General features: G+C 37.9%; 1 protein-coding gene across 1 annotated transcript; it reads right to left on the reverse strand.

The window, feature by feature from the left end:
- Positions 1-8,355: 8,355 nt before the first annotated feature.
- RYBP (RING1 and YY1 binding protein) lies at positions 8,356-80,681 on the reverse strand. Its single transcript, XM_011381005.2, has 5 exons — positions 80,455-80,681; positions 79,589-79,714; positions 12,966-13,142; positions 12,777-12,875; positions 8,356-12,366 (listed from the first exon to the last, which is right to left on the reverse strand). The coding sequence occupies exons 1-5, from the start codon at positions 80,484-80,486 to the stop codon at positions 12,114-12,116; spliced, it is 687 nt and encodes a 228-aa protein (XP_011379307.1). The 5' UTR covers positions 80,487-80,681; the 3' UTR covers positions 8,356-12,113.
- Positions 80,682-117,063: the final 36,382 nt, after the last annotated feature.

Below are 117,063 nucleotides of genomic sequence, written 5' to 3' on the forward strand. Positions count from 1 at the left end.
TACTCAGCTGTAAAAAAATAATAATAATAAAATCATACCATTTGCAATGACACGGGTGCACCTAGAGGGTATTATGCTAATAAGTCAGAGAAAGACAAATACCATACGATGTCACTATATGTGGAATCTAAAGAACAATATAAATGAACAAACAAAATGGAAGCAGATGTATAGATACAGAGAATAAACTGGTGATTGCCAGATCGAAGAGTGGTTTGGGGGCTGGGTGAAAAAGGTGAAGGGATTAAGCAGTACAAATTAATAGGTACAAAACTGTCATGGGAACATGAAGTACAGCATAGGGAAATATAGTCAATAATATTATAATAACTATGTATAGTGCCAGGTGGATTCTAGACTCATGGAGGGATCACTTTGTAAATTATATAAATGTCTAACTACTTTGCTATATACCCAAAACTAATATAAAATAATATTGAATGTCAACTCTACTTGAAAAACAAAAATTAAAAAAAAAAAAAGGAATCTTCCAGTAGAGGACAGGAACTCTATTACTCAGCTCTGGGTCATTACAATATTTAGCACAAAGTAGGCCATCAAAAAAAGTACATTGGACTAAACACAACAGCTGTGTGGGGAGGTATCTCATTGTATAGGAAAAAATTCAAGGTCATCCAGCTGTTAAGTGGTAATTAGATCTGTACCCTAAGACTACTGACTGTAGACCCTGGTGCTGTTCATAGGCCCAAACTACTCAGACTCAAGGTACAGGATACTGTAGGAGACATGTAGCACTTTTTTCCTAGGGCATCGATTTCACTAAAAATTGTATTAAATTTTATTAAATCATTATATTAAATTCATCAGCATATAACAGAAAAACCAAAGTAATAGTACATAATGGTTAATTTTGTATGTCAGCTTGACTGGGCTAAGGGATGCCAGATAGCTGGTTAAATATTATTTCTGGGTGTGTTTGTGAGAATTTTTCTTGAAGAGATTAGCATTTGAATCTGTAGATTGAGTACAGAGATCCATCCTCAACAATGTGAGCAGACATCAGCCAATACACTGATGGCCCAAATAGAACAAACAGGTGGAGGAAGGGTGAATACCATCTCTCTCTGCTTGAGCGGAGACCTTCTCCTACCCTCATACATCAGCATTCCTGGTTCTCGAGATTATGGACTCATACTGAGATTTACATCATTGGCCCCTGGATTCTCAGGCGTTAAGATTCAGGCTCAATTAAAGCACCAGATTTCCTGGATCTCCAGCATGAAGATAGCAGATTGTGGGACTTCTCAGCCTGCATAACCATGTGAACCTATTCTATTCTCTCTCTCTCTCCCTCCCTCCCCACCTCCTCCACCCCCCGCCCCGCCCCCCACGCAGTTGGTTCTTTATCTCCGGACAACTTTAATACATAATGGCTTAAATAAAAGAGAAGTTTCTGTCTCATTTCTAAGGGGTCAGAGGCTAGGTAGGCAGACCTGGGATGGCAGCTCCAGAGAGTCAACAAGGATCCATGCTTCTTTCGGGTCTTGTTACCCTTAGTATGTAAGCTTCCATACTTAAGGTCACCTCATAGTTCAAGGTGCCTGACAGAGTACCAGCCATCACATTCAAGTTCCAAGCTTGGAAGCTTGAGGACATCATTTGAGGACATTTCCCACAAGTGACATATGATAGACACTTGAGCTTGCTCCCAATTGGCTAGAATGTAGTCACATGGCCATACTCAGATACAGGGGAATGTTGTCTTATCCTAGAAGGCAATCTGCCCTGCTAACAATTGAGATTTCGTTATTAAAAAGGAAAAGAAGAAGAGAAATTGGGAGGCAATTAAGAGTTTCTACCACATAATTGAGAGACGTTATTGTTTTATATTTAAATATAGCCCCTTCTAATTAGACCTAATTTTCAGTCTGGCTGTGTACTTTCTGACACTAGGCAAGGGTTGTCAAGACGTAAAGATTGTTGTGTTTGTGCATGTGTTTAGTGGGAGGTCAGGTCAGACTTTCATTTCTAAGGTGAACTCCTTGTGGGCAAAAATTTAAGGGTGGGCAGTAGTGAAGGTAAATATGCTGACATCTGACAAATCAAGAGAAAAGCAGCCCCAGCCAAGGAACACAAAACTCAGAAAATGAAATGTTAAGCCTTTCAACATAGTGGTGGGAGGGTGGCCACCAACTCAGCTCTTCCCAAAGAGCCTACTGTCCCTTGGGGTTCAGGCTCCCAGCAGAATTGGTGGCCCTGGAATGGGAGACCCTATTCTCTGAGGATGAAGGTAAAGTCAAGGAAGGAGTGAGGGTATCCACTGGGTTACTGTCTTCGAACGATGTCTTTTTAACATCAAGCAGCAGCAGAGTCAATGTTGGTCTTCTGGGGGAGTAAGGGGGCCAGGGTGTTGGCTTTATGTGTGGAGAAAGACAAATTAAAAACAGAGGGAGGTTAAGGACCAGCTTTCACACGGTTGATTCCCATGCTTTTTAGAGGCATTCAGGAGTAAATGTAAGAGAGGGCTGCCGTCCCTAACTGCCAACTGCTAGAGACTACGAAATGCACATAGTAGGGCCTTGGAACCCATGCTTTATCAAATACATATTTAACCCCCTCCTCCATACCCTCCCCAAACTAGGCTGCATGCAGGTGGGGGGCAGGAAAGTAGCAAGTTATTCAAAATGTGTCAATTGAAGCACTCAACAAGGCAAAAGAGTACATGGAGAATGTGAAATTTGAAGTCTTGCATTTTCTTTCTAAAAATACATATTGAGGTTGTATTTCCCCACACTCCATTCTCCTAGTAATTATATTGTACATTCAGCTACTCTTACGTGCCAGGTACCAGGCCAACTCCTCCCACTCTGGGGAGTGCCAACCTTTCCCACACAGTCACTGATGTGGAAATCACCCCAGCTTAGGCAGAGCAAGTCACCTCTCCACCGGGCTCCCAAGCCTCCACACACTCCTTCTGGCAGCGACTCTATTAAGAGAAATCTTCAGAAGTTTGAGTTTGGAGGCAATGGGGATTTTCGAAGGCGCTGAAGTGAATGGTCATGTCAAGAGGCTGCCAGCGTCTCACCTACTGTCAGGAAGAAAGACTTCTGATGTCCAGGGAGTCCAGAACGACTAGTTCAAGCAGAAGTGTGACTAAGATGAGAGTGGATTCAAGAGCTCTGCTGACAGTCTGAGTACACTGTTAGATCTCTCCCGAAAGGTGACAGAAGAGAAACCTAAGGGGCGAGAGTGAGGCTCCTTGTAATGGTGCCAAGCCACGGCCATGCTGTTGGTACACAGATGCACCGGGAATATTTTCTTGTTTGCAGTTAGGATGCCAGAACCTTCCCTCTTCTGTGGTGGGGGTTCTATGGCTCTGAATAGTCCTCTCTCGGCTCCTGAGGGCAAAATGAGCTATCCCTTTGCAAAGCTACTGTGGTCCCCAATGTGGCCATGCTGGGAACTGGCAGGTGCTCAGGACGGACACCCAGGTAACCCAGGGCAAAGCAATGAACAGACATTTTGTGAGCATCTACCAGGAGCCAGGAACTAAATCCACTTAATAAATTCTTATGACCACCCACCTTACTATTCTACAGAGAAAGAAACTGAGGTTACGAGAGGCTCAATAATTTTCTTATGGTCACAGAGATGCAATTTCTACCTAGTATGTCTTAACTGCAAGTCTTTTCACTAACTCTTCTCCAGTTATATTAGTTGGTGGAAGGTACGTCAATAAGTTTTAAAAACACCATATTAAAGAAAGTTAAATGGGTTTCTTTCCTGTAGAATTTCTCAGAGCCTTTGGTATGCTGTGAAACTTCAAAGAAACAGTATTTACCAAACTTATTTGGCCACAGCTAGGCATCTAGCCGTGTTCCAAGGAATATGCTTTTGAGCAAGCTATCCATTCAGACTCTCAAAAAACAAAAGCCAGGACTCTAAATCAGGCAGCCCTGATTCAAGTCCTGATTCCTCCACCTACTAGCTGGGTAACCTTGGGCAAGTTCTTTAAACTTCCTGCACTCAAGTTTCCTCATCTATTAGTCAGGCAGTGATTCCTTCATTCTACAACCATTTACCGAGTGCTGACTCTGCCAGTAACCCTTCTAGACACTGAGTGCTTACCTCACAGAATGTGAGTAGAATGTAAGATAGCGTATTCTAGGAGGTCAGTAACACTTTACTTAAGGCTCCAGATAATAAATATTTTAGGTTCTGTGGGCTACATAGTCTATGTAGAAAGTACTCTGCTGTTGTAATGAGAAAGCAGCCCTAGATAGTACAAGTGGGCACAGCTATGTTCCAATAAAACTTTAATTTAGACATGGAAATATGAATTTTGTATAATTTCCACATGCCACAAATATTATTCTTTAAAAATTGTTTTTAACCATTTAAAAATGTAAAAACCATTTTTAGCTCACGAGCCATACAAAAACAGGCAGTGGGGATAATTTGGCATGCAGGCTGCAGTTTGCCCCACCTCCTGCCCCAGCTATATTCCACAGTGGTACTGTGAGGATTGAGATAATATACATAGGGCGCATAAAACAGTACCCATAAAATGTGCTATCCTTGCTACTTAAATGATTGTGCATGTTGAATTGAACTGGCTTACAGAGTCAGAATGAAATGAGGAGCTGTTACAGGGCTGGGAACATCAAAGATCCTAGAGTGAACCACTGTTCTCAGCACTGCCCACTCACAGGTGTCTCCATTCGCAGTTCACTCAGACTCATTAGGACATAGTTTCCACTCAGATCATCAGCTTCTACAGAAGAGCAGTGACTCTGGCTTGGTGTTGGCACTGCTGCCTGTGCTTAGCATTTCACCAAAGTGGTCTCCATTTCTTACCATGTGAGCGAGCTGGCCCATCTGTCCACAACATATCTACTGATTGCTTGAGATGAAGGGGAGATGCTCTCAATTCTTCTGCTTAGTATCCTATTTGCTTGTTGCCTTTGTCTACATAGACAGGATGATCTCTGTAAGCAGGAGTTGCCCAGAACTTTACAGTATAACTTACTAGAGGGTCTTGCCTCTTGGGAATGCCTCAAACTCACACATTTTCCACTCTGGCAGACTGTTAGAATTCCAGCCAATGAGATAACTCCAAAAAGGTACAAATTCCCTTAAATGTGAACAGGCAATGAATACAATTTATATAACTACCTTGACCCCATGCACAGAGCTCTCCTTACTCTGGGGCTGCTATGATGGCTGAAAAAACAGTTCTCATCTAGAACTCACTCTTCATAAGTGTATATGTGGCTGATCTAGTGGTGTGTAGCTCAAACTTCTCTGTGCTAGGAGCTTGTGTCACTTATGCATGAATGAAAAAAATACCATTCTTGGCATTGACACTAGATGTATCAGGCGGGAATCACTTTGTAAGTTATATAATTCACTATGTTTTACACCTGAAGCTAATATAATATTGTATGTCAACTGTAATTGAAAAACAAATTTTAAAAAATCCCATTCTCAATTAATAAAAGCATGTGTATATATACATATGTACATTATGTGTGCATATATATGTATACAATAAGTAACCCAACAACACTTACTAAGCTCATACTGTGTGGTGGTGTCAGGCACTCTGCAGGTCTCTAATTCTCCTGGTGACTCTAAACTATTTCTGTTTTAATAATAACAGGACAGTGGACATTTTAAATATCAAATTTTTAATGAAGAAAGGTCACATTCATTGTAACACTGTTTGTAGACACAGAAACACCAAGCAGCTGTCAAAAATACTACTGAACTTTGTATTTGGCTTTCAACCCACTGCTCCCTCCTCTGGATCAAGAAAATTAATAAAATTTAAAAACAAGATAAAACAATTACAGAATAAGCCCTTTTCACTCATTCCTGGTATTGATATCTGTGAAGCATTAGAATGAATGTTTAGAAAAATATTTTGCTCCTCATTATTAAAAACATGGCAAAATATAAGCAAACCCTGGGGCACTGGCCCATGGCCTCTTGGAGCACAGAAAAAGGCAGTAAAGGGTTTCAGAGATGAAAATGAGCCTAGGGAGGCCGACTTGCTTAAGGTCACCTAGTCAGGTGGAGGCGATAGTCTTACCCAGTTGACTCCAAAGGTATATCCTGTTGTTTCTAGGAATCACATCCCTTTGGTGTTTTGCCCTATTATTTGAGACTCCCTGAGGTGGATAGAACCAGTGTGACACCTTAGGCAGGGACCCCTGTCTGGCCTATATGACTGGCAGTCCTGTGGGTCTGGTATTTAAAGCTATAATGGTCAACACGGGCCTCTTGGTCTGGTCCACTTTTGAACATGGAGCTGAGCCTTTTGAAGAGTTGAGTACTAGATACCAAGTTCTCTTCTTTGACTCCTAAAAGCCTCTCAGTCTTCCTCTTGGAATTCCTCTGGTTCCAGGGAGGGCCCACAATTGAAAAGTTGATTAAAAACTGCCTTGTAAAGTTCTCCAGTTGCTTTGGGTGGGTTTTGTCCAGGGCAGGAATGCTTCACAGGAACATGGAGTCGTGATGCACATGTGTTGCGGTTCCTGAGTCTCAATTCAGCTGAAAAAGGGTACTGTGATTAATGATGTCTGGCACAAGCTTGAGGGAAATCAGTGGTGGATGGTGTCACTTTTTTGCCAGGTCTAGGTCAAAAGCATCTGCAGGAGTGGGCCATTTTCAGTCTATACCTTCCTCTCCACACACTCATCCCCATTTGCTATTTTTATGGCACAGCACTGATGCGTAATTGGGACTACTATAGAGCCTAGTCACTGGAAGCCTTACATGGAACCCCAGCCCCAGCCTCGTGGTTAATGCCTGGAGAGAAGGCAGATTTACCACGCAGAATAGTAACACCTGGATATCTACTTTCACTCCAGGGTCTACCCATACCTGAGCCCTACTCACTTTCCAGACAGGTCCTACAATCTTTTCTAGAAAAACCAGAGCCTTCCCTGCAGTATTCAGTGGTCCCTGTCTACTGAGCTTTCTAAGGGCACTAACGGCAAGCCAGATTAGACCCTGGCTCTTGTTGATAATTAGCAAATAAGACCTTGATAAAGTTTTTAATCCTAACACAAGGATGGCTCTGAACATTTCCTTGCTATGGTTTTAAGGTTTCAGAATAGCTCTTCAGAACTGCTGGGAGGTCAGGGACAAGATAGACCAAGGGCCTCCCTGCCATCCCTCACCTTTGCTGCCTCATGCAGAGGCTGGCTGGTTTTTATGCCACAGGCCTATGAAAGCAGAGCATAAGCTTGGGCACTTTCCGGCTTAAGACATCATCCTACCCTGGAGCAAGATTAATTCAGAAGGAGCTTCTTACCACAATGGTCACACAACCAACAGCCATGGAACTCTTCAATGGGGGTTGGGTCTGAGCATGTGGTTATCTTTGCCTCCTTTCTCATCCTCACAATTGGAAAGAACCCACACTCTTCCTAAAAAGACATCCTTGCACTTTCATTGTATGGTCCAACCTCTTGCTGCATGCCTGCATCTAGTGTGGGAAGTAGCTTCCATCCTCCCCAAAAGGTGATACCAGTGCTACCAGCTGCAGGGATCCTCAGGGGCCTCCTCAGGTACAAAAGCAAGCTGAGGGGCTGGGGGACTGAGGGGAAAGGGTGAAATGCAGCCTTTGCCTTATCTATATCCTACAGTGACCCTTGCTTGAGAAAGACACCATCTGATCCCTTCAACCCTTCCAGATCCTCCCCAAGACTTCTGAGGAGCCAGACTTGGGTTGTGACTAGGTACTAAATAATGACAAAGAAGAATGGAGTCTGCCAAGTTTTTTTTTTTTTTTTTACTATGACAAACCCATTTTCAAAGTAGGATCCTGCATCATCTATATTCTTCCTTTCAGTGTTAGCTCAAGTACTGAATCAGGACAAAGTGACAGGATGATCTTGAAGTTTTTAAAGTGGTTTCCACATTTTTTGTTAGCAGCCCAGTGGCCTCAGCAGCATCCTCCAGCAGAGGAATAAGCCAGCTTTGCTTGTGTGTCTTCTAGGGTTGACACTGCCTTTCCTTTACATCCAAGTCACAATTTACCTAACTGCAGTTGGCCAGAAACAGGTTCTTTTTAAGGTTTTCAGTATAGATTGAATTAACCATGTCAGTCATCATCTCCATTTCCTTCTTTCTTCAAATCACTGCAATGTATTTCAAAGGATGAACTTAGAGACATTAGTTTTCTTCCAAAATTCAGTTGTTCATTTGTTCAATTTTATTTCCTGCTGCAGCTATGTACTGAGACATGCAAATCAACTTCTGCATCTGATAAACAACTCCAGTTCTTAGATTACTATTCACACTGGGAATTTTCCACAAGTCAAAACTCGAGTACAAAAAGTAACTTTTCCTAAAAGCTAAAATCTACACACACAAAAATAAAGATTTCAATGTAAATTTTACTATTTTATTTGTGAAAAAACTACAAGCAGAATTCATAAATAGACATTTCTATTTAAAGCAGGAAAATGATAAAGTGGCTTCTAATAACATAGTCGTGCACATGCCAGTTAACAGGAATATATTAACATCTTTTATTTGCTAGACAAAGAGCAGTGTCCAATATAAATTTCCCCCAAACATTTAAGACCTGTGAATTTCTGACCAGTTCACAAAACCACCAACTGACACTTTAGCATGAAGAAAAAAACAAACCTAAGACTGTCAGCTCTAAAGACGTTACAGAGCATAAACTTCCAAAAGCGTTATACAAGCTGTCTTTCTGGGCAAATGAAAAATATAGCTCGTATAATACATTAACAAAAATTCACAAGATAAGATTATGTTTTGACATACTTAACAAGCATTCTCTATTTGTCTCCAACAAACAAAGCTAAGGAAATAATGTAACCATCTTTACACAGTAAATTAAGGTTACAAGTCATACACAAGAACAGAACTGCTTGCGCATTAAAAACTGTTCAGCTCCATTGTCATACTCTAAATGTTGGCTCTTAAACCATTTTCGGTTACATACAAGCAAAGGTTATTATATATTCAGCAATTAATAAATTTTCAATAATTTAAGATATGGTAGCTTAAAAAAGTAGACTGAGAATGGTCTTGATAAGGCAGGTGAAACATCTTAGTGGAACTAAACTCACAGAAGCTTCTGCCAATGTTTTTAAATATCCAGATTGAAACTCAAAAGGTTTTGATTAAAATATTTTATGGGTGTCAAGATGTCTTTTTTTTAACTGCATGACTTAAGCAGAGCACGTCAGATAAGCTCTGTGTGTGCGCACGCACGAGTGTGAAAGATCACGTGTTAAAACAAATGGAAACTTGCAAGCATTAACACTGTGCTTTTTTTTTTTGCTTTGTTTTATAACCTGCTTACTGTGTCACTGAATATACCAAGTATTTCTGGCCCTCTTTTATATATCTTTCTAATCTACACTAGTGTTTTTACACGCTGCCTACTAGTTGTAGGGCAAACTGCAAATTCAGTAAGTTATAGGAATTCCATTTCCAGAATACATGCCTGAGGGAGCTCATCAATTTCAGAAATTAAAAGTCTAAAGTACCTACCACCTCACTAACCTCAACAGAATACACAATGGCAGCTAAAGGACAGGTCCAATAACATCCAATTGCTGAGAAAACTTCCAGTTAGCTGCAGTTTCTATCAAAATGGCAACTTCATCCCACCTGTTCTAAAGCAACCCTCTTTCTTTCTTCACCCTTTCCCATTTTTTTAAATTTATTCTTTATCATGGAGGCAAAACCAAAAAACCAAGACATTGGCAATGAATTAGCAGCCTATGAGTAGCTGGTTAATCAGCTTTTTCCACTAATCTATGGGGTCCAATCACTTTACATGAAACTAATTTTGAAAAAGTACACAGTGTTTCTGAACAAAGTGCATACCAACACTTATTGGTTCAAAAAGCAGTGCAACCCACAAGAGTTTGGTGGCATTTAAATTTTTAAAGTTAATTTAAAAACTTAGCAATTCCTATCTGTGGAAAATAAATATGGCTGACTAATTTACCCTCCCTGAGACCCTTAATAAAAGGAATATTAAAACTTTAGAAGGAATGTCTTTGCAATACCCCACTGATATTAAAATGTGGATTTAAAATTCATAGTCAAATCACTATGTCTTATATAGTCTGATGCTTACAGAAAGCATCTTATTTCCTTTGGTTCATTAATAAATACTTTAAAAATGTATTTAGAAAGATAAGCATAGCTTGCATCCCAGATACAAGCATTTTTAAAAAGAGGGGAATATTGTTCATGCATTTGAGTAGGACTACAGCAACAAATGGCACTGCTTTATAATCTTTACCTTTGAAAACAGAATTTAAATCATGGTACATTAGTGACTACAGAATAGTTTTAATGTAAATGTGAAAGGAACCTTTCCTGTTGGCTACTCAAATCAAGCTGTTAATTTTTTTTTTTTTTTTTTTTACTAGTTGCCTCCACAGACAAGTTACTTCTATTCTTAAGCAAACTAGGTTTTTCACACCGAAATGTGGTGCTTCCTTACAAATGAGCTGCCCTCTCATGAGTCCCTAAAGTATGATGATCAAATAAAGGAAGGTAACATCAAGTCCCCATGCTTGAAATGGCTCTAAAGTCTATGAACTCTGCGGACATGAATGGTTAAAAGTCAAGGACCCTAAATCCAAAGTAATACAAAACATTTTTAAAATGAGGAATCATGTTAGTGGTCTTTGTTTTTTTTTGTTTGTTTGTTTTTTTTGTACGACAGTAAAAATATAAGCAAAAAGAAATTTTAAAAGAGTTTACTCAGTCTGTCTTTACATTGAGGAAGAAAAGGTCACAGGCTCCCAGGAAGTATGAGCTTTCCCTGCAGCTCTGGCTGCAGCACTTAGAACATTCACTTGAGTTGCTTCTCTCACAGCAAGAATTGAGAAATGTCTCTAAACACTGAAAAGCTCCATGTCTGGACTGAATGTGTGGTTGATAACCTTTGTTCAGTAAAATAAACAATGGTAGATTTTTAAGAAAGAAAAACAATTCTTACAACCAAATTGGTAGGGTAAGGGAAATAAAGGGACATGAGGCAAACAAATTTCAGTTACAAAAACCACCACTGCAATGTCACATGCAAAGTGGAAACAGGGATTTGCTTCTTGTGTGGACCAAAAATACAGTTTAGACAGTTTTAATTCTAAAACTAAGAGACAATTTATAGATTTACCTCAGACATGAGTAGAGGTCTAGAAAATGGATGGAATTCAAGTTATAGAATACCATATTTTCATGAGTGCTTATGTAAGAACAGCAATGTTAACATGTAACCGTAATTTACACGAATACTTGCCATTCTGGAGCTAGTTTACTTCTCAATGATAAAAGCCCTCCCAACTAAACCACTTGTGATTTGTCAGTTATTCCATTGCAAATGCAGGCTATCTGGAGCAGTCTTTAAATTTGAGATCACAATGTTTAAAAATATATATTTTTATATCGTCCAGTACTCTTTAGACAGATGAGAGAGTCAAGTTCCCACGTGGGTTGGAACATACTTCATGTAAAACTGATTTTAATTTTATTTGTAGTAGGGACTGTCCCAGATCTGTAACTGTTCAATGTTGTATTCACTTCACAGTGTATCAAGCACCAGCGTTGCCATGGATTGGTTTCAAATAACCCTTTATATATAATTTTATATATATATATATAGTTATATCAAAACTGATAGTACATAGTATAACTGGAAGAAAGAACTAAACTTAAAAGGATATGCTGATAGGATGGAGTTTGTGAACACAATAAATAAAAGTTCCCTCCCCCTCCCAGACCACCCCCCAAAAACAAACAAACAAACAAAAAAAAACCCAAAAAACCAGTTATAATGTACATGGAAAATTGTGCACAGCAGATTTTTTTTTTTTATAAAAAGTAGATTCAGGAGCACATCCAATTATAAATGATTGTTAGGAAAATCATATAAAACAATGGAATACATAAAAGTGTCAAGAGTAATTGTCAGGGTGCGAAATTCCTCGGTGGCCAGATGCCCATGGCAAGCAGAAATCATCCTGGCAGCATCACTAAGAGGTCGATGTCCACAGAAGATTCTCCAGGGATGCAAGCAGCATGGGCAGGTGGAGGATTTGAATTTCATACCCTGATTCATAGTTTTCACAACTCCATGTGCAATTTCAGAAAGATTCATCATTTACTGCTGACATGTCGCCCTTTGGCGTGGAGGAGCGGGAGGAGCCCTTGTCTGTGCTCTCCGACCCCGAGCTGCTCTGGTTCTGCTGTTCTGACCCTGCACTGGAGGTCACTGTGGATGAGGATGTAGAGGACGAGCGAGTCTTTTCCTTAAAGTCTGTAATAATGACGGTGACGTTGCCCACAGTTACTGCCAATTGCTGTGCAGTGCTCCTATCCACGTTTTTCAGTCGGGGCCTGAAAGCAATTGGGAATAGCCAATTAAATAAGCTACAGATTAAAAACGACTTCTGGCAGACAATCATCAATACACTCACATTGCATGACACTGTGGCACTGAATCCTAATTGCTACCACACATGCCAAGCTTACTACAAAATCTGTCGAATAACCTCAGAAATAATGGAAACTATCATCAGTTACAAAGCTTTGGATCACTGCAAAATTATTACCAATTTATCTGTCTCCTGTTTTGGTGACAGTGATATAAAAGTAGCTCACATATATCTAAAAAGTTAACTGTCCCACATCTCGTTCTTTACCCCGCCCCTTCTTAGCCTACAAACCCACAGGCACAAAACCACCCTTGATTATGAATAGGTTAAATCAGAGCAGCACTTTTAGTATTTCATTCTAGTTTCAAATACCTTGAGGTGTGATTCGTTTCACTGGTCTTGGTTGTAGCATTTGCTGACTGTATACTGTTTGCTTCGCTAGGAGGATCTTTCAGAATATCAGACTTTGGTCTAAAGGGAGGGATACCAAAAGAGGCATTTAAAAAATCTCTTTGATTCACTTGCAAAGTACTATACTGTGCTGAATTACCCAAGACTTACTTTGTTTTCTTGTTGGTATTTTTCTTGGTAATGCTAGGGCTAATTTCCTTATCTTTCTCAGGTTTCTCTTTGTCTTGCTTTTCAATTTTCTCCTTCTTCTCCTTTTTTGGGGGTGGTGGAGTGGCATACTGTTGTGCCACCTGTTGTGCCACGAGCTGAGAATTGATCCGAGGTTTCCTAAAACATTCAAGGAAAGACACTTCATTACTTGCCTAATAAATACTTCTTTAAATTTTTTATTTTAGTCTCATAAGTTTTTAGGTATTTATTTTATTTCTGGTATCTGACATCTCAAAATTCAATTATATGGTGTCATTTCTATATTACTATATTTTTATGTAGCATGGATGAGTCCATAAAGCTTTTCCTCTTTCGAATTCACTTTTTGTACATCTACCTTTAATGACATAAACACGTATGCTTAAACAAACAGTAAAAGTTTTTCAGCCAATAAAAAGGGACACTATTTCTTTGAGGGTCAAGTAAACACTGCTTCTTTGGAGTTGTTAAGATTATACTGACAGCTTTCAAATACCACTGCAGAGGGTCAATCTCATTTTAAATAAATAAACACTGGTAATCCCTTGAAAAGAGAATAAAATTAGAAGTGAAACATTCACTTCTAAATCTAATTATTTCAACTTGGTCTGCTCCCCTGCAGCTCTGTGATTGGCACAGATAACACATATAGAGCAATAAAAGGTAACTGTGGCTCATACTAGTTCCCAAGGGGGTGAAGACTGAAAGTCACTTAAAAAAATTCTTAGACAAGTGATACATTCACTGTGCTATCAATCATTATGTCCCCACCAATCTCCAACTGACACTGGCACTTAACACTGTTGTTTACAAAATCTAAGTAGTGCCAAACACATTTCACAATGCACGAACATTAAGACCCAAATGGGAAAGAAAGGAAAAGTCTATGCATTGTTTCTATACAATATTAATTTTCAAAGACATCCCATCTAGATTGACATTTTATAACATAATAAACTCTCCAAGTTACAAGGTAGGGACACAAATATTCAAATGGATCCATTCATGAGACATAACAACTGGCTGCCACAATGTAACCATCCCCTCTTCGGATCCTTTATCTCCCTATGCATTCCCCAGGATGGAGGCGCAGGCCAGATAAAAGTAACTGGATAGAAGTCTGGCTCATCCATGGGAGAGCCAGTAGTGGGGGACTGGAAAAAAAAAATAAAAAAACAAACCTAGAAAAAACAAAGCTTCCTTCTGAAACAATTCTGCCATTTACTGGGCTACTAGAGCACCTCTTGGGAGCAGGTACGATGTAGCTGAGAGGAATGCAGGACGAGGGGGACAGATGCTTACTTCACAACTTCATCAAGGAGAGCCTGAGCATAGAAGGCACTGGGTTTGTACTAAGTGTTTCAGTACTGGTTTGGTGGTAGTGGGACATTGCCAGAAAACATACCAACGAAGGAGCAAGTTTCCTATCAGCCTCCAGCAACACAGGCCTTAGTCATGCGGTGGCACACCATGAAAGCCAGTCAGGTACACCTCAGCCTGGATCACAAATGGCCTCACTTGGCACGGAGCAAGGGATTCAAACACATATGTGAAATATCCCTAAAGAGAGGGAGGAATGTACTTACTCTAAGCTTGGATCCCAAACACAAGACCCCATGTGAAAGATAACTTTCTCTTTCTTAAGTTCTAATGAAGGCAGAAGTCATTCTAACACATTCTACTCCTTCAAAGAGAAGTATGGCTGTGTTAATACTCAAAAGATAATAACCACTACAAAACAATTCACAAGCCCTTGCTGGGGACACAAACAGATCAGCCATCTACAGGGATTACAAACGGTTTAAATCCAAGTTAAAACGAAGTGCCATACACTAACCAAGACTCAGGTGTCAAAATGAAGTAACTTAACCACAGTTAATACAGTGAATAAACCATTAAAATGTTATGAAAAATTATACCTTGAGGGAGAATTTCAATTAAGCCAGTATGTTTATTTTACTCCAAGGAAATCCGATGTAAAAACAAGGACATTTGGACACCAGTCCAAGAGTATCTTCAACAGAGAAAGACTCAAAGGTATGCCAGATGCCTTGCCCCAGAGAACTCTCAGCCTAATCACCAAACCAGGCTCATCCAATGCGAGTTAAAGAGGTGCTTGTCTCATTCTAGGATATACTACAATGTTCCATGATGTCACTTACCATGTTGCACTGAAATTGCCAATCAGCTGTTTACTCCTCGATGGCAAAACTACATCTTAATCACCTTTGTTGCCATGGCATTCAACACAGTACCAGGTACTCAATAAAATTATCTACTGAGTAAGCAGAGAAGGAACCAACACTGCAGAAAAAGACAAAGCAGGATGAGGACTAAGAAGAGGCTCAGCTTTGGTGATCAGAAGGTCACTGCTGACTTTTAGAAGAACAGGACACATGGGTAAGGGCTACAAAGATTAAGGGATTAAAGGCTGTCAGAGGAATACAGAGGTGAGAAAGAGGGACCCTTTCCCTTCTTCGGTGCTAAGGGAAATTTAAATCATGCTGTACATTGAAAGAGGGAGAAAGATCGAAGGCTGACAAGAGACAGGGATTAACTCATGGGGCAAAGGAGAGAATAAACACAATCAAAGTCCTGGGAAGGTAATGGGGACACTTTCTAAGACAGACCAGTAATAGTTTCTACTACACAACTGGGAGGTTATGGGCAGAATATTAAAATGAGAAATCAGAGAAGAGTTTTGGAAACTGTGGACATTAGAAGTGGTACCTAGTCTGGTGAGTAGCAGGAACTAACAGCAGAAAAGAGAACTGGTGATGAGCAGAGAGAAAAGGAGTTACTGGTAAGTCACAAATTGACCTTAGTAGCAGGAGTGTGGTGTGCCTTATAGAAGTTCTCAGTGTCTACCCAGACATTATGTTTATCCAGAATGGATTATTTCTTAACAAGGCCAGTTTGCCAAGATACTGTGAACAGGTGAGGTGCCCACCTTTGTATTTCTCCCACTGGCAACCATTCTCTAACACTTCGGCAAATATGCTCTCAGAATTCTTCTTTAGCGCATGTGTCACAATCCAGTATCTATAGCACAAAACCTCCATATACAAAAGGTAAAATTATTTGTAATTCATAATATGCAGCATGTGTGCCCAAACTGTGCATGTTCTCACTTGTTCCTAAGAAAATGAATGTTTGACTAGAATGGTGAAATAAGCATTTCTCTCCTCTACTGGCCAACCAAAGCAAAATTTCACAAATGAAAAATCTCAAGGCTATTTGGGATCTGACTGTTACCACGAAATATGGGGTGTCTGCTAAAACCATAGGTACTGTTTCAAAAGTGTTGCTGTGTTCTAAATGTCATATATGTCCTAAGCAATAACCTAACTCTTCAGTCATCATTCAACCTTTCTCCACAAAAAAACCTCAACTACAAATGAGCATTTATTACTTTAATTATTTCAAGTGAGTACCCCCAGGGTCAGGCAACACGAGTGAGGTAGGGAAATACACTTCATTAATTTTCAAAGGGCACACCGTTTCTGAACGAAGTGCATACCAACACTCATTGGTTCAAAAAGCAGTGCAAACCTTTTGGAAGGGGAGGGTAAAGAAAACTAGAAGGGCTGGCCACCAGTATGAGACCTCCAAGACCTATTGTTCTTACAATGAAGGTGCTATCCTATCAGAACTGTCTGGCAGCTCTTGCCATCTGCCCTCTCCTCAGTTCTAGGCTAATACACTCTGACTGCATGTGAAAGCATGGGAATGGCCAGTTTCCAGTATTAGAGCGACACACACTTCGCTCCCATGAGGCCATGCCACCTTCTTCAGATTAGATATAACAAAGTGAGTCTAAAGGAGGAGAGGCAGACATCTTTTCACAGCTGTCACAGGACAGGCACACCATGAAGCTAGAGTGAGCACATTTTCTAGAGGAGAAATTATTGTCCATCTTACAAATTAAGAAAACCAAGAAGCAGAAAAATTAAGAAATTTATCTAAGGATTACACTTAAGTGCCTGAGCTGGGATTTTTAAACCAGATCCATCTGGACTCTCCATGGATTCCTCTAATGAAGGCAACCACAGATGAGGCTCTCCACCTTTGAAGAGCACAAACTTGTTTTTACATGTGCATGGGGGTGGGGAGAAGGGTAATGTGACTCAGGCACAGGGTACGAGGGATGAAACACCCAGGGTCAACCCAGGCTACAGTTTTGTAGACGACTCCTGACAGTCCCATTACCTTCACCATCCTCACTCTGGCGAGAAGAGAACTATTGGGTTGTCCTTAAGGAAAGAGAAAAGGGCTGGAGGAGTCGAAAAGAATGTTTCCCACTGCCTTTGGAATATTGTCTGTAAGGAATGAACCCTTATCACGATATTTAACACTGCTGATTAGTGAGACATAGTTACTTCCCACAGATTCACATTGCTCAATGAAGTCTTCAAGTGTCACACAACAAACTAAATGGCTTTCAAAGGGTCAATTCTTTAACAGGTAGCTGAGAGTCTGGGTTCCCCCCAATTACCTAAGTTGCCCAACTAACAAGTCTTAAGTAAGCAATTAACAGCCTTCACAATACAGTGGAAAACATTAGATGACAGCGTGTGGCTTATAGCTTTTGGTGTCTAAGCTTCCAATGAAAGCCAATCAACTACCTACCAACAAAAAGAAACAACAAACAAAAAGCCCTATTTGACCAGAAGTACTATATATGTAGTAAATAGGGGACCAGGTTTCCTTTATGAGTAAGTATGGCACCAAACAAGTTTATCGTATCTTTTCAAGATTATATATTTTTATGGGAAAAAAAGCTGTCTTAAAATTATTTTATATATCTATTGTATTTCAATAGTTTACAAATGAAAATCTGCTATGAAATTTCAATGCTAGATCTGTCTTTAAGAAAAATGTCTATTTGTACTTAAGCAGCTAATATTTCAGAAAAGAGTCCTTTCCATAAAAAGTGAAGCAAATCTTTATCTAGAGACATCTTAATTTTTGAAAAGGAAAATTTCTAGAGTTCAAGCATACATAAATAAATGAACATAAGTGAGAGCACAAACAAGATATCTTATATCTTACAGGACTGTTTTGATGTGTACTCGTGCCACTTCGGGAGAACACAGACAAACCATGTTTTTTTTAGGAAAGGGTAATTTTCTCCCATATACCTTTTCCCTTTTTCACTTGTGTATTCAGGGGAACTTGAGATCTTACATTTCTCATGTACTTCTTTCTAAGTCAGCTATCACAACAAGCAGCAATGCAAAACCATGTTCTGTGATTCAGGCAACAAAGATCAAGAGGCATCCCTAAATTTTACATCCAGATCTCTTCTAAAACTATCATTTGTGCATTCCGCCCTCAATGGAATTACATCTGGTGTTTCACTTTTCAATTAAAATACCCCAAAGGTTCTGAAATCAGATAATCAACTCATCCATTAAAGGAAAAAAAGGTACATTACAACTTACAAAATGTCTTAAAGTCAGCATTCACTCACTGCCCTTGAGCTCTTTGGACACTGTCTTTATATCCTCCCAGCCCCTTTTTTTGCCTTGGCAATCTCGTAGTTGAAGAATTAGCAAATTCAAGGATTTAACAACTCTGAGAAAGCCTTTCCATTTAGCTCACTCTATCAGGGTTCTTTATGATAGACATCATGGTACTGTAATTAAAAAGAGCCTCTCCACAGGACCTGTTTTCCTGTCTCTACACTCAAAAGGTCATTCTATACATGTGCATTGGGCCAGCTAGGATAGACTTTACTCCCACCAACAATGACTAGACTTCTGTATTACTTACTGATGCCCCAAAACATACCAGTTGGGAACACTACAAAGTACTCTGTGCATGGATGGCCATTACTCAAGAACACATGCTGACTGAAATATTTTTAAAATGAAATGGGAATAACAGTAAATTCAACTTCAGGGAATTGGGTAGGCCACATGTGTCAAAATGCTTTCTAAACTGCACAATTTTTTTCTTTGCAAAAGTACCTTGCTGAAGCCACAAAGGCGTTATTTAGTAAATTTGATCTTTGGATTAGCCTGCATCCAGTAATACATTCCAAGTTGCAAACAATCAAATTCCAAACACTTTTGTGGAACACATCCTTTTTTAAATTCAGTAATGCCAGAATTTACCTCTAAGGCAATGTAAGTGTTAAGCATCACAGTTTGTCTATCCCAACAACATTAGTGTTTAGTCCCCTAAACACTAATGTCCTCTGGTTTTGATGACTAATATCGTAAAGAGGCCCTACTTGTTTTCTATTCATTTTACCTACCACTCCCAATCAATTCTATTTTTTAAAAAACACCAGAGAGCTCAGGAGAAATGCTGGAATAGAACACTGAGTTAGGGTTCCAGCTCCAACGTCAATGACCTTGAGACCTTAAAAGGAGATATCAGACTTTGTTTTGAATCTAGAAAATATATACTTATTAATAAACATATTTAAAGTAAAAAGGCTACCTTTAGGGCTTTCTCCTCCACCTGTACTTTTCATTTATCAACGATTCGAAAATATAAGTTAGACGGCCACTAAAAAAGGGAGAGGCTTAACAACCACCCACCCAAGAGAATCCGAATCTCCAGACTATTAGTCTTGGTATTTTTTCAGCTATACCAGACTAGGCTGAGTTTTTAATATAAGGTTTTAATATCTTAAATTTTCTGTACCTTTTTAAATCTGTTCAGTATTACTAAGAATCACCAATGTGATCAACCAGCCCAATGAACAACAGGTGAGGAAATAAGGTAGATAATCTGATTTAGAAGTAAATTCCCAGGGAGTTTCTAGGTAAATGCTTTCTTTGCTATTATTTTAAAGAGCTGATAATCTTAACAACACTGGACAAATATTCATCTGTTCAGCTATGGGAAGATGAAACCACACAACATCTCCAACCTAATTCTTCCCTGATGCAGGATACATAAGACCTTGTTGTGCTTGCTAACTGTTAGTCCCAGTGACTAGGGTGTCCTTTTAGCTTGCTGTGATTCAGGCCCATGTCAACATTACTCAGACCTAGCTGGCTTTGCTCTGGAAAGATTAGTACTCATGGCCTTCCTCAAACCTGCTCTTGCCACAGTATCAGGCCATGCTACATCAGGGTAATAAGGAACATGCATGACTTTGTGACCCTCACTAAAGCCAGCCATCATTATAATATGGATAATTAAAAAGTCAATTGTCACTTAACTTTTGTAGAATGACTTCAGGGTGACCTGAAGCGGTCTTAGCTTGCATTCTAGGTTACTCTTTCCCACAAGTATACATTCAAAACAGTATACATTCAAAGATACATACTTGTGGGAAAGAGTAACCTAGAATGTAAACTCTGCTCTGGAGACTTTTCAGGAGAATCACTCAGCTCAGTACAAGAAAACTAAAATTTCCCCTCAAATCTGACTCTAATGATCAAATTAAAAACAAACAAAAATAAAACCAAGCCATCCCCTTTCTCCCACATATCTTTCCTTCTGTCATCTTCACAAATGATAGAGAGGATATGGACTTCCTTTGGACTTTTATCCAGGCCCTGCTACTGAGCTCAGGTAAATTACTCAAAATGGGAATGGGGCCACACCTACTTAACAGGGTTGAAGTCAAGATTAAGCGAGGTAAAGTTCATTTAGCTCTTGTCATAGTATATATACATAGAACACACAGATGTTCAACAAAATAATTCAATAATTCCCTTTACAAATAATATGTACATTTCAAAGCACTACTTTTCCAACTGTAGATGTGGCTACCATCTCTCCTGAGCTACTGGGAGATAAATAAGATGATTTATAAATGAAAGAAACTGGCAAGTCTTCCCCCAGGAAATGGTTCTAGAGACATAAAACCTTCACATATGTTAGCATCCTACAGTTAATTATGACATGCAGCAACAATAGCAGCGCTAAGGATACTCCTTGCGATAGCTGCCAATTTTTCTGCCTATTTCAGAGAGATATGGTTTTGCGGATATTCTTTTAAAATTAAGATGCCTTTAGGAGGCCACGAGGCTTCGAATGTACAATATACATGGTACTACACACATTCTCACCGGATAGAGCTTGTTTAGGAACTGGCTCTAACAGAACATACACATTTTTAACTTAAAAAACAGCAGAATTTTAAATGCTCTACTCTAGATTCAAAATTATCATTTTGAACATTCAAATGTCTCTTATGCCCTGAAAACACACTTATTTAACATAAAATTGAGCACCACTAAGTATAGGCATTATAACTTTTCTGCAACTCAGGAACATATATTCGCTAAGTAAAAAGAACTACAAGTGGTTTAGATTCTTGAAAACTAAACACCCACTATCTAAACCAACCTGGCAGCCAACAGATATCTTAGACCAGTGGTTGTCAAAGTGTGGTCCAGAAACTCCCAGGGGTCCTCAAAACCCTTTCAGGAAGGGTCTACAAGGCCACTATTGCCGTAATTTATTTTCTAAGACATTAATAAACTTTTCAATTTCCAAAGACTACGTGGCATGTGACACCACTGCTCTGACAGCTAATGAAATGTATGTTTGTATATTTTTGTGTTTTAACCATTTCTCAGTTTTAATTTCTGGTGTGGAAGTTTCTACAGACATAAGCCAACATAAGCAAAAGTTCTTTGGGGTCCAAAACAATTTTCAAGAGTATCAGGGATCCTCTGACCGAAAAGCTTGAGAATTGCTACCCTAGGAACATGCTAAATATTTTTCTGTGCAAGTTTGCTTCATTACAGGCAAAGAAAGAAGAGACTTTCTTCAGAAGAAAACTTCTAAAACAACTCAAGCTTAAATTTTTTCTCAGCAAAATTTCAAAATGGAAACATGAAATGCAGCATCACCTCCGATTGCAGATGAAGAAAACATTTTGAAAATAAAGTTTTAAACTTACTAAATACCAGAATGACTTCTAAGAAGTGGGCTTTAAGAATTTTAATCATTGACTATAGATCTGGCTTCCTTCTATGTCCTTTCACCTGTGGTACCTATTGTGGTCATTCAAATATTTTAAGTAAATGTCCCATAATAAATATGCCCTTTAGATCTCCCAAAGCATTTCTCCAAAACCAAGCTCACTGACAAAGGTACTACTCAGACCAAATCCTCCGCAAGCAAAAGACACTTGCTGAGGATTTAGTGTGAGTAGTATTTCAGGCTCACTGGCAAACTTGAGGCAGTGTTAGTATCACAGTAGCTGCTGATACTGCAACTACAGGTGTGGTGGAGCGACACCTTTCTTCCATTGCCTCCTTTAAGAGGAGGAAAAGCCCTTGTAGGCCTCTGATCCCTACTCTCCAGGTCAGCACTTCCTGCTTCGTAAACCCAGTTCAGGTAAAGGAGCAGAGATGTAACATTCCTTGCACCTTCTCATCCTCTCTGTTTCACCTTTGACATTCTGGCTTATGTTTCCAAATTCATTAAGCAGACTTTTCCTGGTGTCTACTATATGCTGAGGCAGGACGCTGTTTATGCTGGATGTGTGTGGTTGTATGTTAATTTTCTAAGGAGTTGATAAGATATGACACAAAAGACTCCAATGGCCCAGAGCTCAGGTGAAGGTCTTTTATGTTTTATGGGGTGCTCCTTGCCGCACAAGATGGATCACAGGACTTATCAGGTGAATAAGTAATTCACCTTCATTTTCTGTATTTATTTTAGAACCTAGCTCCATGATCTTGGATGAGTTACATGCTGAACTTGTTTCCTCACTGGTTAAAAAAAAAAATTAGAATAAGTGACCTCTAAGGTTCCTTTAACTCAAGACACTTGTATTAAATATTTAATAAAGATAACAGAGTATTTGTTTCTAAGGCACAGGCAAGTCTGCAGTTTATGTTGTAACTCATTTAGTTCCTTTTTTTAAAACAAGAATAAACATTCATACATGAGGTACACTCCACGAACTATACTGTTGGGTTAGTGACTTTAATATGACTTCTCCCTCTCCTCCAAAAGACACAAAATTACCTTATAAATCAAGTCAATTATTTAAAAAGAATCACAGAAACTACAAATCTCTAAGCAAACCATATCTTCAGGTGCAAATAAACCTGATAATGAATCAGGTCTTTCTCCAAGAAACACTACTAAAGCAATCCAATATGTTCTGCAAATTACTTTATAGCTGTCAAAGATCCCATTTAAAATGCATTTAACCATTTTGAAATTACAGCTTATGTCACAAAACTGGGCACTTGCAAAAAGCACACAAAAGAATTAGTAATTCTTCAAAGAGAAAAAGGCTATTAGATAATTCAAAGAAATCGCAGGTCTAACAAATCAGTTGCCCTCTTCAGGTCTTGTTTTTTCCTCACCTGTAAAATTATTCAACTAAATTACGGTAATCTTTAAGGATTCCTCCAATTTAATCCATAAAACAAAAATGTGCATACTAGAAAATAACGGTCCTAACAAACAACTTAGTTCATAGTCAAATTATGTTATAATAGGTCTCCTAAATCACTGCTAATCAAAACTTTTCTTAAAGCCCATCATTAACTCAGGATTGTCTAATGCATGGTTTCTTAACCATGGCAATGTTGATATTTTGATTATTTCATAATCTTTGCCATGGGGACTGAGTTTGTGCATTGCAGAATGTTTAGTGGCATCCCTGGCCTCTACTCAGTGGATATCAGTAGCACAACTATCCCCAAGTTTTGACAGGCAAAAATCTCTGCCAAATGTTCCCTGAGAAAAATCACTGCCAGTTGAGAACCACTGGTCTATACAAGAATATAAGGGGATAGAAATATTTACAAATATGGGAAGGTAGCCTAGGAAAAAAATAACACTTCTATCAAAATTTTATCAAAAAGTCTCTGCCAAAAACATCTGTAATGTGTTCATCATTCTAACTGGTAAGGATTTAGGAAGAAGAATCTCAAAAATTCTGAATACACTGATATTGTGTTTTTTAAAAAATAAAGTTCTATACTACATAGCACATAAATTTACCCATCATAAGGTATATCATTTACATTTATTAAACATGATGTCTTTAGTTATTCTATATATAGCTAAGCATCACACTTTCAGTAAGGAACGTTATCAGTTCCTCAGATCTAAGAAACATTATTTTACTGTGGAGTACCTATTCTAGGGGGAAAACCCAAGATAAAGTATAAAGCAAAACCTCTGTGTATAATACCATGAGACCAGTTCAATCAATCACCAACAGATGCTTGAGACTATTTGATGATCTCTACACAATTACAACTATAACAGTTAATATCATCTATACTGCAGACATTTCAGGTTAATCATTTCAGGTCTTTCAGTTCCAGTAAGGGAAGGAAAATTTTAGAGTCTTATTACTTCAAATGGTTGAATTATATGTGAATGAAGGTGAAGACTCTGAAACCACCTAAGTGTCAGCTAAGACACTAGCACTGAGTTTGAAAATTCCTTCAACTCAGGAAATATATTTTTGTTTTGCTGGAGCAGTAGGGGACAGTGACATAAGTTGAAGATAGGAATTCATATATCAATTTAAATACAGTAAAGTCTTTTAATTAAATGTTGATATTTGTTACACATGGATGAAACACTTCTCAGAATAACCAGAAAATCATTAGAATTATTTGGATAAGAACAGAAACTTGAGTAAATGAGAAAAATTTGAGATCACTGTCAATAGTCACATATGATATCCTAACAGGTCCAAATATGCACCTTATCTTGGTGTCTAGAAATAAGTCATGCAAGTATCAAAATCCACTTTAGCTAAAGAAAACATTTGTGGAAAAATTTTGATAACCAATTCTTTCTAGACTGTACTCATAATTCTGAAGGACCAACGGAGGTGGTGTTTAGGACATTGCATTAGCAAACATTTCTATAGAAAACGTTAATTCTGTGCAGCCTCTACCTATGAGTACTTTTCTTACACAAAATTCTCAAAAGAACTCTCCTAGCAAATAAGTGTGGTGAAATGTCAAATGAATATATAATAATGGGTACTGTCTAATGTTTTCAGTGTCAAATATTCATGACTGCCAAGTCCAGAACACCTTCTTGGGAATACTCTGGTATATTCTCTCTCCTCTTCCTCATTCTTCACATGCCACGAGGACCTCAGAACACTGTCTACCTACCTCATAAAAAAAGTTTCAAATCTATTCTATTGCCACTTCTACATATTCACTGTCTTTTACCATTCTGGTTCAGGACGTACACACCTTCCTCCACAATGTCCTATCTGGTCATTTTTCGTTTTCCTCTAGTTATCTTACAGAACACTACTGACACCAAAGATCCAAAAAAGAAAGTATAACTGTCTCTTTCTCTGCTTAAAACCTCTGCCACCACCTGTGGCTTACAGAAGAAGTAAACCGTAACTCTACCTTGGTATATGGGGCTCCTCACAATTTAGTTCCAACATTCCTCACCAGCTTGCCTTTTCTCCATTCACCACTATTCCAGGTTGCTTCTCAGTTCTAATTCAAGCCACAGGACTTTATAGGTTCAGAAGATACTTTTTACCACTTGCTTATTTGCTTATCTGCTGATCCCTTAGCTTCTGAAATGTCCTTCCCCATACATCACCTGCAAAACCTACACCTACTTTAAAATCAGCTCAAATGCCACAGTTTTCCCAATTTCTCCTGTCAAATAACAGTCTGCGTCCAGATTTTCTGGGTTCCCACACCACCTCTATCACTCCATGTTCTCTACATGATAATATGACCCTACTTATCTCTCTCCCTACTAGATTAGGAACATTTCTGAAGCAGTACTGACCTTTAAATTTTATGCTATACTTCCCAAACTTGCTTCAAAGTAATTGTTTCCTGAAAGCACTGTTAATGCTGGCTGCAAAAATGTATGTCCTCTACATAATATGGTGCAGACAGCAGATGCTCCATCAGCATGTAACGCAACACTGCATTATAATGCTGTACTTAACAGTCTCTCTGGGCCTCAGAACTGAGGGACTCTGTATCACTCATCTTTTATACTGCCATTCTGGAGCAAAAGGACTAGGACATAGGAGGTTCTTGATGAATATAAATATCTACTCCAGAGATAAACAGCTCCCGGTTTAAAAGAGGGAAAGAAGAAAATAAAAAATAAAATGCTTCTTTTGAGTCTTCTACATACATCATCTCAATATTCTCACAACTCTTTGAGGTTATTGAAAGAATCAAAGCCCAAAGGTCTAAAGACAAAAAAAAAGGCTAGAGCAAGTACAGTTTAACCCAAGTTTATGCTATCCACTAATCCATACTGCCCACCTGATGAACCCTGAGAAGGGAAACAAACTGAAGCCAATGAAATGAGGGAAACAAAGGAGAGTGATATATTATTCAAAAGAGAGAGACAAAGTTACCAGGAAAAAATAGTAATAATTTTAAAAGCTGCAGCAAATGAAGGCTGAAAGTAGGTCTCTGAATCTGCCAATCAAAGAGGTGTTTCTCGTTCCTTCACTAGATTACACTCATGGCCCTTAACCCTTCACCTTTTCTCCTACCTTAAATATCCCAACAACTTTAATATATTCCACATACACTTACAACCATACAGGTATGAAAAAAGCAGACTTTAACATTCTGTTCTACAGTGCCTATATTTTTAGCTATCTAGAGCCAAAGAACTAGGACAAATTCTTAGGAATTCAAGTCTAAGTCCTTCATGAATGCTCTTGGTCTTTTCTGTTTCTCCACCAAAGTAAATGAGATCTATGGATAGTTAACAATTGGCTTCTCAAAACATGGCACAATTAATGTTTGCTAACTTAACCTGAGAGAAACCACATTATCACAAGAATAAGTGCTGTGGCATCAAGTGGGATTCTCACACTATCAGCAGGCTGTCCGATTACAAAGAATTACCTTTACCTAAATCCATAGCTTATAAAAAGGGATATTTGAATGAACTGGGATGATGGTATAGTACATATAAGCAAGCATCTGCCATCAATCTCCTACAGAAAGTTTTCAAGTTGGTATTCCACTCCAAATTAATTATCTGCCTTTGGCATCAAAGTAAGCCAACTGGTAGCCTTGTAATAAGTTTCCAACAAGGTAAAGATCCTATATGTTCCATAAACAACTTTGAAATGTCTTTATTTGGAAATGACTTCTTTCCTCTTAAACTAAATTTAAACTACAAGTGCACTGTTTTCAAAGTTTTGCTTAAAGTCTCATTCACTAACTTAAAAAGATAAAACACATTTTTCAAATGCTTTTTCAGAAGTCTGAAGTTTTAAATGTTTCATTTTGAACTGATGTGAGAGTTGCAAAAATAGTACAGTTCCTGTATACCCCTCATACAGCTTCTCATATCTCATATGAACATAGTATAATTATCAAAACCAGAAAATTAACACCAGTGGAATACTTAACTGGACACTTTCTTTGTTCCTCACAAGTTTTACTACTAATGCCCTTTTTCTGTTTCAACATTGTATTCAGGCTCCCACATTGCAGTCTACTGTCATTTGTCTCTCATATCTCCAATAGCAACTTAGTCTCTGTTTTTGATGGCCTTGACACTTTTGAAGAGTATGGGTCAGTTATTTTGTAGAAATGTCCCTCAATTCGGGTTTGTCTAATTGTTTTCTCATAGTCAGAATGAGGTTATACATTTTGACAATATCACAGCAAAGATGTGTGTCTTTCTGGATGCATAATACCAAGAGGTTTATGTTTCTATATCTTATTACTACTGGTGATATTAACCATGATCACTTGGCTAAGGTGGTATCTATCATGTTTCTCCACTTTAAAGTTACTATCTTTACCTTAGAAGTGATATTTTGATACTATATGTACAGACATGCTGTTTCTCCTCAAAACTTTCACCCACTAACTTTAGCATCCACATGTGGATTCTGCAAAAATTACTATTGTTTTTTGTTTGTTGTACTTTGGCCTAATGGTAATTTTATTTAGTTCCCCCTTTCCTTCTACATATATTAACTGGAATCCTTCTGTAGGTTAAGAGCTGTCTCTTCTCTCCCATTTATTTACTCAATTATTTTAGTATAAATTCATGGGCATTTATTTTATCCTATGGGTTAGATCCAGTGCTACCATTATTTTATTTTGTTGCTCAAATTGCTCCAGCTTTTGAAGCTGCCACCGGAGCGCTTCCCTTCAGGTTGAGTTTGATTAACTCCCATCCTTTTCTGAGCCCTTAAGAGTTCAGAAATCTTTAGGAACAAATGTTCCTTAAACTATTTTACATTCCTAAGCACTGTATTCAAAGAGGACCATTATATACCAGCTAGGGAAGAAACAAAATACTCTAACTTCTCAGTAGTGCAAAGTGGTAAATTCTTACATTCTATCACAATTAGTATGATATTCCAGACAGCATAACTATTAACAAAAGCTGGGTAGGGTCTAAGCAAGTGGGAGCTCTGAATCTCATGAGTGTATTTTTTCAGAAAGTACTCTCTAATCTAATGCCTCTACTAACAGAAAACTGCTGTGTTCTAAAGACATATTTGATCCTCAAACATTTTGTGGCCAGAGGTAAAAATGACAGGAGGAATGATAGATTCCAGTTAGTCAAACAAAGTGTTCTCCACAACATAAATATAAAATTACATAATTTCTACCCCCTGGTATTCTGAGGAGGGAATGGGACAAAATTTCAAACTCTGGAACAATCTGGAGATATTTTGCCCAGGAAAAAGGGTACAAGAGCCAAGGCTGAATGGATGTTCCAAAGTAAGTAGCCTATGGTGGAGGTAAGTAGCAAAGAAACCATTCCTTTTGACTTTACGGAGCCCTCTTCACAGCTCTAAAAGAACTACTACACACTAGTGGTACCTCCAAAATTACTCCACTTGCTTACAGGTACATGATCACCTGCCATCCAAACAACAACAAAAAAGAGGGCTAGAAAGAGTAACAGGTGCTGAGGTTTGCTGACTTAGCCACTTTTTTTGCCTAAGATAAATTTTAATTTGGATACAACAAAATGCACAGTGGTTTTAAGATTGGGGATAGTGATTACACTGCTGTATACATGTGTCAAAAGTTATAGTTTAACTTTTGACACATGTATACAGCAGTGTAATCACTATCCCCAATCAAGGTTCCTTTGTGTCCCTTCCCAGATAATCCCACTCCCAGCTCCTGGAGGCCACCAATTTGTTTTGTGACTATGGAATAAACGTGTTTCCTGGAGTTTCGCATAAATGAAATCATATGGAATATATTGTTTATTTTGTGAATGACTATTTTCATTGAGTAAAATATTTCTAAGATTCATCCATGTTGCTGTGTCTTTTATTTACCCAGTCTCCTACTGATGGACATTTGGGCTGTTTCCAGTTTTCAGCTATCATGAATAAAGCTGCTTTGAACATTCAAATACAAGTCTGTGTGTGGACATGTTCTCATTTCTCTTAGCTAAAACACCTACAGCAAGTGTATATTTAACTTTATAACAAACTGTCAAACTCTTTTTTAATGACTGAACCGTTTTTATATTTCCTCCAGCAAAGTATTGGCATTCCAACTGCTCCACATCCTCAACAACACTTGGCAGGGTCAGTTTTAATTTGAACCATTCCAGTGGGTGTATAGTAGTATCTCAATGTGGTTTTAAGTTGCAATTCCCCAATTACTAATGATGGTTGAGCCAACTTTCTGCCTAGGATGTACTTTTATACAAGTGTAGCTGATGGCTTACCAGGAACAATACATTTTTACAATTATTTGTGTAGATCAACAAGCTTCCAATATGATTACTGTTGAAGCTGGGCAATGAGCAGGAAGTCTGTTGTCTTTATGTTTGGGTTTAAATTGTGTCCATTAAAAAAAAAGTTAAAATAAATAAACCAGAAGTTTGCTGGGTTGCACACTCAGAGATTATCTTAATTGAGGTACAAGGACTCAGAAAGAAGAGAATAAAAGTAAAAAGACAACTATTGGCTAATTTAGGCACAGAGTAATGGAATAAAGCCTTTTTGACTCTGAGCTGAACAACTTTTCAAGAACCTACTATCGACTTTTAAAAATTATCCCCTGGCCCAAATGAGGAACTGTGTATATTATACATAAAGGTTTGTGAAAATCAGCAGATAGGTGACAAGGCAGCTATCATGGAGAGGATAGCTAAAGGGATATGTAGCACTTTGGATGACAATGAAAATCTGAAGGGGTTCGGTGAACTGGAATACCAAATTTGAAATCAGAAAACTGGATTTTACATGATAGCAATATTTATGGAGATAATCTGCTTGCTGTATTTCTTAATCTGAGTGTAACTGGCCTAGTGAAGAGTGATAGATGTTAAGAAAACAAAATTTTAGCCTTATTTCTTTTATCGATTTGTAGAATGACTTGTAACAAACCACAGCCTTCAGCCTCAGTTTTCCCAACTGTTATAGAGAATACCTGTCCTATATTCCTCTCAATATGGTTGAGGATAAAATGTTGGAACCAGCCAAATAAACACTTGGGGGACAAAGTATAGAAGAGCTATGTTGGCTTTCACATTACATATATTCATAAAGCAAATTCAAGTTTTAAAAACTTTGGTTTTAGTAAAAAAAGAATATTTCTCCAAATTTTATACTAATATATGCTCCAGAGGGTTGATGCTAAATACTCCAACAAGAAAAAAAGACAAACTTTAATCGCCATACTACATTGATTGAGCACCACCAGTAATTCATGAGTAAATTTTCCAGATAAGTAAACCTGCCTAATATCAAATAGTTTTTTAAAAATTAGTCTTTAAAATTGTACTTAATATTCTACATGGAAAATAGTTTAACTTTCCTCTGATTCTTTAGGCTGCTATTACAGTAAGAATCCCTGGAGAAGTATGTACAGCTGTTCCACACCTGTATAGCAAATGCCACTGTTTTCATGGTATGCATCAATGAGTGTGTCCTATAGTTATGCCATTTGTTACCCTTGGAGCTGTCCATTGTTCCTGCTGTTAAGAGCCATCCACAACACCACCTCATTCTGGGAGACTAGAATGCACTTCAAAAAACCATGCTAGAATTGACTATAATTGTTTTACATATTACAATGCATTTAATTTGTGACTACTAATTCAGCATTTTCTCTGAGTATCTTTTAAAGAAACTTGTTCTTGTAACTGGATTAAATCCATCAATCATAATAATTTAAAACTTCTTCCCACACTCAACTGTTTTAAATAGATAAGCTAGACATGTCATCTCAATATGTACGTTCATCCTTAACTTAAAATCTAGTAAGGAAAACTTCAAGAAGACACAAACACATCAATAATCATGTTCATTCTGTAGGTATGAAATATTGTCTCGTGGGAATGACAAATACAGCTAACTGAGACCAAAACCCTTCCATTCAAATAGCAGCTAGGAAATATATTTTTGATTGGTATGGACATGGCTGAAGACATTATCAGACTAACCAATAAAATCTTAATCCCAGAAGAGGTATTTCCTACCCAAGAGATGACCTATATTCTCCTGAAAAGAACCAGCAAATTTAATTCCTAATTTTACAAGAGCACAAAACACCAAATAATATTCCTTAATTATCATTTTAACTTACTTGTTGTGAATAATAACAGAACTACTGCATTCAAACTTTTCAGCTACTGAAGAATATGATGAGCTCCCTGCTGATTAGATTTTGGCAAAAATGAACTATCCCATACAGTTAAGAAAAAATATGAACATGTTTTAAAATAGAAAAATGATAAGGAGAGCAAGTGGTTTAATTGTGGGAGGAGTTACAGCATACAATGATTTCCCCACTAATTTTCTGAGTGGTGAGTAGCTATCCACAGTCCAATATCCACAGGTTGCAATGACTACTCTGGACAAGGGAGCTGACAACTAGTCTCTCAGGAAGCACCTAAGCTCCTGAAAAGCCCATCTGTGGATCAACAGGATCTTCTTGCCTGAAACCCCAATTCTGTCTGTGGCATCGCTGCATTTGTGAGAAAGGAAATCCACAGTGCTGGAGGTGGGGGTGGGGTGGTAAATGGACGACCAGAAGCTTATTGCTCACTTCTGTTCCTTATCAGGGAGGATGGGGATTCAAATCTATACATATTTAAGGGTCTACTAAATGCAAAAGTGACATCATACTAGATGTAATAAACTGAAAAGAAAATAAGAGAGACCATGAGGTACAGCAGGATAAATACCAAAAAAGTACAGAGTATATCAGTTTCATGCAAAGGGGAAAATAGATCCAATTGGTGTGATGAAAAAAAACTGAGGAAGAAGAGGTTTCGAGTGGACTATAAGGAATAAATAAGATTTTCAAACTTTCATAATGTAACTTTACAGAAACGTAGAGCAGTTATCAAGTAGTGTTTGGCAAGGTGCAAATACATGTTTCTGGTAGAAATAAATATAAGAAACATATCTCATAGTATCATCTTTAAGGTTCACAAAAGAGAATTAAAACACTAAAAACCTAAAAGTCCTACATTAAATCTGCATAACTGTTTTTACCCAGTGATTCAATATTTGATCACACAATCTTCTTTGGTTTTGCTTGTTTTCCCTGCTTATAGTCAATGAATTTCAAACTTTCATAGTTTTCTTTCTACGTTGTGTTCCAGCTTTCTCACCATCAAACTAAAGCATGAGGACTAGTGCTTTTTCTTTTGAAGTGAGACGGGGTGGAATTCTTTCTGCTACCCTAAAGGAAGTTATGGTTGATTATTTTTCTTTTTTTTCTAATAATAAAAGTTAGCTCCAAAATGTGTTTAAGTGCCTATGATAAAATGTCTGAGTTAGTAACCAAAAGGGTAATGAGTTTAGACATTTCGTACATCACAATTCCTAGGGCAATCTTACTGCAGCTGCATAGTAATAAATGCCATCCAGGAATGGTAATACTGGTATCTCTTGCTTTTTGAAAATTTGTATTATGCCACTTCACTTTTTCGAAAGGCTTACATTAGTACTTGTTACTTAGTAACATTTAAAAAATCCAAAGACAATTTCACTTCTATAAAGAAAGTGAAAACTACATTCAGAGTATGTTTTAAACAGCCCTTACAGAGGCAGTGCACACCCTGAGAGTGGCCCCGCCAAGCCCCTTCCCTGGAAACTACACTCAGCATTAAGCTACCAGAGCCCTGAACTGTATTTATGAGCATCTGTGTGTTATCTCCATTTATTTTGTGCATCATTAGCAAGATGTGTCCTATGGTATCATGAAGCCTAAGAGAGCTTGTAAAGGTGTACGCTTGGCATAAAACTGGACACAGTTAAGTGTTTTGATCACGGTGTATAAAATAAAGACACTGTGTGTCTTGTGTTGAATTTACATACATCCACTATGCATACTATTAACATGCAGAAAGAATCTTCTGAACTGCCGAAGTTACTATTGGTTCTGCTAGTAGCAAAGTGATCTCTCTTTGATTTCCAGGCATCCAGTAATGGATAAAATGGATTGTTGCCTGGCTGGGTTGATGGGTATACAAAGTGTGTTCCGTTATCTTATACTTAGGGAGAAATCTATCTTTTCAGTGTGACTACACTGTAAATACATTATTTCTACTTTACACGGGCTGTGTATTTATCATATTGTTCCTGCCTTTACTATATGTTAGTGTTATTTTAAGTTGTGTTACTTGGTATGATTTGGTAGATTACTTTTGAGTCTGGGGTCCCTCAAAAATTTTTCCATATAAGCTAATGGTGATTGCTTCTTTGTTTTATGCCATTTCAAATTATGGAAGGTTTCATAGGAACATTCTACTTTCAGATAGCAGGAGAAACCTATTCAGAGATAGGTGAATACCTGCAGAGGTTGTTTTGAGTATGCTGGATACTCTCTCCCCTTTGCTTAGTTTCAAAGTAATTTTTTTTCATAATATTGAAAAATTTCCTTTATTTTACAGATCAGTAAACAGGCTTAGAGAAAAAGAGCAATTTCTACAAGAATCTGGGTTTAATTTGCCTCCACATAGCAGCAACCAGGTAAGTGGCTAACCAAGACTCTTAAAATTTTTTCCCAGTTCAACAGAAGGGCCAGTGCAAAAGAAAAAGGAAACTCTTATTCCTCTACTCCAAGCTCTCCAACGTTTTCTTAATCTTTCCAGGTGTCAAAGGAAAAATTTTATCCTCCATTTTCTAACACCAAGTAAAATGTCAACAATGTTAATATGTGTCACCATTTCAGAAAGGTTAAAATACGGGAAACTGATAAACCAGAACGGGCAAAACAGGGTATTTGATTTACTCCTATGGATCACTTAACACTTGCCCAGAAGAGTTTTCACTGAAAAAGATGAAGTGCTTAAAAATAAAACCAAATTAATTTTAAAATATTCTAATATTCTAGTTTTGAAGTCAGATTTGATGCCCTCCCCCGCTCCCATCCCAATCCAAAATAGTTTTCATTAATACTCATCTCAAAGCTTCAGGCAGGCGGCTGACATTACCACATGTCTATCAATTGACTTAAAAAATAAAAAATTTAAAAGTGATCCACGAAAAGTAGTCTCCTTAAACACTTTGCATTTTGATCTGCTGTTTTGGGACTCAAGGAAAAAAAGGAAGCAAAATTGTGGATTAGTGGAAGGAATTATGGAACAGGTACAGTAATAAATTTTCCCAGAAAAATATTAGACTTGTGTCCATGGGGCATATTTATTCACTGTGCTAAGTGCTGAGGAAATAAAGATAAAGAACATTATCTGTATCTGAAGTAAATTGTTCAGTAATTCTAAACATGGCTGGGTGGTGTCTTTCTTAGAAGCTTTTGTGAATGATAAAAACTATTGACCTTCTCAGAAAAAAGTATACACATGAGTAAATGTCTGCATGTGATTTCAGAAGATCTGTAGATCCCAACAGTTATGACTGGTTCAGCAAATACCAGTTTATATAAAAACAAATAAGAACAACAGGGATGATAGGCTAAGTTTCCATCTGTGAGTTGCAGAATCTCAGGATGTTACTGTTATTCTTCTCTTATCAACTATGAGAACTTAAATTTAGCATTTAAGTTGGATCCTGCCCTGAACAACATCCAAAATCCTAGCTAAATTAAAATGATTGAAAGTGGCCACAAATGCCATCCAACCTTTTTCTTTCTATAGATATAGTTACCCAAATTACTTCCATAAAGGTGCAATATCCATGTCCAAGAATCATTCCATCTCTCCCTCTCCAACTCAGTCCCATCACTGTCTTTTATCTCAGGAGTTAATGTACAGTTTCTAAGTTTTAACTTGCTTATCCCATTCTTAAATTGAGTTTTAGCTTGTGTACCAAATTCCTCTAAAAAAATGTTAAGTATTTTGTGATCGAAAATAGTTTTCAGTTATTCATTTTTGAAACCTGAGTCTATGTAAAATACTATCTTGAACATTAAGACTACCAATGTCTAGTATTATAGGATTGAGAGATGCTGTGTTATTTTTCTCCTGTGACACTTTGAACAAGAGCTCTGTCTTCAAAATCTACACTTTAAAGTCTTCCCAGAATGGAGATGTTTTGTAATATGTTCCCATATGAGGGAATAAGTCTTTATATAAAGATTTGTTCAATCTCCTTCACCGATAAATCTACTGGGCCCAATGTGAAAATATGAATATTAAAAGAGTTTAGTGATACCTCAAGCAGGTCCCTGAGTTGATAAGGCAGACTAAAATAGAATGGGGCTTAGGTAAGATGAGTTCCACAAACTTGTGTAGCAAAGCTACCCATAGATAACTTATACATGTATATATGTACAAATATATGTGTATGTATAATGAAATAATCCTAGCTCAGGGCAAGGGCAGATGCCAAAAGCAGAAATATGGCCTTTCTTAGAGGCCTCCAAATGAAATCTCAACCTGCCTGATAAGAGTGAAGTCTACCCTCTCCCACCAATCAAATCAGCTTTCCTTCCAGAATCACCGGTGTCACCCTGCCTCAACCTCATCTCAGACACAGCACATTACATACCTTTCCAGACAGACAGGTACACATACATGCCTGCCCACATCCCTCAAGCAATTCCACAAAAACATACACATCCCTCAAGTACACATGCTCTTTAAACACACACCTTAATACTAACAAAATACACACAGATATACCATCCAAATAAGCTAGTACTGCTAATGCCATCCCAAAAAAAGAGACACACTCATACACTTTCTTTCTGTCACTTACCTAGGAAAATTGCCAACACCTAAATATATTACATGTAACCCAATGATATCCTTTAAAAATACAAACACAGACTCCATTCACACCCTGCAAAGCACATACAACTCCCTGTTCCGACCACTATCACCACGGAAATAGATCGTGCTGGTTTTAAAAATCTGTCTAAATTCTTTGTGACTTTTCCCTTAAAATAAATAAATAAATAAATAAATAAATAAATAAATAAATAAATAAACAAACAGATAGAAAGATAGATAAATGAATGAATGAATGAATAAAATAAAAACGGAACAACTAGGGAGCCAATTTTCTTCTTCTCAACTGTGGGCTGCACTTAATTACATGCATCTAACAAAAAGAACATGACTTATGTGATTTCTTAGCTGAAATATAAAGGCGTTGTGGTTTCCTCCCTTGCTTTCTCTTAGACCACTGGAGCAAGCCAGCAGTTAGTCATGTTATGAGGACATTTACAAAGCCCTAAGGAGAGGTTCATTTGGTGAGCGACTAAGACCTTCTGCTTTGCCTGCCAACACCCAGCAAAGAACTAAGGTTTTCAGCAACTCATGTAAGTTACCTTGAAAGCAGATCCTCCAGCCCCAGTCAAGCCTTCAGGTGACTGCATCCCCACCGAACATCTTGCTACAACCTCACTGGAGACCCTGAGCCCAAACTATTCCTAAATTCTTAACTCTTAAAAAAGGTGTGAGAATCAGATAAAGGTGGTCAAAAAGTACAAACTTCCAGTTATAAAATTAATGGGGATGTAACAAAATATGATAAATAAAGTTAACTGTCGAATGTTGCTAAGAGTAAATCCTAAAAGTTCTCATCACAAAGGGCAAAAAAAATTTTTTTGGTAACTATGTGAGGTGATAAATGTTAACTAAACTTACTGTGGTAATCACTTCACAATATATGTTCACTATGCTGTACGCCTTAAACCTATACAGTGTCAATTGTATATCAATGAAACTGAGAAAAATATTGAGAGAAAAAAGGTAATTATTTAAGTTGCCATATGGGGAATAATTTGTTACACAGCAATACGTAACTCATAACACACATTTCTCGAACATACAATTTCTTAAAAATAAAATATAGAAAAACATCTAGAAAATAGGGCACATGTTCCAGGTTATGATACATTTACTATTTTCTACAAAACGTCCCGATCACATCTACTCTAGAGGGAATAATGGTTAATTTGAGGAAGTCAGAAGTGAAGCTTAATTAATAATGTAACCCAGCTCTGACCTCATAGCCAACTCTTCAGACATTCAATCAAATATTGTCAATAATAATTATTATTCCTTTAAACCAGGACTCAGCAAACTTTTTCTGTAAAAGGCCAGATAGTAACTATTTCAGCTTTGTAGGCCAAGAGACAAAATTGAGATTGTGTAGACACTTACATAACAAATATTTAAAAACATAAAAACCATTCTGAGCTTCCAGTCCCTAAAAATACAGATAGTGGCCCACAGTTTGCAGACTAGAGTCCCAAACTACAAAAAGTATACAGTCTCTAATTTTATAACTAAATCTTATAACTAAAGCAAATCTAAAGCTTTCAGTGTCTGTATTTCAAAGGACTTCCTCATAGGTTGCATATTACGCAAATCTTAACAGCAACAAAACTTATAAGTAGAATAGCTGCTTTTCCTATTAGAGCAAGGCTAGCCATTTCAAAGTTAACACTATCTCAACACCAGAGTTCTAAGCCAGACACACATTCCTGTCAAACTGAAAGAAATGCATATTTATTTCAGTCAGAATATTAGGGGCAAGATGGTGATGGCGATAATGTTCTAGAAAATATATTTATCATTAAACAAATAAGGAGTCTGAGTAGCAAACATGACATGCTGGTTACCCAATACAGCAAGGAATAACGCAATTCACCTTCAACTATTGCCTTGGCTCTAAAATTCCACAAGTTACAGGTTTCCTAATTTATTTTAGTGTGTGCAGCCCTGTAAACTCAACTTATTTGGAGTAATAGAAGCTTGGAATGAAGTTAATCATTAAATCAGCCCTCCTAACAATATAATAGGAGACCTCTAATGCCTAGTCCTTACACTCTAACTAGCTGCTCAACCTTTACCCAGTCGTTTTTCTCTGGGATTTAGATTCCAGATGATGGAGCTAAATTATATCTGAATCCTTTGAATGGAAAAAATTCATGACTAATACATACTTAAAACAAATATGAAGAAGCCTAAAATAATTTAATTCTGTCTACTTAACTGACATTAGGTAGTAGGTAAGCAGTGCTCTTATACTAAAAAAGAGGCAAGAAAATAAAAATAAATTAAGGTCTGGAAAATACTCCATTTGCTTACGTTCTCATATTAGGAAAATCCTCCTTTCTAAGAAGTCAGTGAAAAATTTAGACTCTAAATGGGACTCCTTATTTGATTTGCTTTACGACAGTTATTTTGTGTCTGTCCCTGAAATTATAGACCCATTAATCTTCTCAGAATTCTTTACCCCCAAATAAAAGCTTCTTGTTAAATGTTATCTTTTTAGGCGAAAACATCACTGTAAGTACTTAAAATCATTCCCGTGGCCTAATCAATGACCCTGAAAACTCCCACAGGAAAAAATAACAGGATCAAGCTACATCTGCCACAAATGGATAGCTGGATACTCCCTATGTAATTATACATAGTTTTGCACTCACCTGGGTACATGGCTACCTGTTTAGTGACTGAGTGCATTTAGGTAAGACCTCATTACCTTATGTTTAGCATCTGGTGACAAGTAAGGATCTACTCTGAATTCAAGTACACTATAAATTGAGATACCATTTTTAATTTTCAATATCGTAGACATACTAAGCTTAAAGTTGTGAATGTCCATGCTTAAGAAAAATTCTTTAAAAATTCTTTAAGTACCTTAGCAAAAGTTAATGTTCTAAGATAATTTACATTTTCTTAAATTTATTTAATAAATGTAGTGCTGTGCCATGGCTAATCATTTCCTCATCAATAAATATTACTTTATGTTACTTTAATTGGGGTTGAAGAGAGAAATAAAAAAGCTCTAAATGTTTCAAAGTAAGGAGTGGATATGAAACTCATATTTAAACGGGCTGATTTGGTACTTAAAAAATCTAACCATTATTCTCTCCACTGTGTTCCACAAAGGGTGAGGCAGCAGTTTGCAAAATTTTTAATTGCAGATTAAATATATATTTAAAAAACAATGCTAATGAAAAACAAATGCAGAAAATTAAGACTAGGGAAAAAGAATATACAGCATTATTGCTATAGTTAATTGAACTTCAAATTTTGGCTGAGTTTCCCAGAGCTTCTGGGTACTTTTGAAAACCACTAGGGTAACAGCCTCTGTTTTGAGTTACTTGATCCTTAAGGAAAAGAATTTAGGGGTAAGTGGACAAAGTATTCTAATTTTCCTTTAATATAAGTTTGGGGGGGAGTAAGGGGGAGGCAATTTTTGGGAGACCTTCAACAGAATCAGTTCAAGGAGAAATTTTTTGATAAGGGCCTAGACACTAGCAACCAGATGCTGAGGTAGGTGCTGAGTCATGACAACAAGTAAAGCACTTAAAACAGGCCATCAACCTCCTTTCGGGGTGAACAGTAGAGCCAGATGTAGGCAAAGTCTCATTTTTTTTTTTTTTTTTTTTTTTTTTTTGGAGAGTCCAACTCAGCATAAGTACAAGTACTAAACTGAACCCTTAAAGTTGTACCTGTGACAGGCCACGTAAGGTGATCTTCACCTGGAATATTTTCACAAGAGGTGCCTACCAGGATTACAGAAAGGTCTTCAGGATGCTGTGCTTTCCGGTGAGCTTAACCACTAAATAGATTGAGGCTTCCCGCAAGGTCAAGTCATTAGCAAAGAATACTGATAAATCCCTGTACATTTTATCCCCTGGACAATTCAAAACAGGAGTAATTAATGAAAAAAAAAAAATCGAAGCATGGTTATCTTTTTTCCTTGGTTTAGGTATTAGGACGTCTTCTTTTCAGCTGTGAGAAAAGTCCAGACAAAAAATAGTAGGTAACCATGTTTGCTATTGGTTCTTCCACTTCTATTTAGTCCAATGTCTTCCATTTTACAGATGACAAATATGAAATGCAGATATTTCATAATTTGCTACAGATTTTGCTGTTAGTGTCTTCTAACTCCTGGGTATAGTGGGCTTACTTTTTTTTTTATTGCATAACAAACTGCCTTTCTTATAAAATTCACATAAATATTCTGAAAGTTATATTCTTAGATATGTGAAAATATATTTTTAACTATTAGAAATTTGCTCTAAGACTCACCTGCTATTAATAAGCATCAAAGAATTAATGAATAATTGGTTTCTTTGCCAATTTTGAATTTAAAAAGGTATGGATTCTCTTCGTCTCGTAAAAAATAGCCACCCAGAAAAGTCATAACTACCTTATTTATGTCAATAAATTTTGCTACCATTTGATAACAATTCCTCTAAAATGACCACTCTTTTAAATCAGTTTCTCCTCCACAGAATTTCTTACACTGACTCCTTACCATCCATCCTGCAAAGCCCAGGGATGACAACTACCCAGTACAAATTCTATCCCTTCCAAACCCAGAACAAACATGGTAGAGCCCAAATGGGGCTGAAGTATCTTCAAAATTACACTTCAGTTCCACAATTCTTCCATGTTAGCCTGTACCCTAATGCCAAATTCATCTTTTAAAATACTGAGTTGATGCTAAGACCTTCAATGTCTTTCATCCACCTGTACGTAAAAACCCAAAGTCCACGACATAACACCAATCTAATGCCTGCCTTTTCCCAGCCTGATCACTATATCTTAAATAAGTGTGGCTACTGACCGTCCTCATCCCTAAAACTGACAAACCATTCCCTTCCTCCTTACTTCTACCTGTTTCCAACCCTTCCATGACTGCTCCTGCCTACCACAGTATCTCCAGCCTCAGAAGTCTCTGAGTTACTTACTATTAGCTCTCCTACTTATGTGGTTCTATATACATACATAGCTAATGGAATTTTTATCCAGTTGCCTTGCACATTCATAGATTCATTCATTCATTCAACATATGCTCTATCTCATATGCTAGAAATACAATGGTGTGGGGGGAAAAAAGGTAATCCCTGCTCTTAAAGAGCTTGGTCTAAATAGGGAGACACACCAGCAAATAATCACAGACAAAAAGAAAATTACAACTTGAGAGAAGTGTTCCAAAGAATATGAATATCAAAGGCATATTCAAAAAGAGTGGCTTTGGGATGAGGAAGTTAACCTGAGATGGAGGGAGGAAGAGTAGAGGACTGGCAGTTTCAGGTAAAGGAAACACAGAAAATGGCCCTGTAGTAGGAAGAAAACCTGTATGGTTGTTGAGAATAGGCACCACAACAGAGGCAGGAAGGGCAGGCAGGGAGCAAAAATGGCACTATTATTTAGGAATCACAAATTCAGCTGCTATAAATCCACTATACTGTCTACTACAGTACTATGTAGTCTGAAACCTAATAAAACTCACTTGCTGAATGAAAAGTTACATGTATCAATAGAAATATGCTGAAATACTGAACAAAATACACACAAATTGCTAAAAAAGTAGGCAGCCTGGCAGACAATTCTAATAGATACATATCAATGATTCTCAACCACATTTATCCTAAGATCAGTGATTCCTATGTGACTGAATATCAGAATCAATTGAGACTTTAAAAAATAATGATGCTCTCACCCCACCAAAACCGTTATTGATTTAATGGCTCTGAGATGGGGCCCACCTAGGCAAAGGTATTTTTAAAAAGTTCCCCAGGAGACTCTAATGTGAATTCAGGATAGAGAACCATTTGTCTTAAGAGATAGCTGTCCTAACTTCTCAGAAATAGCTATGTGTTCCTCAGAGGTCTTCCTTACACCTAGACACTGTCTTTTCCTGGTTCCTCCTAGGGCCCCCAAAGACTAAATCCCAAGAAAAACACTCATTCTTTTCACGTACTTCCAAACAAGCAAGTTGGTAACAAAAATGAAGTAGGGGTGGAATGAGGTGTTGTTGGGTTAGAATAAAACCACCCTGACAGCAAGCATTTCAATCTTGAATACTCTAGTCAAAACTCTAATTTGTGGGAGAGGGATAAAAAATTAAGGAGGCAGACAATACAAGAATATGACTGACTTTTGTCCAAGAAAGATGCTTCCCCTCATCACCAGCAAAAAAGGAATAGAACAGGGAAAAAGGGAAATCACTTGATTTATGTTCATTTGTGTTTCAGACAAAAAGCTTTGAGAAACTGAGAACATTAGTCAGTAGAGTCTCAAGAAAATGGAAGAAAGGAGTGCATTCAAAATGGTTCCTGAAGTTGCCATGAGTTACTTGAGTGATAACTCAAATACAAGTCTAATATAGGTCAACTATTAAAATTGCCTGAATTTAAGTAGACAGATTTTGGCTATAGCTTGTCTTTCGTTATGTAAGAAAACTGCTAGTCAATGGTATCTGTAATAATAGGATTCTACTCCAATACTATTTATATACAAAAGTAATGTTTATAATTCAAAATTAAATGCATCTTATGAATAATTTTAGATTTCAATGGCTGCTTTGGATTATCTGTGCATGTCTCCTCAGTGTTAGGTCAATGTGCAAAGCACAAAGGAGCTTTTAGGTCATTAAGTAAGCAGTTTTACATACTTAAAAAAAAAAATCAGGATTTTTACTGAAATTTATCTCAAAAGATGCAATTTTCACCTCTATTGTAAAACTAAGCCCATTCTAAGAACAATTACAAGCAACACAATGAGACAAATTTGCTCTGTCCAAGAACTTTTCATTCTAAGATGAACCTGTAAACAAATCATATGATGCAGTCACCATTATTTGAAGTCATTTTCCATTTAGAGTCTCACGTCAAAAGCAGGCATACCTTTCATTACCCACCCCACTTAATGCCCAGTTCCACTGACCAGAATATATAGAGCTGATGTGAGAATGGATTATTGGGGTTCTTAATGCCTTTACTTGGTGAACTAAGGGTCGAACACTTGACATTCTGCCCAAACTATGTAACACATGTGGAACTGCCAGCTTAATATAAAGTGTCTTTAAGAAGCCTTGAATGAATGAAATAAAAAATGTCTACTCAGCAAATGCCTTTTGCCTCCAAACTACTAGAATTAGTTTGAAACTAGAAGTTTCAAACATACATAAAATGTTTTTTCTTTAAATCCAAGAACAAAAAGGTTCCATTTCACCTTTTGATGACATAATTTAAAACACATTTCATTCAGATTTTTATTCCCTTCTCAAAACACAGTTACACTTCGAAAAAAAAAAAAAAAAGACGACTTAAAGATGTCAGCCAATAGAAGTCCTTCTTTTAACAATGGCTGCATTCTTGGAAATGTGTTATATTCCACCATCACCTTAAGGCAAAAGTATGTCTTTGTACTTAAAAAATTAATATAAATCTTAGGATTGGCAAAAATAAGGCACGATTACTTAATCGTGCATCAAGCATCTTTTTCAAGTACATTTCCTCTTTCCGTGGCATGTAATGGTTATTTATAAACTCGGCAATTTAACACTCCCCAAAACATTTCGCCTACCTTTAGTATTTCATCCAATTGAAGTAGCTTATAACACAAAACATTAAATTAAATTACTACTTCATACTAAAACTTTAAGCAATGAGCCTGGACTAAGTTCAATACCAAACAAATGAAAGATGTTACAATTCCCTTTTGGAGATTATGACCTAAACTTATATACAACACAAAATATTCAGGGCACACAAAATAAAATATTTGATGCAAGCTGAGTAGGGCATTCAGTGGACTGGTGAATAAAAAGGCAAAAGATAAATGGTAGTATGTTGCAATAAATACTTATAGAATAGCTGAATACTTCTTGATATTATAGAAATCTACTTATTTCGAATCTCTGGGGTTTACTGAAAGGAGAAAGCTGACAAGCGGATTTAAGGCATTTCAGAAATAAGTGCAATTAGAAAGAAGGCTTGAATGCAAGAAAAGAAATTTTAAATGAAGTGGATCACTGTGCATAAATCTATATGGTCTACAGAAGGCAAAGAAATGTAAACACATGAGAGGAACATAATGTAATCTGGTCAAGAAAGGGGGTTTGTGATATAAAACTGATAACTGTGCACAAATACTTGAATGAAAAAATCTGATTTTCATTTATTTTTTGGGTGGTACACATGGTTAAGTTACTGACGTGGGGATTTACTGAACAGAGTTCTTAGTTTTACTTTCAAAAGTATGTAACTTATTTTTCTCCCCAACTTCAGAATTTTAACAATACAGTGCCACTGTTCGTTCATCAGCTGGTCTTTTTAAAATAGGTAATATGCATTTTCAAAATGGTTAAAGAACTTTCTCAAAGTAAGACTAATGTTCAATAACAAACTTAAAGATCTGATTTATTTAAATAATAATTAGAAAATAATTTGAATAAAAAGTCATGTTTCCAAAGAAATTAAATCAGCTTAACCTTAGTCCTCCACCAAATCTGCAAAGGCGAAGCCTGAAGAAGAGGTCCACAGTTGAGGGCAATCAATTTCAACATCACCACTACCAACCCACCACCTTGCTTTTTTCTATCCTCATCTTTAAAATGGGAGTAATATTAAGTATCTTCATGGCTACTGTAAAGACAAAAATCATCTATAAAATGTCCTATACCACACCTGACATATATACATAACAGTCACTCAATAAATGAATGGTTATTATCCTACCTCCTGCTGTAGATCAAAGTAGAGATCACTGGAGATACTTACTATACAAACCTCCTTGCCTGTAATACTGTCCTTCGTTTCTCACAAAGAATAGCAAAATTTATTTCTTAATTTCACAATCAATTCCCAAGTAGTACTGGCGCTTCTAGACATTCTCCAGACGTACCTCTACTTAGAGTACTCTTTCTGTACCCCAAGTCGACCTATAGTGTCATTCTTATTAATTATATCCTGAAGCCTTACTTCTTTCACTGATTCCAGAAGTATTTACTAAAACATAAGCAAGGCCTTATTTCTTAACCTCTCTGACAAAAGAAGTGACAGCTAGAAACCTCTAAACAATTCAAACTTAGAATGTTTTGTCTTGCTACATCTCACATTTCTATTTTGTTGCTTTCTCACTTTCAACACAGTTGTTCATACATTCTCAAGCAATTCTCTCAAAACAAATTCCCAAATAAGAAAACTGTGAGAGGCCCAGAGACGGTTTAAGACCTAATGACAACAAGGCAATTTCATTTAGGTCTTCTGGGTATATACCTTCTTTGAAGCTCTATATATCCACTTTAATTTTACCTATCTACTTACTAATTTTTTAAAAGACCTGTTGGCTTATTCTCTGCCACTAACTACATATCTGTATTTGATGTATTATAGTCTTGTATCACTCAGGACATGTCTTAATGTCTTTATGCTCCTGTTAGCCAGTAATAGTAGTTATGGGTTCGGCTAATTTGAGTATTGTGTTAATGAAGCCAAGATTGTACTTCTATCCCCACGCAGACCAAGGTGTTCTGTTTGGTGTCCAAATACACTGCTGCTGGTACTGGTAGAAAACCTAACTATAAATGCCTACTTTTACACAGTGAAAGTGTAAATGAATCATTCGATATTCAACCAACATACATTAGGTATTGACAAGTTAGTAATCCCTGTCCTCTGGGGATTGGTTAAGGATAGGAATAGTGAGGTAATTCTGTAAAATATTATTTTTAAATATGAAAACGATAGGTACTGTGGGACAAAAGAGGGAATATAAGTTTGCCCTGGGAGATGAATAAAAAAAATGACTAGGGAGTCTTCAGTGAATCAGGTGAACAAAGGGAACACCCCTAAGAGGGCAAAATATATGTACAAGGAGAGACAATTAGGTGTGGGGAATTCCAAATGATTTGTCAAAGCACATCATCATCAGTGATAGAAAGGACTGCAAGAATTCACTAAGTATTCTGGTTATGAGAAAACTAAAAACATATGCCAGGGGAGTGATGTCTCAAGTATAAAGAACATCTTTTCGTTTTGCATTTGTAAATTCACATGAGAACTGATTGTATCATAATGTATTCTTCTAGGCCCACAGCCTTTCTCAGCCTGAACCACAGAACAGAGAAAATAATTTCACTGATTATTTCTCAATTCTCCCAAGGACATATGTAACTGGTATGGTTTTAAATGCATAAGGGAGAAGGTAATTTACTATTTCGATGGAAGCCTTAGAGCAATAGAGCTTAACTCTCTCAAAATCAGTTAAGAAAGTCTGTTGGGTTTAAGAACTGTCTTTGCAGTTATCATAGTACTGAACACACAATGTGCTGTTGACCCCAAGAATGAATGTACTTGTTGAGATGGATTCTTATAGGCTAACTAGGCTCAATTTTATCAACAGAGTCTATCTAGTAGTTACTGCTAACCAGGGGCCTGTCACATAAGCCTTACTTCAGAGAAGCCTTCACTGAACTCCTTGCCTGAACTGTGTTCCTATAGTCTGAGCCAACCCTCATAAAGGAGTCCCTAGAATCATATTTCAACCAACAGGACTAAGACTTTCCCCATCCAATTGGAGATGCACAGCTATATCTCAACAAGCACATGAACAACCAATCAAAGTTGCTCCATTCCAACCAATCAGGACAGTGCCTTTGGACCAATAAAATTATAGGAATTTGGAATCCTCATTTGCATGAGGATAGGCCAATCAGGGACTAGGGCTGGGGACTTCCCTCTATATAAGTCAGCTCCCCACTTGACTCTGAGAGTTCACTTTCCCTTTCCACCAAAGCCAGAACTGTGTTTCCCCAAGAGCAGAGCAGACAGAGAGAGTGGACCAGAGTGGACTGGAGCAGAGCAAAGCTGTCTGGTAACTAAGCTGTAACACTACTGAGCTGATCTACAGCCATTCTGTATGACATCTGAGCTGTTTGTACTGAATAGTTTCCTTCTTCACCACACTCCAAACTGGGAATTCCTACTGGCACTGAATTGGTGCCAGTGACCATCCATTGACAATATATATAACTCAGCCTGAGGTTTGTGTCCTTATATGAAAGCTAGTAAATGGTAAAGGAATTGCTATCACTGTTATACCTTTCTCTCGGAGGTGAAAGGGGGAAAAGCAATAGGATATGCTATCTTCTAGCCTTTAAAATATTTGCAAATAATTTAATTGCTAAACATCTCAGATGGTATATTTAAAATAAAGCTTTATGAAATAATTTCAACCCACGAAGCTGGATTTAAAGCTGGAAAGCACTGCTGAGATCTAATAAGTATAAGCCCTTTCATTGTACAGATTAGAAAACAAAAGCCAGGGAAGGTTTAGGTAATTTGTCCAGAGTCACATGCAGTGAGTGCTCACGCAAAAGCCGCACTGAGCTCAAGATTTTCCAGGCACTCTTCATTTCTGTTCACTACTTGTGCTCTTTCAACTGACATAACTCACTTCAGAACAAAAGAACTTCATAATGAGTAATAATTAGCAATAGCAGTGACAGGGAAAAGAAAGGATTACTTTATAATGCTTCCCAAATTTGCTATTTATATTCACTTAAACACACATTATGATTACTAGGCTTATCTAGTTGTAGTTCAATGTCAATTTTTTAAAGTCTGAAATACTTTTAAATTTGTTTACTGTGTGTATTATTGACAATGTTTTTGTAAATGAGAAACTGATTACTATCAGTAGAAATATTCTCTTATGTGCTAAGAACATCTAACTTGCAGATAGACAAAATTAAAGTGTAAAGGACAAATTCCATCTTTGAGGTTGCTGTAAGAAGATATTTTACAAATTCAACTTTAACAACACCTTTGCTTTACCAGAAGGAATAAGCAATTATTTGAATTTACTTGTCTCGAATCAATTTATTTTCACTGTGCTACAGGTTTTAATAGTAATTGTTACTTATCTTTTGCCATGACCTATTTAGAAACTTCAAAGTATATTCTAAACTATATATATACCCAGAACAAAAAACCTAAGTACATTTTACATTTAAGGAAAATGAGCAATCAACTTTAGCCCAGATAACAAATTCCAGACCAACAAATAGCAAAAATTAAAAATGATTCAGCCAATTTGTCAACCTGTGATGAGATGCCATCTCAATATTTATCTACAGAAACAAATGTAAAAAAAGGTTTCTCGCCATATCCCATGAAATCACTTCTTAGGTGACCAGGACTATATATGCACCTTGGCAACTAAAAAGGCCAAAATCTACATGGGATAGTGACAGTGGTTTAACTCTTGCCATTCTCAAAAGATTCAGAATGGTTCAAATCAATCCTTATGCAGCTATCCTAAAAATGTAAGATGATAGTAATTGAACAATTTTTTCTATATTGTACCAAATGGGATTCTATTATTTGTTAGATTTACCTTTTTATACATATTTATGCTCAAATGGAGTAGAGTAGCTCTGAGATCCATGTAAGTTTCCTGTTCAAATAGAATTCCTTCCCCAAACACCATCCTTTCCTATCCTAAACACAGTGACATAATTAAATCATACAGTGAAAATGTAGCCAGTGAAAGTAACATCATCAGCTTTGAGAAGAAAATTTTAAAAAGGAAGTTTAAGTCTAGTCACCTGCTTGTTGAATATCCATATTTCTTCGAGAGCCTGTAAAACATGCTTTCAGGTTTGTGATTGAGGCAAAGCATCCAAATCAGCTTGGGGGCCCTATCCACTCATTTTACTAGACTATCGTTGGTAAGAAAACAGTATCCAACTGCCTGTATAGCTAGGTGCTGCTCTGCTAACTATAGCCCAATCGAAAGCTCAGCAGACCCATCACCACAGAAAGCTTGAAAACCATTACTTGAAATCTGTTTCTGACAAACTCCAAGACAATAGTTGTTTAGAAGATTACAGCACACTTATGACAACAGGTTTCCACATTTTCATGTCTGTGTATCAACTATGTTGTAAAAAAAAAAAAAAAAAAAGTGTTAAGTCAAATGTCTGCAGAAGCAGGTGCTCCACGTCTATAAGATGAAATTCCACATAACTGTATACAATGCAAAACAAAGGAGACATATTCTAAAAACGGCACAGCTAATTCTCTGATGGGAATGACCTTGCAGAGCTTAACATGTTACTCTACCAACACCCCAAATGCCACATACGCTTCTTTCCTCACAGAATTCTCATTTAAGAAACTTTTCAGTGAAGCAACGACAACTATTAACACCTCCCCCATCTTATCAAGTTTAGATATGTTGTTTTACAGGCCAAATTATGCATAGCATACACTCCTTAGTTCACACTACTGGTGCACTGTGAAGTGATTTCAGGCCCCTCTAGTTTCTGATCTTCATTATCAGTCACTTATATCATCTGCAGTTCACATATGTTTACACATGCCCCAAAGACAGGACTGTTCTGCACAAGGAAGATTCATAAAAGATGGCTGGTACAAAGTGGTATTAAGCACATGGAAAAAGTACTCAAATAGTCTCTCTACCTTGTATCCATCTTGAAATCCACCTGAGAAGTTTGCTTTCAATTAAGTGTTATCACTGTCTGCCTTTGCATATGAAGATGATGACTGGATAACAAATTCAACCCGAATGCCATAATTAAGTACGTAGTTTGCATTCTTTCCTTCCTCCATGAAGTTTCTTCATTTTCTCTTTTTAAAAAAGAATTTATTCAAGATCTACCTTGCACTTTGATCATTTATTACTAGTGAGCAGATGGCAAACAAATTCAAAATCGAGATATATAGGTATGAAGGGAGGAAAAAAATGACAAAAGTTTGACACCTCTCAAGCTAGAATTACACTGTTGTAACTGACCTACAGGTGGCAATTTTTAAAAAGCTTGCTGCAACAATAAAGTTTACATTAAAAAATTACAAAAGGAAAAAATTAGAGCCTTTTTATTTCTTTTGCTATGAGTCTGAAACAGAATGAGGACAACAGAGCTCAAATAGAGACACTGGTTCCCTACTAGCCTGCATTTCTGATAATAATCTGACTGCATTTGGTGTTAGTTTTACCACATATATATATAGTGTATCTCAATCAAGCTTTATTACTTGCTCTTCAAGTGAATGTCCTGCACAGGCTTAGAGTGAAAGTATTTCTTGCTTTTCAATATAAAATTATATGAAAACCAAATGTTTCACACAAAATTTATAATGCATTTTGAAGGTTCTGGGGCAAAAAAATACAGATATTATAAGCTGTTTTTTCATTGTTCAATAAGAAAACTAAAAACCAAGAAAAAAATCAGGAATTATAAAATAACCCAGAATAGTTTTAGAAATAGGCTAATAAAGGCTCAGCTCAGTGTGCATACACATCATTCTTTCAATGATAAAATTGTCTTCTTAAAAAAAATGCACTTCCATTAGAAGAAGAAAACGATAAATTGGACTTCATCAAAAACTTTTGCTCTTCAAAAGACATTAATAAAAAAATGAAAAAGGCACATATATTTAATAAAGGACATATAGCCAGAATATAGAAAGAATTCTAAAAAGGCAGACAACCCAAATTTAAAAATAGGTAAAATATATGAATAGACATTTGACTAAAAAAGATATACAAATGGCTAATAAACACAAGAAAAAATGCTCAACATCCTAAGTCATTTGAGAAATACAAATTAAAACCACAATGAGGTTCCATAATACACCCACTAAAAAGGCTATAATCAAAAAGACAATACCAAGTGTTGGAGAGGGCATGGAGAAACTGGAACTTTATATTACCAGTAGTAATATAAAGTAGTACGACCACTTTGGAAACAGTCTGACATTTTAAAAGGTTAAACATACAATTATCATACAAGTCAGCAGTCCACTCCTAAGCTATCTACTTAAGAGAAACAACAACACATGTCCACAGAAATGTTTATAGCTGCATTATTCATAATAGCCACAAGTTGGAAACAATCCTAATCCATTAACTGTTGAATATAGAAAATGTGGTAATACTACACGACAATGTCACAGGGCAGTCAAACCTCAAAAAAAGTATGCTAACTGAAAGAAGCCAAATGACATCCAGGCAACTGAATGATTCCATTGACATGAAATTTCTAGAGACTATAAGGATATAAACAGTTGCCTGGAGAGTGATGACTGACTGCAAACAGGCACAAAAGCATTTTTTGAGGTGTTGTGTAAGTGTTCTAAAACTGGACTATGGTGATGACTGTACAACTGTATTAGTTTGCTAAAACTCAGTGGTGAATTGTATAGTAAATTATAATGCAATAAAGCTGTTAAAAGTGAAAACTAACAATCCAATTTTCTAGAAATATTTAATGTAGAAGTTAAATTTACTTTTCCAAATAGTCTCTTATCTTATTATTTATTTACCAATACACAATTATGTTTTCAAACATAAACTGTTTTAGGGTTAAAGGAAACTCAAGATGATAGAACAGTTTCCCCTTTAAAGTGTGTTTGTTGTTCGGAAATTTCTAAACAGCTCACATATTCCAATCTTACCTGTAGGGTCGAAAAAAAAAAATCAATGCACTACCCAGTAATTGTACTCTTGGACACTATCCTAGAGGAATAAAAATGTATAGTCACACAAAAACCTGTACATGAGTGCTGATAGCAGTTTTATTTGTTTATAACCAAAAGCTGAAAATAACCTAAATGGTTGAACCTAAGTGGGTGAACATTAAAACGGTAGTACATCCATACCATGGTATATACCACTTAGCAATAAAAAAGAATGAACTATTGATATACATGATGCTTGAATGGATCTCAAAAGAATTATGAGTGGGGTGGGGAAACAATCTCAAAGGTTGCATGTATGATTCCATTTACATAACATCCTTGAAATGACAAAATTATAGTGATAGAGAACAAATTAGTAGTTGCCAGAGGTTGGTGACAGGGGAGATGACTGTGGCTGTAAGAGTAACAAGAGAGATTATGATGGGATATTCTGTATCTTGTAATGATTATACATCACAGGATAACATTACATAAAACTAGATATGCATTCTCAAATTCTCCACTGTTCGCCTCCTCCCTATCCCACAACACCACACATAAGTCCAAGTAAAACTAGAGGAATCAGAATAGTCTGTGGATTGTCAATTTCCTGGGTGTGACACCGCACTACAGTCATATAAGATGTTACCTATTGGGAAAAACAGAGTAAAGGGTATATGAGATTTCTCTGTAGTCTTACATGTGAATCTACAATTATTTCAAGATAAAGTTTTTTATAGAGTTAAATAAAAATCAACGTATTATATATGCACTACTACTTCTATGGCATACCAATGTATCACATATTCTGAAGCTTCATTATGTTTAAGGCTTGCAATATATTATTCTTTTTATGGGACATAAACCTTTTCCTGAACAGAAGTAGACCTAAAAAGAATTGTGATTAAAATCAATCATTAACTATTGATTCCTAAACATCAAAGGAAAAGAGTAGGAAAGAGATTCAGCACTCACAACTTCTACACCAATTTTCACAGAACACAAGAACAATCTCATTAATCAGAAAAATGTTTTCTACAGTGTGGTACAGATGGAGCCATGCCTTCAACACTATAAGACACACAACACAAACAGGCACACCTTTTGTTATGAATTCTGCATTAACCAAGCAAGTTCAAATCACTAACCTGGGTTCTTAGCACATGGACACATAACAAGGTACATCTGACAGGAAACCTGAGCATCTAATTAGTGGAAAGAATTATCACAATAAACTTATGTCCGATTTCATTTTTCATCTATTAACTCCACTTAAAACCTGAAAAACTCAGTCCCTTGAATAATATCATGACCTACTGATGGCACCCAGGAAGTCTTCAAATGGAATGGACAGCTGCCAGAAAAAGGAGGGTTAAGGGTAGAGATGGGGAAGTCTTCCTCTCTATTTCAAAGAAAGAAGCAGTTCTAAAGAAGCCATTTGAAAAACTATAATACTGCCTGATAGTTATAACAATAGAAAGAAAAGCAAGATGGGCATATTATATGGACATATTATAGTCCAGGGGTCCTCAATCTTTTTGGCACCAGAGACCGGCAATCCTGAGAATCTAATGCCTGATGATCTAAGGTGGAGCTGAGGTGGTGATGCTAGTGCTGGGGAGCGGCTGCAAATACAGATGAAGCTTCGCTTGCTGGCCTGCCGCTCACCTCTTGCTCCACAGTCCAGTTCCTAACAGGCCACAGGTCCAGTACAGGTCCGTGGCTCAGGGTTTGGGGACCCCTGCTATAGTCCTTTTTACACCTTGAACTAAACAGACAAAGGATAGAAAACATGAGAAGAGTTTATAAAGCAATCAAAAGAAATGACTTTGCCAAAGTTCAAATTATAACTCAGGGAAGTATGTCCAGAAGATTAAACCCTCTCAATATTCCCAAAACACAGTTAACAGATGCAGGACTTAAAATTGCATATGAAAAGATATGCCCATGTTTGAGGATTGAAAAATTCAATATTGTTAAGAAGTCAATTCTCCTCAAAAGGATCTACAGTAGTTAGCTAAGATAGTAGCCACTAGTGACCAGACTTTTTACATTTTATTTTAAATTAAAATCAAATAGAATTTAAAATTAATTTTCTTAGTCTTATTATTCACATACTGAATAGTCAACAGTCACGTCATTAGTGACCACCATATATTGGACAGTACAGATACAAAGCATAACCATTACAGGAAGTTCTACTGCTCCTGGACAGTGCTGATCTATCAATGCAATCCCATCAAAATCACAGCGAATTTCAAAGAAACTGACATGCTGATTCTCAAAGTTAAATGGAAAACCAAACCTAGTAGTCAATTTTGAAAAAGAAATACCAAGTTGAATATTGATGCTACCCTAATTACATGATTTATGCCGATAACTTCTAGTATTTAAAGACACTGTGGCACTGTCAAAAGGGCAGACACATAGAATCAATGAACAAAACAGAGTTCAGAAACATCCAAAATATACACGGTCATTTGATTTTCAACAAAGACACCAAATATAGTTTGATAGAGAAAAGAGTTTTTCAACAAATGGTACAGAAAAAATTGGGACATCCATATGTAAAAATTAAGGACCTCAATCCATACCTTTCTCCATAAATAATAATTTATTCAAAAATGGATCATACACCTAATGGTAAAACTTATAAAACTTCTACAAAAACATAAAAAGAAAACTTTGTATCTGGTTTAAGCAAAGATTCCTTGGATAAAACTTGAACCATATAAAAAAAAATTATTGGGTTTCATAAAATTAAGTTTCTGCTTTAAATCTTATTGAGAAATAATTTACATATCACTGTATAAGTTTAAGAGGTACAGCATGATAGTCTGATTTGCATATACTGTGAAATGATTACAGTAGGTTTAGTTAATATCTATTATCTCATATAGACAACAAAAAAGAAAAAGAAAAAAGAGGAAGGAAGGAAGGAAGGAAGGAAGGAGGGAAGGAGGGAAGGAGGGAAGGAGGGAAGGAAGGACGGACGGACAGGAAGGAAGGACAGGACGGATAGGATGGAGAGTAAGGAAAGGAAGGAAGGAAGGGAGGGAGGGAGGGAAAGAAAGAAAGATTCTTCCTTGTGATGAGAACTCAGGATCTACTCTTAACTTTCCTATATATCATACAGCAGGATTAACTACAGTGGTCATGTATACATCTCTAGTACTTATCTTAAAACTGGAAGCTTATACCTTTGACCACCTTCCTCCAATTCCCTCTCTCTCTGAAAGACACTATTAAGAAAATGAAAAGCCACAGACTAAAACATTTACAAAATACTATTGTATGGGAAAAAAAATTGTTATCCAGAATACATACAAAACTTTAAAAGCTCAATAATAAACAATAGAATTTTAAAATAGGCAAAAAAAAAAATTAAAGTTACCTACAAAAAGATATATGGATGACTTACATAAGCACATGAAAAGAGGCTTGTCATCAGGGAAATGCAAATTAAAACTACAATGAGATACCACCTACTATACCGGCTATTTAAAAAAGACAAAACAGTAACCGGCAATACCAAATACTGAAGATGCACGGAAACTGGAATTCCTATACTTCTGATGGGAATGCACTTTTTAGGATAAAAATATTAATTTTACTATATTTAAATATCTCAAATCTGACTTTTAAAAGATTCAAATTTTTCTTAAGTATTTTCTCTAAAGTATTTTAACATTTCAGTTTTCAAGAACTCTTCTCCATTATGTACTTCTAAATGGCCTGAGAACTTCATATAACCAGCTTCCTCAATCCTTAACTCTTTAAGACAAAGTGACCTCATGTCCCACATTACTAGACAATCTGTTTCAAAGGTATAGCAATGTACAACCAATAAATAAGCTTCAAAAAAGATAAAGACATGTAAAGCATTCCATCTGTCTCAAAGTATTTCAGGGGCAAGAAAGGATTCTAAAAACAAAAGAAATCATACAAAGGGAAAGGAAGTGCTCGAGATGTGGTACAGATGGTAACTTAAAAAACAATCACCAACCCATAGTCACACATACTTCCCACTAGAGGAAAGAAAAGAGAAACATGATAAGAGAAAGCAAGTTCACAGCCTGAAGTCTCTCATATCAAATAAGAAATTTACCTGTCAAAAACCAAATCACAGATTTCCTAGGACAACATATAAGCAATGAAAGTCTAAGATAGTTATATAATTATAAAAGAGGATATTTCAAAGAAGTGTTTGTATGGAGAAAAATGAGTGCTAGAAATTGAAAAGAAAGTTTTTATTTCATTATGAAATACACATGTGCCTGACAGAGTTCTGAACCTTAGAGGTAAAGAAACCCTACAATATAGAGCATAGCAGTAGTCTTACTGCATAGAGTTCAGAGTAATACCTCTAGTCATCTTCCTAATATTGTTTGTCACAAAAGTGGTATAATTTTATGAGAAGAGGACAAGGCTAGTCCAGTAGTCTAGTCCAGGCTCTAATACTACTAATATGGCTCCATGACCTTGGGCCAGTCACTGAACCTCACTGGATTCTAGTTTTCGTGGATACAATGGTCGAATAAAATTATATCTTAAGAGCCGATCTAAAAAAATTTTTCCCAGGAAAAAGAAAAAATTTTCCCCAAGGGCAATTCAAAAGGTCCTAGCTCTTCTATGGCAAATTTCTTATTTTATAAATGCAGATTTAACAGTATCTTATTTTATACAATTGTATATTATTTTCCAGTAGGATGTGAGCTTTAAATAAAAAGTAAAATGCTGCTCAACAAACCCCAAGCACAATAAACAGGAAGAAAACATAAAGGCCCATCATAATCAAACCACTGCAAATCAGTGATAAAAAGAAATCTTTAAAAGCAGCCAGAGGAAAGACGCATTTTGTAGAGGAACAAATATAAGAATGGCAGTAGATTGCTCATCTGAAATAATGTAACCCAGAAGACAATGGAAATTGCAACAAAAAGAACAAAATACCTAGAAATAAATCTAACAAAACATGTGAAGGATCTATATAATGAAAACTATAAGACTCTATTAAAAGAAATCGAAGATACAAAGAAATGGAAAGATATTCCGTGTTCTTGGACTGGAAAAATCAACTTAGTTAAAATTACCTTATTACACCTAAAGCATTATACAGATTTAAGGCAATCCCCATCAAAATCCCACTAGCATTTTTTAAAGAACTAGAACAAAACAATCATCAGATTTGTATGGAAGCACAAAAGATCCCAAATTGCCAAAGCTATCCTGAGAAAAAAGAACAAGACTGGAGGCATTATTCTGCCTGACTTCAAATTATACTACAAAACGACAGTAATCAAAACAGCATGGTATTGGCAGCAAAACAGACACATGGACCAGTGGAACAGAATCAAGAGTCCAGAAGTAAACCCATATTTATATGAACAAATAATTTTCGACTAAAAGACAAAAATATACAGTGGAGAAAGGACAGCCTCTTCAATAAATGGTTCTGGGAAAACTGGAAAGCCACCTGCAAAAGAATGAAACTAGAATGTTGCCTATCACCACACACCAAAATTAACTCAAAATAGATTAAGGACCCGAAACAATAAAATGCATAGAAGAAAACATAAGAACTAAACTCAAGGACCTTGGACTTAAAGAGAATTTTATGAATTTGACCTCAAAGGCAAGGAAAGTAAAAGCGAACATAAATAAATGGGGCTACATCAAACTAAAAAGCTTCTGCTCAGCAAAAGAAAACTGTTAACAAGGTAAAGAGACAACCATCCCAATGGGAAAATATATTTGCAGGCAACACCTGTAATAAAGGCCTAATACCCAAAATATACAAAGAACTCATAAGACTCAATAAGAAAACAACAAACGATCCAATCAAAAAATGGGCAAGGACCTGAACAGACACTTCTCCCTAGAGGACATACGAACATATGAAAAGATGCTCAACATTGCTAGCTATTAGGGAAATGCAAATCAAAACCACAATGAGATACCATCTCACACCTGTTAGAATACCTATAAACAACAGGACAAGTAATAACAAATGCTTGAGAAGATGCGGAGAAAAAGGAACCCTCATACACTGCTGGTGGAACTGCAAATTGGTACAGCCACTATGGAAAACAGTATGGAGGTTTCTCAAAAAACTAAGCATTGATCTACCATATGATCCAGCAATCCCTCCACTGTATGTTTACCCCAAAGACTTGAGAATCCATATCCAAAAAGATATTTGCACACCAATGTTCATAGCAGCATTATTCACAGTGGCCAGGACATGGAAGAAACCGAAGTGTCCTACGATAGATAACTGGCTAAAGAAGCTGTGGTACATATATACAAGGGAATATTACTCAGCCATAAGAAGAGATGAAATACTGCCATTTGTGACAACCTGGATGGACCTCGAGATAATCATGCTAAGCGAAATAAGCCAGACAGAAAAAGTTGAAAATCACATATCACTTGTATGTGAGATATAAACCTAAAAGCAACAAATGAACAAGACAAATAAAGAGAGACTCACAGACATGGACAATAGATTAGTGGTTACCAGAGATGAGGGGAAGGGGAAGGGGGAGATAGATAGGGGGAAATTTTTTAATCATTTAATTAAAATAAATTAAAAATTAAAAATTAAAATAAAGAACACAATGGAACATCTTTAAGATACTAAAATAATAGACTTAACCTAGAATTATATACCTATTGAAACCCATTTCAAAACAAGGGCAAGAAACTGGGGGCCTCCTACATTGTTGATGGGAATGTAAAATGGTGTAGCACTCTGGAAAACTGGTGAACCTCAAAAGGTTACCATTTGGCACAGCAAGTCCAACCCTAGGTATATATCGAAGAGAAAGTAAAACATCTGTCTACACAAAAATGTACACAAATGTTCATTACAGCATTACTCTTAGCCAAAAGGTGGGAAAACGCAAAACACCCATCAACTAATGAATGAATAAACAAAATACAGTATATGTATACAACAGACTATTATTTGGCTATAACAAGAATGAAACATTGATACATGCTACTACATACACATTTCCAAGGTGAGCCTTGGAAATATGTTAGTGAAAGAAACCAGTTAAAGGCCACTTAAGTATATGATTCCATTTATATGAAATGCCCAAATTTTAGAGACAAAAAGTTATTAGTGGTTCCCTAGGACTGGGGATGGGTGTGTGGGGTGGGGGGTTGGGGAACCCTGGAGGGTGACAGCTAAAAAGTATGGAATTTCTTTTGGGGTTGATGAAATGTGGCGATGGTTCACAACGCTGTGAATATACTAAACACCACTGAATTACATACTTTAAACAGATGAACCCTACGAAAAGTGACTTGTATCTTAATAAAGCTGTTACCTGAAGGCAAAATAAAAACTTTTGTGACATTAAAAAAAATAATTACCAGCAGACCTGCACATATAAGAAATGTTAAAAGAAGTCCTTTAGGCAGAAGGAAAATATTACCATATGGAAATCTGGATCGACACAAAGGAATAAAGAATACCAGAAATGGCAAATATGTGGAAAACTATAAAAGACTTCATTATATATTGAAATCTCCTTAAAAAAGGACTACTTAAAAGCAAACAATATATTACAATATATTGTGTGTGTGTGTTGTGGGCGGGGGGGGGGGCGGGTTACAACGTAAGCGGAAGTAAATACATGAAAACAACAGCACAAAGCCTAGATGTAGAAAAGGGGCAGTATACTACTATAAGATTCTTATGCTACATGTAAAGTATACTATCTGAAGGTAAACTGTGGTAAGTTAAAGATACATGCAACTAGCAACAACTGAAACAACCAGATTTATAGCTAAGAAACTAAGGACATACACAGGTTTTTAAAAACACTCAAACCAAAAGAAGGCAGAAGAAGAGAAATAGAACAAAGAATGGATGGGAGAAAAAACAGAAAACAAATAGCATGACAGTAGTTGTAAAGCCAATCCTATCAATAATTACATTAAATGTAAATGGTCTTAACACCACAGTTAAAATGCAAAACTTGCGATATTTGATTAGAAAAACAAAACCAAACTATATACTGCCTATACAGGACTATAACTTAGAAACCCATTTCAAATATAGACACACATGGAAAAGGATATGTCATGCTAACCCTAGTCAAAAGAAAGCGGAAATGGCTATTTAATATGTGACAAAGCAGATATCAGAGCAAAAAAAATTACCAGGGATAAAGATCATTTCACACAGTTCTCAAAATGTGTTTAAGCAGCACATGACTAATGTTATTAGCCAAAAAAATTCAAGTGAAAATTAGAAAGTATTCTGAACTGAATGAAAATGAAAACACATTATCAAATTTTATGTATTGTAACTAAAGTAGTACTTGAGAGGGAAATTTACAGCACCAAATGCCTATACTTAAAAAATAAAGTTCTCAAATAAATGACCTCAATTTATACCTTCAGTAACTAGGACTAGAACAATAAAACTTAAAATAAGCAGAAGAAAGTAAATAGTAAAGATCAGGCCAGAAATCTATGAAATAATAAAAAAGTAAAACAAAGAAAAATCAGTATAATCAAAAGTTTGTTGAGATCAATAAAATCCTGATAAAACTCATCAAAAAAAAGGGAGAAGACACAAATTATCAATGAGGAATAAGAGGTGGCATCTCTACAGATACTAAAAAGATGATGAGATTATTATGAACAACTTCATTTCAATGAAATCGACAAAGTTCTACATTCCTTGAATTGCAAACTGCCAAAATCACTCAAAAAGAAATAATCTGAATATTCCTATACATTTTAAAGAAATTTAGTTTGCAGTTAAAACCCACCTAAAAAGAAAACTAGGCCCAAATGTCTTCACTGATGAATTCTATCGAACGTACCCAATGTGGATTACTGCCACAAGAATACATCATAACAAAGTGGACTTTATCCCAAGAATGCAAGTTTTGTTTACAATTCCCCAAATCAGCCAATATTATTCGTCATTAAATATGAAAAACTGTATTATTATTTTAATAGATGCAGGAGGAAAAATGTATAGACAAAGTTCAACATCTACTCCTTAATAGAAACTCTTAGCAAACTAGAATAGAAAGGAAATTCCTCACCTTACAAACAAAAAAACTATAGCTAATACCATATTTAACAGTAAAAGACCGAATGCTTTACTCTCTTAAAAATCAGGAACAATGCAAGGATGCCCATGCTTATAGCTTCTACCGGAGTTAGCCAATGTAATAAGCAACTGAAAAAACCTAAAAGGCATCAAAATTAGAAAAGTAAAAGCTACCTTAGTTCAAAGACAAGATCATCTATGAAAAAAATTCTACAGAATCTACAGAAAAGCTACTAGAATAAGTTAAGTTTCCCAGTCTCAGTATACAAAATATACAAAAATAACTATTTCTATAAATTAGCTACAAACTACCAGAAATTGAAAAACTTAAAGTTTTAGTAACATTTACACAGCACTGAAAATGTGAAACACTTTGTGATAAATTTTACAAAAGATATGCAAGACTTGCACAGCAAAAACCACAAAAATACTGCTAAATAAATAGAGTTATACCATGTTCCAGGATTGGAATACTGAATCCAGTATTATTAAGATGTCAGTTTTTCCCAAGTTTATCTATAAATTCAATATATTCCAGTAAAAATCCCAGCAAGCTTTTTGTAGAAATTGACAAACTAATTCTAAAATTTATTTAGAAATGCAAAGGGCCTACGAATGCCAAAATAACTTTGAAAACAAAGTTAGAAGTCTTACAGTCCCTGATTTCAAGACATTATAAAGTTATATTAATTAAGATGGTAGTACCCATGTAAAGAAAGACAAATAGATCAATGGAACAAAGCAGTCCGGGAACGGAGCGACAAATATATCTTATTTTCATCAAAGATGCCAAGGCAGCTTAAAGAGGAATGAATCGCTTTTTCAATAAATGATGGAACAACCATACGGCCATAAGTAACAAAATCTTACTTCACCCTTACAAATTTGTATACAAATATTAACTCAAAATAGACTAAAGATCTAAATGTAGGAGATAAACTATAAAACCAGAAGTAAAGATGTGAGAAAAATCTTAGTAATGTTGGATTTGGCAAAGAGTTCCTTAAATATAACGAAAAAGTAAAAGCTATAAAAGAAAAATAAATTGGGCTTTATCAAAATTAGTAAGTCTGCTTGAAAACATATATAATAAGGAACTCTCATAATTCAGTAATAAATCAAAGCAATCAAATTTAAAAATGGATAAAAGATATGAAAAAATACTTAAAATATATAGATGACAAACACATGAAAACACGCTCAACATAATTAGTTATTAGAGAAATACAAATTAAAACCATAATAAGATACTATTAGACACTATCAGTCTAAAATTAAAAGACTAACCACATCAAGGTTGGCAAAGATGTACAGCAACTGGAACTCTCTCATACAGTGCTTTGGGAATGCAAACTAATCTATAATGACATAAAGCAGTGGTTGCCTAGGGACAGAAAGGGGCAGAAGAATTACCTAGGGAAAAGAAAATTTTTAGGGGTGAAATATAAGATCATTATCTTGTTTTTGGTGATTTCCAAGGTTATTCTTTAAAAATGAAGTTTCTTATATGCCAATTCTACTTTAATAAATTTGAAAAAAATTAAGCAGAGATTGTGCTTTTTCTCCTGGTTGCCGTATAATTCGGATTGATACAAAGATAAAAAAAATACGGAAATTTTACATTAGTGGATAAAATTTAAGCTGTACTGTTTATCACCTTTTCAAATCAGGAGATAAAATCTAGTTTATTACTATTTGACGGTGTATTCTATAAACGCTATAAATAGATATTTTTATAGAGCAAATTATTTTCTCACTAGCTTGTAAGTATTTTCAAAATGCTCTATCTTCATTCCTAATGATTTTAATTGCCGAGAGACTAATATTTTAGCTATAAATTTAGTATCAATACACACACACACATACACAACACACCCTATAAATTATAACATGCATCTCTTCAGAAACAACCTGTACCAGGAGGGTTTTACCAAGGCATAAAGTGGTTTTCCTGATGACTGGAAGAGATCATAAATCAAGCTTGTTTACAACTTCATGTAATTTTGAGGTCACTATACTATTTGTCATAGTCCCTACAGTGGCGTAATCCTACTCTTCCTTTCTTATCTTCACACCAGTATAGGATCCAAACATTTTTATGTCCAGCACAAGAAAAGAGGTGAAAGAAACACATCCAGGCTGGGTTTACTCAAAGGTCAATTTTCTAGTTAACTCTTTCTTGCTTCATGTCATCTAAAAGTTTTCATGGGGCTGGACAAGGGGAGAGGTGGGACTTCTTTCACTAGTTTTAAATTCTGAGTAGTAAAAAGCAAAAGGTAAGGAAAGAAAAATAAATCAACTTTCATCTGTCAGAAGCCTCCTTTTGCTTAATTCCAGGGTTTGGGTTTGGTTCTCGTTTTTTTTGTGTGTTTTTGTGTGTGTGTTTTATTGTTTGTTTGTTTGTTTTGGGGGGATGATGAAAAGGTTAAGGCTAATGATTAAAATGAATTTTAGGGTTAGATGAGAAAAATTCTAAATCATATAAGACAACTGGAAGGAAACTGGGGCTAAGTGCTAGGCATTCATCATTCTTACGTTGCTTTCTGCTGTAAAGTAGAAGAGAAGAAGCCAATAAGAATACCTTTGTTAACTGTAAATAGCCAGTGGCAAGAATTAAAAATGTATTCATTCATATACAATAAAAAGTATTCCACAACTTAATGCAAATATTTGCTAAACTGAAGATCAAATTACATTGCCAAGAACAGAAATATAGAAAAGTCTGATTTATATGCATGGTACGAATATTCTGACTCTTAAAGAACAATCCATCAGTCTAAGTCTATTTTTTTAAAGAATATAAAGAACACAAAACCACATATTACATCTTACTTTCTAAAATTCAAATGTTTACTCAATTACATAGAGGTAAAAGTTTTAAAATGAAAAACTATGCAGCATAAAGTCAAAGAAGTTTTAGCTATTACCTCTTTCACTGAAAATCTGGTTCGTTTTCTAGGATGAGAAAAGTTAAAATGACACAAAAATTATCCAAGATATATGTGTCATAATGTTAGAGTTAGAAAAGTTTTTCACTTCACCACATTGCCAATTACCAGAAGTTGGAGAACAATGAAAAGTATAAATCCAAATTTCACTTTACAGACAAGACAGTTTAACTAAAGAGTTATTAACTAAAAACCTCATTTCTAAAGTGCGGTTTCATATAAAACTATATAGAGCCTGGATAAAGGAAAGAGGAAATAGGAAAAGATAATTAGGTTCCATTTATTTGATAAAATCACTGAATTGGAAACACATCAAACTTTCAGTGATAACAAAACAAAACTAAAAATTACATTATAAAATTATATTGGTCACTGAGACAAAGTAATATCCTTATATCAATTTTCTGATGTTATCAAATTAATTCTGAAAACACTGTACACCTTTCAAAATCAAAAGAAGATCACAATGATTATCAAGTTACCTTTAGTTGATTTAACTATTAGGATTAAGTCTAATACTAAATTTTTTGGAAGTTCTCCCATCTAGAGATCAATTCAGTTGCTATGTACTAAATTTATTCATTTCTGTAACATCTATTTGTATGCATCTAAATGTAACATCTATCTAGAAACCAATCTTGTGGTTCAGTATTAGTCTCTCTTCAGAGAATTTATTTATTCTCAAAGTTTATGCTCCAGTAAGTGTTCATCAATAGGTTCATTTAAAATACAACAAATTCTTTTTACTGAAACATCCTAATTCATGAGAAATATCATTTTTCATGAAATTCGGTCAAAGAGTTCTGAAAATACTAATAAACAATTCTTATGCTTCATCTATAAAAGAATATCAGCTGAAAGGGAAAGATCACCCAGAACTTCACTCCTGAAAAATAGATAAAATTCCAATATCTAAATTAGTTCAAAAAATTCTGTAGCCCACTTCTTAAAAATCCTTTACTAAGAGAATCACAACCACTCTGGTCCTAATTCAGCTGCAAAATTTCTAAGAAAAGTATAGACTTCATAGTATAGACCTACCAAGTTAATCCACCTTTTCCTCTTTAAATCATATTCTTAGTCTAGAAAGGTATTCTCTTGGTCTCTAGTCACTGTTTTACAAACCTTTTCAAGACAGCTACTTCTAAAACCTTAAGCTAGAAAGGACAGAACAGAATTGAATTTAAGAGGAAGGCATTCTTAATTCTCCTAAGATGGACAGACACCGCTTCAGAAGAATTCCATTTTGCAATCAACTGCTATCTCAGCTGTGAGCAGAAAAGCAAGTATAAACTTGATAGGCAAATAATTAAGGGACTGATCTTAAGAGTAAAAAAAGACTGCAAAGAGTAACATTAAGAACTAGAGAAAGTAAAGTAGTATGGCATTATTTCCAAGTCATTTACCAAGTGTTTTTTTTTTTTTTAACTGTAGGTCTAATTAATATGTCTTCATACACAGTTACAAATTTTTCTTGTGATGAAGTACTTTTAAGATCTACTCTTAGCAAAAGTCAAATATGCAAGGAAACTCCCCTTTTCTGTCTGATTGTTATAGATGGATGTCTAAATTGAAGTCTATATATTGGGTAGCTGTACAAACAGTAATGCCATTACCAGAGGAAAAAAACTAGAGAGAAACAATAGGCAATAAATACTGTGAAGCTGGAAAATATTGGAGTCAAGTGCCAACTCTGCTATATAAACTTGGGTTAGGAATGTAAGCTCTAAGTCTCATTTTGTTATTTGTAAAATGGAGATGTATCTATGTATACATCATAACCTCTTAAGGGTTAAATGAAACAACGCATGAAAATGGACTTAACATGTGCCTGCTCTATGTTAAGTACCCATTAAATGTTGGCCCTTATAAGCATTATTACTGGGTTGGAGGCAGATCACCAATGAAGCCTTTGATGAGCTGTGTCCCACTGTTTTTCCTGTTGCATAATACAGCTCCTCTGGGTAGGAGTTACACTATGAGCACCTAGCTCACTCAGTAAACAGTTGTTCAAGAAATGCTAAGCATGAAAAATATCCAATGTACACCTGTTCTATTAGAACCAAGCTTTGCCTTGCGAAATAACACTAGTATTAACTATTTCAGTAATACACACTTCAAATACAAAAAAAGAAAGAGGATCAATCATTCTTTTATATAATGATATAACAAGAACTAAGGTTAAGAATATCCTAGGGCTATAATAGTACACCTGTCTGTACTTCAAAAAAAAAAAAAAAAAAAATCACCTTCCATACCAGGTGTTCTGAGGGGAAGCCCTTACCTTAAACATCTTTAATAGGAGATTAACTGAATCTAGGTCTTTTGGTCAGTCTGCAATGAATTTAATTTCTTAGACTGGGAATCAGATACAAGATTTGTTACTCACCCATAAAAGAAGGATTTCAAAACAAAAACATTAACTTAAATAAGGAAACTTCAGCTACACAAAGTCTACAATGCCAAAGGTTTTAACAGATAAAGCTTTCCTATTCAGAGAGTCTGGAATGTATAAATATCTACTGATTTATCCTGTGAGTAGAGGGGTGAGACATTACAAATTATTTTCTATGTATTTTAAGACAATTTGGCATTGTGATATTCAAGAGTCATTTTATTATTTATTATAAACTGATCAAACTGACATAAATCGGCTATTTTAGAACTGAGACACAGAAATCATGTAGTTCTGGGAATTTCAGAAATTTTCAAATATTTATTGCAACCCATAGTTTTAAATCCAAACCTAGCATAGACATCTATACATAGACGTTCTTACAATGTGATATTTTAAAGTTTTTATTCACAATATAATTGCAGGAGCAGAAATTATATAGTGATACTTTTAAGAAATCCTAGATGTTGAGGTCACCCCTGCCAAAATAGAAATCTTTGCAACATGATTACATTTATATCAAATTTCATCCCAAAATTCAATCAGAATAGCTACATTCCACAGTCTTTATAATAGCCTTTCACTAAAGAAAAAAACACCAATGCAGAATTTTGTATTGTTAAGATTCACTAAGATCAGAAATGGTTAATTTCTTCATTTAGGAATCTGCTGTGTTCTTTGAGATAGTCCTAAATCTATAGTAAAGACTGGGTAGACAGGAAGAGAGACACTGTCAGATAATACATGCTGAGATGAAGGGGAAAAAAATCTACAAAGGCAGAGAAAACCAAAAGGCAACCAAGGGGCTACCTACCTACTTCCCCCTATCATCACTCCTGTTCTAAGAAACGATATATAATTCCCGTCTTATAAATACATTTTACTGATGCATACCAAAAGTACTTGTCAAAATGAGCTGACAGTTTACTATCATACATTTTATCTCAGAGTACACTGGATGTCATGTGACTTCCTCAATTTTCTTAATTGGAAAAGAAACTGGAAATAAAGCTAGCAATGCATAGCAGTGAAAGCAGAATCGACATTTTAGAACACAGAGACTGAACACCTAATGATATACGCTCCAGCTGACTCTACTTAGGAGATAAGTGCCTTCCACTGCATCCCTGCCTTGGGGGGAGTCAATCATTCACAAATTCACTGACTCTCACCACTGATTTTGATGGTGGCAGGTAATGTTCTTTCAAAGAATTGTGTGATTTTCTGACTAAGTCAAGCAATGAACAGTACAGTTCAAAGAATCTAATTTTAAGGCAGTCAGTATATATTGCATGTTCTCAGCCCATTTTTGTGGATATATTTAACCAAGAGACTGAATGAGAAACACTCAATTTTATAAAGAGAAACATCACAAGCAAAACAATCAACTAATCTATACAGGCTTGCGTTAACTTTTACACCACAGGTGATCTAACGAGGCTAATAATCTCAGGATAATTCTGAGCAAGGTAAACTATCCAACTGACATTATAATCACCCTCTTCTAATTCAAATGGCCCTGGAAGAGGATGATGTGCTCTCTCCTGAGATAATAAAGGTGGAAGGGAAAGAATCAAAAGAATGCATTTAAAACACTTTGGTACCAAATTAATTTGTCCATTTAATTATGTCACCTTCCTATTCTACTAAGTGGGTATGAAATTCACTAAGTTACCTCACTTTTGAGTCTCAGCTTCTTCGACTGTGAAAAGTTGGAATAACAACTACCTTTCAGGATTACTTTGAGTATTACCTTGGGAAAATACACAAAAAACTGGCATGCAAAATGTAAAGTACTATGCAAATATACAGTATTTGAGGATATCATCTTAAGACTTAGGTCTAAATGTCCAAGCGGCTGGTACAATATTTTGCACATGACTGCTCAAATATGTCCATCATTCGGTCATAATTTAAAAGGGCCCAAACTTTAATTCTGAAAAAAAGATTATTTCATGTACTATTTATATGTTTATTTCACTAGTAACATTATAAAAGAATCAGTCTTCAGAATGACTAGTCATTCAATCCAGTACACACTCTACTGCAATAACATTACCAATAGTCATATATATTGCTTACACTATATATTCTGTGCCAGATCCTGTGCCTAATATACTGCACATTCACTCATTTAATTCTTATAATATCCACCTATGGAGAAGTTACTATCCATAATGAAAACCTAAAGCACAAGTTCTAGTAACATGCCCAAGGTCACAAGGTTAGCAAATGGCAAAGCCGAAGTTACAAGAACTTAGATCTGACACCAAAGACCTGGCTCTCAACTACTACTACTACTTCCCAATATGGTAGCCACAAGCCAACATGTGGCTAGTGAAACATGGCTGGTCTATAATTGTAAAATGCATACCAGATTTTGAAGACCTAGCATGGAAAAAAAAAATGTAAGACATCTCACTGCAATTTTCTACTGATTAATGTTGATGATAACATTTTGGATGTAATGGAATAAATAATATGGTATTCTTAAAATTCATTTCACCTGCTTTACATTCTTACTGTGGCTACTAAACAGGTTAAATTTACATGTGGCTTGCAAAAGATATACTCATATTGGACAGCACTGGTTTAAAACATCATACAGGATTACCTTATAATACAAAAGCATAAAACAATTTAAAATTTACAAACATACTTTAGAGTACAAATACTTTCCAATGTTAATAGATGTTTTAATGCTAAATTAGTGTAACCAATATAAACAAAACTTTTAAATCTCTTAATGTAAAAATACAGTTTCACTTATTTAAATTTCAATATTCCACAATCAGATCATTTTTTAAACTGTTCTATTATGGAAATTGGTCTTCCCAACTACAAAAGTAACTCATCCTAATTATAGAAAAGCACACACAAAAGAATCCATCGTCCAACCACTCAGCATTAGTATTTTGATCAGTCGTTACTTCTAGGTGTGTATATTAGATTAAACGGTATGAAATATTAAAGTGGGATCGTACTGGTCATCATTTTGTAACTTGCTTTTTCCTATCATGACATTTTCTTTTATTACAGATTATTTCTACAATTTTTAACTTTTTACTTTGAAATAATTATAGATCCACAAGAAGTTGCAAAAATAGTACAAGGTTCCATATATCCTTCATCCAGTTTCCTTGAAATGGCTGCATCTGGATTACAGTACAATATCAAAACCAGGAAAATGACATTGCTACGTGTATGTACATAGTTCTATGCCACCTTATCACACACATTAAGATTCACTTAACCAGGACCACAATCAAGATAAAAATCGATTTCATCACCAGAGATCTCCCTTTTCAGTACCCTCTTTATAGTCACATCCACCCCTCCCCCACGCCCTAAACTCTGGCAACCACTAATGTGTTCTTTCTGTAATTCTGTCTTTTCAGAATGTTAATGGTATCCTACAGTATGTGACTTTTGGAGATTGGCTTTTTTCAATCAGAATGCCCTTGAGATCCATAACAGTTGTATCAATAGTTTGTTCATTTTTACCCCTTAGTACTCTGTGGTGCAGATGTACCATTCACCTACTGAAGGACAATGGGTTGTTTCTAGTTTTAGGCAATTATAAATAAAGCTGCTACAAACAGGTTTTATGTGAACCTGTAAGTTTCATATTTTTATGTAAGTTTTTTCTCTGGGACAAATACCCAAAGTGCAACTGCTAGGTCATATGGTTAGGTACATGTTTAGTTTTGTAAGAAATTGCCAAACTGTTTTCCAGAGTGGTTGTACCATTCTACATTCCCATCCCCAATGCATGAAAGATCTCAAAACATTTTTAAGAGTTGCAAAATATTCACGGCTACCCCATACTTTTTACAATTCTATGCTGATTCCCATGTAATTTTCACTTCTGTTGTTATAATGATCCAATTAATACACTTGTACATATGCAGAAATCTTTATATGTAAATCACAAATCCCTGTAAGTTAAATTATTGGGTCAAAGCATACAAATATTTTAAAGGCATCTGATATCAACTACCATAATGACCTTCGGAAAATTTAAATCAACTAACACACCCACCAAGGGTCTGCAAGAATACTTATTTCCTACCTCACTAAAATTTTTTTTTAATCTTTAAAATCTAACTTCCCAAAAAATGTTATCTTGTTTTATATTTATGTGAGTAATGGGGAAGTTATACACTTCTCTTCTTCCCTAACTTAATTTCCAGTTCTTTTATGGATTACCTGTTCGTATTATTTGCTGAGATTTTACTGGAATGCTGATTTACTTTTAAGACCTGGTTCTGTCTAACAAGTTACAAAGAAACATGTTTTTAAAATACATCTATCTGAAATCCAATGAAAGTATCAGAATTATAAGACAATAACTGATTTTAAAACATAAAAAAGTTACGAGTTTAGCTGATATGGTCCAATTTATAAACATTACCATACTTCATATAATGTATATATTAATTAAGGAATCATCTCTAGTGCCAGCTCTAGATTAAAAACATGGTTCCTAAAATGATCCCTTACTTCTCTGTTATGTTGAAATGCCAAAACATGATTTTTCATAACAAACATCAAAATCTTTGGCTTCATTAGGAAGTCTGGCTGGATGGATATTTTTTAGGAGAATATAAGATTATCTATACCAGTTATTCTCAAAGTGTGTTCCCCAGACCAGCAACATCAGCTTCACCTGGGAACTTGTAAGAAATGGAAATTCTCAGGCCCTACGCCAGACATACATAATCAAAAACTCAGCAATGTATTTCAACAAGCCTTCCAGATGGTTCTGATGAACGTTAAAGTTCGAGAACCGCCAATCTAAACAAATTTAGTATAAAAACATTAAATCTAGGTTGCCTTCTATACTTAATTGTTCTTTAAGAAAAAATTTACGAAAAGTTAATTATGTTATGGATATTAAGAATTCAATGACTTATTTTCATTCTTCCCCAAATTAAAACAATCCAAAAAATTAGAAACTGGATTTTAGCTTTATTTTCTACAAATAGAAATCCTAAAACCATGAAACCATGAAGTGGTCACAAAAAATTTCCCTTAGAAAAATCCAAAATGAACCATATACATTAACAGGTCAGAATACATCTTTCAAATTGAGAGACCAGATTTGTTTCATATCACATAATGCCTTATTTCCCCACTCCCACATGGAACTACCTACCACCATCTACATCATTTTGAAAATTCCACCAACTAGCATATTAAAACACAGCACCTGGAAAACTATACAGTTACTCAAATATCTGCGGTCCAGTAAAAAAAAAAAAAAATTGCTCAATAAATAAAAATAATTCTGGATGGCAGGATTATGGGTCACCTGTTTGTTTTTTTGTTTTGTCCCCAAATTTTCTGTATTACCTTAATAACTAAAGGACAAAGTCAGTGACCAAACATAATAATAGCAAATTAACCTAACAAAACATCAGTATTTTTAAAACATCAGTATTTTTACCAACCTTCACTGATAATCTTTCTTTAATCTATGTGGTAAAAATTTACAAGATGCTGGGGTAATACCAGATAAACCAAACTCCTGCCTTCAAAAAATTTATTATAGCTCAAAATTAAGACTGAACAAATAATGAGTATTAAACCCAGTAACAATGATATATCATACTAAACTACTGTAGCTATGTTCAGTGAACCAACTTCCTTCACGTAACAGATCCTGCAGATGTGTTAGGTTTTGCCAATCACGGTATCCCAACCTTCAGGCAACAAAGAATGGTCCAGAAATTGGGCAAGAGACAGGTGTTTTGATTCCTGCAGTTCTTCCTTTGATTTTAAGTTCAAATGGTATTCTTCTCATTACTGGTTATGTGAATCAGTAAATTCATTTTTAATTTTTTGATTTAAGGTACTTTGAGTTAAAGTCCTATTACTTGCAATCTTGAATATTTCTGCTGCACTTAAGATATTAAACAACTTTTAGTTTTGTTAAAGAATGAAGAGAACAGTGTATAAACCTCATAACCTACATTTGAAACCTGATCTTTTCTTAGAAAGCAGTCAACAGGTTTGTTTTCTCCCTTTGGCTAACCACTGTGCCCTTTGTCTTTTAAAACCCAATACACTGATGAAACTGGCATCATACATAACCCTTAATTTCTCGTCCCTCTCAAAGTTTCATCTTAAATTGTATTGCTAATGCTCTTACAGAGAAAAATATTTTGAACAAGTTTTAAGAGGTATTTTTTTACCTCTATTCCAATAGTTTTTCCCCCCAACAGAAGGATAAACTACATAAGTATTTCTAAACTGACAGAGAGGAGAGGAAGAATATCTAATCCTATTAAAAAACAAAAATGTCACCGTTTACCTTGTGATTTCAAATATTTATGATTTCTGTGTAACACAGTATACCTATATTGCATTTACTGAGAATTCACCTTTTACACTACAGTCTGTGTCAATCACTGCATGGAACTAAAAATATAGCTAAATAAATGAATGAACTGAATGAGTCAAGACTTCAACAAAAATAATCCAAATTCTGAAACAAGATAGTAATGTACACCATGTAGAAGGTACAACTACCAAGTTATGTGTATGCTGACCCAACAGAACTTACAAAATGAACAGCATAACATTTCTAACACCCAAAATGTTCTATAGCCATTGAAAAACTATCTTTAGGTGCCAGCTTACAAGCACACCCACCATCCTGGTCCTTATTGCACTTCAAAATTGGGTATGCACAACATGATTGATCCTCTGCTTTTTTTAAGCAGACTTTTCAATATGACTATTGGCTGCTTAAATCACCAAATGGACAACCAAAAAAATTAAAAATCACCAGTTATTGTTATTTAGGTACATGTCCTAAAGCCTTGAAGCCAGGAAGCATTTTAAATACACAACCTACAGTTTCTAAGGCTACATGTCTGTGTTTAATTTCTAGTACATTTTTAGACCAGAAACATAAGAAAACTACTTTTAAGGACATATTTCGTAAAGACAACTTCCTCTAATCCAATAATATTACACACACAAGATGCAAGCCCTTATATGAAAGTTTATTAGAACTCTTAACTAGAAGCTTCAAAGGAGACTCCAATTGAAATCCAAATCTTTTATTCTATATAGATTTACTGAAACCCTCCCTGTCAAGTGGGAGGCACTATAACAGACACAAGAAAATAAAGCAGTGAAAAGAAAGGTCCCACCTTCAACAAAGGTGAAAACATTAACACAGGTGTTCCAATGAAAATACAATGCAACTGTGATAATGAGGTATATACATCAATGGCGGGTGATGAAAGGGCTTCCTGAAACACCCAGAAGGACGAACAGGAGTCAGCCAGGCCACAGAAGGAAGAAAAGTATTTCAGAAGAAAATCTCAAGGAAAAGTATGTGTGAAGGTATAGAAATGAGACATCATGGTCCATGCTTGGAAAACCCCAAGCAGTTTAGTATGAAATATGAAATACATACATACGCCGAGCACAGAAGGTAGATGGGTGGTGGCAGGGTGCTTCCAGAAATTCTAAAGAAAGAAACAGTAAATTCTAAAGAAATAAGAGAAGCTCCTTGTGCTTGGAATTTGAACTGTATCTTATCCTAAAGACAATGAGAACCAGGAGATAATTAAGTTGTTCAAGTGGAGAGGTCCAAGAACCAGATGGAATTTTAGTCATAGTTATGAATAATAGAGGTGGTGAGAGGTAGTTAATAAATGTTTGAGAATTACCAGCCCATGGGGAGAAGTGGAAAGGTGTAGACAACATCTGAAGAGTAAACAGTTAATAAGGAAGTAGGGGGAGGTGAAGAACTAAGAACTTGAATCACCCTGTATAGCAAACCCGCCATTCAAGAATGATAAAGACACAGCTTAAACTCCTGAGTGAGGCCTTCCCCAATGTACCCCCATAGACAGTCTCTACTTCCTCTAAAAAGCACATTCTCTACCATGTACTCATTCATTCCATTGTCTACCATGAAGTTCATTCACATCACTGGGTGCTTTACACCACTGGTTATCTTTTTATGGTCTTACCTTTTCAACAAGACTGTCGCGTTCCTTGAAAGCAGGAATTTTCTATTTAACCAATGCCTTGAAATATAAATGACTGTTAAACAATACTACCAATGAGTGACAAAGTTTGCTCCACTTACGTACTCTAGAAAGTTCCACACACCATGTTTTATTCCTTCCACCTAATGTATGGATTTATGCTGCTGGGAGATAGCTGAGTTAAAGTATGTAGGTAATGAAAAGGCCAGAAGAGATCTTCTATCTACAATGTATAATGGTCTGCAGGCAAAGAGGTGAGCTCTAAGATACTCCGGATTAAACAGCACTGGTAAAATAAACAAGAACCACACACAACAATTGAGATGGACCTCACAAACATAACAGTGAGTGAAAGAAGCCAGACCCAAAAGTGTACATATTATATGACTCCACTTATATTAAGTTCGAAAACAAGAAAAATCATCCCTGGTGTTAGAAGTCAGGAAAGCAGCTTAGGGGAAGTGACTGCAGAGTAAATAAGGGCCTTCCGGGGTTCTATTAATGTTCTCCTTCTTAATCTGGGTGCTGGTTACACAGGTGTGCTCACTTTGTGAAAGTTCATCAAGCCTTATAACTTATTTGTACACTTCTCTGCATGTATGCTACAGTTCAAAATGTTTACTTAAAAATAAACAGGGGAAAAAAAAAGAAAGTGAGCACCAGTGATGGGGCGTATAAAGGACAATATCACAGAGGGGCAAAAGAGAAAATGAGAGCCAGAAAGATTGTACAATGTTTTAGTTCAAATTGGACAGGAGACATTTAAAGACCTAGTATCGCCTAAAATACTAATGAACTGAATTAGTGCTGATAACCACTTTGGTAAACTATAGCAACTCAAGAAGTTTTTATCAATCTTAAAATCTCTTTAGCATCTTTGGAAGCACATAATAAATGTATGCCACGTGAATAAATAATACATAAGTGAATCCATTCAGAAACTCCAACCCGAGTAACTAATAGGACATACTTGCAAGTTAACTGGCCAGACTTTTAGTCTACAACAAGCAAATAAGAAAAGTTGAGTAGCCTGTGCAAAGGCTCCAACTCTAAACTATCCCCAACCAAATGAGCTACATGGCACAGGTAAACATACAAAAATAATTATCTCCTTGTTCCAAAAAAAAAAAAAAGCAGCATTAGTGTTTCCTAAAAAGGCAAATGTGTTATCTCCATAGTCCATAAAGTTCCCTATCCTGCTCTAAATTCTTAGTAGCACTTGCTGATAGTATCTTATTTTTCTGTTTACCTGTTTATTTTCTCTTCCTCTCCATAGCATTTTAATTTGTGAGAAAAAAGACCTTGTCTGTCTTTATAGCACTATACACCCAGAGCCCAGATGACTTTATGCTCAATAAAAACTTATCAAATAACCACAACTACTCAGGTAATTTACTTTACGGTCACCCAGTATAGAAGATCAAGTCAGTATCAATAAATCAGTAAGTCTGATGTAATAGCAAACACAAAATAATCACTCTATTCCTGGGTAAGAGTGATTGATCTAGTTTTTGTACCAGCTTTGAGACTGAAAGGTTTGATAATGTTTGATGATTTGGAAAACAGGTAATTTTTCGATGTAATATATGGAAAATTTTTAACAAAGACAAACACTACAATAAAACCAATGTGACCTAAGAAGCAAAACCACAGTAGTGGATGACCCAGGACCTTGGGGGAAGAGGTCTGGCTCTGATCCAGGTTAGGTAGGTACCTACTCCCTGTGCTTCCTGGAGTTTTCCTATCTGAAAAGTATTATGGGATGATGTGCTTTTGAAGCTATTAGCAAAGATCAAAACTTTGACGTTATCATTAATTACGTGTTTTCCCCTAAAACTTCTAAAGTACTTCATGACTACTGAGGAGATTTTGAATTGTCAAGGTATCTGAATTTAACAGGATAAAAAGTCCAAAGTTACAACCATAAAGAATCAGGGAACAAGGAAAACAATTTATACACAGAATGAGCACCAACTTTCAATTCAATAATCTAAGTATTGAATTTTTTATTTAAGCTACACAACCTTATTACACATCTAAAGTAAATTCCTCACTTTTTTTGGTAACATCTCTAAAAACAGTACACCTTTCAGAAGAACAGTATTCAAATAAACAGGAATTAAACAAAACCTGATTTCAACTCAACACCATGATAAAATCTGGAGTTGAAGACTACAAAGTTCTAAATCTATGGTAATTATCCAAAGCAAAAAATTTTCAATTTTTCAAGTGAGTATACCAAAAGTAAAATATATCATCAAATCTAAAAGTACTCTGCCCAACACTCAAGGACCTCACCTTAACAATGGTTAAACTTACAAATTTGTGGGGTTTTATTTTTTCCTTTTCTTTTAAAAGCTGGTATCCTCTTTCATGAAACTGGCAAAGTGGGCTTAGATATACTACTTTAGCTATCACCTAGGAAGGGACAGTGTTTCTTCTCCACCCATCGCAACCTTACATTCACACTCTATTTTTTACCTCAAAAGACTTATGGTACGTCAGCATGATAGGTAGAAAGGCAACCTTTACAGCTGCAGGTGACTCCTCCATGCTCTAGTGTTAAAGGCTTAAAAGTATATCACACAACAGGCATGAGGAAATCACATGTGATAGAAATGTTCTAAACTGGTTTACAGTGATAGTTGCATCTGACTTTCCTTTCATTCTGCATAATGCTGCTCCAAAAAGAATAGAGACCTTCTGAATCACTTTCATGATTCCACCTGAAGAATTAAATATATCTGGTACACATGGCAATAACAGAGAAGAGTTGGCAGGTGGTTTTGTAGAAATCAATTCTCCTTGTCTAGAAGAAACAGAGGGAGGAGGACTCCTAATTGATCCCCCAAGCCAGACAGCTCCGACCTCCCACAGCTCTTTATACCTCTCTTAGGGCCTCTATAACTTAAGAGTATAGTTATTCCAGTACATGTCTTACCAACTTTTAACACCCTCCTTCCATTCCTTAATGTCTTACGTAGTATCTTTCACATCCTGGGAATTTAATAAGTGTTCTTTAGATAAATAGGAATATCTTCCTAATCAAATTGAGGATTATCAATTCTATCCTCAGAGGATAAATACAGCTGTATTTTACTGGACTACCACTAATTCAAAGCTGACTTCCTTGGTTGACTGGTAGATGGCAACAATAATGACAAGAATGATGAACCCCAAAATGACCACTGGCGGACCAACCAGCCAGGCTGTTATAATAGCAAACACCAGCTCAGAACAATAAAACCAAATTTCTACACCAAGTCAGCAAGTTAGAAAAACTCTTCTATTATTTAAAAGTTATTCTAATATAAAATTTTGCCTATTCCCAGCATCCAAAACTCAACAAGTTTTATGCTGCCATCAATTATGCATAACTATCTGATTAAAAGTATGCAAGGAAGAAAATGTTAAACCTTTGAGATACCAAAAAAATTACAAGAAAAAGGCCCAGGAAAAAAACATAGCAGTAACTGGGATCACAGAGAAATTAACCAATACACTGGACAGGACAGAATGAAAACCTATGAATTCACTTTTCCACATGAAGCCAATTCATAGAATACGAAAGCCAAAATGTCATTTGTCTTTCAATTAATGACAACTTCTATAATAGCTCTAAAAACATCAAAATATTGACAAAACCAAAATGAAACAAATTTAGGCTATTATCATGAGTTGGTAAGAATTTAAGTCCTTAGATTTCTGAAATCTGTGTTCAAAGCCTACTCAACGGACATCAAAAAATTACTGAAAATCTTTAAAGATGGGTGAGTATTCTGTTCCTCAACAGACTTTTAAAATATTTTCATAGACTTTAACAATGTTAATATTTTAAAATAACTTAATGTTTATTTAAAAAACTGAATTTCAGTCATCTGTGATGAAAACTTTAAGCATTGATGTTTATTGATGAGTCAGATTTTTAATGCACGTAGAAACTGAAATGCATTTCATTAAGTGTGATAATTGTTCCCAGCAATACATCAGATGTAAACTTTTGAATTTGGTGTTAAGTTTCTCTTCACCAGAAAAGTTCTCAAGTTCTTAGGACTTTCCTAGTCATTTACTTGAACATCATCTACGGTAACACTCAAAGCAAAACCACAATAAAGAGAGTTGGCCTCTGAGGGATTCTACATGTAAAAAAAAAAATTACTCATAAACAAAATACAGTCGATACTGCTTTAAATAACACACATTTCTAAACCTCCATGCCATTTGATGGAATTCCCTGTTTTAGAAAGCAAAACATCTTTAAGCTCCTAGTGTGTTTTTTAATCTTAACTAAATAAGTCTATTCTATAACCAAAAAATTGACATGAATTTACTTTTAAAACTATGGTGAAATAGCTTCACTTGAGTATTTTTACTCAAAGGTCTCATTACTCAAAGAAGTAGTGGAATTCACAGAACTGTTCCACCAGTAATTGGGCCCATTCATCTCAGAGTTATATTCTTTAGGTTGCCCAATATCCTATTTAATCCCAGGTATAAATAAAGCAATAAAATCCTAACAGGACATATTCACTTATTCAAAGGACAATATCCAGTTAAAACTATGAAGTACTACTAGTCAATTGAATGCCAATTCAAAAACAAGTACCTGATAAAAGGACTTTTGGCAAAGCTAAGTCTTCAAGGATCCACTAGGAATTCATTCATTTTGTCTCCCTTTCACATACATACCCCAATGACTGTCCCTTAAATAACATCAAAAACAGTTTAACTTCAAACTGTAACATCACCAAAACAAATTCAAGATACAAGTCAAAAGGTGACTGGAAAACTACAAAATCAGCTTTGACATTCTAGTAATAGCTAAATATTAAATCTGGCGTGCAACTCGTTTTGATGCCAGATGCAGTCTACTGCCTTTACCAAAATGAAAATAAATCCTTTCAACATTCTTTTCATTAAAATGAAGTTTTAAATGCAAACTTCAATAAGTCACACTATTCATGTCACCATTTTGCAAAATCGTCCTCCATCATTGCTCTGCATAAGCTAATCAGGAAAAAAAAAGGAAAGCCAAACTGACAGGTCAGCCTTCCAAAAAAATGCACTCTTTATAAAACCCCAACATTTACTTTCAAGTGCAAGAAAATAGCAGACATTTGGAGCTCAAGACAGGAAAAGCACAACCAATGTTACTGTACAACCGCCACTGAATTTCTCAGAGAAGAGGAAAATAATTCAAGACAGGCAAATTAAAAACATTCTGCCCATGGCAAAAATAAAAGGTCTCATGTCCGACAATCCATAGCAAAACTACTGCTTCCTCTCTTTGTGAGCCATTACCAATGAGCCAATAGGGACAAGTGTTAAAATATAATTCCAGTGTCTGTTTGAAATAAGACGAAAACCTGGGAAAATTCCTTCCCATAAATCATTTATTGAAGATGAGACTTTGCATCCAACACGAAATAAACCCAAAACCACAGCATCACCCACCCCACAAATGCAGAAAAAGCTGTAATCAACAAGTTGGAAAGAGGACAAAAAGTATAGCTCAATACTCATTCTCCTTTGAAAAAAAAGTCCTTTAACAAAAGGTTAACACAAATCTTAAAGTACCTGGTGGAGGTGCCTTTCCTCACATCGCAGATGCTGCATTTAAAGGCTTCGGCGCTGTTTCTGAAGGTGCAGACACTACAATCCCAAAAGCCTTCGTCTGCGGCAGGTTTCGCTTGTCTTTTTGGCCTTCGGAGTGAGGGAAAGGGGAGAAGAGAGACACAGAGCAGGAGAAAGGGGGAGACAGCAAATCACAGGCGCTAGTGAGCCGTCGTAATTTCGCAGGAATCCAGCGCTGGAAACTTCGCTCCGGCGACCACCCACCCACCTTTACGGGGACTAGAAAAGGGACCAGGAAAGGGACAGCGCGCTCCCCTCGGCACCCTACAACCTCTGGGCCTGGGCCGTGTAGCCTCGCACAGCAGGCGGCGGCGCCCTGGGAAGGGCCGCGGCGAGCGCAGGAAGCGGGCGGACTTGTGGACTTGAGCGTGGGGCTGGGGTGGGGGGGGCTGGGGGGGACAAGGGAGCGGCGGGCCGGATCTGGAGCGGGCGCGCAGGGGCAGCCCGAGGCCGGCGGCGGGGAGTGGGCCGGTTCTTTCCCTCTCCCCTCCCATGCTCGCGCCCTCCCTCCCTCCCTCCCCACCTGGTTAAATCTCCCTTTGTCTGGGAGGAGTGGCGGCGGCGCAGGGAGGCTAAGGAGGAGCCGCCATGGCTGCGGCGCGCACGGCCGCCGGCCCCCAGCGGGAGCGACACCGCCTCCCGCCGCCCCCGCCATCGCCGCCGCCGCCGCCGCCGCCTACCCCCGCCCCCGGATCTCCATCTTAGCTGCGCCTCCCCCCGCCCGGGTGGCTCCGGGGCCTAGTCGTCGCCGGCCCCCGCCCGCCTCCAGCCCTCCCTCCCCTTCCGCCCCTTCAGCTCTGAGCAGGTACCTGGTCGGGCTCTTCTTGTCGCCCATGGTCATGGATGGGCTGTACCCCCGCCCCCCCAAAACCAAAACCGGCGCCGCTCGGAGGAGAAACGCCGTCCGGGGAGTCGTCCCGGACCGACCCCCCCTCCCTCCCCCGCGCCCGCCCGCCCGCCCTCAGCCGCTGGGGCTCGAGCTCCGGCCGCCGCCGACGCCGCCGCCGCCGCTGCCAGTCTCCGGACGAGACTAGTCCCCGCCAGCGCCGCCTCCGCCGAGTGACTGACGAGAGGCGGGGCCGGGCGCCGCGCGTCACGCACAGTACGGCCAATGGGAAGGCGGTGGCCTGCGCCGCGGGGGGGGAAGGGTGGCGGGGGTGAGGCGCGGGGGAGGGCGTGGCGTGGCGGACGTGGGCCGGGCCGTCGATGTGCGTGCCCTGGAGTGTGTGCACGCTGGGGGCGCGCGTGCCTGCCGGTGGCCCCGCAGCCAGGCGCGGCGGAGCGTGCGAGCCCGGCAGGGCGCACGTGGCCTATGCCTAGGAGCCGACGATGGGCTTCGGGCTCCGCACGGCCGCCTGGTGAGGCTGCCCAGGGACCCCGGCCCAACGCCGCCCCCGGGGTTAGTAGTTCCGCGCAGTCTGCGCGCGCCCTTCAGGTTTGCAACAGCAGCGCCTGTAGCAACCTCTCGAGGCTTGCAGTGCCACAGGAGCCAGTAGGGCCTCTTTGGCCTGGGTTCGCCGGGCCCTTCTGCACCTCTGCCACGCGGAGCTTTGTATCAGCTTCTCTTGAAGTCCCTGCCTCCAGCCCTAAACCCTTTCCCAGGCCCCTGACGCAGGAGGGAACTGGGCAGAAAGGGTGTGGCACAAGTAAGGGTTCCCCAATGCTGGACACAGCTCCTGCGCGCTGACTTTCTCCACCCCCAGCCTAAATAGGGCGTTTCCCTAGGGAAATCTCTGTTGGAATCTTGGCAGCCACGTGCCAGCAGTCAAACCTTAGGCCTCACCTCCGTCTCCAAAATGAGGCTAATAACCCTTCTCGTAGGGCTGTTTGGAAAATTCAGAGACGTAATTCACGAAAAGCACGAAGATCAATGCCTGGCACTTCAGAAGGACCAATACAAAATACTGGATTGAGAATGTCATAACGGCCTAGGTAGTGCACCACGCCCCCCTTCCCCCTCCCCCCCATTTAGAAGAGTCTCGAAGGCAAAGAACATGCAGTACCCTTTATTTTCTGCTCTGCTCCAAGAATGATTGCTGAATTGACTTGAACATGACTCAGGCCCTCTGCCCTCAAGCACTGGGGAGTTGTGGTAGGGGGAGGACCCTAGATGATTAGATAAAAGGCTTGACTGGGCTGAAGCCCTGGATGGGGTAGGGGCAGGAGCAAAGAATGCTAGAAGTTGGGGTGGAATGGGGAGAGGGATTTAGAGGGAAGATAATACAGGCCCTCAGCATCTACCATGATAGACCCCGTTTAAATGCAAAGACAAAGTGGGTTATTATCAGGACTGCTCCACGGAAGGGAAGGGGAAGCATACTGAGACTGAGTGCTCAGGGAGCAGGAAGACCTAGGATCAGCCCAGGGATCAGATGCCAGAGAATAAAAGAGGGAGGGAATGTGTCAACTATAAGCTTGATCAGCACACGCTGTCCTTTCCAGGCAGGCACACCCTAGAAGGCCAGAAGGGACAACATTGTTTAGCAAGGGTCAGCAACACCCCCACCACCACTCTCAGTGCTGCCCTTTCCTTATCAGGAAGGGAGGGAGAAAAGGAAGAAGAAGAGGAGGGAGGCATGGAGCTGGGGTGGAGAGCCAAAGGGGCCAGAGAAAGCCAAGGGGCATGCATATAGCCATGGCCCAGTGCCCACAGCCTTGGCCTCTGGTGTCTGTCTGGCATGCTCCCAGGACTCCACTCCTGGTGTGAAGGTACTGAAAGAAAATGATCATTAAGAAATCTCAGCTGGGAGAGTGGCCTCTGGAGAGGGAAACTGGGTAGCTGGGAGCCACAGGTAGTAAGAAGGAGACTTTATTATTGTTATTTATGTAGAATAAAATGCACAAATCATTTTTCAGTTCTGTGAGTTTATATATATATATATCTACTACACCTTGGTATCCACCATCCAGATCAAGATATAGAACATTTTCATCCTCCCAGTGAGTTATTCCCCTTTCTGTAGTTAACCATTATTCCAACTTCTGTTACCAAAGATTAGTTTTGCCAATTTGTGAATGTCATGTACATAGGTCATATGGTATGTACTCATGTGGCTGGCACCTTTTTCTCAATGTGATACTTGTGATATTCACCTATATTGTTGCCTGTATCAGTAGTTCATTTTTGTTTGTTTGCTTAGGTGTGTAAAATTCCGTTGCAAATACAAGGAATTTAATCATCCACAGGTAACTGAGTTTTTTAGTGTATTTTTTGTATCTTTGACCTGTTTTATCTTTTCAAGAAAAGATAAAGTTTAAAAAATGTTTTTAAGAAAAAAGAAGTTCCAGTTTAGAGAACTAATTTTTAGGACCGTATCAGATCCACACATCACTGTGTGATTGTAACTGCAGAGGCTCTAATTTCATCCCCATATTGGAGGTAAGTATCTAGTGAAACCTTCCTTTAAGTTAAAGGAGCCAGACAAGACTACTTCTGGAGCAGTATACTTTAGAATAGCACAGCTCTAGGCAGAGCAGCACACTGTGTTTCTAGAGCCATGGTTTCAACCTGAGCTGGGCCAGGACAAACCTTCCCCCACCATGTTGCCTTAAACCAGTATGGCATGAAAGGATGAGTGTGAGTTGACAGAGAGCCCTTCCCCTGCTCTTCCATTTCTTATCTTGAATTTCCATTTCATGTTTCATTTGAAGGATTTCACTGATTTAAAAAGTATTTGAAATCCATGGTTTTAGAATAGCTGCTAGTTAGAAGCACTCCCCAAGAACTATCTCATGTAAATGAGTCCACAAATTAAAAGACCACATTCTGCCTCCCTTCCCTTCCACTTCAGTCACACTGGCTTCTTTGCTATTCCTGGAACAGTCGCCCTTTCACCACAGGGCTTTTGCACTTGCTGTTCTGTCTGCCTGAAATGCAGGTAATCACATTTTCAGCTGCCTCACTTCTTGTAGGTTTTTGTTCAAAAGTCTCGTTCTCAGATTTTCCCTGGTCACCCAATGTGAAATTTTCATACATCAGCCCAAAACCTAGTGCCTCATGTCCCCCTTTACTGCTTTACTTTTATCTCCTTAGCGGTTATCACCATCTAGCATACCATGTTGTTTACTTATCTTGTTTAGCAGATCTTGCCCCAGGAGAATATAAGCTGCATAACAGCAAGGATCTTTTTCTTTTTGTCCTGCCCCCGACAAACACACTTATCTATAAGTGCCTAGAACAGTGCCTAGTAAACGTGCGAAAGATAATTTTTTTCATTTAACAATAGTAATTTACTGAGCAGCAACTTGGTGCCTTGCCCCATTCCAGGGACTGGAAGATCTTTTGGAGTTTACATTCTAATTGAGAAGCCAGACTTTATACAATTAATTATTCGTGGTTGTGAAAATTGCTACAAAGACAAAGTACAGTATGCAAGTTCAGAGGGTACTAAGGAAGAGAGGGGGTCTCTGAATAAGTTAAGATTGCCTAGAAGAGAAGGAAAATTGTTCAGGGAGGAGCCAAAGGCAAGCAGCTATTACCAGAGCCCTGGGGGGGAGAGAGAGAGAAGGCTGGAGAGAAAGGCTCTGGCTAGATCCTGTATGGCAGGATAGGCTTAGTTGGGAGTTGAGTTCTCTATCCTGAATTCATGGAAGCCATTGTCCATGTAAGAAACCTCTAAACCTGTAAAGAATTTTTATAAGAGTTCATTTGAGCCCAAATTGACAATAATTGCTGGAAACAAGATTTCAAATGTTCTAAAGCAGTAGTCCCCAACCTTTTTGGCACCAGGGACTGGTGCTCCTATGAGAATATAATGCCTGATGATCTGAGGTGCAGCTGAGGTGGTGACGCTAGCACTGGGGAGTGGCTGCAAATACAGATGAAGCTTTACTGCTGACCGGCTGCTCACCTCCTGCTGTGTGGCCAGGTTTCTAACAGGCCACATACTGGTACTAGTCCAGTCTGCAGCCTGGGGGTTGGGGACCCCTGCTCTAGAGAATAACAGTTTGCAATTTCTTTTCTGTGTTTGGAATTGAGGAGAGAACATAAGGAAGATTACAGGTGGGTGGGAGAAAGCAAGGCAGGGATTGAATTACAGGATAGTTAAGATTATGTGCTCTCTTGAGGGTGGTTACCGCTTCCAGGGGTTTTACTTCTGGCCTTTCAAAGATGTGTTAACCTAGATGCACAAAAACAATGGACTGGCTAGTTTAAAAACCTCTCAAGAAAGAAGTTATAGGCCTGAGTCGTGACTGCCCACCAAGACCTATTCAATTAGGAATTTATAATTTATTACAGCACCACTTTTTTCATCTACACAACTGATGAGTTTACCAAGAATATTTGTCTACCTAGGACTGTCTTCAGTCTGCCTTAATGAATGAGATGCTGGGAAAATACAGGCCCCTTGAAGAGAGGAGGAATTGAAAGGATTTTTAAACTGGCCCTAGAGATGGATCAGGATGGGCAGCTTACATGGGCTTCTTTCCTTTCTTTTGCTCAAGAAAGAAGTAAAAACTATTGGTGCCTGCCAATAGTTATCTGGATTGTTATCAACTCAGCTTCCTCCTGCATTTAAATTTGCAAGTGCTACTCCAGGCAGAAAACCTAAATACTGACTAAGACTGGGACTTTGAACCTTAGGAATACCCAATAAAGTTATTATAAACAAGAGAAAAAGCCTTTCTCCAAATATCTCAGGGTTTACCCCACCCCACCCATGTTTTACCTTCTTATGGTCTGAGTTCCAAACTGTGGTTCAGGGTGGGATTTTTACCAATCTGTAGTGAAATGAGAAAACTAAGTGATAAATGTATGCATACTTTCTTACATTCAAGTAAATTACCAACAGTTGATTCTTGGCAAAGACTTTTTTATTTGAAGATTATGTCCTTCCAATTTTTTTCTTTCCTTGGAATGTTGGGTAGTTTAAGTGCCCCCTTCTTGGTGGTGTAATGGAGATAGTAGATGACAGTTGCCTTTCTTAAAATGTTCTCTATGGGCCAAATCACAAGTTGACAATTCTGTGTTGGCTTCCTAACCTTCTCTTTTCTCACCAATTTTATTCTTCAAGTTTTAAGAATACCAAGATCTAAATGATTTTAACAAAATATTTAGAGCTAGTGTTACTGAGGGGAAGAGAAGGGAGTAAACAGTATCATTTGGTGGCTGAAAAAGCCACTCAAGAAGGACAAAATCTTCGAAGGTTTAAGATTTTGGTCCCAGTTGCTGAGATTTAATGCCCTACTTAGCACTGAATGTTCCTTCAGGGTGTTAAGAGACAACATTGTTTCTTGAAGCAACTAACTACCAGACGTGTTTTAGGAACTGGGGAGAACCTAGCTCATTTTATTTAAAGTCTCAGGCTTGTGCTGGTATTACTGGGGACATCTGCAGAGAGATATTGAAGATAGGATTAACTTCTAAAGAAGCAGCCCTGAAGTCAAAGAGAGGTGGAGCTTCCTTGACCATTTGTATTTGAACCTTAACCAGATTTTGCAACCAGCTACAAAGTCACGTGTGCCTGTGCTTATCATAGATGTGAAGTTTTATCGATCTGCTTTGCACAGTGGGAAATATCAGAGTTAAGTTGTCCTGTGTTTTACCTACACCATTTATAAAAATTAATTAAAAATAGATCATAGACAAAAGTGTAAAACCTAATACTATAAAACTCTCAGAAAAAAATGTAGAAGAAAACCTTTCTGGACTTCGGTAGACAAAGATTTCTTAGATATGATACAAAAACAAACAAACAAAAAACAAAAGTTATACTCTGTAAAAGAAAAAGTTGGTATCTTGGATTTCATAAAAATGACAAACTTCTGCTCTTTGAAAGACACTTAAGAAAATGAAGTCAAATCAAAGATGGGAGAAAATATTTGCAAAACATATATTTGATGCAGGAATCGTATTGAGAATATATGAAGAAGTTTACTATACAATAAGAAGACAAGCAAACTAAAGAAGACATGACCTAAAGATGTAAATGGACAGTTCACCAAAAAAGATGTATGAATGGTTAATAAGCATATGAGAAGATGCTCAACGTCATTATTCATTAGGAACATGCAAATTAAGACCATAATGAGATGCCATTGCATATCAAAATGGCTTAAATAAAATCCTACAATTCCAAGTGTTGGGAAGGAGGTGGAGTGACCCTCACACAGTGGCAGTGGGAAAACGGTTTGGCAATTTCTTTTCTTGTCTTTTTTATTCTGTTTTGTTTTGTTTTGTTTTGTTTTCACTACTGTTAATTCAATCATTTTTATTTTTTAAATATTTTTTTATTTTTTTAATTACAGTTTACATACAATACTATATTCTTTTCTGGTGTACAACATAGTGATTAGATATTTATATAACTTACAAAATGATCATCTCAATAAATTTAGTATATGACACCATACATAGTTATTACAATATTATATTTCCTATGCTACACTTTAGATCCCATGACTAAATTTCTACCAATTTGTATTCCTTAATCCCTTCACCTTTTTTGCATATCCTCCCAACTCTCCTCCCAACTGGCAACCATCAAAATGTTCTCTGCATCCATTAGCCTGCCTCTGTTCTGTTTATTCTGCTTCCTAGATTCCACATATAAGAGAAGTCATGTGGTATTTGGCTTTCTCTATTTGACTTATTTCAACCAGCATAATACCTTCTAGGTCCATCTATGCTGCCACAGAGGGCAAGATTTTATTCCTTCCCATGGCTGAGCAATATTCCATTGTATGTGTGTAGCACCTCTTCTCTATCTATCCATCCACTGATGGACACCCAGGTTGCCTCTATATCCTGGCCACTGCAAACAGTGTTGCAAAGAACATATGAATGCAAATGTCCTTCCAAACTAGTGTGTGGGGTTTCTTTGGATGAACATTCTGAAGTGGAGCCACTGGGTCTTTCTTTGCCCCTGTTATAGCCTTTGTTTTAAAATCAATTTTGTCTGTTACAAATATTGCTACTCCAGCTTTTGGTTTGTTTGTTTTCGTTTTCATATCTTTTCCTATCCCTTTATTTTCAGTCTGTGTGTGTCTTTCGATCTGAAGTGAATCTCTTATAGGCAACATATGTAATGGTCTTGTTTTCTTCAGCCACCCTATGGCTTCTGATTGGAGCACTTAATCTATTTACATTTAAAGTAATTATTGATATAATGTAGTTATTTCCATTTTATTATTCATATTTTTTAACTTTTTTTCTTCTTCTTAAGTCTCTTTAACATTTCTTGTAATACTGATTTGATGGAGATAAACTCCTTTAGCTTTTTCTCTTCTGGGAAGCCCTATCTGTCCTTCGATTCTAAATGATAGCTTTGTTGGGTAAAGTAATCTTGATTGTAGGTCCTGGGTTTTCATCACTTTGAATATTTTGTGCCAATCCCTTCTGGCCTGCAAAGTTTCTATTGAGAAATCAGCTAATAGTTTTATGGGAGCTCCCTTATAAGTAAATAACTGCTTTTATCTTTCTGCTTTTAAGATTCTCTCTTTGTCTTTAACCTTTGGCATTTGAATTATGACATGTATTGGTGTGGGCCTCTGGGTTTATCTTGTTTGAGACTCTGTACTTCCTGGGCTTGTATGTCTATTTCCTTCACTATGTTAGGGAAGTTTTCCATCATTGTTTCTTGAAATAGGTTTTCAATTCTTTGCTCTCTCTCTTCTCCTTCTAGTACCTATGTGAAAGGTTTGTATGCTTGATGTCCCAGAGGCCTTAAACTATCCACAATTTGGGGGGGGGGGAGATTTTTTTTTTTCTTTTTGCTGTTCTGATTGGGTGTTTTTTGCTACCTTATCTTTCAAATCACTGATCCGATCCTTTGCTTCATCTAATCTACTGTTGATTCCTTCTAATGTATTCTTCATTTCTGTTATTGTATTCTTCATTTCTGACTGGTTCTTTTTTATGGTTTCTATCTCCATTTTTATGGTTTCTATCTCCACTTTTATGTTTTCTATCTCTTTTTTGAAGTTCTCATTGAGATCGTTGAGCATCTTTATAACCAGTGTTTTGAACTCTACATCTGGTAGATTGCTTGTTTCCATTTTGTTAGTTTTTTTCTGAAGCTTTGTTCTATTCTTTCATTTGGGACATGTTTCTTTGTCTTCTCATTTTGGTTGCCTCCCTGTGTTTGATTTTATATATTAGGTAGAGCTGCTATGCCTCCTGGTCTTAGTAGAGTAGCCATATGTAGTAGGTGTCCTGTGGGGCCCAGTAGTACACTCTTCCTGGTCACCTGAGCTTGGTGTCCCTTTTGGGGGTCGTGTATGCCCTCCTGTTGTAATTGAGCCTTGATTGCTGTTGGCACACCAATGGGATAGATTGGCTCTTGGGCTGATTGGTTGTGAAGACTGGCCATGACTACAGTGAAGGAGCTGTAGTGGAGGGGCTGACCCTATGGAGCAGGATTTGCTTTAGCAGGGCTCTGGTGCCTACTGAGTCTGCGCTTTGGGTGTGTTGTTTTTATAGGTGTTTGGGTGCTGCTCTGGTGTGGTCTGAAACTAGCCACCAGGTATGTTGGTTCTGGGGCCTCTTGGGAAGGCTGTGTTGCAGGCCAAGTTTAGCCACTGCCCGTGTCCTGCCTGGGGCCACTTGGTATGAGCTACAAAGTGATCTGCAATATTTTCCAATTGTGCTGGGTTTTGAGGTTCTTGGGAAAGGTCAAGCTGCAAACTAAGACTGACTGCCCCTAGTGCCAGGCTTGGGGCTGCTTAGCAAGAAGTATGAGACATGCTGAGGCCAGATGTTGCTTGTTTGGGGTTTGCAAACCTTTGAAAGATTTTAGGAAAGTCTGTAGCATAAGCCAAGACCCACCATTTGTACGGAGAAGCCACTGGAAGTGGCTTGGGTGGGCCAGCAAATTGGATGGGGCAGGGTCTCAGGGAAACATCAGAGTGGGGGTGTTAGCCACATTGATGGAAACTCAGATATGGTGACTATCTGCTGCTTCATGCTGGATCAAGTGAGGGCTCAGTGAAGGAACAATGGCTTCTGCCATGACTTTCATCTGGGAGAAAGCTGGCCCTCAATGCCTTGCTTCGAAGCCAGACAATTCAGTTTCCTCCTGTATGTCCTTGGCACCTGTCAAGCTATTACCCAGCGCTGGACCTCAGAATGAGTCTATTAGTGAGTAAGTTCATCTGCAGGCCCTTTAAGAGGAATGCTCGAGATTCTAGCAGCCCTTCGTCTCACTCAGCCACAATCTCTGCTGGTTTCCACAACCAGAAGTTATAGGGACTTCTCTTCCTGGCACTGGAACCCTGGGCTGAGGAGCCTAGAATGGGGCTGGGAATCCTCGCTCCTCAGGGGGGACTTCTGCAGCTGAGATATCCCTCCTAATTTTTAATCACCACACGTAGGTATGGCACCAGCCAATTCTGTATCTTTGCCCTCCCACCTGTCTCAAAGTGGTTTCTTCTTTATATCCTTAGTTATAGGACTTCTGTTCAGTTAGACTAGACTGCAGGTGATTCTCAGTGATAGTTGTTCTGTAGTTTAGTTGTAATTTTGACATGGTCATGGGAGAAGGCAAGCACAGTGTTTACCTACTCCACCATCTTGATCGGAACTAGTTTGGCAATTTCTTATAAAGTTAAACATACACTTGTTGTGTGAGTCAGCAATCCTACTTCTAGAAATTTACTAAGAGAAATAAAGACATATGTTCACACAGTAATCGGTACTCAGATATTTATAGCAGTTTTATTTATAATCACCCAAAGTCAGAAACAACCCAAATGCCCTTCAGCTGGTAAATGATAAGCAAAGAGTAGTCCATCCACACCATGAAAGAAAAGGGAAGAAACTACTGACGTATCCAGGACAGATAAATCTCAAATTCATTATCCTAAGTGAAATAAGCCAGTCTCAAAAGGTCACATACTGTGTGATTCTACTTATGTGACATTCTGAAAAAGGCAAAATTATAGGGATGGAGAACGATCAGTGGTTACCAGGGGTGAGGGGTAGAGGGAGGATTTGACTACAAAGGGAGGAGCAGCAAAAGGGAATTTGGGGAGGTGTTAGAAGTCATTTACATTTTGATTGTAGAGGTGATTACAAAACAAAATGCATTTGTCAAAACTCAGACCCAAAAAGGGTAAGTTTTATTGTACATAAATTACACTTTAATAAATCTGACTTTTGATCATTCTGGATTGATGAGTTCTCCATTCCATACTGTCTGCCACATTCCTATTACTATTAATAGTAATAACCACAAAATCTCACATTTTATGATTTAGCTGTGTGCCTAGCTCTGTGGTTAATCCTGTGCTTTTCTGAGTGTTCTTCTTTTCACTATTTACCCAATTACTCAGGCCATAAATCTTGGACTCATTCCTGACTTCTCTCTTTCTTATACCTCACATCCAATCCATCAGCAAATCCTTTGTGCTTGACCTATGTATACTGAATCTGATCACTTCTCATTATTTCTATTTCTATCACTCCATTCTAAGCTAGGATCATCTTTCAGCCTCTTAGCTGGCCTCTATACTTCTCCTACTCCTTGAATCTGTTAGTATATGCTATATTATGCTACAGTTATGACTCCCAAATCTTCAAGATTTATCTGTACAAAGGTTAATTTCTCACTGACTAAGACAACTTACATGGCATAAGCTCCAGTATCCTGCTTTATTTTCTTTTGCATCCTTATCATAACCTGGCATTACATGTTGTATTATTTGTTTTTGCCTGAATCTTTCACTAGAATTTAATTTCTATCAGGACAATGACTTTGCTTTGTTCCATTCTATATCTCTAGTGGCTAGAAAAGTGTAGGAAATGTTTCTACACATAGTAAGAACACAGAAATTATTTGTAGAATGAATGAAGCACTTTTACACCTGTTACCCCGTTGAAACCCCAAATGACCCAGTGAGTAAGAGCTATTATCACCTTATTTGATAGATGAGAAAACTGAGTCAGTGAAATGATTTGCCCAGTCAGGGACAGTCTGAATTCATGCTCAGCATCTGACTTATCAATTCCATCCTTAATTTCTCTCTTCACTAGGCTGCTTCTAAAGCACAACTGTCATTGAAAAAGAACCAGCTGCTTTTGAAAGATGCCTGACATGGAAGAAATCTGCGCAAACATGGAAGTTAAAGCGGTCCTTTCTAACAGAGGATCCCAGGGTCCTCTTAAAGACAGGGAGGTTTTCCAGCCTTCATACACTTAGTTTATACGCCCATATTGCTATGAGTTCTTGCCAAAGCAGACAAACCACATGTGCCAGAACCCAGGGAATGAATGATACACTTGGGCACTGCTCTAGTTTGGCCTAAGGAATATGCAGAGTGAGAAATTCTCTAAGATGGTATGATTTCCTTCATTGATTCAACCATAACTATCAATGCCTTGAGCCCAGAAATTGCTTCACCAGCAGCTTGTTCTTGATACTTGAATTTTCAGCCTCAGAATCAGAGTCATAGAATTTTGAGGGTGGAAAGGAGAGTCAAGATAACCCATCTGGTTTTGTCTTTTTAATTCAGAGTCAAAAACCTGAGGGCATGGAGATAATCTGGGGCTTTCACGCACATTGTTGCCTTTGATCATCACAGCCATCCTTGCTGTGAGTGACCATCTCCTCCTTCTAAGGATGAAGATGCTTGCTGAGGCTCAGGCAGGGCACATGTCTGGCCCAAGGCCATTGAACCCTGAGTGAGTTTTAAATCCCAGCTTCAAAAACTACTTTTCTGATCACAGGTTCTTTCTACTATTACCACACATAGAATCCCTAGAACCCAAACATCCTGGAATTCATTAATTAAGAATTAGATTAAGACAGAGGCTCACCCATAGGAATATCTTCTTTGTCATGGACTGAATTATATCCCCTTTAAATTCATTAAGCCCTAACCCCCAATTCTTCAGACTGTGGCTTTGTTTGGAGGCAGGGCCTTTAAAGTGATTAAGTTAAAATGAGGCCCTTAGGGTAGGCCCTAATCCAATCTGACTGGTGTCCTGATAAGAAGAGGAAGAGGCACCAAGCATGTGCAGGCACAGAAGAAAGACCTTGTGAAGATACAGAGAGAAGGTGGCCAAGGAGAGGGGCCTCAAGAGAAACAAACCCTGCTGGTCCCTTGATCTTGAACTTTCAGCCTTCACAATTGTGAGACGATGAATTTCTGTTGCTTAAGCCACCCAGACTGTGGTATTTGTTATGGCAGCCTGCGCAGACTAATACACATATCATGAGTTTGTGTGTAGCTAAAGAGCGGCTTTTGGTTGAATGACAAAAATCAACACATAGAGTGTTTACTTGGGCGAGGTGCTGAACACTTTAGCTGTTTTAACTCAATAAATGTTAACAGTAAGCCTGTGAGGTAGGTTCTGTGATGGGGTTCCTTTTATAAATAAGGAAACTAAGACAAAGAAAAGTCACTTGCTCTGAGCTAAACATTTTAAAAGTGGCATAGCTGGGATTTAAACTCAAGGGGTCTGGGCTCCCAAGCCCATTCTCTAACAAATCTAGTTAGGTTAGTTATCATCATTCATATTTTTCAGATGAGAAAACTGAGACTCAGACACTTATCCAACATCTCACAGTCAGGGTGGGGCAGAACCAGAATTTCAAGTTCTTTGTACTTCGTCACAAACTGAATCCCTGGAACTCAAGAGTCCTGAAAGTCAGTAATTAAAGGAAAGGAAGGGGCCCATCCAGAGGGGTAAGAGCAAAAATCTATGTGCACACAAAATGAGTTTGCATGGGCATCTGATATAGGAGGTTGGGTCACTTGAAGGGTAAGGGGAGATGATAAAATTAAGCCAGACCTAGAAAGGCTAGGAAGAGGGGAATGGACAAATGACAAAGCTTTTAGGAACACCGTGTCCCTCTCCTCTCCTCCTTGGATCCTCTCCTCTCTGTTGCTACTGCCCATGGACGGAGAGGTCAAGTAATTTGCCACAGGTCATACAACTAGGAAGGTAGTTTGCAGGATTCGTTCAGGTCTCCTTGAGTCCAAAGTCCACTCTCTGCTTACTTTTATTTTTATTTTTGACAGCTATTTATGAGGCACCTAATATGTGCCAGATACCAGGTGCTGACAATATTGAGAAAAAGTATATGGCAGGCTTTGGCCTCTACAATGCACAGTCTGGGAGAAATGGGCACATAAGCAGATCATGACAGCAAAATGTTCAGGGCCGTGGTTGTCAGGTGATCGCAATTGTCTCTCAGTGTTCTTTTGTCTTCTGGTATTTTTCCCTTTCCCAAGCAGTTTATTGAGCCTGTGTTCTCTGTCCTAAGGAAGAAATGTGATGGAATAGAAGCAAAAAGGCCTTTCAGCCTCTTGTGTTCCATCATCCCAACCTTTCAGAGTTTCCACAGGGGAATTTAGGGGAGGTGAGTGACAGACAAATGTTTGGAAGAAGCAGGTAGAGGGGAGTGCTTTTTCCAGACAAGAAAAGCCTTCCCAGGTGCTGTGGGAGAGAGAGAAGGCAAGAAGTTACTGAGATAGTTAGGGCTGAGAGCCAAAGAGCTGAGTGGTTCGTTTATAAACAGGGCCCCGGAAAATGGCAAGACTTTAGAGCAAGGGTGATAGGGGTTGTATCTATGCAGACAAAGCCTAGGCTGCCTTGCAGATATTCCAGGGACCCAGCATGGAGTGGTCATTGTCAAGATGACTCCCGGACCTAAAAGGGTCATGAAGAGAAAATCAGTCCTATGGCAACCTTAGACCAGACAGACACTTTCTTCAGCACCCTGACACTAGAGAGTCTAGAACTTAGACATGACACTGGATAAAGGGGAAATGACAAACTGACTGAGATTGAGTCAGAGTGGGAGTTCAAAATAAAAATAAAGCGGGGAGAGATGAAAATAAGGAAAGATATTTCTGGCATGCTTGAAATTCATACCTGCTATGTTGTACCAGTGTCAAACCAAGGTTTGTGAGAAAGTACTGGCCAGCCAGGATTGCTCAGGGAGACAAGTCAGGGAGGACATCCCAGGCCCAATGCACCACACAATGCAGTGACCTTAGGGAGTAGTGGTTCATGGACCACAGGAAATCATTGTGCTGGAATAGTTGAGAGGAGAGTCTAAAGAGGTAAATCTCATCTTGAAATAGCTTACAAACCATGTAGCTTGGTTGGATTTTATCTTGAAGACAAGGGTATCGTATGGACACATTTTAGTCAAGAGAGTTTCAGGATTAGTATTGAGTTTATAAACCTCTGGTGGTGGCTTGGGTCAGAACCAGAAAAGGGGCAGAAGACCAGTAAAAATGGCAAAGAATAAAAAAGAACAAGGAGAGAATTAGTGGAAAGAAAGAATGAGAGATTTTCAACAGTAGCATCTCCTGGATGTGATTTATGATTGGACTTCAGGGGTAAGGGAGGCGTCAATAATGATGCCCAGGTTTCTGACTTGGATGGACGAGTCAATCGTGGTGATACTAACAGAGATAGAGTCATAGGAGGGAAGGCTATTCAGAGATGGAGATATCGAGTTGAAGTGTAGATATAATGAATTTGATGCGTCACTTAGGATGCTTTTGGCTGCAAGTATGAACAACCATAAAATAAAACAAAATAAAAACCCATAAAACAATGAGAAAATGTATTATTTGACATAATTGGAAGGCCCTGTCCCATATAAGACACAATCGGTTAGTCATTAGGAACTCAGATTCTTTCTCTTATTGGATTCAACATATTCCTCAGTGGTGGCAAATGCTTGTCACTACTCCAGTATTACAAGGCACAACATCTAGAGAAGGAAAAGGAACCATCTTTCATGTGTCTCTTAAAGAGGAAGAAAAACCTTTCCTAGACATTCCTAGCAATCTCTCCCATCATGTGTTACTGGCAGAATAGGGTCATGGGCCCACTCCTTAAGCAATCATGAGTTTTGGCTAATCATGACCATTGGAGAATCCACCATCACTGCCTCTACAAGATGACTGTGACACATGCAAATAGAGATAACTTGAAATAGTTGGAAATGAAGATCAGAGGACAGATTTTGGCTGAAGATATCATAGAGGTACTATGAGAGGAGGGCTGTGAACGACAGACTGCAGGTACAGGGGCAGAGAGAAGGAAAAGGGGGCCAAACACCGAACTCTGGAAACCACTTAAGGAGCTACTTAAGGAGCTACCTGAATAAGAGAAATTACAGTGTATAGTTGAGAACCTGACTCTGGATTCAAACAGACCTAAACAGGAATTCCAGATCTGCTACTTATTAGCTATGTGACCTAGGGTGAGGATCCCTTTACTCACCCTAGACTTTCCTTGTCTATATAGACTTTCCTTGTCTTTATAGATTTTCCTTGTCTATAAAATGGAACCACTAAGTCTTACCTCCCAGGTTTCTGTGAATCATTGATAAGAAAATGCACACAAAATCTCCCATGACCTCAGCCCCACAGCAGCTTCTCATAGCTGTTGGTGAAAAGAAGACCAGCCTAGAGAGGGTCTGAGGCGTAATGGGGAAAGCTGAGGAATAATCACGATGGGATGGTGTCATTGAAAACACAGGGTGAGAGGATTTCAAGGAGGAAAGAGTGGGCAATTATGTCATCTGCTAAAGAGAGGTCAGTTCAGAAGTGGACTTAAAAGTGCCCTTTGGATTTAGCAATTAGAAGGTCACTGGTACCCTTGACAAGAGCACTTTGAGTGGAGTGCTGGGGCTGGAAGCCAGGAAACAGGGGGTCAACAGTCAAGACCGGAATTCAAGTTGCCTGTCTGCCAACATCAGCGTCTTTTTCACTATGCCAGGAGCTACTTCACTTTGAAAATTCCTGTTTTAAGTCATGCCTCAGAAATACTCATTTGGAAAGCAGTAAACAGTAGGATTCCACAATCTATGAATGTAATGGCTCCTCTTCATCATTTTTAATTTTGTGTGTGTGTGGATAAAACGAAGGTGGCTGTTTCCTTTTATTAGAAATATGTTACATTCTTTTGGAGGGTTTGTTTACATTACTGTTTTATTGCTATATGACTCTTTTTTATATAACATATTTTGCAACCATAAAAACAAACAAACAAAACAAACAAAACCCAAACAACATGTGTGCCTTGCATTTAAAAAGTTCAAACCCCTTACTCTGTGTACTTTTTGGAGGCAAAGTGTGAAACTAGGAAAACCTAGAAAACCGTGCAATTTGGCAAATCCTCTCTTTATAAATGATAGCAGTTACTTTTGAGACCAGTTTGGATCATGTTTGTCAGGGCTGTCATTAAAAAATTAATATTTTTCCCATTGCCAAATGTCTCCAAGTAATCCAAATGTGGGCAGTGGCTGAGCACAGTCAATTTCATGACCTCCTTCCTGCTACCCACCTCCCCCTCCTGGCTGTCTCAACTCCCCAGTGGATGATCCCTCAGCACTAGCAACACTGCAGCTGCTACTGTTTCTTGATTCTGGCAAGGAAAGTGGGCTTGGGGCCAAGTCTACTGTCCAGAGCTCTCTATGGAAGATGCTAGAAGAGAGCACCAAATACTTTCTCGCTGTCAGTGACCCACATTCATCACTTCTGGCCAAACATCTGGATTGCAACACACAGAGTTCAAAGGTCCAGTATGTGTGTCTACACCTGGCCTAGCTGTTTAAACAGAGCTGACCTCAAACCAAACACTGGGTCTTGATATTGTTACTTATGCAGAAGGTTGGATACCAAATATAAATATTAACTTCAGCATCTTCTCCCCACAGGCCTTTGTGACTAAAGGATGCATATTAACCATCTACCCAAAAAAGCTACCCAAGTTGCATAAAAAGCCACCCAACTTCTCTCTGAGTACTGAACTCTTTTCCCCAGCAGGCTGATTTTTTTCCTGACAACTAGTTTAAATGTTTATTTACTTTAATAGTATCACACTTCCTTTCCACTGTGGAGCTCACTGTAGCTTCTTGCATTTCAAGTCATCAGGTGATGGGCACACTGCAGAGATGAGGTTTCTCATTCCCAGGAGAAGCTGCAAGTGAGCACCATATGTTATTAAGACCTCTCAGAATTCAGTGCCAGGAATGGGACCACAGTCAGGAAAGAGCAAGGTAAAAAGGCAACATGAAGTGGAAATGAGTTCTCAGTTCTCAGCAGCTCTGAGTCATTCTTCCTTTGTGAAGTCAGCTAAGGAAGATAGGTGAGTGTGTGTGTGTGTGTGTGTGTGTGTGTGTGTGTGTGTGTGTGAGCAGCCAGGGGCAGAACAGTTGTAGAAGTTCAAGGAAAAGGTAGATTGTGAGATTCCTGGGCATAGAACCGAACCTAGTTTTTCTGTTTCTAGAGGGAGACCTGAAGATAGAACATAATTTAATTTCCACAAACATTTATTAACAAATTGTAACTATTATTCAAAGTAATAAGTGCTAGAAGACAAGAGCACGTGCAAAATACTATGAGGTAAAGAGAAGAAAAGACTATCCTTGACTAGGATACTTAATAGAAGTTTCACAGAGAAAGAAATGTTTGAATGGGATCATTCAATCATTCCTTCATTCAACAAATATTTATGGAGCCTCATGTGCCAGCACCATACCAGGCACTAAGCAGATGACAGACATTGTTTCCATTATGGAGCTCACTTTTTTGTGAAACTTGACTTCATGCCTACTGGGTGCCAGGCTCTGGGAGGTGCCCTCTTGGAGATAATATTACTTGTTGAAAAAGATGAGATAATCAGACAAATCACTTCAAAAATGTGCCATAGGTGTTATGATCAGGGAAGAACAGGACACTATGAGATTATTAGAAGGGAACTTGGTCTAGTTCAATGGTTCTCACCCCTGGGACACTTCTGCCCCCGACACCTAGTAGGCATTTGGCCACATCTGTACACATTTTTAGTTGTTGCAACTGGGGGAAGAGGGTGATCAGCATCTATAGAGGACAGGGGTACTTCTAAACATTCTATAATGCCCAGGACAGCCCGCACAACAAAGAATTATCCCCAGGTGTCAATAATAGGGAGGTTGAGAAATTCCAGTTTAGTCCTGGGCTCAAGGAATGCTTTGGGGAAGAAGTACATTTTGAGAAATGGAGGATGCTTAGAATTCAGAATGCTGGGGAATAGAGGTCAAGCATTTAATTAGAGAAAAAAAAAATCGAGGGAGAGAAGAGTTCCTGGGAGCTCAAGCTAAGGATGCAAAAGAAGGTAAAGGGAAGATGGCAGGAAATGAAACACAAATTACAGCCTGTACTCAGAGTGACTAGAGGGTCTTCTGTACCATGTTATGAAGTGTGGACTTTATTTGGAGAGCATGGTGGCTAACGCAACCTTCCCACCCACTTGTCTCTCACACACAACTACTTACCACCTTGGAAAATTTTAAATCCAGTGATATGATTCAACTTGTTTTTAGAAAATTCACTCTAACAGCAATGAAGATGATTGAAGAGAGGAGAGATGCTTTTGCAATGCAGAAATGATAAGTGGAAGCTATGGCAGTGAACATCGAAAAGATGCAACGGACTTGTAAGAATAGAGAAATTTTTATACTTGGTGATTAATTGGATGCTGAGGGAGAAGGAATTGCTTAGGATAACTCTGAGTTTTCCAGCTGAGGGCTAGTGTAAGTGGTGAGGTGTATTATAGAAGAGAAGTAATTTTTAGGGGACAGGGTTCACTTTAAATATGATGTTGATGGTCCTGTGGGGATATCCAATTGGACATATTTTATTCACAGAGAGAATGGTGGGTCTGGTACTGATGAAAGATCTGTGCTGCAGGCATGGAAATGGGGATCACTAAAGCTCACAGGTAGTAACCAAAGTCTTGAAAATAGAGAAAGCATTCAGGGTAAATGCTTAGTGGGAAATGAGAAGGCAGAGTGTAGAATGTTGGGGTTCATACACAGTTAAGGGGCAAAAAGAGAAGAGACCACAGAGGAGGGACTAGAGTGGGAAAAAAGAGTAATGACTCATGCCAAGGGAGGGACTCACTTTGTGAATAAGGAAGTGATCAAGCTCTCCAGTGGAGCAGAGGTTAAGCAGGATGCAAAATTAGATAAAGCTGTTGGACATGTCAGTCAAGAGGTCATTGGTGACCTTTTCAAGAGCAGTTTCACTGTAATGATGAGTGTGGAATTTATTTAAAAACACTTGATTACCCAAATGTAGGGGAAGGAAATGGGAACCTAATATCTTTATATCTGGGCAGAATTTGAATAGCCTGGCTTGGCAAACAGACAAAGAGTATATCAATTAAGTAGCAGAAAACCAAATCAACCAAACCAAAGAAGTCAAATCATAAGAATAGTTTTCATGTACTAAAAAAGAAAATTTGGAGGCAACCAGCCCCAGGGTCAATTTGGCAGCTTAGCAATGTCATTAAGAATCTGGACTCTCTGTTTTCCTGCTTTGCCATCTTAAACATGATGACTTTTGTCCTTACTCTTATAACCACATGATCACAAAATGGCAGCTGCAGTTCCAAGCCTTACATCCACAGATGACAGTACCTAAAGTAGAAAGGAAGAGGGCAAGGACCAAAATGAGGCTCATCTCATACTTTTTACTCCTTTTCTTGGGAGATTTTCACTTATACCTCATTGGCCATAATTTAATCACATGCCATCCCCTAAACCAGTTAAAGGTAAATGAACTGCCATAATTGTTTTTCACCAATCAAGATCCCTCCTCGGGGGTAGGCACAAGTTAGAGGGGAGACTGTTAGTTGGGGTGGCAACCAGCACTGTCTGTCATAGAAAACCATCCTTTCAGAGCCATGGGGAATGGGGCGAACAAAAGACCTTATAGAATGGGACAAGCCGTTGGAAAGCTTTGAAAAGAAGGATTAGATTTTAAAGTTGATATTCACAACAGAGACATTATAACATCTACCATTTATTGAGTGCCGATTTTGGGCAGAAGGCCGATTGCTTTGCCCATCTTATATCATACACTCAACAACACCAAGATGTAGGTAATAATTATGATGATGGTGCTGGTGATAAAATATACTTATTGAGTGCTTATTGTGTGCCAGGCACTTTACATTCATTATCTCAATTACTTCTCAAAACAAGTGAGATAGATAGATGCTGTTAATATTTCTATTTTATAGAGGAGAAAACTAAAGTGTGTGGAGGTTCAATAATTTGCCCGAAGTCCCTCAGCTAGTAGCAGCTAACCATGGGCTGCCTCATCCCAAAGTCAGTGCACACACTGATTACACTCTATATCCTAAGATAAAATAAAAAGAAGCCACTGGGAAGTTTTGTTATATTCAGAAGTGGAAGCAATTGTATGTAAGAATGGAAAATTTGCTGTTATGAGCATTCTGTTTACTAGTGTCCTGAGCTTTCAGCATTTCATTTTCCTCACAACTTTGCAACTAAAGCACATCCAACAGACAGCTCATTCCTTCCAGCTTTGCATGCTTGTTAACAAGCTCACTGGCCTTACATTGCACTTCTGGGATCTGGAGAACAAGGTAGTTAACTGTGCTCATGGGCTAAGTGCACATCATGATAACCAGAACTTCTTCCTGGTGGGAGTAGTGACACAGATGAAGTTTTGGACACCAGGATCACATTCTGAGGACATTCACATGAAGAAAAGAGAGGGCCTCCAGCAAAAGATGACAAAAACTGTCTCACGTGTTCAACTAGTTCTCAACTGGAATTTAGGTTCACATCTTGCGACATGAGAAGAAGAGCCAGCATTTCTGGGGACTATGTTCTTGGCTCTATGCTCAGCATTTTACATGCATCATTTCACTGAACCTTACAATGAGGTTATGGAGGAGAAATTTTTATTATCTCTGTTTTGCAGCTGAGGAAAATGAGGCTTGGAGTGTTTAAGCAATTTGCTTAAGATTATACAGCTAGTAAGTGGCAGAGATGAGATCTGAACCCACCCTTATCTGTCCTTCCAGAATGATCATTTTTAACTTATGCTTTACTGTCTAGGTACTGCCATGCATGAATATATCCAGGTATTAAATGAACCTGGGATAGGGGCAGGAGGAGGGGGATCCTGAAACTCACAATCTTTCTATTGCTTTAAAATCCTATTTCTGTTCCAAATATATTCCAAATGTGTATATTTCAGAATGAGCACACATACATAATGAAAATCATGGCAGCATGTTGCAGTCATCTTAACAGCACCTAGAAGCAAAACTAAAGAGACTATAAATAAGATGTAACACCTAAGCTGCAACCATAGCGTCCTGGGGGTTGAGTGGAGGGTCTTTCAGTTTCTTCAGAAGGAAAGAGTTCTAAGGCAAGTCATCCTTTCTTGGGGTTAATATTGGCCTGCTCTAGTCTGGGTCTTCACCGAGTCGTTTTGCTGAGTTCCAGTTTCTTTCTTCACCATTCTTCAAATAGCTAAGATTGTCTCTTGGGGCTTGGATAGAGAGGTGGGAGACAAGCTGGGAAGTGTCAAAGAGAAGACTCCACCCTCCCATCAACATGCAGAAACCCAGTTCCAACCAGCGATATCAATCCCTCTCTCCCTTAAGAATGACTTACAGAATTTGGATTCCTCTTGACAGTATAGAGACTAGAGGTATTATTCAGAAGTGGCATTATCACAAGTCGTAATCAAAATCTAAAGCAGGGAAAATCTGAAGTGATATTACATCTGTTCTAAACTGCCCCTAGCCCACAGTGCCCCCATGGGATACCCTAGGATGTGAATGAGAATATGGCCCTTCTTCCTTCGAGTAAGACAACCTGGTGTCAAGCTACATGCCTTGGTGAGTTGGGGGCAGCCTTAATTTCAGCCCTCATTGTGCAAAGTACGATAAGAAATGGCAGCCCTGACACAGGTCTTGTTTCAGATTCCCAGAATATTTTCTAGTGCTTGAAAGCAGAAAGCTGCGGGACACATTCTCATCCAGCTTAAAGGGAAAGAAGGAAAATTCTGAGAACTCTTTTTTTTTTTTTTTTGATTGTTGAATTACTTAAATCCTGCAGCACAGACTGGAAAGACTCAATTAAGAGGGATTGTAGGAAAATCTTGGAACCATGAAAGGCCCAAAGCTATGTTCAAAAAGCTTTCAAAAATTGTTAGCATGGAACAATTTTGTTTAGTTCACAAAATTGGCATTGACCCTTCCAACACCTCTCTTCTTAGCCTCATCTCTCAGACTTAGTCAGGACTTCTCATAGCACAAGAGGAAGGAAAATACGGTGCCTAAGAGGGCTGGGCTACGGTTTTAGGTTTAGAATTGTCCATAGTATATTGGAGCTCTGTGACTTTGAGCAAGTTACTTACATACTCTGAGTTCTAGTTTCCTCATAGGATTATTATGGTGGATAAATGGGATAATGATGTATAAAGCACTTTACATTATGCTTGCCTCTTGGAAAGTGAACATTACATGGCAGCTATTATTAACCCAGGCAGTGCTGAAAGAAAGAACTCAGGATTGTCAGCCCATCTGACTCCCCCTTTTCTTCTTACCTCAATACCCAGATGGGTTATGGCCATCATAGTAGAACCATTAAAAGTATGTATGACTAGAAGTGAATATGACCAACTTTCTCTTTTTACTTATCTTCTGTACAAGAGGCACTGAGCTAAGAATGATTTGAAAAGGAAAAAAAAAGTCTCCTACCCTTAAGGAATTCATATATTGGTTTAAAAAAAAAAAAAGATAGCAGAGAGGCATCTGCTTTATCAGTTCAGAAAATATTCAGAAGATATCTATCATTTTTTCCCTGCGCCATATGTTACCTGCAAGGGCTAGCCCTCCTTGTCTTGTGAACTGTGACTCATCCTGGGTACAGCTAACTCAACCAGAGCTAGACTCCTGACCATACCAGGCCAATTTAATTTTCCCCTGAGGATTTAAAATAGAGTGAAATAAAATTCAGATTCAGGATGGTTAGTCATAATGGTGGGTACAGAACTAAAAGTGATGGAATTCTCAACCTTGGGCATGCCAATTAGTAAGCAGAGAATTCCAGACAAAAGCAATGATGAGAGGCCAGGAGGCTCCAGAGAGAGAGATGAGAAAAAGAGATGGAAGCAGTAGACTTTTTTGGTTCCTAATAGCCTTTCAGTTCCTATGAGACTCAGCAACCCTTTCTTCAATGATGGTTCATGAGTCTTTTCTTCTGATAAACCCCTTTTACTTGAGCAATCAATGCCCCTGGTTCCTCAGAAGGGCTAAGTAAGTGGGATCCACTGATTGTACATAAAAAGCTGCCAAAGGCCATTCAGATATGATTTCTTTAATCAAAATATCTGCCTCTTGAAAGTCTGATTAGATAAACTATTTGATTTTTAATCCAAACAATTGTTTGGCAATTGGTACCATTTGAGCAAATCCAGGAAAACAGGAGCATCACCACCTTTAACTAAGAGTACCACCATGTTATATGATGGTACACCTTTATCAAGCATTCTCTGAAAAATACTTATTTCTGGGGAAATAAAATTTTTGAAGTTGTATATAAAAGAGAAGTGCAATTAAAATTCTTTTAGACTTTTTTAGGCCTGCCTTGTGATTTCAGGGTGGAGAGGCAACTGCTAGCTTTTAGGCCTTGGGCTTCTAGGTATGTACTTAGCTTAAGGGAAACTTTATGCCAGTACCACCCAGTTGTGTAAAAATGGGACAGCTGGTCAACAATCCAAACACAGTTTCTATGCAAAAGATCTTTTTAAAAAACATAAACATAATTACTTTTACCCAACCACTCTTTCGGAATATCCTGTGCTTGCAACATTATTTTGCCATTGCCAAAGCCTCTAAAATTCAATTCAGAAAAGTCTATGAAAGAGGTATTGTATTTGAGGAATATGTATATTGCCTATACATCAATTGGCATCTTGGGACTGCTCTGGGGCACAAAGGTCAAAGTTTAGTGATGCGTGGAGTTGTCGTCCTAATGCTAAGTATTGATTAGTAGCCTCAGAAACAACCAGCCAGCACTCAGTCTTCACCAGCTAGACGCCAGGATCCCCAAGGAGTGTCTTTCCCAGAGAGCCTTGAAAAACAATGCACGGAACATTCAAGTCTGCAATACAGAGAGGCACTAAGATAGTGAATGATTGCTTCAGCAGGATAAGTGGAAAATGGTAAATAATATCACGCAACATCTGCATAGCTATAATACCTGGTAGGAAAGTACTGAAAACCAGTAAATATGATATACATATAAACATATTAGTTTTCTGTTACTGCCATAACAAATTACCCCAAACTTAGAGACTAAAAATAACACAAATTTTTATCTCACACCTCTGTAGATCCAAAGTCCTAGTTGGCTGAATTTGTTTCTCTGCTCTGGGTTTCACAAGACCAAAATCAAGGTGTTAGCAGGACTGCATTCTTTTCTGTAGACTTCCCAAGTGAGTCACTTCCAAACTCCTTCAGATTTTTGGCTGAATTCAGTTCCTTACATGTGTAGGACAGGGTCCCAGTTTCCTTGCTGGCTGTCAGCCAGGGCCGTTCTCTGCTCCTGGAGGCTGCCTGCATTCATTCTCATGCTTTACCCATTGGCCCCTGCCCCACAGCAATGGTGGGGTTCCCTTTCCACCTGGAATCTCTCTAACTTCTGCTGAATCTCTCTGACCATCAACCAGAAAACATTCTCTGCTTTTAAGGGTTCATGTGATTAGATTGAGCCCAGTTGGACCATCCAGGATAATCTCTATCTTTTAAAGTTTGTAACCTTAATTATATCTGCAAAGTCCCTTTTGCCAAGTGACAACATATTCACAGGTTCCAAGAATTAGGATGTGGACATTTGGGGGTGCTTATTATTTGTCCCTTTACAACATAGATATATTTTTATATCCTGAAAAGCAGAGTTGTAGCCAGAACCCTGGTGGGGTCTGCATTGCAATCTGACTAACTGAGCAAAATGTAATTGATGTTGTATTAGTTACCTATTACTGCATAACAAATTACCCCCAAATTTAGCAGCTTACAACAACAAATCTTCCACGTGTCAGAAATCTGATGCAGCTCAACTAAGTGACTCTAACACGAGGTTTCTCATAAGGCCGTCCAGCTGCAGTTTTATCTGAAGGGGCTTTCATTGGCTTGGGGGTTGAAGATCTACTGTCAAGTTTACTTACCTGTTTGCAGACCTCCAAGTTGAATGAGTGTCCTCCAAAAATGGTGGCTGGTGATCTGAAAGAGAGGCAGAGACAGAGAGCAGCAGAGAGTGAGAGCACTGAGAGAGCAAGAGAGCCTGAGATGGAAGCTACTATTGTTTTTCTTTTTAAACCATCTTAACTATTTTCAAGTATGCAGTTCAATAGTGCCAAGTATACTCATATTATTATGTATCACATCTCCAGGACTTTCTCGTCTTGCAAAACTAGCACTCTATACTCATTGAACAACTCCCCATTTCTCCTCCTCTTAATCCCTGGCAATCACCATTCCTCTTTCTGTCTTTACGAATTTGACTACTCTAGGTATGTCATGTAGTATAGTGGAATACTATAGTATTTATTTATTTTTTTGGTGACTGGATTATATCACTTAGCATAATGTCTACAAGTTCATCCGTGTTGTAATATGTGATAGGCCTTCCTTCTCTTTTAAAGAGGATATATATATATATATGTACATACCACATTTTCTTTATCCATTCATCTGTCAATGGGTTACTTCTATTCCTTGGCTATCATGAATAGTGCTGCTGTGAACATAGATGTGCAAATATCTCTTCAAGATCGTGCTTCTAATTCTTTTGATTATATACTGAGAAGTGGGATTGCTGGATCATACAAAAGTTCTATTTTTAATTTTTGAGTACTCTCCATACTGTTTCCCATAGCAGTTGAACCATTTTACATTCCCATCAACAGTATATATGGGTTACAGTTTCTTCATATCCTCAACATCATTTGTTATTTTCTGTGTGTGTGTGTGTGTGTGTGTGTGTGTGTGTGTGTGTTTAAATGCCTACAGCATCTGGTATTCCTAGGTGGTCTCCTATCCAAGTACTAACCAGGCCCGACTCTGCTTAGCTTCTGAGATCAGATAAGATCCAGCACGTTCAGGGTGGCATGGAGTTAGACTTGTGTGTGTGTGTTTTTAATAGTAGCCATTCTAATGGGTATGAGGTGATAGCTTATTGAGATCTGATTTGCATTTCTCTAATGATTAGGGATATTGATCATCCTTCGTATGTTTATCAGCCATTTGTGTATTTTTAGATGGAAATCACAATCTTTTTAAAAACCTGATATCGGAAGGGATATCCCATCACTTCTGTTGTATTTTAGTCATTAGAAGTGAGTCAGTAAGTCTAGTCCACACTCAAGGGGAGCAGACTACTAGGGGGCCCTCTGAGAGGCTACTCACCACAGATGGAATCTCAAGGGTCCATGCAGAAGGATGGCTTAGACCTTCAGCATACCAAGGAACCTTTCCTAAACTTTTCTTTTGATTAGAATCATTTGGGTGAGTTTATTAAAAAACAGATTCTTAAGTTCCTCCCTTACAGGTGCTAAATCAGTAGGTCTTGGTTAGGCCCAGGAATCTGTTTTTTAAAACAACCACCCAAGGGATTTTTTTTTTTTATGATTATGATATAATTCATTTACCTTAAAATTCACCCTTTTAAAGCAGCAGACCCCCACCCTTTTAGCACTAGGGACAGGTGCTCCTATGAGAATCTAATGCCTGATGATCTGAGGTTGAGCTGAGGTGGTGATGCTAGCGCTGGGGACCAGCTGCAAATACAAACGAAGCTTTGCTCACCTCCTGCTGTGTGGCCCTGTTCCTAACAGGCCACAGGCTGGTACTGGTTCTGTGGCCCAGAGGTTGGGGACCCCTGTTTTAAAGTATACAATTCAGCATTTTTTAATATATGCACCAAGTTGTGCAACCACCACTACTTTCTGAGAACATTTTATCACCCCTAAAGAAAACCCTACCCATTAGCCGTCACTCTGCATTCCTTTCTCCCTCTAAACCCCAGACGACCACTGATCACCTTTCTGTCTCTATGGATTGTCTATTCTGGACATTTCATATAAATGGGATTGTATAATATATCACCTTTTGTATCTGTTTTCTTTCACTTAGTGTAGTATTTTTAAGGATCATCCTTGTTGGAACTCGTATTAGTACTTCATATCTTTTTATGGCTGAATAATATTTCATTGTATAGATACTACATTTAATTTGTCCATTCGTTTGTTGATGGACCCAGAAGATTCTTCTCATAAGGGCAATTTGAGAAAGGCTGCAAACTAACTTTTATAGGGTTATCAAAAACAGTTTGAATGCTTCAGATGCTTGTAAAAATGCAGGCTTCTAGGCTCAACCCACATATTCTGAATTATAACTAGGAATTTATATTTTAAACAAGCTTCCCAGGGAGAGTCTTTTGCACACTGAAACTCAGTCTTAGAGCAGAAATGAGGAGAGTGGGTAGCAGGAAAAATGGTCAGTCCCTCTAAGAACATTATTCCTAAGGGGTACCTTTTCAATGTTTTTTAGAGGTGACTGTGATGGAAAGACCTAAAAATAAGTTGCATGAACACAAAATCTTGAGATACATGGAGAAGGTAGTCAAAGATGATGCCTCTTACTGTTTTTTGTTTTCTGTTTGATCACTGTAGACCCTACCCTCTGGCCAGTCCCTCCCCAACTCCACTGCTGACCAGCTTCTTCTGATATAAGAATTAACTAAACAGGTCATAAATTCTTAAAGGGAGAAGGACTTAGGAAGTTATCTTGTTCAATGGCTACCAAACACAGCTGAACCTCCAATCAACTTTCAGGATTCTTTAAGAAATCACTCCTCCCCCACACTTCCAGAGGTTTAGATTTGTTAGCTCTGGTACCTTGAAATCTGTGGCTTTGCAACGCTCTCCAGGTGAATCCAATGGTCAACCAGATTCAATAACCACTGGTCCAACACCCTCATTTTTCAGAGCAGGAAACTGACTCAAAGTCAGACAACTCTGGAAAAGAACATTGCCTAGAATTTAGGTCTCCTAAATCCTCATCAATATTCTTTGAAACCCGTGTTTTCAAAATGTCTAATCCTTGGCATAATAACCATAAGTAATTTGAGAATTTGGTTATTGACATTGGAGTACAAGCCTGTACACAGGTTTTAGGTCAGTCTTTGATATCGTGAATGTTAGCTGGCCAATCTTAAACTGTGAAAGAACGAATGATGAACGAAATTGTCATTATCAAGTTAATACCATTTGGAATCAGCAACCATTAGTATTCAATTTGGGCTATATCTCCTGGTGATTTATCATTAAGATTTAGAAATTAGAAAATTTGGACTTTAGCCATATCATAAATATGGATAAAATGCTCACTCACATATATTTATCCTTAAACCTGGAAACAATAACTTTCCAGCTCAGTAGTTCTCCAATTTCAGTGTGTATTAGAATCACCTGGGAGTGTCTGAAAATATACCCTTGCCCAGCCTCGATCCTCAAGACCTCAAGAAATAGACTATATGGCCAGAGCCTAGGCTCATGTATTTTAAAATAAAGCTCTTCAACTTATTCCAATGTGTAACCAGGTTAATAACCACTATTCCAGCTCCTTAGATGTCTAATAAAGTGAGAATAATTAGAAAACTTTAAGTTTTGCATCATATTTCTGAGAAAGATTTTCACCCTGAATGGGCTCATGAAGGATCTCATTCTGTGATCCTACAGCCTTGGAAATTATAATCAGTAACATTTGTGCACTGCTTTATAATTTACTAAGTGCTTTCACATACATTTCACCACCCAGTTATGATTATTTATTAAGTGTCTGTCATACCTTTTCTGCTGGAAGTTCAAGGTTGTGGATTCTCCTGCCCATTATAAAAAAGACTCCATTAATAAGGCTTTTCTTTTTAGAATTTTAAATAAGGCAGAAGAAAAAAATGTCAGAAAATAAGGCAGAAATCTTTTCTACTGGAAACCTGTGCTGTATGTAGTGACACCGGGATTCCTTGAACCTTATATGTTGAGATTGAGCTAAGTTCAGCCTCAGTGGGTCATAGACCCTTGGGATTAAAGTAATGATGACAAAGGAACCAGGGAGAAAATGTAAATTCTAAACCAGTGATTTTCAAATTCTAAAGTGCATATTGAATCAGCTGAAGATATTGGTAAAATGCAGATTCTGTTTCAGTAGGTCTGGGGCTGAATAAAAATTCTGCTTTTTTAACAAGCTACAGGTGACACCCAGGCTGCTGGTCTACAGATCACATTTTGAGTGCAATGGTTCTACAAGTAGGGACAGGCAGTTGTAAGGAGGTCAGAAGTCAGTTTTTCCCACTGGGCTCTGCCATAAAGTCTCCATGAGAGTTTAGAGAAGTCGCTTCACCTCTCAAAATCTTAGATTTTTCATCTCCAAAATTTGGCTGGGATTAGTCTAGATCAGAGATACAAATAACCCTTGTAACCACTTCCCAGATACTGTGGAAAGACAGAAGATCCGGGAGGCAGAATAGGCACAATTTCTAGTCCCATAGGCCAGAAAATACAGGTAGTGTTTTAGGAAACACCCTACTTAATTGAACATTTCACGTATTGCAAATTGTGACCTGATAACTCTTTTGCATAAATCTAATTGTCAAAGCAATTACGTTTAGTGTCACAACTAGTATGGATGAGTTTTGATAGGGAAAGAAGATGCCACAGTTAAAGAGCCTGGAGATATAAAAGAGCCAGGTCCACAAGAAAGATACTGAGGGAGGAAAGGGATTCAGCAGGAGGCTGGCAAGGAAGCAACAGGGACACAGTAATCCACCTCATTATGCCCTGGTTCTCGGATTATCATCTGAGACCTTGGTCTTCCCAGAATTTCAGCTTCAGCTCCCCAAACCTGCACCCAGGCAGGAGAAAGGAGACCCCTATGGGCAGACCCTGCTTGCATTTTCCCTTCAGGACTCAAGTATCCTTTTCAGCAGGGGTCCCCAAGCCCTGTGCTGTGAACCTGTACCCCCTTCTGTGGCCTGTTAGGAACTGGGCCACACAGCAGGAGGTGAGTGGCCCACAAGTGAGCAAAACTTCATCTGTATTTGCAGCCACACTCCGGAGCTGGCACCATCGCCTCAGTTCCATAGGAGCTGATTCTCATAGGAGCACCGGTCCCTAGTCCCAAGCAGACTGCTGCTTTTCAGCCTTGACTCATGCCAACTAGTGCTGGGAGTGTGCTCCTGAGACTTCCCGGTAAGCCACTTGGTCTCATTGTCTAGAATTACACTCCAGGATTTCCTAATTGCATGGAAAGATGGTTCTTTATCAGTGAATAGAGACACTCTTCAACGGGAGCCCATCCATGGGCAGAAATTATCAATGTACTCCTCATGCAAAAGCTTTGGGTGTTATGTGGCTGGCACCACTTTCAGATTTTCAAGATTAAGGAAGATATTCTCAGAGGGAAAAATATATATTCTTGAACACAGACAATGTGCCAAGGCACTGTGCTAAAAGCAATTGTTACTTTTATCTCTTTTAAGCATCACAACCCTGGAAATTTAGTGTTACCGTTCCCGTTTCACAGGTGAGGAAACTGAGGCTGAGAAGTCAACAAAACTCCTGAATCTCATACAGCCGAAATGTAGATGGATGACTTGCTGTTTGATTCTGGTTCATCTGACTTCAATAACACTGCCCCTCACTGTCTCCTAGACATGGGCTTGGAGGGAAGACTCTTCGGATCAATGAAATTAAGCCAATTTTGTTCCGCCTTTCTGGTTTGGGACAAGACAGATACCCAACATATTGGAATATTTCTTGCAGTTCTTGGAAGAAAAATGTGGACCTGGCTCTTCTGTCTTTAGGTGGTAGCAACCTGACTTCGGGGGTCCTGAGTTACAAACAGATGACATAGACAAGGTGCCTGAGACTCTGACTACCCCTTGAGATAGGCTTAGTTTCTTCTAGATACAAATTGCAGATGCCCTTAGCAACTATCTTGTGTATACCTCCAAACCTTGCAATCAATTCAATTCAAACATGTTTTGAGTACTGCAACTTGCTTGACAGTGAAGCAGGTGCTAAGAGGTAAATAGAGGTGAACAAGGCAGATAAGTGCCCCTCTCCAAGGCTGATCCTCTGGTTGAGGAAAGGGCAGGTAATCTGGTCACACATAAGGCATTTTGTGTGTAAGGAAAATGATGAAAGGGTGCCTTGGAGTGCCCTGGAAGCACACGAGGACCCAAACTCTCAGTAGGCAGCTTAGAAGCCCAAGTGGATTGAATTAAACTTAATCAACCTTCCCCTGCCTAGAGAACCTTGAATCAAACCAGAGAGAGAGCCAAGCCACTTTTGCCGCCTGGAGCCATAGCTGTTCTGGCTCTCATTTAAAGAAACACTTCCTTACTAAAGTTGTAATAAACTCCTTGCCAACTTGGCCAACCGCTGACGTGTCAAGCCTCTCTAGGCCTGGGCAGGAAAGCACCAGGCATGTACACATGTGTGCACAGAAGTACACATGCACAAGCACAGCCTGCCGCACCCATGAGGTCATATTTCACATTTTTCCTCTCCTCAGGTGAAGTCGAGTGGATGGGGTTTCCTTTAGAGTTTGTCCTGGGGATATTGTTAATGTAATGTATTTTCTTTGTTCCTAAGGGAATACACTTAGATATTTACAGTGATAGATCTGGGTGGTAGAATTGTGGAGAAATGTCTTTTCCTTCCTTTTTAAAATTTATTTTTATTTTGTAGCCTTTCACAAACGAGTATAAATAACCTGTGTAATAAAAATTTTTTTAAATAAAGTAAAATGGATCTTTTCTACACTACAACTGCTTTCTAATTCACTTGCCCTAAAAGAGAAGAAGGTATGTGGTTTCTTTGAGGCTTGATGGCTGATGTGTGGTATGATGGCAAGGGCACTGGACTAGGAACTACAACACACAAAGTTCAGTTCCCAGCCTTCCAGAACTTTCTAACTTTGGAACATTGGACAAGCCACTTAACTTATCTGAGACTTTATTTTTCTTATCTGCAGCATGGAACAGTAATAACTCCCAGAAGACGACAAAATTGATGTGCAACTGTCAAGTGGGATCATCATTATAATTATTCATGTAACTGAAAATTGGCCAATTTCATACTTATGTAGAAAGAAGAAAAAACAAGAGTTCTAGGAATTACAGCATGGTCAGTTTTATTTGGTACCTAGGAGTGATAGCCAGACTTAGATGTCCCTGGAGATCTTCACCTTTTAACACTCATGCCTTAGGACGACCTCCTCCCCAGTGAGTAGGACTGACTTCTGTAACCAATAAAATATTGTAGAAATGACAACTTGTAACTTTTGAGGCTGGGTCATAAAGGACATTATGACTCATGAGGACACTCACGTGACCTTATGGAAAGGTCTTGGGAGTGAGGTGCTGAGGCTTCCTAACAACTGCCTGCATCAACTTGCCAGCCATGTGAGTGAATCATCTTGAAAGAAGATTCTCCAGCCCCAACCTTCAGATAACTGCAGCCCCAGGTGACATCTTGACTGCAAATTCTTGAGGAACCCCAAGCCACAACTACCTAGCTAAGCTATTCCCTATTTCTTGACCCACAGAAACTGTGTGTGAGAATCAAAGTTTATTGTTACTTTAAGCTATTCAATTGTGGGAGATGTTATGCAGCAATAGGTCACAAAACCTTTAGCTAGCAGGCATCTAGGAAGGTTAGAGACCCTCATGGTTTTGGGAAAAGCAATTTGTTCCAAGCCAATTTAATTTCCTTTCATTAAGTGACCTGGCATGTGGATAGAGGAGCATGGAGGGGCAATAAGTGTATTTCTCCAGCCTCAGGAGGCCTTTTACTTATTCATTTACTCTGAAATTTTGTTAAATTTATTCGGGTGACATTGGTTAATAAGATTATACAAGTTTCTATAATACATACACTTCTATAATACATACATGCAATACATACTGTATATTGCATTTTGAGTTCACCACCCAAAGTCAAGTCTCCTTCCATCATCATATATTTGACCCTTTTTACCCTCTTTTACCTCCCTCCCGTCCTTCTTTTCTTCTGGTAACTGCCATACTGTTGTCTGTGTCTATGAGTTTTTTGTTTGTTGCTTTCTGTTTTACATCGCATATATGAGTGAAATCATATGGTTCTTGGCTTTTCCTGTTTGACTTATTTTTCTTAGCATGAGATTCTCAAGATCCATCCATGTTGTCACAAATGGCAGTATTTCATCTTTTTTTATGGTTGAGTAGTATTCCATTGTATATATGTACCACATCTTCTTTATCCAATCATCCATTGAAGGACACCGAGGTTGTTTCCATGTCTTGGTCACCGTGAATAGTACTGCAATGAACATAGGGGTACATAGATATTTACAAATAGAAGCTTTCAAATTTTTTTGGTAGATACCCAGAAGAGGGATTTCTGGATCATATGGTAACTCTAGTCTTAATTTTTTGAGAAACTTCCATACTATTTTCCATAGTGCTGTACCAGTTTACATCCCCAACAGCAGTGTACAAGGGTTCCTTTTTCTCTCCAACCTCTCCAACCTCTCCAACACTTGTTATTACTTGTCCTGTTGATAGCTATTCTAACAGGTGTGAGGTGCTATCTCATTGTGGTTTTGATTTGCATTCCCCTAATAGCTAGTGAAGTTGAGCATCTTTTCATATATTTGTTATCAGGAGAGTTTTTAATTTGATACCACATGGCATGCTCATCAACATGCAGGGAGGTAGGGTCTTAGCAGTGGTTTATTGATTTGACCCCTGGAGAGTGGATGTAAGAACTAATCCAGGGGGAGGAATATAGATACTAATATCAATGTTGATACTAAGAGCAATACTCCACTAATACTCATAGTAACACTGCTGATACTTATCACCTACTTGGAGAGCCCCAAGTTCTTTGGAATTCAGCAATCACCATTTTCTTTAATAGACAAGGAAAATAGTTTCAGCCTCCATTGCTGCACTTTGAAAAGTCTTCTTAAAATATCCACAGATTTTCAGAAAGATCTACATTCTCTGGTCAGTGGGGGCTACAGCCATAGTCGCTACAGTTCTATTATCCTTAACCATCATCCTTTGCTCTCGAGTCTGCCATCTCCTATCCTCTCTTTGCTGTCACTGGACCAATTTACTTCCTCCATGTCTGAAAGTGCCATGAACACAAGGCTGGCTCCTGAAAGTTTGTGGATAATGGGAAAGGTATTAGAGTCTTACACAGCAGAAGGATTCAAAGGGAATCCAGAGCAGCTTGGCCTTTGAGTCTCTCGACTGTCGCTACTACAGGGGTTTCTATTGCTCTGTGTATGCCCTTGCTGATTACTGCTCTCCTGAGCTGCCTCCATTTTTCTCTGGATCCTCTCCTCTCAATCTCTCCCTTCCTCTTATTCCCAGGTTCCTTCCCCTCACTTCCCTCTCACAGTCTTGCCAACCTCAACTCCTGTTGCCTTTGTTGCAGACAATCTACCTCTGTCTGTGTGTCACCTTTTCCCACCACGGTGGTATAGACATGGTTAAACACATGGGCTCTGATGCCAGATGAGACACTCTTATTTAACTCTCAGCTCTGCATTATGTCTTCAAGTCCTTTCTATCCTTATTTTACAGTTGACAAAACCGACTTCCAGAGGGATTAGGTTTTGTGCTAAGACCCAGGATGAGTAGGAAAGATCTGGGACAACTCCCAGGCCTCTTCCAGGTAGGAGGAGAACTAGCTTGGAGATCACTGGTTGAGGGCACCTGCAGAAACTAAATCGAACCTGCCTGAAGCTTTGGAGGAAGGAAATATATGTAGTTACTTCCTAGACGGCTTATAAATAGGATTGTTGCTCATCTATCCTGAAAAGTCACAGGGCTGACTTTTCAGAGGGTGGGGGGAGGTAGGGTCACATGACCTCCTGAGGTCATTTCTAGCTTGATGATTCACTTGGCAAAATCCCAGTGTGGGTTCAGCCCCGCTGAATGTACTTTCATTTTGCATTATAATTTGCCACTCGAGCTGATGTAAACCCAAATTGATGTCATTTCCCTCCTAATAAGTTCTTGACCAGAAAATATCTATTTCTCCATCTAGCTGGGATTTTTTCAGGTCACAGTTCCTGCAAAATCATGTTGCACTTCACCTCAATATTTTTCTTCTCTCTTAAAGATAACATTTGTCAGGGCTTCTCTTCTGGCCACAAAAGTAATGTACATGCTCATTGCAAAGGAATCTGGAAAGCATAGAAAGCTGAAAGGAGAAAATTAAAATTATACAAAATGCCATTCCCATAGAAAAACATTAAAAATTATTGTGTACTTTGCCTTTTCTCCATGTATGATAATTTTTTATCATAATTATTTCAAATGCCTGTTTTAAGACTTCTATTTAAGAGTGAGAAGGAAGGATTACACTTTCTGATTTTAGTGAAAAATGAATTTTAATAATAGCGTACAGTCATCGAGTACTGATAGTGTTCAGGCACTTTACTAAGTATCTTATATGCATTACCTTTCTGAATGCTCACAGCAGACCACTGAGGAAGATGCTAATACCGTGCCTATCTTACAGATGAGGAAACTGAGGTTCCGAGAACTTAAGCAATATGTCCAAGGACAGCTAGTTCATAGCACATTTGGGGTGGATTTGAACAAAGACCTTTTTTTCCTGCATGCTGGGCTATTAACTTTAATAGATAGAGAGCTTGCCTCTTTTCATCAATAACTGCCACAACTGGAGGTGCCACAGTAGAAATACTGGCATCCTTCTCATTTAATTGGGAATATTTTAAGCAAACCACAATATATTCATGGAACAAAGACCATGCTCCAATCTGACCTTCTATAGCACTTTGCTACTAAAAAATCTGAGAAAGGAAATCTGAGGAAAAAGTCGTAAGTTTATTAGCTTCTGCTGTCTTCTACAAGCTTGTACATGTATTCCTATAAGTTTTTGCTATTTTAGTGCTTGACGGCCATTTAAGATGTCTCCGGGTATAGATGCTATGGGTCAACACATATGCTGTGAAGTGCTCATTCTTTCTACAGCCATTCATTAAGCATCTACCATTTTTCTCAGGCACAGTGTGAGGCACTGATTCCAAATATAATCTATATAAAGCCAGCACTCACAGATTCAGCCCAAGTGGTGAAGTGATGTTATAATTCAAGCACACTCAAAGTCAGGATATAAAACATTATTTCAAAATAATAGCTTAAAATGTTATATTGGTTAAAGAGTATATTTGTTAGGGTGCTTTGATTCAAGCAACAGAAACTGACTGGCTAATCTAGGCAAAAAAAGAATTTCTTGGGAGGATATTGGACAGTACACTAGAGCAAAGGAAAGGTAAAGGACTCAAGTCAGGCACTCAGCATCTCCAGAAGACTCCTGGCAGCAGAAAAAGCTCAAAAATCTCACCCAGCGACCTGGGCTAGAATGAGAACACTGCAATTGTTGTCTATTTTGGGTCTGAATCGGTGATTCAGGTCTCAGAGTGGGACCCCTCATTGGTCTTGCAGCCAGTCACATGCTGGAGGTGCAGGTACCTGCCCCATTTCATCAGAAATTATTGGAGAGCTATTAGCAGAAGATGGACTAAAGACTGGGCAGCTGACAAACAATGAACA

This window comes from Pteropus vampyrus, unplaced genomic scaffold (assembly GCF_000151845.1).
Source record: "Pteropus vampyrus isolate Shadow unplaced genomic scaffold, Pvam_2.0 Scaffold420, whole genome shotgun sequence".
In the NCBI taxonomy this organism is placed as follows: Eukaryota; Metazoa; Chordata; class Mammalia; order Chiroptera; family Pteropodidae; genus Pteropus; species Pteropus vampyrus.

Excerpts from the sequence above, each read along its gene's own strand:
- RYBP (XM_011381005.2), bottom strand. The coding sequence starts at position 80,486 with ATGACCATGGGCGACAAGAAGAGCCCGACCAG. Across the intron at positions 79,715-80,454 it reads GACAAGAAGAGCCCGACCAG|GCCAAAAAGACAAGCGAAAC; the intron begins GTACCTGCTCAG and ends CTCACTCCGAAG. Across the intron at positions 12,367-12,776 it reads GAAACGAATCACACCTCAAG|GCCCCGACTGAAAAACGTGG; the intron begins GTATTTGAAACT and ends AATTGCTTTCAG.